This window comes from Marmota flaviventris, chromosome 2 (assembly GCF_047511675.1).
Source record: "Marmota flaviventris isolate mMarFla1 chromosome 2, mMarFla1.hap1, whole genome shotgun sequence".
Classification (NCBI taxonomy): Eukaryota; Metazoa; Chordata; class Mammalia; order Rodentia; family Sciuridae; genus Marmota; species Marmota flaviventris.
Window position 1 is genome coordinate 94,611,295 of NC_092499.1, and position 144,179 is coordinate 94,755,473.

The following is a 144,179-nucleotide window of genomic DNA, read 5'->3' on the forward strand; positions in this document are numbered from 1 at the left end:
TCTTTTCAAGAATTTTTTCTTTTTTTACTAGTTTGAATTTCCTGCATCACTATATGAATTTAGGATTCACTTATCCCTTTCTGGGAGGAAAAAAGCAATCTTCAACTTAAAAGAGATTACAATGACTACGAATTTGGGGAGTATTTCCATCCTAAAATATTATCTTCCCAGTTATTAAATTCTTATTTAATTTTTTTCAGCTGTGTTTTATATTTATCAATGTAAAGTGTTTCAGTAGTTTGCTAAACATACCCAAGTATTTATTATTTTCTATAATATTGTATATGAAATTATTTTCTTTATATTATTTTTAGGTCATTCAGTTCTGCCAATTTTTGGCCTCCTCTTTTTGTGGCTTTGTTGTTAAGTGCATATACATATAATTGCATCTATATCTCAACCACACTCATAACTTCAGGCCAAATCTGACACACTGCCTTTCCTGATTTCACCTGACTCTGCCAAAAGTTCCACTGATTGTGCCATTGCAGGGACATTGTCCACTGCTCCATGTCAAGTGGGTTCCTTGACAGCAGAGGAGATCTGCATTACTCATCACCTGCTCCACCCTGGGTGAACCTCCCCACCCAGGAGCTGGAGAGAGAGAATAGCCACAGGCCAGAACAAAACAGATTCCCACTCTTCTCAAAGTCAGCAGTTATCAAAACATAAACTTCTCATATTGTTCAGTGCTTTGATTGATTTTTAGAGCATGAAATGGTTGTTTTATTAATGTTGACTAAATTCATAGATGCTTTGGAGAAGAAATAATTTGCTCACCTCCTTCCCAGCCTATAATCCAAGGTTCATTAATAAACTTTATTAGGGTGAAACATCTTCTTCAGTGTAGATTTAATTTAGTCCCACTACTAATGTAATATCTTTCCTGTGTTGTTTATATATGGTTTATATACTATGAAATTTACTACTTAAAATGTAAAATTAAGTGATCTTTATCATATTCACAGCATATACATAATCACTACCTTCTCACTCAAGAAAATATTCATTGTCCCAAACAGAAATTCCATAATCCACACATAGTGTGGTCTTCATGTATTTTCTTATTACCAGCCCCTGGCAACCACTTATCTATTTTCTGTGCAAATGAATTCAACTCTTTTGAACATTTCATATAAATAGAATCTCAGAATATTTGGCTTTCTATGTCTGGCATTTTTCACATTGCATATCAAGGTTCACCTTCTTTGTAGTACTTATCAGAATTTCATTCCTTTTATGGCTGTACAATATTTCAATACATGCATACATCACATTTCATTTATCCATTTATCAGCTGATTGACATTGGGTTATTTTTACTTTTTAGTTATTATGAATAATGATTCTATGGACATTTATGTACAAGTTTTTATGTGAACTTATGTCATCAGTTCTGTCTCTGGAAGTAGAAATGCTGAGTCATTCAACATTTTTCTGAGGATTTCACCCAGACACATATTGTAAGAGGTCTTTCTATTCTCTCTGTTGGTAACATGAACTATTCTTCACATGCCTGAGCTTCAGAAATTGTTTGATGTCTTGTCTGCCAGTTGCCATGACTTTGAATAATTTCTTCCCATGCATACAGAAATCTACACTCAGTCAAAGATACAAGGATACTCTTCTGTAGACCTCCAGTTCTGTCTTTAAATGTGAAGGTCCCTTTCTTCTGATACATTCATTGTCCTATGAACTTCTACTCCTTTTCCTGACTTCTGATCTTTTTCTTCAGCAATTCTCATCAAAGGTTAGAAAGTTTTTTTGGTTCCTCAGCTCAGTACTTTCTCCTAGGTTTTGCCTCCAGGCTGTAATCTGGATCAAATGTAAGACTCATTTTGTTTATTTGTTTGTTTTTTATCTCGAGAATCATAGTCTTCTGCTTTTGGAGGTCTGAAAACTATAGCATACACATAGATAATATTGATTTTCAAATAGGAAGGGGAAATATTTTTTTTACCCTTCAAAGAGAGAAGGAACATTTACCATAATCCATGGGAGAGAATTAAAAAAACAAACACAAAACCTGTTCATATGTTTATAAAATGCCCCTTCCTCAGATGGTTATAACAAACCATCCCCACTCCATCATACACAAATAGTCACAGCAAATCATGGCTCTGTGGGATAATTGGCATTGCCGTGGTATGTTTCATAAGCAGCCATAACCCATGTACTGCATAAAATGCAGACATTTGAGTGGGCCTGAGGTGCTATTAATAAGAGAGCATACAAGGGAGTTTTCTGGAAGGATGGACTTGTGTGGTGTACGTTATTATGTATATAGTAATGTTTACATTACTATATACACAATATTTATCCACATGGTGGTAAGACACATGTGTTAAAATATATAGAACTGTATACCAAATATAAATGAAGATCAATTTTACTTTAAGAAAATTTGAAAAATACAAACTAAAAAAAAAAATTCAAAGGAGCACCGAGAGCTCTGCTAGAAAATTGTATTCATAAGCTTATTACTTATCCACTGGCACAAGACTTTTCATAAATTAGAATGACACAAAATAATAATCAGGCAACAGAACTCCTTTTCTACTAGATCCAGAATATTTTCATTCAACAGGGCAAATTTTTCAGAATGAAAGCTAAACTCAACTCTATGTTCAGACTGAGAAAGACATTTCTGGCAATATTAATTTTAACTATGAATCATGTAACCCCTTCCCACAAAATAGTTTAGATGGTTCATGTACTTCATCATGAAAGTATTCAAATTATGAACAGACTCTTCTCCTCTCCTCAGATTAATTTTATGTAACACAGAGAGTTTAAAATAAATGCCGATTTTAGAGTAAAATAAGTAATATTGATCCATGACAAATGTGACTCAGTATTTATTCTGGACTAAAACATCCTTCATGTCCTATTTAAGAAGCCACAATTTTTGTCCAACATCTTAAAAAGCTTGATTCCAACATGTACATTGAATTCACTTTAAAGGAGCTGTGTCACAGTGGTATTCATAACTGATTCACAGCATTGAACTTTATGTTTACATTACTATATACACAATATTTATCCAGAATAGCCTTTATGGATTATTTCTCCTCCATGTGTATTTGAAACCCAATCATTGCTGGTCCTCTCCTTCCAAGTTGATATATAAAAAGTGGATCATAAATCTTATTTACCTGTATGCTTCTAAGACACAAGAGAATCTCTATATTTCTTAAAGGGGTAATCTCTTAATTCGTAATATGAATTGAAACACGCTGCAGCTGGTCAGGTTTATCAGTCTAAGGATATGCTTATCTTATCAATGTGCTTGCAGTACAGAGACCCTCTTAAAGTTTGTTCTCCTACTTTCTTTTCTCAATGTTATATTATGAGAACACCATAGAAAATTCCTCATAAAAACATGAGAAAGACAATATTGGAAAACGCTTGTGCATTGTGGTGAATTGGAAGAAATAGTGGTTTAGGAATTAAAAGAGATGAAATTTAATATCTAATTTTCAAGTTATAGAATGTTAGTTCTTTCTAAACCACAGACTTCACGTCTATAAAATGAAAAATAAACATTAGGTAGGATTATTATGAGGAGTAAATAAAATAATTTTTAAACATTGTTCTAAAAGTAAAAGGTAATTTTCCTCTTATTTTAATTAGATTGAAAATGTACCTGAATATTATTGTATTAAGCAATTGGTATAGGACCAAGTGTAAGAATACACTTAACCTTCCCCCAAAAAAGACTAGAACTTCAATACAAACCAATCTACTATTTTGAAGAATAGCTTAAATTGTATTCAGCCAATATTGCTACTGACTTTGGTTTTCATGGGATCAGTTCCTGGCAACATTCAAAGTTTCGACAGGTATCCATGCACAGGGTTCATTTACTTTTCTGGAGGAATCCTTTGGTTTTTGTATTGCTTTGTCAATAAACCTTTAGTTTTATGTAGCATAAATCAAATTTTCTTTGTTTTATATGATATTCCTATTAATTCTTTTATATATCCAGCTCTTGCTATCTTTAATTCTAATAAAACTTACTGAGATCTAGCCTTGAAATCAGGAATATTTTCACCTATCATACAAAATTAATAAAATAATTTATCTTCATTGCAGCATATCAATATTCATAGCTTAGGCAGCAGACATCTACATAAACATTACAACTGAAAGACCAAAGGCTCAGTCTCTGAAAATCTAAACCGAAAATTTAGAAAGAAGCATAAAACAGGAATAATTTTATTATAGCATTTAGATGAATATTGAAGACTATAAAACACTCTTCTGTTTTATTTTTTTTGGGGGGGGGTTGTTGTTTATTTGAGATGTTTTTGTTTTTGTTTTGTTTTGTTTTTGCAATTCTTATTGCCTACTAATTCCATTACCTTTGTAGGTAATTTATAAATGACAGAATTTTATTTCTAACAGATCAAGAGGGTGGGAATTTGGAGACGAAGCACCAGCAGGCTTAGTGTCTTAGTGAGGACTGCTTTCTCCTTCCAAAATGGTGCTTCCTGCTGCATCTCATGTGGCAGAAGAGACAAAAGCTGTGTCTTCACATGAAAAAATAAGTGGAAGGGGCAAAGGCAAAGGAAACTAATAGTCTCTCAAGTCCTTTTAAAAAGGCACTGGTCCCACTCATGAGGGCTCCACCCTTACAACCTACTCACCTCCTAAGGCTTTACCTCCTAAGACCATTGCATTGGGAATTAAATTTCAAGGTGAAATTTGGAGGAACACAAACATTCAAATTGTAGTGTATTTTATTTATTTATTTTTTATTTCCAAACTACTGGCATAAAGGGACCCAATAGAGACTGACTTCAAAACTTGTTTCCAAGACTAAAAATTTGGAGTGTCACCATCTTTTCACATTTATGAAATATTTAATTGACCTTTGGCTTCTGGGATACTGAGTATCCAGATATTTAGATTGGGAAGTATATACTCAACGATTTAAATTGTTTTCCTATACTGCCTTTGTTTGTTCTCAAGGGGCAAGAATGAATATTTGATATTTTTTTTTTAGTAAGATAAAAAACGCTGGCACAATGGTCATACTTAAACAGAAATTTTTAGTTAGTGTATTAACAGTTAATGCATTTTGTGACTTTGGGTCTGAGAGGGAGAGAGTTTCTCGTGAAAGCTTTGTTCTACCTTCTCAGTTCTATGATTCAAGTAAGTGGCTTATTTCTGAGCCTGCCTCCTTATGTGAAAAACAGGGACCATCATATGTGTGCCACAAAAAGATGGAACAATTATGACAGGTCATGTGATGATGACCAGTGCAGGACAGGTGCTGAGTTAGCCAGGGTAAGGGACTTTGTCAGCACATGAAAGAGGTACAGCATCCCCTCAGTAGAACATGTGTTTTGGTTTTTGATTCACTGGACCTGATCACACCCCTGGTATGTCTTACTTCAGCCACTCTCTGGAAATCCAGAATGGCACAGCATTCACAAACTAAGTGAGGAGTGATTATGTTGGCCAAGTCCTAGTCCACACGTGAATACCACTTCACAGGACATCATAACCCACCTGCTTCTTTCATAGTCATGGTAATATATGCAGAGATGTGGCATGATTCATAGGGGAGTACCACAGTTCTGGTTGTGAGAGCCTCTTGATGATAGACTGTTTGATAATCTCTTCTTCACTCTCGAACCCCATATATGTGATCAAGAGATTGGAAAAAATAGAGAAAATGTTGATGACCCAAAATCTTACCCTTGAAAAAGCAGCAGAGCAAAATATTGACAGAACCCCACTGACAAGGTCTTGTTTTTCAGGGTGAGGCCTGAAAATCTTGTAAGTATTATTCATCACTTAGTAGCACAATGACAGCTGAAGATTTGTATCATGTGAAAGTACCTCATTATCCAGGAGGCCACTGGTATTGAGAAATTTCGCTAACCCAAGCAGAAAACTGTCATGTTCTTGTAATAACGGGGAATTTCTTGACATGTAGGCACCATTTCCAGGAGAAATCCAGATGTAGTCATAGAATCAGTTTAGAATCTGCATCATACAGAAGAATGTCAACCAACAGCTAGCCACATAGCCACAGTAGTATCTTCTAATAGAGAAAAATTAAATCTGACAACCCAAATGATATTACTCAGGTTAATGGTAAAGATCCTTAAGTTTGTTCTTTACTATTTATATAGTAAAGAACAAAACTGTAATATATATATAATATATATATATAATATATTTAAATATATATATATAGTAAGGTTATATATACATACATATGTATATGTGTGTGTGTATATATATATATATATATATATATATATATATATATATATATATGCCAGACGAATACTTTCAAATACTTTTCAACTACTTAATGCTTGATAGTAACTTACAATAATAAATAGAGCAGTATTTTTCTGAGCTATAGGCCTCAAGATTGTAACTGTATAAATTTTCTAAGGTGAACTCACTACTAGTGCCTACCTTAGAAAATCAAGAGTCATTCTCCTTAAAATTTTTTGGGGGTACTGGGGGTTCAACTCAGGGGCACTCGACCACTGAGTTCCATCCACATACCTATTTTGTGGTTTATTTAGAGACAGGATCTCACTGAGTTGCTTAGTGCCTCACTTTTGCTGAGGCTGGCTGCCTAAGTCTTCTGAGCCACTAGGATTACAAATGTGTGCCACAGCGCCTGGCTTCTCCTTAAATTTTTATATTGATTTTTCTTCTTGTTCTGGGGCATTTATTTAGATATAGTAGGATGTACTAAAAATTGTGCAGAACCCATATTAGCCCTATACTCCAGGACAATCCTATCACTTCTCTCACTTCATTATAAGCCCAGTTAGTTGGGCTCATTGGAATGCTTTCCTGGGCCAGGAAAATTACAAATCATCATATTCTCTGAAGGGATTTGCTGCTTGGCTTCTTCGCAAGAAGTAAAATCCCAAGGACACACATGTTGCTTCTGGGAAGAAAGTGTTGTTAATAATCACCTTTTGTTTCCTTCCTCTTCAAGGTGGCTCCCAGAGTAGTCAAGGAATGTGCACCAACAGGGTGTTCCAACTGGCTGGTAGGCCTCAGGGTTCCAAATTTGAATTAGGTCCAAATAACTGACCTAGTTCTTATTACTACAGTCCCTAAGTTGGGCAGTTCAGTTTTTTCTATTTTGACCTACCACCAGTGAGGTGACATTTGTTTTTATGCTCCTAAAATAAGAGTATGATGGGAAAAGCATCCAGAGGTAGTTTATATGGGAGGTGAAGAAACTGGGTCCATCACTACTATTTTTTTAAACTTATTTTTTTATTTGTTCTAATTTGTTATATATAACATTGAAATACATTTTGACACATCGTACATAAATAGAGTGTAACTTCTCATTCTTCTAGTTGTACATGATGTAGAATCATACTGGTTGTGTAATCATATATGTACATAAGATAATAATGTCTGTTTCATTCTATTATTCTTCCTAACCCATTATCCCTTCCCTCCCTTCACTCCCCTCTGCCTAATTCAAAATACCTCTATTCTTCCCTAGCCCCACCACCACCTTATTGTGAATTAGCATCCACATATCAGAGAAAACATTTTGCCTTTGGTTTTTGGGGGATGGGCTTATTTTGCTTCGCATGATATTCTCTAGCTCCATCCATTTACCTGTAATTATAAAAATTTCATTCTTCTTTTAGGCTGAGTAATATACCATTGTGTATACAAACCACGTTTTCTTTTTCCATTCATCTGTTAAAGGATATTTATGTTGGTTCCATAGTTAGACTATTGTGAATTGAACTGCTATAAACATCACTGCTATTTCTGACAGATTGTTCAATAAGTTTAAGGGAAACAGTGATCAAATCATAGTCAAAGTCATATGAAGGGGGACAGCAGACCTAATGATTTGATATATTTTAAGCACTTGCTAAAGTATGGGATGGTCTCACCACCAGGGTATTTCTCTTAGGTAGAAAGGCTTCAGAGGCAGTTCTGGAAAAAAACAAAAAAGATAATTAATGTACCCTCCTGCTGAATTTCCAATGTTCTAAATCCTGAACCTCTGCCCCTAATCACAAACTTGTGATACCAAGTTGTTTCTCTCCCTTTGACTCCAAAAATTTTTAAAAATTGGCAAATTATATTTGATCATCTGTATCTGTCTTCATGTTATTTTATAATACCCATACTTCATCTTTTGTCCAGAATGGTAACTAGGAAAACACAGGTGTAAATCTGCAGATTGTTAGATACAAAGTATAAAATCTGAATTGTACATATATATATATAGATCTCTCTCTCTCTCTCTCTCTCTCTCTCTCTCTCTCTATATATATATATATATATATATATAGATAGATAGATAGATATAGAGAGAGATTTATTCTGGCCAGGGTCAAGAGAGCAGAAAGCAGACAGTTCTGCAGCCCAAGACCCTGAATGCAGAGTGGAGGAGCCATTTAAACACATAAACTAATGACATTTAGATGTGTTGATCGCATAACAGAGTGAAAAGAAAAAGATCCAAATTGTTTATTTGATTTGGTATATATATATATATATATATATATATATATATATATATATATATATATATTAATGATGATAAGTTAGTAAATTAACTTTATTTTGTAGCTTTTATGTTCTGCATTTTTATTTTTTAACATTTGTTTTACATATGCTATATAAATGTTTTCTTTTTTAATATATATTTTTTAGTTGAACACAATATCTTTATTTTATTTATTTATTTTTAATTGGTGCTAAGGATCAAACCCAGGGCCTCAAAAAAAAAAAATAAGCTATTCTAAAAATCAAATTAAATCAATGGGAAATCCTAGCCTATCCAACAAAAATGTGGAAATAAATCTCTTTGAAGCCCTTTTCAACTGCTTCTTTAATTTTAATATAAATTTCTCTTCCTTATTCAAAATTTACTCTAACTTTTTTGTGTTATTATGTGCCAAGATCAGCGTATGCGAAGAAAGCTTACACAAGGAAGAGGTTAACTGAGGGAATGACCCACTGGTGTGGGTGAAGGGGAGGGCAGGAGTAGGCAGAGAACTCTAGACTGTGATGTGGTTCCTGCAACCAGAAGGAGAGGACAGGAGGGGCACCAGGTGGGACCTTTCCATCCATCACACAGTTCAAGGGTCTATGCTGATGAGGTGTAGCACCTCAAGGAAACCTGATAGAGGAAGCACACCTGTAAGGGAAATGGACACAGCCGGTTCCCCACCAGCAGTGCTCAATCCTTGGCTGGGAAAAGTGAGGCATAATTGTGGCTCCTGTACAAACTTCAAAATGGATTTGGGATAGGGCTTTGGGTCAAATATGTTTTCCTCATCAAGATCCTGGGCAGCACATTTTCCTGACTTCCACAGTCTTACTATGGGACTAGCTTTCATAGTGTTTTCAAGGATGCTGAGAAAAGTGTACCTGAAACTGTGAAATCTTCCTTGAAATGTCTCCGTTAACCTGTAACCCTGTGAACTCTCATTCCCTGATAATTATCAAAGCAGAACAATCTTTAGTATGTATCTTTCATCTGTGAATCTAGCAGTGGAGTGAGACATACCTAAGGTCATCCTTGATTTGCCACATAAGCTGTAGGATATTAAACACTCATGCAAATGCTGATCCTGCTTCCTCAGAAGAAGTCTTTATTAGAACAGTATGATAGAAACAACCAACTGCAGTTTATGACAGAGGAGAGATTTTCATGGAAACTCCCCCCACACGCAGCCGTGCTTTGTTATATCAACCTGTGCGCCTGGCCATACCTGAAACCATGTGGGGTGAAGACCGAATTCATATTGTGCTAATTAGGATCACTCTTCTAGAAATTTGGGATCAGGTCCCACATGACAGAGTCTGATAACATTTGAACTTAGAAGAAAAGGAAATTTATAATCAAGGCTGTCACTGTAGAAAGTCACTCTCATCATGAACAATCCGATCAAAGAGAGCAGATCAAACCTGAAAACCAAAGGTCAAAGCAAGGGACAATTAGAAAGAGACCCAGTGAGACACACAGATGAAAAATACCTGCCTTGGTGCCTGATTTTCCCATTTCCTGGTGTCAGTCCTTGTATGGCCATCTATCCTTCTTCCTTTGAATCCCAGGGTATACTCTCTTGTTCTTATAATAAATTCCCTTTTTCACATAAGTTAGTTTAAGTGGATTTCTGTTGCTTTTTACTGAAAAAGCTTTTAATCAAATAGACAAGAGTCCTGATTAATGGATGCTTTTCAGAATAAATGCATTTCCTTTAACCTTAGCTTTTCTGAAGTCAGCTATTTCTGAAACCCATTTTTCCATTTTTCTTGAACTTTTATTTATCTGGCTATGGCCAGATATTAACTGATTACAGTGAAGTTAGGACTCCTCTGTATGCACTTACCCCTTAGTGAAGCTAAGTTTGAGATCGAATAAAAGAAAAATAAAAATGTACACCCGAGATCTCATTGTTAGCCAATGTATTTTAGAGAGTTGGCCAAAAAAATCATCAGTTTCAGGTATCCTTGCATAGCTGAAGAATTAGACTTCAGAAATGTCTAATCATTGATCCCAAATTTCTTGATTATGTGCTTTTGAAAGGCATCCTCTACCCAGCAAGAGCAATTTAATTGGATACTGTTCTTAAACTATTGTATTGATTACCAAATATTTTCTTTAACTTTTAGACAACTCCAATGAAGTCATGGTGACATTGTGAGCCATGTAATTATAGATGGCTGTAATTAGGTCGAAGCAATGTTGTCGATACACCATGACAAATGGAGTCATCAACCAAGTGAGCAAACTTGCATCCTTCATACTTAAATCTCTGGCTACTGGCCCCAAATTACCAGAAGGTGATCTTTGGGCTGCTTTCCAGCAACTGGAGAGAGCTTTGTGCTCTTTCATTGTGAATAGAATCATCCCTTGCCAAAGACATTGCTAGGAAGAGGCTGTGGGCTATTGAATCCAGCCAAATGAATTGGTCTCCATACAGACTAAGCCTCTACTGTAAACTCTTTCCTACTGTTTCATGGGTACTTTCATCTTATATCAACATATGAGGAATCCTTCCCTTTAAATGAGATATCTGGGCTATCAAAGAAGTCTGTGTGTACTTACCCAGTTAGAAATAATCTCTCTTATCCCTGCATTTGCAAAGCAAATCATTAGTTTCATTATTAGAGCTCTCAATTCAATTTTGCTCCATATTTAAGTTAATTGTATGTTTTGCCTTGATTATGTGCTATTGAAAAACTGCTTCTATGTCTTATCTTTGTAGTTTTCACAGATTCTACTATTATATGTTACATATAATTAATTTTTAAAAAATTAAACCATAAGTGACAATACTGATTTCCCTTTTGGGGAAGCAATGAAATTTGGAAGTCAAGGGCCAGAAGTTTCTAACTACTTACAGAAATAAGGTACAGTAAACCTTGTTGAATATATCAATATTTATTTTTAAAAAATTCTTTAAATTTATGAAAATTTTTAAATTATTTCAGCAAAGATTTTATACACATAAGTAGGCAGGTTAGAAGATACTAATTGACCATGAAATGAGTCAAAGTCTCTTCATGTTAAATATGACTTTGAATACACTAATTAATGGAAGCACTTTATGTAAGAATTTGATTAGTTCTTCAGACAAGATGGATCATACCTCAAAGATAATGCTCAAAAAGGAAGGATCCATTTAAATGTCATAGGAGAGGAAGTTATACTGCAGCTTTAATAGCTTTTAATGCTCAGAATATGATCTTAGTAATTATACCTCAATAATACAGAAAATGGGACTATTTGATTCTTAGTGTTAAATTAGGCACTTGAAAGTTACAAATTCTACATAAAACATCAAATAACATGGAAAAAAATCAAATAACAATATTGTATAATATTAAAATATCTTGAAATATATTAAGAATGGAAGCTTAACAGAGGGACAAATTCTCTTTCAGCCTGAAATACTTAAAATTATATTCATTATATTATTATTATAATTAAAATATAAATGTGTATTGATTGTAGAAAGTTTTTAAAAATGCCTACTAAAAAGACAGCTAGTATTCTCACAATCTAGAAAGAACAATCATTCACATTGTATTTCCTTTACTTTGTCTTTTCCTTGCAACTATACATTTTACCTCATAGATAGCAAACTGAATAATTGTGGAACTTGCATTTCTACCCAAAATTTTAATATGAGACACTTTTGAAAACAGAAAAAAAAATTAATTATTTTCAATGAGTATATTAGATTCTATTACATAGAAAAGCAAACTATTTTTAACAATGCCCCCATCATTTAGCATTCAATTTTATTATAATAAATATTTTTTATTTTATTATCTTCATAAATTTGGTTTGCATTTATGTATTTTTTAAGAAAGTAGATAGTTAAATGATATAAGCATCTTAAAGGTCTTGTCATAATTTGCCAAACTGCTGAGCAGAAACATTGTACTTCTCTAAATAATAATGCAAATAATTCACTCTATGCTTTGATTGCTTTGAGGAAATATATGTATTCCAAATTATGTTTGTTAATACTGCCTTTTTTCACTTTACTCTATATCATGTTTGCTGGAAATGAATAAATAAGAGCTCAAAATACTATAATGACTGAGATTCTGGTTCTATCAGTTTCTTTCATGTTATCAATCTTAGAGGTAAGAAGAAAAATTGCCCCAACCATGCATGCTTTTCCTTCTTTGATAAAACACTGTAAATATGTGGCATGGATTTTCTCCAATCTTTGTATTTTCAGCCTGAATAATGTATTTTGAAAAAAAATCCCCTATGTTTATTCCCTGCGCAATAGCAGTAATTATGATGATATATAATAAAAACAAGAAAAGCTATCATGCTCTGTCTGTTTGCCAGGCTCAACAGGAAGGTTTCATATTCATTACTAGATTTAATCCCAAGTTAGGAAAAAAAGGTATTTTTTTTATTGAAAAACTTATATTCTTTGGTTCAGTTTTCCATATCTAACAACCATTTGTTATTTGTTAGATATGGAATATGTATTCTTTGTTAGTCAAATAATAACTATAAACTTCTATCAGTGGTTAGCAAAAACTTTTGGAAGTTTATAAGAGGTACAGAAAAAGGCTATTGTGGACTGCTCAGGCAGCTGGAAGATTATTAGATAAAGATGGCTACTAGAAAGTTTTGGAGGGAATTTGACTAAAGAAATACTAAAGAAATAATAATGAACCATGTTACTTAAAGAACCCTCCAGTCTGTTGCACCTCTTCTGTCTATTGTAATCTGTTTCTTGTAGCCATAAAATGTTGTTGTTGTTGTTGTTGTTGTTAGCAGTCCTATTTAAAATTTTAGAACATCAAAATTTTAGTATTATCTTTAAGGGAATAAAATATTAATCTGTATCTAGTTGCTTTTTGTAGATCAACTGCATTAAATCCAGTAAATGTAAATCTAAATAAGTAACTGTTAAATCTTTATTAAAAGAAATGTATCATGAAATTCTGGCATAAATATGTTGCTCTATTGGGCAATATTTTTCCTTCTCTAGAAATCACATTAAAATTTTTCTAGGGTCAAAGAATTAAATAATTTTATTTTCAGAGAAACCCTGAATCATATATGGTCTATAGAATATAAACCCATGGAAGTGTTGAGATTGGACAGTAGCTATTTTGAAGAAATGAAGAGATAATGTGCAGAGGACGGGTAGTGCACAGGATGAGGACATCAAAAAACTCTGGGGAAAATTGCCCTTCCTGGAAGCGAGGAAGTTATTTTGGACTATAAATGCTTATACCTTCATTGTAACAATAGAGATAAGTTGAGAATGACTAATAGCAAAAACTGTCTGGGATCTAACCTTAATGAGAAAAGGAAAATAGGAGAGTTTTTGTACGTAGGTCATAAAAAGCCATCTTTGAAGGAAGCTCTTTGCTTCTGTGGTAGCAAGGAAGGCCAGATCCCTTGCTGGTGAAGCCTGAAAAAACACAAAACTATATCTTCATAAGTAGAAATTTCAGAAATATTTTTCTATAAATATATCACTTATTCAGTGATGCATAATTTTTAAAACTCAGAATAGTTTTAACGTAACAATATCCTAAGAAAAAAAGTATGAAAGAGAGTATCAGAATTTAAAAACATAGCACACTGCTGAAAAATATTTCCATGGAGCAGGTAACTATTATGAGCACAGAAATATATATATTTCTAGAGATAGTCCCTAAGTTGCTTAGGGCCTCGCTGCATTTCTGGGAATGATTTGAACTCACAAACCTCCTGCCTCATTCTCCCAAATCACTGGGATTACCAATATGTGCCTCAGTGCAAGGCAAGCATTTTTTTAATAAAAAGAAAAAGAGAGAGAGAGAGAGACCCAGCATTCAATTGAAAATAATATAAAGAACTCAAAAACTTAATACCCAAAAAGTAAATAACCTAATCAATAAATGGGCTAACAAACTGAATAGACACTACACAGAAGAAGATATGCAGTCGATCAACAAATATATGAAAAAATGTTCAACATCTCTAGCAATTAGAGAAATGCAAATAAAAACTACTCTAAGATTCCATCTCACTTCCATCAGAATGAATATTATCAAGAATACAAGCAACAACAAATGATGGCAATGATGTAGGGAAAAAGGTACACTCATACTCATACTTTACTGGTGGGACTGCAAATTGATGCAACCACTCTGGAAAGTGGCATGGACATTCCTCAGGAAACATGGAATAGAACCATCATTTAATCCAGCTATCCCACTTCTCAGTTTATATACAAAGGATATAAAATCAGCATACTACAGTTACGCAGTCACATCAATGTTTATAGCACCTCAATTCACAATAACCAAATTATGGACTCAACCTAAATGCCCTTCAATAGATGAATAGATAAAGAAAATGTGGTCTACATACACAATGGAGTATTATTCAGCCTTAAAGAAGAATGAAATTGTGGCATTTATAGGTAAATGGATGGAGCTGGAGAATATTATGCTAAACAAAATGAGCCCATCCAAAAAACCACAGACAGAATGTTTTCTCTGATATGTGGATGCTAATTCACAATAAGGGTGGGAGGACAAATAGAAGTACTTTGGATTAGGCAGAGGGGAGTGAAGGGAGGGGAGGGGGGAAAAGGGTAGGAAGGATAGTAGAATGAACCAGACATTATTACCCTATGTACATATATGAGCATAAGACCAGTGTGATTCTACAACATGTATAACTAGAATCATGAGAAGCTATACTCCATTTGTATATGATGTGTCAAAGTGCATTCTACTGTCATGTATAACTAATTAGAACAAGTTTTTAAAATTTAAAAAATAATAAATTGACAATAATGACCATGAAAGGGCATCTCAAATGAATACCACCACAGAATATTTAATAACAAAACATCGCCAGGTAAATTTGTTGAATTTAAAGGTATACAAACGAGTAATTTGGTTAATTATGCAGGACATAAAAGTCACCTTTAGGGGAAAAATATCAGCCTCCCTTCGAATTATCCTGCAGCAATACTCAATACCAGAAAATAATGAGGAGATAACTACATGATTTTTTTATTAGCTACACATGACAGTACAATGATCTTGACAATTCATACATTTGAATCATGTGGGGGTATAATTTCTCATTTCTCTGATTGTACAGGTTGCAGAATCACATTGGTCATACAGTCACCTATATACATACAGCAATAATAACGTCTCTTTTATTCTGCTGCCTTTTTTATCCCCCTTTCCCTTCCCCTCCCCTCCCATCACTTCTCTCTACCCAATCTAATGATTTTTAACAACAAAGTGTTTATAGTCAGCCAAGGCAAACTTCAGGTAGACAAGTTACAGAAAAATTGTTTTGAATTTTCGACAAGTCAGGGGATATTATCCCTCTGTCTTCTTCCTTGAAAAAATGATTTGAGAATGAACCTCAGAAAACTAGTAAGTACTTTGCAATTTACTAGAAAAAGATTGGGGACATGTATGTATTTTATTTAACTTTAGAAAAAAGATTAAAATACTTGCAAATATTAGAAAGAAAAAAAAAAGTGGAAATAAAAGTGGTTCGTGTCCTGACACCATAGAAAAGATACAGCCAAAAACCACTTGGAAAGGAGTAAAGGGGACTATATAGTAAGCTGCTAATCAACACTTCTGTAGTCTAGAGGGTATCCATCAAAGCTGGCAAATCATCTTAAGAGATGTTTACAAATAATTTATAATACCAAGGTGCATACTAACAAAGGCAATAGTACAGATTGAAATTGGTGGACAGAGATGTGAAAAAGAAAAGCTTGCAAATGTTATGCCCATTATAACAGAAAAACAATAACTATAGTCTAAAGAAATATATTACTAAATGCCACTTAACAATGTATTATAAAAATGTTTCATATCACTGAAGTATCTGCTTTAATACTAGCTGCATAGCATCCAATGTATGAATATATGGTTCTTTTAAATGAACCCTTTTATTGAAAATGTAGATACTGCCAAAATGTTAATATTATAAGAAATAATGCTATGAACTTGTAACATATGTTTTTATGTATTTGTGTGATTTCCTGTTAACTCTCAGTAATAAAATTTTTGGTTCAACTAGTTGGAAAATTTTGGAGGAGGCTTTTACATTATTCTTTTAGAACAATGAATGGTTATAATCATTCCTTTTGATCCTTGCCAACAAGTCTTGGATATCTTTACAGAATTTCTAAGCAGATAATGTTATCTTTAAACTTACATTAATTCCATTATTCATTAAACAAATATGAATTCATTATATATTGATTATTTTTATTTATTCTTTTCTTAAAACATGAGATTGTTCCCCTTGACCATATTCCTTTGAAGTCACATTGTTTTCCTATTGATCTCTGAGTGTTCATAATTCATGAGCCACACAATGACATTTCAGTCTGTGACAGATCATATGCTACAGTGATCTGATAAGATAATAAAGGAACAGCAGAATTCCTGTTGCCTGGCAATGTTAAAGCTACCATGACATGGTTACTCACCTGTTTGTGGTGCTGCTGTTATAAATAAACCTAATGAGCTGTGAATTGCATAAAGACATACAGCATATATGATTATATAAAATACCAATATTGATAATGATAATAAATTACTGTTACCACTTATATATTTACTGTTCTTCTATTGTCATCTCAGAATGAATCCTTCTATTATAAAAACAAAGTTTACTCTAAAACAGTGTGCTGTGTTAAGCCAGCAGCAGCCTCATATACCCTGTGCTTATGTTGCTTGATAACATCAGAAGGGCTCCCCATAACTGATTTGGACCAACTAGGTTTATGTAAGTACACCCATGAGGTCCCATAATGACAAAATCAACTGAGGACACTTCTCAGAATATATCCTTGTTAAATGACACATGACCATGTTAAGACAATAATCTTTTGTCACCTTTGTTGTAAATATTTTCCCTTTTAAAAATCTTTATGAGCTAGGAGTGGTGGCACATGCCTATAATCCCAGAAGCTCCAGAGGCTGAAGCAGGAGGATTGCAAATTCAAAGTCAGCACCAGCAACTTCACAAAGCCTGAGCAATTAGCAACTTAGCAAGACCCTATTTCAAAATAAAAATTTAAAAACTGGCTGAAATATGGTTCAGTGGTTAAACACACCTGGGTTCAATCCCTGGTACAAAACAAAACAAAAACAAAAAACCTCTTGCTTATGGAATCTTTAAAACATAGATAATATGTGTTAAAATCCATTTTTCTTTTTTTCTATAACTACTGCCTTTGTTTCATAAATAAAATTTTTTTCTGATCTCAATTTTACACAAAATTTTTCTCTGATCTCAATTTTACACCTTAATTCTTTAGACTTTCTTCTTCCTCTTCCAGAAGCACGGGGAAATATATATCCAGTTTTCATAGTCAGAACCTGGTGGGGCTTCTTCAGGTAAAATTCAGGAAATTGTGGAACCACTAACACTCTGACTTGGAAAGTTTTTAATCTTTCAAGTTGTAAACAGTGAAATTCATCTGTTACAATTTTCAGAGTTCCTACTAATATTGCCTCCAGATGTTGTCTTCTGCTCCTGGGCCCTGTCCCAGATAAGCTGTGGTCCTATGTATCTACCTGTCTGTCTCTCCAATTTTCAAGACAGCTGTTTGTCCAGAATTTCAGTATTCTGATAGAACTATGAATTGTTGATGATCAGTTTTTTTTTTTATTTTCTTGGAAGGATGGGAGTTGTCATTTCCCAGTTCTTTACACATGGACCAGAAACAGGAAGCCTGATTTATTTATTTATTTTTAATTACAGAGATTTTTACACTTAAAAAAAAATGGAACACATTAGATATAAAGCTAATAGCTTTCCAATGATTAACCAGTTATTGACAGCATTTATTAATCATTATCCATTATTCTCTGGTTTATAATGTCACATTATGTAAGCTTTTAAGATTGAGTTGGGAAAGAATAATTGAGTATAGATCCTTTCTCAGGTATTATTAGAGCTGAACAAGCAAAAGCACTATGGTTTCTTAAAAATTATTTGCCCTCTTAGAATTTAAGTGGTAAGTAGTTAAAGAAAAAAAGGGGATAATTGTTTATATTTTAGAGCATTTTAAGTAGCCTTTTAAAATTTGAATGCAGTATTCATTAATATCTTTAAAAGTCACTTGAATAGTGTCCAAGTAATATCTCTTTATTATAGTTTATACATTATTTCTCTATCTCATTTTGCAAGTTCAAAAATATCATTTCTAAGTAAACCTAAGTTCAAAAATATCATTTCTAAGTACACATCCATAATGGGTTGAATGGTATTTTCTCAATTAGGGTTCTCTTTTTACTGACTGAAAACTAAAGCTCTAATTAGTCTCAAGTCAAAGAAGCAAATTGCCTGCATAAGTTACTGTCACAGCAGCGTTAGTGTATCCCTTTACATGAAAGGCATTAGAAAAGAAAGTTGTTGGCCTTCCAGCAGTTTGTCAAAATTCATTGTCTGTATCTGAAGTGAAAGTTTGATGATATTTGTAAAGCAGTTAGAACTGTAAATAAGTTGTGGAGACTTATTTTTAGTACAAAGAGCCATTGATAGAAAAGATGCAAGGGAGAAAACAAGGCCTATAAAATACAGTAACATATGTAAGATTGCCACAATTACTGTTTCAAATTTTTGGTTTTGATTTCTCAGTACCAGGAATGGTACCGGGAAAAAAATTACCTATGTACTTATTCATTCAATCAATAAATATTTCAGACATATCTAGACCTTATCAGGCTCTGGGGATAGTAATGAATTCCAATCCCAAACCTTTAAAGGATACATTAGTCAGGGTTATTCTCCAGAGAAACGGAAACAATAGTACTTATTCAATTATTAATGAATTTACATATTACAAAGATTGGCTTAGACAGATATGGAAGATGAGAAATTCTATGACCTTCCCTCTGCAATCTGGAGAGCCAAGAATGCCAGTAGTTTGATTCAGTCCAAGTACAAAGGCTGGAGCACCCATGTCCAAGAGTAAAAGAAGATGGATGTCACAACTTAAACCGAGAGAAAAAAATCACCATTCTTTTTGTTCTATTTGAGTCCTCAAGAAATCAAATGATGCCTATTCACACAGATAAGGACAATTTTATTACTCTGTTCACTGATGGAAATATTAATATTTTCTAGAAACACCCTCACAGACACATATAGAAATAATTCTTTCCTAACTATCTGAGCATCTCCTTGAATCAGGTTGAAACATAAAATTAACAATAACAAGCCTTATATGAGCTAATGGATGAAGCAATTTTTTTAAAAAAGTAAGTGCAACAAAGGGGTAAAGAGACTTTCATACAGGTGCATAAACTGCATGAGTATAGGCTCATGTATAAATTTATGCATGATGGTAAGTATGTGAATCCACACTCAGGAACAAATTCTATAACTTTCATCAGATATCTACATCCTTTACTTGGAAAATGTTATTAGCTCAGTTGTACAGATTTAAAATTTAGTACAAATGAAGTAGTGGTAAAGTCTGCTTCTGGGGTAAAGAAATTTTTCATAGAGGAAGTAATGTTTGAGCTACTTTTGGAAACAGTGGATATTAACCAAGTAATGAGGAAGGACGGAGTTTACATTTCAGGAAGAACATGAAATCTTGATTTAAAAAATGCAAAAAAACTTGATGTGCCAAAGAGAAACACACACACACACACACACACACAGAGAGAGAGAGAGAGAGAGAGAGAGAGAGAGAGAGAGAGAGAAACTATATGGATGGAACAAAGTGTTTAGGTTAGGTTTGAAAATATTCACCATGGAAATAAATATACAAGCCTGTAAACCTAGAAAGCTGTCTAGGCAAGAGCTGCAGATTTGAGAATCCTCACTGTTATCAGTGGACAATTGGAGCCACAGGAACAGTTGCAATTGCTCAGGAAGAGGATGAAGAACGTGGATGACAAATGTGTAGCCCAGATGTCAAATCAGTCTGGAATTATTGACTGCCAAGATTAAAACTCCAACAGATTTTACTCAAAAATCACAGATATCTAGCTTCCCTTGTAAACAGATTCTCCAATTTCAGTCTAGACCCTAGCACAGAAACAACTGGCTAGAGCTAAGGAAGGGGTTGCTGCCTTTTCATCAGACAGAGAGCTTTTTCCAATTATCCTAGTCTCTGCTGTCTCAGCCCCACAAGACTGGGTTATTTACCCTGTCTTTGTACTCATCTGTTTTGGGGTTTCAATTTCTTATAGTCTTGAAAACACCTACACCTGTGACTCTGTTGTAGGAAGAGGAGCCAACAGAAGTGACACAGAAGGGCCTGGAGATAGGAAGGCTGATTTGGTTGTAGCATCATATGGTCAAGGTCGCGTGATATGATCAATGTGGGAAAAAGAGCAGAATGCTCTTAAAAACAATTCCAGGTCACTTGCCCAACTTACCAATGGTTAGAATATATTTCCAACCTGCTGGCTTAGATTTCATTGAGTTGTGCTAGTCAGTTGAATTATATTTAAAATAATTTTTCTTGGGATTATTAAAATCTACGTGATGCAGTAAAATATATTCATCAATTTCTGGAATTTTATGCTTTATAGCTTCTTAAAATATTGACATGATTTTAGAAGTTTAACTAAGGTGGGAAACAATTAAGAAAAGGACTTCTAAAAAATTCATAGATTTAAAATATGGATAGAGGGGTATGTGCAAGACATAAATAATTTTAATTCCTACTATAGTCCTAAATCAAGTCTTAATCTAGTTTAGAACTCAAGAATCCTTACCCCTGATCTTTCACTGTTATTCACATTTAATATTTTTAATAAATGTTTTCATTTTAGAGTAATTTGGAGTTTACAGAAATGTTGCAAAGGCAGTACACAGAGATTCCATATACGCTTTGCCCTGTTTTTCCTATTGATAACACCTCATATTACAATGGTACATTTTTTCTCACTAATTAACAATATTGACACATCATTACTAATTGAAATGTTAGTAATCATATCCTCACTCAAATTATGTATTTCTCCGATAAATGGTGATTTGGTATTTCAAGAAATGGGTTCATTTCACCTACAGTGTCAAATATGTGGACACACACTTGTTTGATAGTTCGTTATTATCATTTAATGTTCCAAGGATCAGTACTGATGGTCCATGCCATGGTCTAATTTGTATTTTCCCCAAATTCATATTTTGAAACCTTAACCTTCAATGGGAATTTGGAGATGGAGCTTTTAGGAGGTAATTAAGATTAAAATAGGTTATAGTGTTAGAATCCTAATTAAATAGGATTGGTGGCCTTATAAGAAGAGGAAGAGAGAAACTTCTCTCTCTTTGTATGTACACAGAGGGCATGGGAGGATACAGCAAGAAGTCTGCCATTGGTTAAATAATAAAGCCCTCACAGGAACAGAACTGATCAGTATCTTGATCAATGACTTCTCCACTCCAAAAATATGAGAGACAAATTTCTTTGGTATAAGCCACTGTGTTTCTCATTATGGCAGTCCAAGCAGACTAATGCAAATCTTTTTAATTCTGATATTGGTTATTCGTATCTTTCCTTTTCTTATCTAGCCTAGCTAGAGAGCTAAATTTTTTACTTGTCTTCTCAAAAATACCTTTTGCTTATGTTGATTTTCTCTGTTATTTGCCTGTTCTCAATTTCATTGATTTCTGCTTTAATTTTTACTACTTACGTTCTTCAATTTGTTAAAGTTTATATTGCTCCTTCCCCTGCCTCCTGATTTTCTAGATGGGAGTCTTAAGCTATTGCATTTGTATCTTCCTCCTTCTTTTCTAATATACATTTATGCTGTCAAGTTCTTTCTAAGCAAGGCTTTTACAGTGTCTTAGTAATTTGATATGTTTGGTATGTATTTTTGTTTTCATTGGGGTGAAAATATTTAATAATATCTCTTGAAAACTCCTGATCCACCTGTTACTTAGAAATGTGCAGTTAAATTTACAAATATTTGGAGGTTTTCCACCTTTCAATTATTTATTTCTCATTGAATCTCAAACATTCTGAGAACTTATTTGTGTAACCATGTTAGTCACTTATTTGCGTAAGCCAGTTAGTCTGACTTTGGAATTCCTAAACACCCCACAAGACAGGCAGGTGTTCCCCTTGACTCTTGGAGGGCAGGCCCCTGTGATGCAAACCTCCACTAGGCCTCACCTCTGAAATGCCTTGTTTCTCTGTTAATAGAGTCATTATCTTCTGACTTATCACAAGATTTTCTCTTTGTTTTCATTTTTCTGAGTCACAAGGGGATGTGCCTATATTTTTTGTTTGTTTTGTTTTAATTTTGCTTGGCGTTATCTGAACTTTCCAGATCTGTGTTTTGATGTTTATATTTCATTTTAGGAAGTCCACAACCATTGTTATCTAAAATAGTAATCCTCAATTCTCTTTCTTCTCTTCTGGTATCTCAATTATACATGTGCTGCAGCTTTTGAGAATATCCAAGAAATCTTGAAAGCTCTCTTTTTCCCCTTTCTTTTTCATTTTGGTTTGAGAAGTTCCTATTGGCCTATCTTCAAGCTCACCAATTCTTCTCTCGGCCAGGTTCCATCTACTGGTGAGCTTATTGGCAATTTTCTTCAATTCCCTTTTAGTGTCTTTGATTCCCTTTTAATTTGTTTTTCTTAAATGTTTCATACTTGTGCTTATATTGCTTATTTGTTCTTGCATATTATCAGCTTTTTCAGTTTAATTAACCTGTACCTCAGACAGGTTGATTATAGCTTTTTTAATAAAAAATTCATATGTTACATTTCCAATATTTATGTTTGTTTCTTATGTTTGGCTTATAACTTAAGACTGTTTTTATCTTACTCATCTATGTCCTTGTAATTTTGTTTTTGAAAGTTGAACATGTATTGGCTGTTAGTAACTGAGTTAAACTAGATGTTTCATGTAAGGACATATGTTAATTAATTGGCTAGGAGGTGGGTTGTGTTTATTGTTCACAGTTGTAGGTGCTAACGAGTTCTGATTTCCAATGTCTCTGTTCATGTCTTCATTCTGGCTTTGGAATTCCTCAAATCGTCTTTATCAAAGAAATTCAGTGTCTTACAGCTCTTTCAGCTACAATCCATGCTATGATAATGGAGCCCTGTTCATTTAGTGGTCAGAGGTGGGTGAGGAAGATATTTTGTAATTTGATGATCTTGTACCAGGGTTTCAGAGGATTTGTATCTCTGGAATGTGACCTTCCCAGGTATTCCTCCACTGGTAAAGCTTTTCTACCTTTAAATGAGACAATGAGCCTAGGGGGACCTGAAGTTGGAGAAATGCCACTGGTAAAGCTTTTCTACCTTTAAATGAGACAATGAGCCTAGGGGGACCTGGAGTTGGAAAGGATATCTTCTGTTAAGGTCTTCCCTGGAAAGTGGACCTCTGTCACACTCAGCATACTTTACATCAGTGATTCTTCCATTTACCCTGTCAGAGTCAAGGGGGAATCTTTCTAAGATGTTCACTACAAGAATACGATGGATAAAGCTAAAAACCATGAAAGTGCAAGCTCCTCTTAAGTCTGTAGCCCCCAGATATTTCTCAGTCTCATTTAGTCAACTCTTGGCAGCCATCAGTCAAAAATTACCATTTAAGGGTAATGTAACTTTATGCTGAAAGTGGCTTCTGCTCTAGGTAAACAGATCATGGCTGTGACTCTGGATTTTCCTGTCTCTTTATTTCAGGGTGAAGGTTTGCCCTGCATCTTCTGTTCTCTGATGGGTCCAAGAAAAGTCACTGATTTTCAGTTTGTTCAACTTGTTTTGTAAGGAGATGAATATGTAACAATTTCAAAGTTTTTTGCCTGTTGGAGCTGAATCTCAAAGTTCATATTTGATTTAGTATCTTACATCGATTATAATTCCATCCGGATTTAAAGGTGAACTTCTCCTGTTCTAAACTACCCTCTCATTTTCAGGTTATGATAGAACCAAGGGTGAAATAAGAAAAAGCATTGCCTACAAAATCTAATGCCAATTGGACTGGATCCAGTGCAGGGAATCTGGTTCTTTTTTTTTTTTTTTTTGGTGCTCTTCCTTATAGCTTGCCCTCTCCCTTGATTTCTCTTGGAAAACCATGGGTTTTATTGTTTTTGGGTGAAATCTGCAAACATTTTTTAATGCTAACCTAAGAAGTACTATTTGGAAATATTTATATTGACTTAGTATTTATTAAACAGCTGATAGTCTTTGTGTACTTTAATTTTATCCTATTCAGTTCTTTTGAAATCCAAACCATAAGGAACTAACAAATGTGACTCAAAATCGCTCTTGAAACACTTGCTGTTATTGTATTTGTATTTTCCATTCTAATGCTTTCAGTAATTGTTTTTAAATATTTTTTTTAGTTGTAAATGGACAAAATATCTTTATTTTATTTATTTATTTTTATATGGTGCTGAGGATCAAACCCAGTATCTCATGCATGCGAGGCAAGCACTCTACCACTGAGCCACAACCCCAGCCCTTCAGCAGTTTTCTTACACACAGATTTTGAAAAATGTCAAAATACCATAAAGTTTGGATATTTTAACTTCAGTAAATTCCACAATTTGAGATATTTCTATCTTTATTTTCTTGTGAGCAATACTTTTCTCTAAGAATTTTATTTTTTTCTCTAGGAATCTATACAGACAGTTGGTATGTTACAAGGGTAGATCCAGTTTGTCCTAGTCTTTTCCAGACATTAGAAAATAACTTTGGAGATAAAGCACAAATTTCAAATTTGTAATTTGTAAAATAACAAATTATTATAATAGTCCAGTGTTAAATTATTAATGGTAAGATTCTGAAAGTTGTAAAATAAAGACATTCTTGCCAAAATACCATTTGCCAACTGACATTCCCTATTTTCCAGAATCTGAAAGGATTTTTAACAATAGTTAAAAATTTAATAAAGAAATAAGATATTTTTTAAAAATACAATTGTTAGTCCATATGTAAGTTAATGATTACTTGAAACTCAGAAACGGAGTTTTTACAAATGGGCACCATGATCTTTTGATGTCATATTTGGATGTGGTTTACCAAATAATTTTGATGGTTAATTTCTCAGGAAAACGGATCTGTATTTGGTATTTATTTCTTGATAGAGTGGGGAAAAATGTGAAATTACACTTAACCTATAGATTTTTATTGATTATAAAAAATAACTCTGAATATTATGGTTTTATTGCCCTCTTTGATTTCAATCAGCTTGCAGCTCACTTGCAATCCCACCATAATTTTAATGCTATACATGATGGCCTTCTACACTCAAAAATTCATGAATTTAATAAGTTGTTTGACATATTTCTGCATTTTCATAAATCATGTCTTAAAAATTTTGAAAGTTATACTTTAAAAATTATGTTAAGCAGAATTGTTTAATAAATTCCTTTTTGCCTATGTGTTTTTACCTTTTTCATGTTGAATGTGTTTTTCATTTTGTACTTTATTGTCCATTCTATCATTATCTTTCATTTAATTTGGCATAGTTAAGATACGTGTAGCTTTATTTTTTGCTCTTTGTTAGATCCAATTTTAGATTCACTATCATTTGTATCTAACAAATGAGTGAAATGAACTACTTTTCACAACTCTCGAGGAAGAACAATGATAGGTTGAAGTTTAGTTCCATTGCACCAAATGAGCTAAATATTGCAAAGTTTAGATCTGAATAAGTCACATGTAAATTAATCATCATCATCATCATCATCAAAAACAGAAAAAGAAGAAGAAAATCAACTTTTAAAATCATTTTTATTATAGTACTTGAAACCTACATTTGAATAATATAACCTTTAGTGGAATGTTAATATCATCTTAATATTCTAACATTATCAGTTAAATTTTTATATTCTATAAATTACCTTGAATTTGTTGCATTTAAATGCCTTTTCAAATGTTAAAGTTTTTGTGTTAACAAAGGTACAATAGAAAATGATCAAATTGGATATTTCATCTTAACCAATATGATATTTAGAAGCACTCATTAAGTGGACAAAGATCCAAAATCAGCAGATCTGCTCTTAGCCTTTCCTCCATATTGTCTCATATCCAAGCTGTGGCCAGACACCCTAGCAGACTTAATTCATTTATGCTCAGAGACTATTGTGAAATTTTAAATGAAGGACAGAATTACCTGACAGTGAAGGAATGTCTTTATATGAATGACTAATTTAATACTTCCAGCTTGTTGTTATTCTGTTTTTATCATTAGATAATTTTCTAGCCATTTGTTTTATATTTCTAATTATTTCATTTCTGTTCATGTTTGGAAGATTTGCATAAACTCTGACATCTGGCCTTTAGTCAGGCTATGTGTTCCTACCTGTAACAGGTATAGTAAGTGATCAGTCAGTGATAGCTATCATTATGCTTTTATATATTATGGAGCAAGTCATTTCTCATCTAAAGTAGTACTCATGCTCTTGAACTAAGGCCTACCATACATGCTGCTTTTTGGAGACCAATAGCCTTCCTAATCACTCACTAAACAGTGTAAAATCCTAGTCCACCCTGTGTTAGCTTTCTGTCACTATGAAAAAATATGTGAGAAAAGCAACTTAAAATAGGGAAAAGGTTGTTTTAGCTGTTTCAGTCCATGGTTACCAACCCTATAGCTTTTCAGAGTGGCAGAGCTGTGGGACATGGTAGAAGTGTACAGCAGAAGAAACCCATTCACCTCATGGTGGCAGGGAATACAAAAAAAGAAAAGGGGCCTGATTCCTACAATCCCCTTTGAGAGCATGCCTCTAATGACCTAACTTTCTTCCACTAGGTCCCAACTCCCAGAACTTCCAGTACCTCCCAACAGCACCACAGATGGTGACCACATCTTTAGCATATGGACCTTTAGATAATATTTAATATCCAAACCAAAATACACCCCAGTTCTGGTCCCTGGGAGAGTTATCTAACTTGTTTGTCTCCTCAAATGTTCATGTATCAAAGGCAGTTTGTCAAAGTATGCTGCATTGTGTGCTAAGTTGGTTTCTCCTCATTTTATCTTCAGAGTTCTTATTTTAAGCACACTCTTAACATGAAACAAAGCAAAAAACAACTTTTATTTCAGCAATGAATGGATTTTCTATGAATATGTTCAGAATTGATTGAGTGTCTGGAAAACCAATAATATGTTGTAATGTTATAGAAAGATGAAAACAAAAGAAAAGGTTGCAAAATTGCTATCAATATGAATAATGTCTGTTTACTGTTTTTTATGAAGTAATCTCACTTTATGGGAACTATGATGCTTGGGTAAATATCGTAAATTCTAATTACTAAATTACAAAATAAGAAAATAAAATAACTTTCATGAAAAAAGGAGAAAATTATATCGAGCTTGTCAAGAACACAAGAACATGTAAAGTCAGGACTGCATTCTTGGACTTACCACTTCTTACCAGTATAAAAACATATGGTGCTTACCGCATATTTCTTATAATGCAAATTAAATGTAATAATAGATGTAGCAAGTGGTCAATCAATGGTATGTATCATTTTGTATTTTACTTTATGAAGCAAGCCAGTTATTACCCATTATTCACTCACCCAGAATTTCAGAAAGAACAGAGCAATCTACAGTTGCAAAGGCATTCATTGACTATAATTAATGGTACTTCACCATGAAGATGACCCCTATGAGGAGACAATAATAAATATCCTATTCATCTTCCCCCAAATAGCAACTCTGTAGAGAAAATATGAAAGATTTTGTTTTTTAATGACAAGAAAATGGAAGTGACAAATTTATTTTTAAACAGGGAATGAGGAGTTCCAAAGAAAAATATTTTTTAAATCAAGAAGTTAGTTATCAAGGAAAGTCAATTTGTTTGATCACCTAGGGCTGATACAAGTGTATTATTTATTGCATGATGTAGTAAGACTGTAACAAACACTTTTGAATGCTTGTCTTGTGTATATTACTTGAATTCATCTTTGACACCTAGAGCAGTTTCAAAGTCCTTAGAAGAGAGTATTTCAGTGTTTTTGAAGCTCATTCTAGTCAGTGAGTCCAGAAGTCTGGTATGGATATGAACATCTCAAGGATGGTTCCTGGCTCCTAAGGAGGATATGGCAAAAATAAACAGTTATTTCTACTTCAGAACATTCTCAAATCTGAACATGATTGATTTATAGAACTATTAGAGTAAATTTTTAATTGTGAGAGTGAGTTTCAGGGCAAAGCTCAGACATTAAGGTGGCAAAGCTCAAAAGTGAGATTCTTTTGCAGAAGCGAAGCTTTCAGGCAAAACATCTATTCTCCCTTACTAAGAACTCTGACTTTGTTAAGGACCTTGATGTAATCAATCAAAAAGTATTTCCCAGAATTCCTTGAAAATACAGGACCATGTCTCATTGTCATGGCAAGTGATGAGTAAGTAGAAATATATGTTGGAATCCACCAAGAAAAGAAGAAAAATTTTCTGATCTAGTCCTTACCCCACTGGAAAACCATGTGTTTTAGCCTTTTTTTTTTTTCTGCTGTGTCTAAAAGATCTGACCAGAACAATTTTTAGGGGAGGAAAAGTTTATTTGAGGGACCATGGTTTCAGAGTTTTCAATCCATAGACAACAGGCTGCATTCCTCAGGGCTTAAAGTGAGGCAGAACATCATGATGGAAGACTGAAATGAAGGGAAGCAGCTTACATGATGATCAGAAAAACAGAGAAAGGTCTCTACTTGCCTGATACAAATATATACCCCAAAGCTATGCCACCCCAATTCCCACCTCCTTCAGGAACACCTTACTATTTCAGTTACCACTCAGTTAATCCCTATGAAGGGATTAATTCACTGATTGGGTTAAGATTCTCACACCACAATCATTTCTCCTCTGAACCTTCTTGTATTGTCTCACACATGAGCTTGGGGGACATCTCACATCCAAACTATAACTTTCCACACTTGACCCCTAAAAGCTCTCAACCATCTCACAAAGGAAATACATTTTGTCCATTTTCAAGAGTCCCCATAGTCTCAACAATTCTGAGATTGCTCAAAATTCAAGCCCAAAGTCTTCTCTGAGGCTTAAGGCAGTCTTGAATTGTGAGCTCCTATAAAATTAAAAGCAACTTACAAGTATCCAATATATAAGGTACAGAGAAAAGACTTCCATTTACAAAAAGAGTGGCATAGAAATAAGGAATTGGATCAAAGCAAGACCAAAATACAGCTGAACAAACAAGTTCTGTAGTTTCGTGTCCTGCATCTGGAGCAGATGGCATGATGTCTTTTCCAAAGGGGTTTTGAGCTCAGTCCCTATCGCCTTATTGGTTGCAGTCCAAGAGGCCTTTCTATTGGCTTGTCTCTGCTCAATTCCTGCAACTTTCCTATGACAAAGTCCCACATTACTGGCATTTCTTAATCTCAGGAGTCTCCACTGCAGCTTTGGCTTCCTCCTCAAATCTCCACAGCGTGCCTTCCCAGTAAGTGCCCGCAGGGACCCCAATCATGCTGCATTTTGCTTGGCTTCCAAGGCCTTCCTTTGAAATGTTGGGGGAAGCCTCTATGTCCCCCTAACTCCGGTATGCTGCATTCCTACAGAACCAGCACCTCGTGATTAATGTCAAAGTCTGTCACCTTCTTGAGCAGTAGTCAAGTTTCCAGGGACCCTGGATGCAGCAGTATTTGAGTATCTGGGTGGCTGAGCAAATTGAAAAAACTTCCTAGGCCCCTTTATGCAAGCAGGATTCTCCAATTTTCACTTTGGTGTAGCCCTGCCAGCTCCTGAGATGCCCTGAAGCTATCTTTCTTATTGTCTCTGGAAAAACGTCTTTAGCATTTATTTAGTTGCAGTAACGTCTTTAAGAACTGCAACTTCCTTAGTCCCAGTTTTACTCCTGCCTTTTAAATTCAAGTTTTCAAAGTTTTGCTCTGCTTTCTCCTCCTGAATATCACAATAAACTTGGCTAAAAGCTACCAGCAATACCCATGTCACTTCCTGAATGCTATATTGCCTATGCATTTCTTCCACCAGATTAAGAAGTCCATCACTTTTAAAATCAGCCTTACAGAAAGTCTCAGGAAAAGGGCGAAATGCAGACAAGTTCTCATACAGAATATAACATGAATGACCTCTAAAGGTCCAACAGTGTCCTCCTTTTCCTCTTGAACACTGTCTTCACTGTTCACAGTCCTCTTGGCATTTGGTCTTCTGAGCTCCCACCAGAATTGGTCATTAAGTTTTGCTTACAACAGCCTAAAATATTCCTAGCATATACTGATAAACATCTCAAAATTCCTCCCACCAATTCCAAAATACACCACAAGCCTCTGAACTACATGGTCAGATTAATAATGGAGAAGACCCTACTTCTCTGTACCAATTTTTGTTTTAGTTAGATTTTTTTAATGCTATGACTAAAATATATGAACAAAACAATTTTAGGGAAGGAATCATGGTTTCAGAGGTCTCAATCTATAGACAGCAGGCTGCATTCCTCAGGACTCAAGGTCAGACTAAACATCTTGGTGGAAGAGTGTGGTGGTGGGAAGCAGCTTACATGATGATCAGAAGGCAGAGAGAGGTCTCTACTTGCCGCATACAAATGAATACCCAAAGCCATGCCCCAATTTCCAGTTTTTTTAGCCAAACCCTACCACTTCAATTACCACTCAGTTAATTCCTATAAGGGAATTAAATCACTGATTGGGTTAAGACTCTTAAAACCCAATCATTTCTCTTCTGAACCTTCTTGCATTGTCTCACATCACACATAAGCTTTGGGAGGAGACCTCAGCTCCCAACCATAACACTATGTGATAATAGAGGAGCCATTTTGCAACCACAAGGAAATCATGAAGAAAGGGACAAGAGATTAACAGAGCTTTGATTAAGACACAATTAAGACCTGAACCAAACTCTGTGACTGTCAAACTCTACACTCTTCATCATAAGAAGAAAGTAGAACTATTGTTTTGTCAAAGGTGTCATTTTTGATGTTTTTATAACTACCTTAAAAAATTCCTAATATACCACTAACTGAGCCAAAATTATAGGTGTGCTACATTAATATTTCTTGTTACATGAGAAAATAGTTTTTCATGTAATTGAGATAAATGGAAATCTCAATTTTTTTTTAATCTTCAGATTAAAATGTAACCTAAATGTCACACTCTTTTAATAGCCATCAAAAGTACATAGGGTAATTTTCCTCTATACTCAATTGCTCTAGACTATTATATTTTATTGATATCTACCTTGTAATTTTCATAAAACATTTTTTCATACCTATCCATCAACATTTTTATTTCTAACCAATTTAGTCAGCTATGGTCAGACAAAGCAACAAGTATGTTGAGATTTTATAGGATTTATTTTGGCTTTTTGATATTTTCTTAGTATAGCATCTCTTAGATTTTTGTCTTTTTTAAAATTAATAGACATTAGTTTTTATTTTATTGTATTAGTTCTTCTTAGTTATACATGAAAATAGAATCCTTTTGATAAAATTATACAATCATAGGATATGTCTTACTCCAATTAAGGCCTCATTCTGTGGGTGGGCATGAATGTGGGGGTTCACTTAAATATTTTCAATCAGCTTTACTTGTGTGGAAAATTATGTTAAATTCAGACTTTAGTTTTTAAAGTAGTTTTAAGTTCATGGAAAATTGAGCAGGAACTACAGGAACTTCCCTGTATCTCCTGTTTTCCCTGCTCATAGTTTCCTCTGTTATTTATACATTGCATTGCATGATAGATTTGTTACAACTGATTAAACAATTTTGATACATTATTAGCCACAGATCATTGTTTGCATTAGAACTCTGTGTTATAGAGTTCCACCATTTTGACAAATAAAGTCATGTACCCACCATTACAATGCTATACAGAATAGTTTCACTGCTAAAAATTGCCCTGTGCTCCACCTATGCATTCTTCCCTTCCTCCCACAAATTCTTGGAAATTATTGATCTTTTCATAGTCTCCAATTTTGTTTTCCTAATGTCATAGAGTTGGAATTACAAAGTATATAGACTTTTCAGGATGGCTTCTTTTTGCTAAGCAATCTACATTTAAGATTCCTTCTTGTCATTGGTTGACTTCACAGCTCATTTCCTTTTATTTCTGAACAACTGAGCAATCATGTTAATACATTAATGCAAACAAGTTCATACATTAAAGTGCCAGAAGCAGTTGTATGCAAGTTTTGTTTTTATTTCAGCTTTCATTGATTTTTTGTAAGCAAAAATTTTCAAATCATTTGGGAAAATCCTAGAAACAGAATTACTGGATTGTATGATATACCCATATTAAGCTTTGTAAGAAACAGCCAACTTCCAAAGATGATGTAACATTTTGCATTTATATAACAGAAGCTGACAGTTCCTATTGCTCTACATTCTTGCCAGCATTTTGGATTTTAGCCTTTTTAATCGGTGTAAAACAGCATCTGATTGTTTTACTTTGAAATTGCTTAGTGACATATGATAGTAAGAATTTTTTTATGCTTACCTATCATCTATGAATCTTTTTGTAGAGGTGTCTGTATAAAACTTTTGCTTATTTAATTTTTTTTCTTACTTTGGAGTTTCAGGAATTTTTGTCTATTTGCATACAACTATTTTATTATACATGTGTTTTAAAAATATTTTCCCTTCCTTTCATTTTGGGCTTATCTTTTCATTTCCTTAATGATATTTTTCACAGATCAGTTTTAATCTTAGTGAAATGCAGTTTATCTTCTTTCTTTATAGTTGCTGCTTTAGGTATGGTGTTTAAACAGTTAAGCCAAACCCAAGATCATTTGTATTTTCTCCCATATTATCTTTTAGAAGTTGTATAATTCTATACTTTTCAAAGGCTCAAGACAATTTTGAGTAATGATTAAGGTCTGTGTGTAAATTTGTTTTTTTAAAATATTTTTTGATACCCAGGTGTTACCACTCCTTTTATTGAGAAGACTGTTCTTTCTCTGTTGAACTTCTTTATCTCCTTTGTCCAAGATCAATCAGTTTTACTTGTGTGGATGTACTTCTGAGCTCTATTGTGTTCCATTGATCTATTTATCCATTCCTTTGCCAGTACAATATTGTCTTAATTGTCATTGCCTTTTAATTCTGGAAGTCAGATAGTCTCAGCCTTCTCACTTTGTTCTTTTTTTTCTTCTTCAATATAGTGTTGGCTATTCTGGGTCCTTTGATTTTTCCACAAGAACTTTAGAATCAATTTGTCAGTATCCACAAAATAATTAGTACTTGTCTTGAATGCGATTGCATTGAATCTACAGATCAAATTCAGAAAAAAAATATCATCTCAACTACAATGATTTTTTTTAATCTAGGACATGAAATGTATCCCTATCTTCTCAAACGTAGTTTGACTTCTTTTATCAGAGTTTTATATCTTTAATCATATAGATTCTTCTGATTTGGGTTCTAAGTACTTTGTTCTTAAATAAATTTATTCCTAAGAATTTTCAAAATTTTTTTTTGCTTTTAATATAAATAGCATTATGTTCATTTTCATTTCCCAGTGTAATACAGTAATACATTGCTGTATGTTTTAGTCAGGTTTTTTTTGTTTTTGTTTTGCTTTGTTTTTTGTTTGTTGGTTGGTTTGTTTGCTTCTGTGACCAAAAGACTGACAAGACAAGAACAATTAGTGGAGGAAAAGTTTATCTGTGGGCTCACGCCATAGATGATGGATGGATCCATTTCTTGGGCTCAAAGTGAGGCAGGAAATCATGGTAGAAGAGTGTGATAGAGGAAAATAGGTAGAAACATGGCACCTGAAAGCAGAGAGAGAGAGGAGAGAGAGAGAGAGAGAGAGAGAGAGAGAGAGAGAGTGTCCATTCACCAGATAGAAAATATATATCACAAAGGCACCCCCACAACGACCTACCTCCTCCAGCCACACTCTACCTGCCTTCAGTTACCATTTAATTAATTCCTATCAGGGGATTAATTCACTGGTTTGGTTAAGGTTCTGATAACTCAATCATTTTACCTCTAAACCTTCTTGTATTGTTTCTCACATGAGCTCTTGGAAGACAATTCATGTCTAAACCATAACAGTGTAAATGGAAAAGATATTGACTTTTGTATATTAATAATGTATATTGAAATCTTGCTATGACTGCATTTTAGTTCCAGGAAATAAGCTTACTGTTGATAAGTTTTTTGGTATGTACTATGTGGAGACCCTGTCACCTGCAAACAGAAGTTCATTTCTTTCTTTCTTTCTAATATGTATGTCTTTAATCTTCTTCTCATTTTGCATTAGCTAGGACTTCCGGTACAATATTTAATAGAGTGATGATCTTTGCCCTGCTTCTGATCATAGCGAGGAGGAAAAACTTGTCTTGCACCACTAAATTAATGTAAGCTGTAGTCTTCTTAGGTGTCTCCTTTATCAAGCTGATGTAACTTCCCTCCATTCCTAATTTTCTGGACATTTTTATTATGGACAAAAGATGGATTTGATCAAATGTTTTGTTTTTTCATTTTGTTTTGCATCTATTGATATATTGATGAAATTTTTACTTCCTTAGCCTATATGATGAATTACATTAATTTATTTATTTTTAATACTGAAAGAGCTTTGTGTCCCTGGAATAAATCTCACTTGGTCAGGATTTAAGTTATTTTTATACATTGTTGGATTCAATTTCCTCATATTTTGTTGAGGATTTTTACATCTGTATTTATGAAAGAGATTGGCCTATAGTAATTTCTCCTTTTGGTTTTATATTGGAATAATATTGCCCTCATAAAATGAGTTAGGATATGACACCTGCCTTCCTATTTTTAGGAGAGATAAGAGAATGGATACCATTTTTTCCCTTACTTCTTTGGTAGAATCCACCAGCTAAGCCTAAAGCTTCATATTTTGCAATGTTATCAATTATTGATTCAGATTTGTTTAGCCTATGTGAATCCATAGACAATCCATTTACCCTTCTGTGAATTTTGGCATATTGTGTCTTTTAAGGAATTGATAAATCTAGAACCAAAAAGTCAGGAAGGCTACAGTTGAACGGAAAGGAATCATCACTCAAGCAATTCTAGTGGACATTTCCAGAACATTTCCTCCAACTGTGGGAGAATATCCATTCCTCTCATGCCCTTATGAAACACCAAGGTAGACCATGTTCTAGGCCATTACCCTATGTAAATTTAAAGTATTGATATAACTGGATTAACATTTCTCTCACTTTAACTGTATCCTATGGGTAGTGCTTCTTTCTTTTTAAAAATCATTCTCTTCTTTCTTGTGTCCTTTTTGAGCATTACATATGATTCCATTTTTTTGTCCTTCCTTAGCTATTTAATTATAATTCTTTTAACACTATTTTTAGTGCTTGCTCTAGAGTTTTCAGTACACATTTATGACTAATCCAAATCTACTTCAAATAACTCTATTTCACAGGTAGTGTAAGTCTTTATGGTAGAGTATTCCTAGTTCCTCCCTCCCATCCCTTATTGCAATGCCATCATTCAGGCCACCTGTCCAAGAGCTGTGTACTCTGGGCACATTCAGAAACACTACTTCTTCATTTCCACTGCTGGAAAAATTAAGTAATTGTTCTTCTATCTTTACCATGATAACTTGATAGAGCACCTATAGGTAAACTCACAGAAATATGTGAGGGGAGGGAAACAAAAATCTCCTGATTTTTAGCATCCTGTGTATGCTAATTCACAATGAGGAAGGGGTGCTTAATAGATATTACTTAATAGAGTTAATAGCTTAATAGAGTTACTTTAGATTAGATAGAGGGGAGTGAAGGGAGGGTAGGAGGTTTGGGGGTAAGAAGGATACTAGAATGAAACAGACATTATTACCTTATGTACCTATATGACTACATGACTGATGTGATTCTACAACGTGTACAGTCAGAAAAAGGAGAAATTTTACTCCACTTATGTATGATATATCAAAGTGCATATATGTATACTAATGCCATGTGTAACTAATTAGAACAAGCAAAAAATTATGAAAAAGTTTTTTAAAAAGAATAAATGTTCTACTCATATTTCCTAGATATTTACTACAGATTTTATCTTGTGGAATTATAGTTTGTTTCTACGTTATTAAATTTTCACCTATATAGGTGGTATTTCAACAGTTACGGGCATCAGTAGTATATACCTACAAATCAGTAAAAACTACAGTCATATTTCTCATTACTTTAAATTTGGAAAGTTATAATGGGTTATATATCAATCAACAGTTTCACAGATGGCTTCCAGTCATTGCCCAATTATAGTTTTTGCCTTCTTACCTGTGTCCAGAAGCTTCCCACTTGAATTCAGGATGCTCCTTATGGGTCTATTTACAGTTGAAATATGAAAATTTGCCCTGTTACCCAATATCTCTAAAAAAAACTACAAAAAGTTGTTGATTTTCAGGTTTCTCATTTTGTGTGTGTGTATGTGTGAGGATAGGAACCATAATTTCCAAGTTACCCAGCGGAAATCAGAAGTGCCCATATCTTAGTTCTCAGTACTCAACATTATAGACATATATTTTGATACAATATTTTCATCTTGTGTTTATACTATATAAGTAAAATTTGCATTTTCACACCCCAAACTCAATACACTCAATACTTTAAACAAGTATTTTTAAAATATGTTGTATTAAAAAATTGATAGAACAATAGAATCATGTATGTTTTCAAAATATTCTAAAATACCAATAAGTTATTGGAATTAAGGTTTGTAATTGCACAGAAAGAGCTACTTTATTAAAAATAACATTGATATTCTGGTGAACTAAAATAAGCTTGTAAGCATTTTTACATCCTAATTTTTTTTTCAGTAAGTTTGCTACCTGTATATACTGTTTTCTCTTGTTCAGTGAATATTAATTAAATCAGTCATAGATTTTTGGTAGATATGTAACCCATCAAAATTTCTCTAATTTAAAATACTAATAAATATGACTCTGGTTTGCATTTTGACTGAGGTTTTTTGTTGTTGTTGTTGTTTTTTTTTTTTTTTTTGCTTTGTTTTGTTTTGTTGTTGTTGGTGGTGTGTTTGGTCTAGTTTCCTCTCTAGTGATACCAAGAAAGACTACTGTAATTGTAACTGTGGAAGTGCCATTTTGGATAGGTGAAATTAGAAATAAACTATGACAAGATAAACACTGATAAATATGTAGAAAACATGAGCAAAACACCCTCGAGAAAAAAAGTATAAGGTCTTACAAATTTAAGATCTTATACTTAAAGACATAAGTATAAATACTTATATCTACTGTTAAAATTCTAAATTATCTCCCCCCTTTTACAACAAATGTTCCTGGTAGAAAATAAACAATAGATTGACAATGATAATAACTGTTAGCAGTTACTAAAATTTTTCTATGAGTAAATACTCTAAGAACTTCAATGCAAAAAAAAAAATTAAATAAGATGATCCCTTAACAGTCATAGATAAAATACAAAAAAATAAGCAGTGAAGTTGGCTTGGGAGAAGGAGGTGTTCTATTTGGTGTCTTAAGTATTGTATCCATTAAGGGCAGGGACTATATCTATCTATCTCGTTTACCTACTACCTACTACAGTACTTGTAACTTGGATAATAAAATATGCCTGCTGAATGAATTGGAATTTAATTTTTCAAGGAAAAATTTAAGGGACATTGTTGCAAATATAGAAAATAGATCCCATACAATTACTTTTAAAATGTGATGCTGGATATAAAACCTGTGGGTAGGTATTAATGAAAAAGAAGATAATGAAGAAAAGGAGCAAAAACAAAAATGGATCTTGAAGCGATGTTCAATGCATAATTCCAGAATTGTGGAAGAAATGTAGTTCCAGTGACTGATGATTAAAGCATGCCAAAAGTAAGTGCCCTGAGTTGTGACAGTTGAACTCTTGAAGTTTTTGCAGTTTAAGTGATATCATTTTTCCTTCTTAATTGTTCATAAAGCACAAGAATATTCTTTTCTCTTTCTTTTCTTCCAATACCCTTTATTTTCTTTATCAGTTCTCTCACCTGCTGTCTTTGTAAATTGGCAGCTTTCAAGAGTTCTAGTGAGATACTTTTATCATTGCTTGCTCTTATTCTTAATGTCTTCTGGCATCTGCCATTTTAGATTACACAAGAAGGGAAGAAATGTTTCCCTGAACAGTTTAAAAATCTATCCTAAATGCATCATTGCATATTTTCTTTTACTTTTCCTCTACTTTTTTTTACTGCCACAGCTGTGGATCCTTCCATATGGCACTTTCTCAAGAATGTCTTCAATTTTCCTGTATCATTGTCTAATTTAGAATTCTTGTGAATTTTTGTTTTTGTTGTTTTTACTCTTCAACTTCTGAAATCATGTATTTGGGGATTCTATTTCTACAATTTCTAGCATCAATCCCTTTAAAAATGCATTGCTTCTAGTTATATAATGAAGATGAAAATAAGAATGTATAATTATTTGACCAAAAGGTTCAAAAAGGAATCACTTCTGCCTCCTCTAAGTGGTTAAAAGATACATAGAGGGGCTGGCATTGAAGCTCAGTGGTAGAGTGCTTGCTTACTAGTGTGAGGCACTAGGTTTGATTCTCAGCACCACATAAAATAGATAAATAAATAAAATAAAGGTATTAAGTCCATCTACAACTAAAAACATTAAGAAAAAAGATACATAGATTTCAGAAATCATTTTAAAATATCTCTGAGCCATAACTAAGTGATTAAGCCAAATTTTCCTTTGACCTAATCTCCTCTATGTAGAGAAAATTGATCACAGGCAGACAAATTACAATCCAAACTATAGCTGTAATTTATGTATGATTGAAGTGATCAACCATATAACTTTTGCAAAAACTTGGCTTAAAAAAAATTAATGATTTTGTACAGTGCATTTCCAAGATTATAGATGTGCTGTGACATTGTAGATTGAGTTTAGTGGATGGGGTGTCTGTGAAGGACTCTTATGGGGATATTTTCAGAAAACACTGCTAACACACTTATCGTACTCCTCACTTTTCCTGCTCCCTCACTCCCCAGCACACACACAGAGGAAAGAGATGGAGTCATGTATTTATCACCTTAATGCTAATGAGATATTCCCTAACAGGACAACTGAAGGTTTGCTGTGTGTCCCGAGTATTTGTAAGGTACACTAAATTAGTGTAGTTCCACTTGATGGCATTTTGGTCAGTGATGGACTACATATAGAAAAGTGGGCCCATAAAATTATAATCATACTGGAAAATTTCTACTGTCCAGGGATAGAGCTACTGTAATATCCTAGTACTATGCATTGCTCATGTGTTTGTGGCAATGCGGGTGTAAACAAACCTAGCACACTGCCACTTTTGTAAAATTATAGCACATGCATTTATGTGCAGCATGTAATATGAGAGCTATGAAAAAATAACTGTTACTGGTTTCCATATTTACTATATTATGCTTTCACTATTATTTTGGAGTGTCCTCTTTGTACCTATATTTTAAAAAATTCCTGTAAAACAATGTGCCATGCTACACTGGCAGAAGCCTCATACTTTGCGTTTACAGTGTCTTAATTGCCTCAAGAGGCCAAATGAAATGATTGATTGATGCCATCTAGGTTTATGTAAGTGCAGCCTATGATGTTTGCACCAAGATGAAATTGTCTAAGTGATGCATTTCTCACCATGTATCTCCATTGTTAAGCAACAGGTAAGCATATTTTCCTCCTGCCTAGGAAATCTGCATAAGGAATGTTCTATCCAGCAGCTTTGATGGCAATGTGAAGGAGAATTGCTGATGTGCTCAACCTAGAGTTGACAGAGCTAATAATGAGTTAAATAACAGGTTTACTGGCGACTGAAGAAGGAGTAAGTGACCTCCAAAATAGAGTGCACTTGCCCAGGCTGAGGAAATTATAGGTGAGAAAACATCAGCAATGATGTGTGGGAGTGGTAGAGATTGATCTTCAAAGTCTCCATGAAAGTGCCAGACCAAAAAGGGAGCTCAAAACATCTCCGAGACTGGAGAGCAGAGAGCCAATTTATAATAGTAGTAGACAAAAAACACCAGCCCCTTAACTCTGTTCCCTCTTCTTGCTTCCTGTTACTTTGAGGGGGTTCAAAGCGGTGGCTGAACAGTGGGGGAGACAGTAAGCAAGAAAGGTGAAGCTGACCATAGCCCCTTCCTTGGGCTAACTGGATCCAGCCAGAGAACCTGAAAACAGACTTTACCTTCAATCAAGTTGGAAGCTTTGAAGATCATATGGGAATGGACATTTTTAATTAATAAATTAAACTGCTTCTGAAACAATTGATTGGGGCAATTACCTACCAGTGGCCAAAAAATATTGATGCAATCTAAGAGAAATGGAAGAAATATATTGTTTGAGACAATTTAAAGGGACTGTAGGAAACAGAAATAAAATTTCTTTTATGTTTAAACTCCGTAAGTCTTACTTATTTCCATTGGGTTTATGGCCTTGAGCAAGTTACTTAAATTCTCAATTCTTCACCTGCAAAACTAAGTTAACCATCTGAACTCCATAATATTGCTATAAAGATTAAAACATTTTTAGAAACTTATAAGAAGTATTACTATTTAAATTGTCTAATGCTCTGACTCATAGTAATAATTAAATAAAAGTACCTACTAGAAATTTTATAATTTATTTGGACTTTTCAATTATGGTCAAGATATATTTTACAGTGTTCCTTGGATTTGACTAAAGATACTGCATTCACACTGCTTGACAACACATATTGAGTGTCTACTTTCTGCAAGGTGAAATTTTAGTGAAAAACACCTGTAGAAAAAGGTGGGTTGGTGGTGGCCTGAGAGAATGAAGGTGTTTCTGAGAGACAGATTAAATAGCAGAATTCACTTACAGAGGAGAGGAATAGAAAGGAATCACATTGACTTTGGGTTCAGATGTGAGATGGTGCTAAGTTGCTTTTTCCCTTCTGAACCTATTTTATTTAGGAACACACTGTGGTTTAATTTTAAAAATAACCATTCCTTGGAATTGTTGATGTAATAAGGGAAAATAGAAACTTCTATTTAAATAGACCTGAACTGTCTTGTGAAAAAATTGTACAGATACAGTGTCAAATCATGTTTCAACTATAAAACAAGTTGAAATTATTTACTTCATTCAAGAAAAAACAAATATTATGTAAAATTTTATTTAAAGTTAAAAAGAATTGAATTAAAGTCAAATAGTTAGTATATTCAGAATGATGCTGCCCAGATATTTTTCAATTCATATTTATCTATAACTATTTTTAAATGAAAGGTACCATTGACATCATGAACTTTTGTTGTCTTTGAGTAAAAGCTACAATTTAAAAATACATAACGTCTGCAAGCCTAATGCTTAATAGACTCTAGCCCAGTGTTTAGGACTGGTATGTAAATAGGTGTGGGAAATGTTTCTCAAAATCTAAACAAATCCATTAGAATGGGAGAAAGAAGAAAGACAAAAGGCAGAGAGCAAAAGAAAAGAAGATATTATGACTGGTAAGAAAAGCAGAAAGCACACAGCAAGGTCTGCTGAATTGTCAGGCAGTTTTCAATTATCCCAACCCTCAATCATCTTCAATATCCCATTCAATGATGCATTAAAATATTGCAATTAGCATTTTATTTCTTTGTGTTTATAATCATGACTCCTACACACAGCGACTCACACCTACACACACAAAATTCTTAACACAAAAAACTTGGTAGAGCTGTTCTTCCAACCTCTAGTTCTGAACACTGTGTTTTAGTGACTTGAGATATCAGTAGCATCAAAATTTGATATTGGAGAGGGCAGGGGATCTGAATAGATCTAACCTAGAGCCAGCTTTGCCCCTGCATCAAATGAGTCCTTTCCTGTTCACATCTCATGGAGGAGCAAATGTGTGAAAACAAAATAAACAAACAAACAACAACAATTCGTATGCTAACAAATGGTGAGGCTTGATCCCTATGCTATTAATCCAAGCTGGATCTGAAAACAGTCTCTGTCACTTATTAACTATGTGAACTAGCAGAGTGTCAAAATTAATAGTAAAACAGTCTCTTGGGGATTTTGTTAAAATGTAGCTTCTAACTCTGGGTTTGTCGGAGGTTCTGAGATTCTTCATTTCTAACAAGCTCCCAGAGGATGCTCATGCTTCTGGTCCAAGGACCACACCCCTAGTTGCAAAGCCCTAGAACAAGCTACATAAGATTGCCAAGTTTCCTACACTTAAGAGAAAATAACTTTACTCCCTCTATGGTTGCTTTAAAGAAATGAATATGTTAATTCAGTTAGAGCTCTGGTATCTGTGGGCAATAGACCCTCAGATGAACACCTTTGATAATTCAGGCATCTCTCAAACATCTTTTCATCATCCCTAATGTTTTCCTTTGGGCGAGATTGCTAGAATCTAAATTTTCCCCTAGAGGAGAAGTTTTTAGAGTCAAGGTAACAATTCCTCTAAAATATTCCAAGTAACTATGATGAGAATATTGTAAATTCTCTGCTAGTATGAAAGAGTTAATTAAGGCAGAGTTTCATGCATTACTCAGGCCCTCACCTTGGGCCATTAGTAAAATGACCTTGAGGCAAGCAGCTGTCACATAGACAAAATGCCTTATAAGGCCTGAAATAATGACACCATATTGTATCACCTCCAAATCTGCATTTCAAAACCAGCAAAATGCAGCTGTCTGTCAGCCTGTCAGAATCCATTCAGCTCCAACCTAACTGTGTTTTTACGCTTTTCACCACAAATTTTAACAGTGACAAATGGAGAGATGGCTTCTTTAACCTAATGAAACTCACCATCTCCAAAAGAGTTCCCCTCTCATCTTAAATGTTTCCTAAAATAAGATGTACAATGTCAGTGTCACAGAGGATGTCACAGCTCATTTGTCATCTGACCTCACACCTCTGAGCAGACTAGTCCCCAGGATGGGAAGAGAAGATCCTCTAAGGGGGTGAATCCTCAACACTTTGAAAGTGTGATTTCTTTCTAACTCTACTCCAGGTATTTTCAGCTTCTCCATTTCAAAGTAAATCTTTAACTACTGCATTAATAATCATGAAGGTGTATCTCCCATGAGAAATGAACAGATATGCATTTTGTCATGAGTCTGAATTCATTGGTTCCTCTTTAATATTAATGCCTCTAAATTTGTTTGTTGAGTGTCATTTTAGCATGCTTTTTTTTAAACTCAAGAAAGGCTATTAATAATATAATTCATGTACAAAATGTTTAATATTTAACACTATCTCCTATCTGCTCCCAATCTAATATATTAATATAGACACATCATTATGCTAAAGGAAATGCCTCATGATGTTAGAAAATGTTATGGACCCAAAGGAGCAATGTCTAGTTAATTACTAAAGAGTAATCTCCATCTGGTAGATTCTGTCTTCCCCAGCTTATTCTCTGATAGGTCTCCAGATGATCTCTGAAACAGGCTCCTTAAGCACGCAAAGGTTTCAGAGGTTATTAGGAGTAATTGTGTTGCACAACGGAGGGAATTTTGTTTAGCGTGATAGAAGCAGCGATGTCATTATTAGTTGATTAGTGTGAACAATCTTTGACAATATGTAGCACCAACTATGACTCCAACTGGTGGCAGCTCATTATTCTGATTGCTATTTGATTTGCAGTATTATCAACCACAAAGTGAGCGACATGGACTAGGGAAGAAAAGCAATAATTGGAGGACGTTTTTCCAAGCATATGCCAATGGGAGACATGAGGTTTCATTGTTTGGGAAAATGAATCTGCATTAAGCAATTGAGATTTGGTGTTAGAGTGAGAGGTTAGAATTCTGATAAAATAATGCATAAAACTTACCATCATACCTCCTATCTTGAGAATATATATCACAGGACCAGATTTTTGTCAAATTAAGTAAGATATAGGTAAGCCACTGTGGTTGGCTTATAATATAGTACTTATTGAAGACAATTTTGATAGCAAAACAAGAATACAAGAAAAAGAGAATGTTGTAAGGAAGAGCAATTGCTGGGAGGGGCTTGGAGATGGGTACAAGGGGAGTCTCTGAGGATAGTAATCTATTAGGGTTTTTGTGAATGTTTTGTTTGAGCAACCAAAACGTTGTTTACAATGGATCTGATGACACCACATGATGCATATGACATTAAAATCACAGATGTAAGAAAAGAGCAAAAATATCTGGAATCTGCCAAGAAAAATTGCCCCTACAATGTTAAACAGGCAGGAAGACTTATTCAAGACTATGGCTGTAGAGGGACACAACTCAACTGTCCAGTAGACAGACTTGCTGAACCTGACTTTGGCCATGATGTGGACTCTTTAGCATTCCAGAAGATCTGTGAAATGTGCCTACAAATATTCTAATAATAGGTTTAGGGAGGAAGGATTTTAAAGTGTTTTCAACTATAGTTTAGAAAAAAGAACTAGAGGAAAAAAAGACTTTAAAAAAATATAGTTCCAGATCAATACTGTCTTTCCTTTACAACTCTTCATTTTTATGCTGCTGTTTTCTTTGTCTTTTTTGCATGCTTCTTTGTTGCAGACTCTAGACATTATGGCCTTGTTCTACTGACACTAACAAGATGTTTTTGTGTGGAATTGGAGAAGATGGAGGGGAAAAAGAAAGCACAGCTGGGTCTCCTTCCCTTTTTAACACTATAAAAAAATAACAGAGAATAGAAATAAAACAGGCATAATTTTCAGTATCTGCAGGAAATTTATCATACAGTTTCATTAGTTTGAATTTCTAAAAGATTGAGGCATACTCAGTTGAGCATTCAGAGTAGAAATGGTGTTTTAGTTTGACTCTCCAGGATTTCAGGGTCACTTCAGTGGATTCCAGCCAAGCCTCTTTTCTCACTGGCCACTTTGGTTTGTCAGTATGAATTCTTTGCAATAGTAATAATGTGAAACCCTCCATTCTGCAGAGAAAGGTTATTGTTGTGCTCTTTGGGGGGGGGGGGCTCTGCTTCCCTGACTTCTCTTTTTTTCATGGATCTTTGTTGTTCCCTGAGAGTCACACTCACCACCCGTTTATGTAACCTTATTGCTTAAATAGAAAATAGAGGTTGAAAAAGATTTGAAAAATCAACAGACAAGTAAATCTGCAAAAGGATGCTTGGTTTGGGCCCAGCACACCATTTACCAGCTGCAATCATGGCAGGACTTTATGTAGAAGGGCTTCATTATCAGGAAAAAAAAAATACTTAGTGCTTCATAGCTGGGAATTCAGACAGGTAAGGGAGTTAAAGTGTACATATTCCAGGGAAATAAAGACAGATGGAGGAAGGGAGCTGAGATAGAGTAGTCCCACAGTAGAACAACCTTTCAGCAAACCTTTGCCAAAAGACCAAGAAGCTCAAACACAGAAACTAGAAACTCTCTCTTTACTAGAGGTCATTGACTTGAATTTGAGGAGCTGTTACTTCCCTAAACATGGTCTTACCTTTTGAAAATTCAAAATTGATCAGAATCCCTATAATTTAATATTTCATCAAACACAGAGATTTGCATAGGTATAAGAAAATTTTATTTCTTGAGTGACTTCTTCCCAAACATAACACATGTATTAGCATCTTTACTACTGTTCATTTTTTTCAAATCCTCTTCACAATGATAGAGCCATCAAGTTCAAGTAAGTTTGAAGTATCAGCATGTGATCTCTAGCTGCCAGTTTTAAGGTGTTAAGCAATGCATTTAGTTTCTCTTCTTGTTTTAATATTTATTTTTTTAGTTAAAGGTGGACACAATGTCTTTATTTTATTTTTACGTGGTGCTGAAGCTACCCAGTGCCCCACACATGGTAGGTGAGTACTCTACATCTGAGCCACAACCCCAACTCTGCATTTAGCTTCTCTTTGGGCACTGGATTCATAGTGATAAAATTGAGCTAATAGTTATAAATAATTTGTTCATGAGATCAAAATTCATATAAGAAGCTGAGCCCAGGGCCTGGCATATAAAAAATGTTCTGTAAATGTAAGCAGTGGTGGTATTTGTTACCACTGTTACTACTAGTAGTGATTTTTAGCAGAATACTAAATCACTAAACCATTTTTGATGACATTATTTAGTGGAGATTTTAAAGGATCCAGAGAAAATCAAATACAAATTTAATCGCCAAATCAAATACAAATTCTATTGCCAGAGGTGAAGTATAATGGATTCTGGACCTAAAGTGAACAAGGATTAGATGAAATGAGGACAGGAAAAAGCTTGGAGTTGCCTCTCTGGAAATCACTAATCCACTTTTATGTTCTGAAGGACAAATTGATGCTTTCTAGAGGCAATTAGAACATAACTCAAAAGTAACTTCCAATAGGTTGTAGAGATCTGGGATTGGGGGACTTAAGGAGTGAAACAGTAATGAGGTAAAATAAATTTATAAATAAAAAGTAGGGATCATAAATTAAAACAAAATCTAAAAAAATGTTTCTAAGTTGCAACATTTTAGTATGATTTGCAAAGGGGCAGGGGAGAGCCACAACAGAGTATGTGGGTGGTCTATTTTCTATTTTGAGCCTTCTTACTGGCATATATTTTGAATAGCCAGAGTTCTCCTAACTTCAAAGATGCTGTATAGAATAAAAACCTGGTGAATTATTCTTCCTGGTGCCGTATCTGAGTCTTCTATGGTCCTTCTATGAGTATATGTGTAGCGCAGCAATTTTTTTTTCCTCTCTGCTAACATTTACCAAGATATACATCTCAAACATTTCTCTGAATTTGAGTCACTCAGGACTTTCATTAAAGTTCAGATTCATATCCAGTATGGGCAGGGCCTCAGACTTTGCATTTCAACAAGGTCCTTTCATGAGACAGAGGTGCTGCAAATGTTGATCACCCTTGTAGCACTGTTTCATCTAGGAGACTGGCTGGCACAGAGAAAATACTCAATAACCATGGGCCCTGCCAGTGTAAGAATAAAGGCACAATCCATGCCCTTTTTAGGAGTGGTTGTTGAAAAGAAACGGAACATCAATATTAACTTACAAAGTATTTGGATTTCATGTCCTGATCACATCCATATGAGAAAAATTTATTTGACTTTTTTTATTCTGGAGGTGAAAGCAGTGTTGAGTTTTGCCAACAGGAGAAAAGCTGCTGCCTGCCTATCTATGACCATCTGATAAATTGTAAACTGCTTTTCTGGACTGGAGAGGCTATATATCCTTCTTAACCACACATGAGTGATTTGCAGGTAATGTAATAAAGAGATAGACGAGGGACAGATGGCATATGTTTTTCACTTAAATCCACGTATCATACAGTCCATTAATTCCAATTCTATTAAGAGAGGCAGAATTCTGTAATTATTGTGATAGTAAGCATCTCAAATACCAATTTTATATCTCATCTGTACATATAAAGTTGAGAATATCCTTAGGAAAATTAGGTATTGAAGAATATCCTAGGAAAAAAAAAATTAAAATTGCTTTAAAAATTCTATACATAAAATAATTATGTATAGAAAGCCTTTGATACCTGTGGTCCTGTATCCATGGATTCAACCAACCACAGGTAAAAGGTATTCAGAAAAATATGGCATCTATACTGAAGTTGTACAGACATTTTTTACATTGATTTTTCCCTGAGCAATACAGATCAATGATCTATATAACATTTATATTATATTGAGTGTTATAAGTAATCTAGGGTTGATTTAAAGTATATGAAAGATTATACATATATTATATGCAAATTACTGTGCCACTCTACATAAGGAACTTGAACATTTATGAATTTTGTTATTCATAGGGAGTCTTGGAACTAGTCCCCTGTGACACTTAGGGGCAGTTGTATTATCTAAAGTCTAAAATGTATACAGGGGGAATCCACCACTCTGGCTTCTTATGCTTAGAATATTCTCAATATCAACTTTCTAATTATATGTTCATTTCCATATTTTAATCATCTTTCTGAGTCCCTATATTGCTGAACTATGCTCGAGAATCACACACCATCCAGAGGACCTTCATTAGGCAAGAGATGGTTACTTCATTCACTACATAAATGTCTCCAACATTGTGAGGAACAAATTTTGTTCTCTTGGCTGAAGCCCAAACTCACTATATCTGCAATTTTTCTTTCTATTTAAAGAAGTTAATTTAATTCCCTTCATCTCCTTTTTAAAAATCACTCATTACTCCCTCTTCTCTATTTTTCTCACACTGTTTTGTGAGGTTAATCTGTATCTCTTATTCTCTTAGACTAATGTCTCCAGCTGTATCTTTGACTTTCTGCTCTCTTATCAATTATATAAATATAGTTCAGCAATTATCCCCTAGCATTTATAAGTATTATTTTAGTACACTCTGTAGGCAATATAGAAGCATCTAGAAACACATCTTTGAACTTCTGCTCTCTATCTCTTCCTCAATTAGTAAGGCTTGTATTACTATCTGGTCATGATCCTTACTCTTTGATGTTTTAACCACAATTATGTCTTAAGGTCTCTAACAATTTCTCAAGGTCCAAATTTACCCCTCATTCTTTTGACTGTTTCATTTGAACTTTTAATCATTGCTCTAATTTAAAGTATTGTCTTCTTTCAGTTGATATGGATTCTTCCTCGATTTATCATGATCTATTTTTCTAAGAACCATTTTGGTTTCATCTAACCCTTTAACTAAGGCATTCCAATAGTTCTGCCTTGAGGTATTTCTCACATCATTCTCTGCTCTCTCCTTTCTTGGTGACATCCATGCCCTTACTTCAGATATAAATTCCTACCAGAAGAGTCCTAATCTTTACCATATTCCTGAATTTTTCCTATATTTGAGATTATATTGTTTTTGGAATTTAACTTTCATATTCAGCATTTCCCAACTAACTTGAAATTCTGTCAACATAGTTTTTAGGTTGGGCTCAGTGTCTCACAACTCTAATCCCAGTGGGTTTAGGAGGCTGAAACGGGATGATTGCAAGTTCAGAACAAGCCTGAGCAATTTAGTGAGGCCCTAAGCAAATTAATTAGACCCCGAATCAAAATAAAAAATAAAAAGGGTTGGGGATATGACTCAGAGGTTAAGTGCATCTGGTTTCATTCCCTACTACCAAAACAAACAAACAAACAGAACTGTAGTTTCCAAACCAGCTTTTACTCCTGATTTGCCTTGTAGCCTGTATTTGGATAAATTGTATACATTATAAGCTGTTTTCCCAGAGAACTTAAGAATTCATATCTCTATAAAGAGGCGGGAGTTGCAGGGACAGTTGTATGAATGAAGATAGAAAAGACTGAATCTCTCTCTTCATGCACTGTTTTACCTGTTAAAGTACCCTGCCTCTATGCATGGTTTGCACCTCTTACCCTTCCTGGCCTTTCAAGTAGTTCTACCTTTAAACATGTTATCCATCACTCAGGGATTTGAACATCTCTAGAAAGGGTGGCCCTTTCTGTCATTATTTCCCCATTTATCATGCACATCTGTCCATCAAAATGACTCTTAGAGTAATCACCTTTAATAATTTTGTTGTTTTTCCAATGATAATTTTTCTCCTAATGGTATAGAAACCATAAATATAATTAGAGATGGTTGATTATATGCTATTGATATTTCCTTGCCTTCTGTGACTCCACATTCTTCAATGTTCCTTTCACAGGTCATCTTCGTAAGCCAGCTTCTTAAACCTCGATCCCGTTCTCACTACCTTTTGAATGAAAGGAGGATCATATTCCTTATTTCCAAAACCATTTCCAGCCTAGTTCTCTTTTTGAGCTCCTGACCGTAGTATCTAATTGCCATTGAAATAATTTCTAGATGATTATATTATTACTAAAAACTCAATTTGTTTAAAATTTCCCACTTTGTTTTTAATTTTTTTCTCTCATTAAATCATTCTACCTATTAACCTGTTATTCTGCCAAAACATAAGCATTAACATTTCCTTCTACCTCAACTTGTGCATTTCAGAAGCCATCAAATTTATTATCCTTTATCTTTTGATTCATCCATTTCATTCATTCTGCCATTACCATAATCATATTTCATATTCTTTTTTTTTGCCCAGATTTCTGTAATAGCCTTCTAAATGGTGTTAAAGTGCTCGTCTACCCATTGTCAACCATTCTTACTGTGCACAAAGTGTTTTTGTAAAGTGTTACTTTGATCATAGATTTTTCTCTGTTTAAAACTTTTCTGGTTCCCACTGACTAAAAGCAAATTCTAATACAGAATACAAGGCCCTGAAACCATTCGGCTTTCATCTTTACCGCACTTCTTCACAGTATGTGCTCTAGCCATCCTGGATAATTTCTGTTTGGGGGACATGTCCTATGCTGTCTTGTCTCTGAGCTAATATTTTCTTTGCCCACTTCCTCTACATTGTAAGTGTTCATATCTCCTTTGTGGACACTTCCGCTTGTTCTCCTTGGATAAATTATAAATTGCATGCTGCTCCTATATTCTCCCACAACTTGTTTTCTTCCTTATAGGCTTTTGTACACTGTGCTTCTGATTACTTTATAGTGGTCCCCTCATTACTGTAGTATGTGATTTTGCAACTAAATGCCCCACCTAACTCCCTTATTGCTTGCCATATCATAGGCAAAATATGTTGTGGAATGAATGAACATATGAATGAAAGTTGAATTATTTCTAGTCCATGATTGTCTTATAACTCTTTTTTTTGAAACTTTCTAGCAATTTTTGTACTCACTTTGGTATTTATTATATTATACTTTGAATTCATTATTTATGAACTTAACCTACCACCACTAATGTCACCTTTGCAAAGTTACGTCGCCTCCCAGAAGAATGCAATTCCATCAAGCTGTTGCGTGAATTTTTGCAAACAGATCTTTTCACAATCTACGTATAAATTAATGAAATTCCACAGGGAAGGCAAAAGGTCAAGAACTGATCACACATTACTGATCCAGCATCTGCTGAAGTTTCTCTAGAATTTAAATTTGTAGATGAACACCACCTTCTTGCTATTAACATGCTTGAGAGGATGGGAAAAAAAAATCACAATCACATTTAGGAAGCTAAATACAATGCAATCATTTTAGAAATCCCCACATGACAGAATGGAAACAGGATGTATCTGCATGGCTCTTTTATTTCTACAATGCATATCTGTTTAGGTACATAACAGCTGAAATTTGAAATGTCAGTTTTTATTAATGAAAGAGATGGAGTAGCAGACTTGATGAAGGCTGACCTGATATACACTTCAAATATCTGGTTAGGTACACAGAAAAGAATTGATTCTACAAATGTAATCTATTCTGAAGATAGCTATGGTTTCCCTAAGGTATTATAGGGGAATATTGAGGTTTTGTTTAAAATAATGAGTGCATTATGGAGAATCCAAATCTCAGAACTAAGTATAATAGCAGACTAGTTAAGCTACGTTTTAGAGAACCAGAAAGAAATTGGACATAAAGAGGAGGAAATTACTTTGTTTGGTATATTACTCGTGTTCATTATAAATATTTAACTAAAGACTGTCAAACCAATGCTGACCTTCCTACATACCCATGTTTTAAATGCTATATAAGAGCTCCTAAATGGAACACTCTTGCAAATATAATTTGAACTGATATGCTTTTTAGTTATAAAGTATTATTTTGATTTGAGAGAAGTAAAGATTCAGAAGTCAGCATGAAAAACAAAGGGAAAAATAATTAAATAGGATATCTATACCATATTGGAACAGCTATGAATATTTATTATAATTCTACATAACATTTCTGTCTTCTATTATACTGAAGATTGCTTAAAAGCAAATAGTAAACTCTTCGTATTTACCACAAGTCCTGTTTGTTCAAGGACTAAATAGTAACTAATAAACATATGCTCTTATTAAAACTATGTTAACAATGCAGAAAAAGTAACATATTCATAATTGTACATAAGAAGAAACAGAGATGTCTATGCTTTACATCAGCACCATACACAGCCTGTTGACAAAAGCATACCATGCTATTCCACAGATGGTCCAGACTAGCTGGTTATGAAGCTAAACAAGTATAGACATTTTTACATTTCCAAGAATTGGCTAAAAATTACATTTTTTCCTTTAGTCTATGTAGATGCCACACACCCTAGTTTACTTAATTCAACTCCATATTTGAAAAACAGAAATGCAAAAGAAGAATGGTAACTGGATGCAAGTTGTATGTTACAGAACTCAATTCTAGCTATGACTTGCCATTTTATGGACCAGCCTTGGTCTTTATGGTTAGATAAAAGTGACATTGAGAAGTCCTTTTCCAAACAACAGCAACCAAAAAGATTATATTTTGCATCTACTGTATCAATTCTTACATATTGGTTCAGTTTATTTTTTTCTTAAATATATCTAAAGAGAGAGAGATTGATTAATCTTGCCTTTTATAGACCAAATAATCTCATTTTTTAAACTTCATTATGCTGAAATTCTGGTAAATAAATGTGACTATAAAAATGAAGACTTTACTCATACCATTACATATCAAAAATTTTGCCTGCAGTGTCAGAAAGACATTGATCAAAAGAGAAACATCACATTCCCAGCATAAAGATCATGCACTGAAGGCTGGTAATTCCAGGGACGTTTCTGTCATTCCTATACTTTTAAGCTTCTAAATTCTAGAATACAGGGCTACAAATCACATTTCCAATACTATATCCTAGGGAAATCATTGGATTGCCCTTTCCTCTTAATTCAAGGGGAGACTATTGAACATTTCATTGTGAATGGAAATCATATCTATTGATCTTGTCCTCAGTACCTTCTCTAGGAACAGAACCCAGGGCATTTTCTGAAAAATTATTTTTATAAGATTTGGAAGATAGAAGAGTTGCTCTGTGACAGAGTATTGTAACTATTTTTTTATGCAAAGCATCATGTACACATAAATTTGGGAGCATTCAGTTTTTATACCATTTTCAAAGAAATTCTCCACTAACAAAAATAATTGATAAATAGTCTTTGACAAAAGACCGCAAAACCTTTGGAATTGCTTGTATAATATGGAGAAGAACATGGTGCCAGGGCGGAAAATATACTTGGTTTGCATGATATTCTACATACCATGCCTCTTATCCATGTAAAAATAATAAAATAGATTCTGTTATTCTTATTTTGTGTTTTATGAAAATGGGACACAGATAAATTAGATCACTTGCCTGGGGTCCCTCAATTTGTAAGTGATGGAACCAAGTCTCAATTCTATATTTTTTCCCATGAATATCTAGGTTCTTTCCAGAATGCAGTACAGCCAAACTGTGAGTTTGGGTGTAGCTACAGCAGGTCACTAAAGTCTCTCCACCATTATATTCAGGCCATTCTCCATCACATTTCCCTTTGGGGTCATTAATAACTAAAAGATACAAACTGCTGCCCAGCTGTACTTGCTTAGTATGTTGAAGAAGCTTCTATGTTTTTCTTCAAGTGAGATCACTTTTTAAGTTTAACTATTGATTTTCTTTAAAGGCAAACAGTATCATCAGACTATTTGTTCTTTTCCAGAGAGTGGGTCTTCAGGGGAATAAAGTGCCACCACTATACATAGACCATATCAAAGGGGAAACATAAAAGTTGATATTTTCTTTTTACTACTTGAGAGAAGTGCACAGGGGCAATTAAAATGCCTGAATCTCTGAGCACCAATCTATTTATTGTGGCTGATAATGGGCACAATGAGATGATGTGCTCTAATCCAAGGGTAGAGGCGATTTTAATAGTCTTTTAAGTGAAAACAAATAGTAAAGAAAAGAAAAAAAAAGTCATGCAGGAGAGTTCCTCTTTGCAGGTGCTGGAGATGTACAAATCCCATTATTTGTTAATAGGATTTGTGCTGCTGCCTCCCCCTCATCACTTTGAAACTGCTTTCAGCTTTCCACTTGTCTCTCAGAAGCCGGCCTCCTGGGTGGTTGTCAGCAGGACATCCATCTATTTCATGGCTTCTCTTTAAACAGAGTCAAAAAGATCACATAAAATGCGATTGGATATTTCCAGTCCTTATTAAAGAAGTAAGATAAGTACTATATAATTATGATGCACGACTCAACCTTGTTTTATGCATTACCCACTCTCTTGACAAGTTGCCTGTAAAGTGCTTATTTGTTTAGTTAAAAGCGAAGCTTTATTTTTAGGGAATCCACACATTACTGAAGTGAAGCTGTCTGCCCTTGCCGCATCCCCTTTTTTTGTGTTACTCAGCATGATCTTGATGGTGGGAAATTGGGGTTAGTGAGGGACTGGACAGAAATGGCTAATAGAGAAATGGAAATCTGAAAGATGTGCTCTGTTAGTGTCCACTTTCACATATATTTGCCAAGGTGGCAGTTACTTTATTAAGAAAGTATCAGAGGATAGCTCCTAACTTCAGGTAAACAGAACAACCAATGATTTTGAAGGAAGAATTGGGTTATTCATTACCGTCAGCTTAGCATCCACCTAGTTTTTGGTGGTTCTCAGTTTTGCTTGTGCATTAGAATTACTGAAGGAATTTTTACAATACTGAGTATAGGGCTACTTCAAGATCAATCCAATTAGAATCTCTGATACTGGAACCCAGGCTTCAGTATTTTGGGTTCCCAGGTGATTCTAATGAGAATCCAAGGGTGAGACCAAGTGAGCTAAGCCCTAATATAAGTAACATAAATATGGATAGTTTCTTATGCATATCTTAAGAAATCCGGCCTCATGTTGTTCAGTTGCAGAACAATGCTGTTTCAAGAAAAACAGACCAATAGCCATAAGTAATTCAAAATAAATTTTAGCTGGATCCAGTGACACATGCCTGTCATCCCAGTGACTCTGGAAGTTATGCAGGGAATTACAAATTGAAGGTCACCCTAAGCAAATTAGTGAGACTCTGTCTCATAATAATAAAAAAAAAAAATGAAAAAGGCTTCAGATGAGGCTCAGTGGTAGAGTGCCAATCTCAGTACCACAAAAATAAATAGGTCAATAAATAAATGCAATTCAACGTTATGCATATATCTTAATATTATTATGAGGGATTTAAATACTGTTTCTTAAGAACTTTGCTGAAACATACCTTTCCTCCCCAACACATTCCCTCATGCTCCAAACTTTTCAGCAGCATTGTCTACCTCTTCCTGTCTACCCTCAGCACTTCATGCTTTCTGTTTTCTTTCTGCCTCTTTAGTCTTCATTCCTTACCACATCCTTCCATTTAATATTTTATTAAGTAGATGGTATATAACCATCAAAAACTGATCCTTCCTCCTTGCGGGAGATGTGGTGTAAAATAAATCAGTTGGCCATTTTATTCCCTAGGAGAGCCCTTTCTTTTAGAATCCTAGTCCTGTTCATCATTCCCTGCTCTGCTTAGAAAGGCTTTCAAGAACTTTGAAATGAAACTTGGTCATCCCATTGCACTCCCTCTTCAAAATCTTGTGAGAAAGTGATGGATTTTAGGGAGCATCTTTAGCAGGCAATTCCCCATCAACATGGAATTTACCTGAGCCATGTGATCCTGAAAAGAAGCTATGGATAAGAAATTACCCAACCCGGTTATGTTCTGCGAAGCAGCTAACCAGAGGGATCACCTTGCACTCCACTCACATATTCAAAGATAAAATTTCTCCCTACCCTTAGGAGAAGACTCAGTGTCCACGATTTCACAACACCCAATCTTCCTGCCTATCTTGAAGCTCACATTTTTCCTTTTCTTTGAGTGATTCCTCTTCATTGATGAACATCTCTCAATTGCAGTGCATTGAATATACTCATCTTCTTAATTGTTTGTTGGATTTTGTCTCTCACTTTACTCACTTCAATTAGTGTCTTTTGTTAAGAGAAGAAAAAGGGTGCTGGGGAAAATGAGTCACTTGGTATACCTCTTTTGTCTCCATAGAAACAAGAATAAGCCCATATTTTTTTAAAATACATTTTTATTTTGGAATAATTTTACCTTCACAGAAGACTTATAAAGATAATGGAGTTCCCATATACTGTCTTCTATTGTTAATACCTCTTGTTAACATAGGACCCTCCTCAAAACTAAGGAACTGACATTGATACATTACTATTAACTAAATACCAGACTATATTTGAAGTCCACGAGTTTCTGTGAGAAACTGCCCACCATGGTAGCCTACTCACAAATTAATTTGGTATAATTTGGGTTTATTGACATGTTCTGCTACATTTGGTCAAGGTGATAGCAACAGCTTGACCACACACTCAGAAAATATCTCTTCCATCCTCATTTTCACAGGGTATGGCCAGTTACAGAGAGTCTTCCACTTCCAATATTGAACCATTTTCCACATTTACTTATTATTTTTTTCCTTTTTAGTGATTTTGTTTCTTTTTTGTTGTTGTTCTTTTTAGATATACATAATAGTAGAGTGTATTTTGACATATTATACATACATCGAGTATAACTTATTCTAATTAGGATCCCATTCTTGCTGTTGTACATAATGTGAAATTATACTGGTCATATATTCATATATGAATATAGGAAAGTTATGTCCAATTCATTCTACTGTCCTTTCTATTCCCCTCTCCCCTCCCTTCCCTTCATTCCTCTTTATCTAATCCAATGAACTTCTATTCTCTCCCCACCCCCATTGTGTGTTAGCATCTGCATATCAGAGAGAACACTCAGCCTTTTGTTTTTGGGGATTGGCTTATTTCACTTAGTGTGATAATCTCCAGTTCTGTGCATTTACCTACAACTGCCATAATTCCATTCTTCTTTATGGCTGACTAATATTCCATTGTGTATATGTACCACATTTTCTTTATCCATTCATCTGTTGGAGAGCACCTAGGTTGGTTCCACAGCTTAGCTATTGTGAATTGAGCCGCTGTAAAAATTGATGTGGCTGTGTCACTATAGTATGCTGATTTTAAGTCCCATGTTATATACCAAGGAGTGTGTACCCTGACTGCTTTGCAGTCAACAAGGATGGGCAAATGTATCTAAGAAGACCACTTAGAAAGTCTCCCCATTTCCAAAACCTCATCATAATAAAATGTTTGCAATTTTTAATTCCTGATTACTTTTTTATTTCTTCATTTTAATCTCTAAAATTCATTTTTCTTTCTAAAATTTTCGAATGCATACGAACATGAAAATTGTAAAATTATGGCATATGTTCCTTTGCCTTTTTTTTTTTTTTTTTGGTAAGAGGGATTGAACCTAAGAGTGCTTAACCACTTAGTACATCCCCAACCCCTTTTTTTTATTTATTTATTTTTTATTTTGAGGGTCTCAATGAGTTGCATAGGGCCTCACTAAGTTGCTGAGTCTGGCTTTGAACTTGTGATGCTCCTGCCTCAGTCTCCTGAGCTGCTGCCCTTGTCTAGCACAGGCAGGTGAACTAAGAATACTCTTATGAATTTAGGGTGATGCAAAATACTTTTTACATAAACTTCAGGATGGCTTCCCCATCTCCCAGCCTCAGGATCCCCAAAGGGAGGCAAGAGTAGGTCATGAGAGGCTGAGGGGAGAAAGAGAAGGGGGGGGGGGAGAGAGAGAGAGAGAGAGAGAGAGAGAGAGAGAGAACACACATGCATGCACATGCAAGCACATTTGGAAGTGGGCTTTTATTTGAGAGGATTCTGTTTCTTAGAATGTTCTATCCAAAAAAGGCAGAAGGAGTAGGATTGCAAAGGAACAGGTGAGTGTAACTCAACCCCAGTGGGTGATGCCTTCACCTACAGCCATGCCTTGTTATTTGAGCTGGGGTAACACCCAAGTTACTGCAGAAGGCAATAATTGTTCAGTGCCCCCGGAGCATCAGAACTTAAAGGTGTGTTTATCCAGGCAGCTCCCCACACTGAGCCACCGGGATTACAGATGTGCACCACACACCAGACGGGATGAACAGCTTTTCTAAATTCTGTTTTAGGCTTAGCTTTGTTTTTGGCATCATTAATGTATTTTTGTATTTATGTTGGCTGGAGATTGTTATACTTCTTGCATCTGAGGGTTAATATATTTCATTAATCATGAAGGTGTTTCACATTATTTTTTGCACATTTTTTCCTCCATTCATTTTCTGTCTTTTCTGGGATATCAATTAAGCATGAATTATATCATTTATAAATTTCTCATCTTGGATACTTTTTCTACTATATGTCATTTTCTTTTTATGATTCCATTTGGGTTTATTGACATGTTCTGCTACATTTGGTCAGCTTCTGAGTGCTTTCATTGAGTTCTTCATTTCAGCATCTGAAATGTTTAGTCTGGATTTCCATTTGTTCTTTTTTAAAGCCTCCCCCTTTTCCTGCCTATGTTCCCCATCTGCTTACATTCTGGACACTTTTTGTACTAGATAATTAAATTGACTTAAAGTCCTACCAAATCCAACATCTGAATCATCACTGAGACTGTTTTCATTAATCTTTCTTTTTTATGAAGTAAGAGTCACATTTTTCTGTTTATCTGCATGCCTTTCAAATTTGATTGTATGTGGAACAGAATGTATGATGCATGGCAGAGCTTCTTGGCTTTGTCCATAATTTTTTGTCCTAGTCCTCACTCTAGCTATACTTATTCTCATACATACTCTTTCTGCTAAACTGAACATCCAAATTATTTTAAAAAATCTATTTGTTTTCGACCTGATTTAACCTCTAGCATCTCTCCAGCAGTATGTCCCTCTCAAATTTCTCTTATTTAAGCCCTCCCAAAGTTTTCATTGCCTTTAATTCAGGGAATCCTGCTCTGCAATTTACATAGAGGAGCATTTGGATAAGGACCTGCGGGAAGCCCTGGTGCAGATTTTAAGAAGGTTTTCCTTTCTAGTAATTTGCTCTGCAAATTATGATTCTCTTTTCTGATCCCAATTCCAGCTTCTTCCTCTGTCTGGGCTATATTTCTTTTGCCCAGTGCAAAAAGTTTTTGAATGGAATCTACTTCTTTGTTCCACAGTTTGGAAATCACTTCCAGTCAGAAAACAATGTTGAATACAGACTTCAACTTTAGGCTTCCTTTCTCTCAGGAATATCAGTTCTGCTCTTTTTTGATGCTCAACACCTAAAGAAAGTGGAATCATATACTTAATCCAATTTCATATCTGTATATGGTATAAGGATAAATCCAAATATTATAATGACTAAACTCAGAATTTCCTTTCTTTCTATTTTAATACAACATTAGTTTGCATGTTCACAATATGCTGTTGAAATTGTTTTCTGATTTTTTAATGTAATATCCCTATAAAAGTTCTTTGTGTCTCCTTTAGAGGTGTTCTCTCTTCAAATCCTAATTTATCTGAAATTTTGAAAAATGTTATTCTATTGTATACATTGATTTATTTCAATTTCTATGTCTATTACTTCAGTTCCATAGATTATCTTCAAATATGTCTGTTATTGTTGTTTCTGTTCATTATTCAAAATTCTATTCTCCTGTGATGACTGTTTTCATGTTTTTAAAATTTTTTGTATCTTTCTTATCTAAACTTTAAATCACTGAGTATTTCCCTCATCTGATCTTCACAGTATCAATTCTTCTTGTAATTCATACCATAATCGATCTTAATTTTGTATTGAAATTTGGGTCTTCCTATAACATTGTGTTTGTATCAACTCTTCTCTTTTTTGCCTTTGCCTTAAACTCAGATTTTCTTTAATAAATATATGTCCTGTTTTCTAAAGCCAGGTCATCTTGAATTCAATTGAATATATAAATGATGAAAATGTATATTCTCGTTATTTCTAATTTAAATTGTATTATTAGAATATGCTTGTTCTGAGTTTTATAAATGTTTCCATTTTCTGGAACTAAGTTCATCTTCATATATTATACTATGTTTTGTAACACATTGCTTTTCACCTCTGGATTAGCTTCCTAGAGCCACTGTAACAAAATATCATAAACTGGATGGCGTAGAACAACATGTTTGTTTGTTTTTTTTTAATCACAATTCTGGAGGTTAGAATTCAAGACAACAACAGGGCCAAGCTCCCTTTGAGACTGAGGAGATCTGTTCTTGTTATTTCCTAGCTTCCTCTCCCTTGGCTTGTTGCTGCATTACCCCCATTTCAGTCTCCATTATCACATGATGATCTCCCCTGGTAGCTCTGTCCATCTCCTTATAAACTCTTCTATAAAAACAGGATCCCATCAGATGAAAGGCCCACACTTGTTCCAGTTTGACCTCACCTTAGCTAGTTACATCTGCAATGACAATTTTTACAAATAAGTTCATATTCTGCCAGGATCAGGACTTCAACATATCTTTTTATATGGTGGAGCACAATTCAACCCATTATGATTTCTAAATAAGGTATTTATGTATACACAGTTTCATTAAGATACAGGATAAGTAACATGTGTCCTTGGATTTGATCACTCATTTGGAATATTTGCCAGATGGCTTTAAGAGATAGTAATAAAATAAACTCACATTCTTTTATCAATGCAGCAAATCTGCATAACATAGCAAATAAAGTAGAGGAAAGCTTATGTTTTTACATAATATTGTAACATTTTATTATTTTCCCAACACCTTTTGTAGCAGATTTTGTTTAAAATATTGACACCTGATAATTCTGTAGCTTGTATTGCTAAGGTGCTAAGCTCTGGATGTGGTTCATACCCACAAGCTTTCATGGTAGAAGCTTCTCCCAGTGTGGCAATGTAAGAGGGGTGGGGACTTTTAGAGTTGCAGCAAAGTGGGAGGTCATTGAGGAGGCTGTCCCTGGAAGGGATTAAGGTAGTTCTTATGGGACGCATGAGTTAGTTCTCAGAAGAGCAAGTTGTACTGAAAGATCAAGCCTGACCCCTAAATCAGGGTTTGGTATCCTGTCTGAACTCATGATCTTTTCCTCTTGCATGTGTTCTCACCAAGAAGCCATCATCACTGGATGATGCAGTCAGGAGGTCCTCACCAGAGCTGATGCACTGTTGTTTTGGATTTTCATTCTCCAAAACTGTAAGCTAAATAAACTTCTTTTTTTTTTACAAGTTATTTAGCCTCAGGTATTTTGTTATAATGACAGAAGACTGATTAATTTACAAGGTTTTTTTGCAAGTCTATTTGTTGAGAGCAAGTTGATGAGCATAAATGTTGTTACCTGAATTGCAAGCATCTAGCAGACATTCATCCAGAGCAGATCCTCTTGATTGACATTTAGTTTTTTCCTGTCTTTTTATCTCTGAAATGATGAAACAGAGACAAGACTCTTAACTCCAGAAAGCACTGTTTGCAAGATACTTTCTCTACCTGACCATATGTGTTAGCAGCACACCTACCAGCTTGCAGTATGTGTTCACAGTTCGCAATTTTTAGCAACCTAGATTCTTTCTAAGTTTCACTATTTTAACTCATGTAAAGGACACATGGGAAAAAAATTGTCTCTAGATACTACAAAATGTTCTTATGATTTTTCTTATCTTGGTGAGCATTTTACTACTAACCAATGTCATTTATAAGTTGGAATATGTGTGTGTATGTATATTCTAATTTTATACACCTGCAATTATACATAACTATATAAATAATTTTAAATTAAAAATAATTTCTACATCACATGAAGCTAATTAAACGTTTATAGGTATATTCAGAGTATGTAAATAAACACAAACTTTCTGTAGAGAAAATTCATTAACTCTAAAGGATTTGACAGGCTAATTCCTGACATTGGTAGTTTTGTTTTCAAGATACTGAATATCAGATACAGAACTAAGTATCTGAATAAGAAGTTTATATATATATATATATATATATATATATATATATATATATATATATATATTCAGATACCTAAAACATTATATATATATATATATATATATATAGTTTTTATTAAATTATTTACTTATTCTTATTTGTTATATATGATGGCAGAATGCAATTCATTTCATATTACACATATACAGCACAATTTTTCAAGTCACTGGTTGTATACAAAGTATTTTCACACCATTCATGTCTTCACACATCTACTTAGGGTAATGATGTCTAATTCATGGTCTATCCTACTCCTGTGCCCCCTCCCTTCTCCTCCCTCCCCTTTGTACTATCTAAAGTTCCTCCATTCCTTCCATGCTCTCTGCCAAGTTAGCATGCTCATATCAAAGAAAACATTTGGCCTTCAGTTTTTTGAGATTGGCTTACTTCATTTGGTATTATATTATCTAACTCCATTCATTTACCTGCAAATGCCATGATTTTATTCTCTTTTAATGCTGAGTAATATTCCATTGTGTATATATACCTAAGTTTCCCTATCCTTTCATCTACTGAAGGGCATCTGGGTTGGTTCTATAATTTAGCTATTGTGAATTGTGCTGCTATAAACATTGATGTGGCTGTGTCCCTGTAGTAGGCTGTTTTTAAGTCCTTTGGGTATAGACTGAGGATTGGGACAGCTAGATCTAATGGTGGTTCCATTCCCAGTTTTTCAAGGAATCTCCATACTACTTTCCATATTGGCTGCCCCAATTTGCAGTCCCACCAGCAATGTATGAGTCCACATTTTTGCCCACATCCTTGCCAACATTTATTGTTGCCTGTATTCTTGATGATTGCCATTCTGACTGGAATAAGATGGAATCTTAGAGTAGTTTTGATTTACATTTCTCTAATTGCTAGAGATGTTGAACATTTTTTCATATATTTGTTGATTGATTGTATATCCTTTTCTGAGAAATGTGTGTTCATATCCTTGGCCCAAATATTGATTGGGTTATTTCTTTTTTTTTCTTGGTGTTAATGTTTATGAGTGCTTTATATATCCTAGAGATTAGTGCTCTATCTGTTGTGCTTGTGGTAAAGATTTGCTCCCATTCTGTAGGCTCTCTATTCACCTCACTGATTGTTTCTTTTTAGTTTGAATCCATACCATTGAGTCTTTGTTTTAATTCTTGCAAACTATAGGAGTCTTATTAAGGAAGTTGAGGCCTAATCTGACATAATGGAGAGATTTACCTTGTTCTTGGATAGGCAGAATTAATATTGTCAAAATGACCATACTACCAAAAGCAATATACAGATTCAATACAATCCCAATCAAAATCCCAATGACATTACTCATAGAAATAGAAAAAGCAATCATAAAATTCATCTGGAAAAATAAGAGACCCAGAATAGCTAAAGCAATCCTCAGCAAGAAGAGTGAAGCATGTGGAATCATTACACCAGAACTAAAACTATACTACAGAGCAATAGTAACAAAAAAGCATAGTATTGGCACCAAAATAGACTTGTAGACCAATGGTACAGAATAGAGAAAACAAAGACAAACCCACATAATTACAGTTATCTCATATTAAACAAAGATGCCAAGAACATATATTGGAGAAAAGATATCCTCTTAAACAAGTGTTGCTGGGAAAACTGGAAATACGCATGTAACAAAATGTAATTAAATTTCTATCTCTCACCATGCACAAGACTCAACTCAAAGTGGATCAAGGACGTAGGAATTAAACCAGAGACGTTGTGCCTAATAGAAGAAAAAGTAGGCCCAATCCTCCATTACATTTTTAATTTGAACTACTAATAGTATTTCTTCTTATTGATTTAAAGGAATATATTAATCTTCTTAAAATTTTTTATGTTTTTTTGACCATCTAAACTCATTAAATAGACACCAATCTCAAAGCAATAGATTAGAGGAACACTTACAATATTGATTGCTTAACAAAACACTGATTCTCTATGGCTGGTATTATTACTACTGTCAGTCTTGCTGATTTTTGGTTTCTTTGAAATTCAGAAAAAACATTCAAGTGTGTGATACTAAAGAAAAAAACATTAAGCATTTGGTCAGAAACACACACACATGCAGAGAATTTGTGACCTGGCTTTATAGTTACTATGTGGTTGAATTTGAGAGAAAGAAATTCTCTAAACTAGATTTTCTCTTTTGAAAATAAATTTAACACTATTTTCTAGAGTTGTTGAAAATGAAACAAAATGATATTGGTATACGTTCAAAGTCTTTGGAAACAATAAAATAGTAGACAAATGTAGGAATGTTTGTTATTTTGAAATTATGATGATAATTAGATTGTTCACCTATTAAGCATATAAAACAAATTTTGTTGCTACCTAAATATATGCTGAGTGAAGTTGGTTTGCACGAATTTCCCTAAAGTATACACCAAGAGATACAGTTCCATTAAAGAAGGAGTAGGCATTTATGTCTCTTCCATGAAACACCTCTCAAAATCCAGGACATAATGCATGAAATGGCTATCTCCAAACACTGACAAATATAAGGTACCAAGTATATTGGGGGATTAAACCAGAACTTGAATCAAAATCAAATGAGCCATGACTATCCTGTTTTCCCTCCACTGTTTTTCATACCATATTCATAGCAACAGGAAATATAAATCCCTTCACTGGATTCAGACAGAAAGAGTTCCGTCTTTTTGCTTGGAATATCAGGAAAGTAGAGTCACTTGAAGTTAAAAAGAGTGGAGGGAATTCCTTGGATTTTGTTGATGTTATTCTCTCCCACTTTAGCCTCCATAGAATCCCAATGTGGCTGGACACGGTGGCCCATGCCTATAATCCCAGAGGCTCCAGAGGCTGAGACAGAGAATCGCAAGTTCAAAGCAGCCTCAGCAATGGCGAGGCGCGAGCAACTCAGTGAGACCCTGTCTCTAAATGAAACACAAAAAATAGGGCTTGGGATGTGGTTCAGTGGTTGAGTGCCCCTTAGTTCAATCCCTAGTACACCATCCTCTCCCCGCAAAAAATCCCAACTTGGCAACATCAGCCTCAATTACAATGTCAGAATGATGGCAGAGGAAGTAGAGCATGCACCACAACTTTGAGAGGGTATTTCTTCTCTATGGGTATAAGAACTATGGTCTAAGAGCCTGCAGGGAATCCACATTGCTTGTTTTTACTCTCTGAACACTCCTATTTGTTGGCATTAGAGGCAAACACAGTATGGAAAGTCCATGAGCAAGTGGGAAAAATAAAGGCAGTTTTATAACCAATAGACAAAGAAGTAGGACCCTGGGAGCTAGAAAGTGGCAGGAAAATCATGCATGTCAGAGTGTAGGCACGTAGAAATATTCATGTAAAAAACTGAAATGGCTTTTTGCCAATTCATATTCTTGGAAATTTCTGCTTTGGTAACTCAGAGGCAATTAAAGTGATCTCCCTGTGATGTCCTGCCTGTGACCATCCTGTTACAGCCCTTCACAAAACTCAGTTGAAAGCCAGAGCCTATTCATACCTTCCATACTGGTCAGTACTAAGCTGAGTGGAAATGCAAAAGAAAAACGTCCAGCACACTGGACCTTCTTTGTACACTAAGTAACGTCATAAATTTGTAGTATCTTTCTATTCATTAAATGCATATCCTTTGGTTTTACTAGGCATAGAAGTGAAAATTATCATTTATGTCTCCGATATCTTTTGTAAAGTTTCTTTTGCAATTTATTCTAAATTCATTCATGCGTATCAAGTATCCAGTCCCCTCAGCAGATGCTGTATATGGGTGTGTTTTTGTTAGATCAATCATCCCTTCAATATGTGAAGCAAAGGACAATGACTCTTAATATATGACTTTATTTTTTCTTCAGTTTTGAACTACAATAGTTGTGTCTATACTACAAAAGGTATATTGCTTTCCATTTCATGCTATGACTAGACCAAGAGTAATTTCATTGTTTCAGTAATGATTTCATAATACTCAAATATTACTAAGAAGGCACACTTGAAACAATCTTGAATGCTGTTTTTATTTTTTTCTTTGCTTGGTAACATTGGTAGAATATTTTATACTAAAAACTTTGAAACACTTTAAAATGAACAGAGGGTAGACTAGAAATCTGTATACATAGGCTATAAAGAGAACATGATTGATTGTGTTAATTATTTTTCCACAGAAGAAGGGATTCATTTTTACTAAGGGCCTTCACAACATTTTCAGAGGTAAGGTAAGGTAATGCAGCCTCAGCTTTACTTATATTTTTCATCTTTATCATCTCATCCATATCCTCTTCAATAGTGAATTCAGTGTCTCTACCCTGATATTCTCTGATGTGTAATAATGCGTCCTGGCAAACAAATGTTCCACTCAATTGTTGCCAGAAATATTTTTTTTTAAATCTCATCCATCTCAATGAGCTGATGTTATAGTGCTCAGCTCAATGAGTGATGTTACAAATATATATTAAACAATAGAAATGGGTAAGATTCATGGTCTTTCTATTTCTTGAGAAATCACAATAATTACAATAATTTTGCATTGGTATACAATGCTAATAAATGAATTTTAGTAAGAAAAAAAAGAATGTTAAACATCTGTTTCCTTTTTAAAAATCTGTTTTTTTTTAATGGGGGGGGGTATTTCTAGGGATTAAACTTAGGGGCACTCAACCACTGAGCCTCATCCCCAGCCCTATTTTCTATTTTATTTAGAGACAGGGTCTCACTGAGTTGCTTAGTGCCTTGCTTTTGCTGAGGCTGGCTTTGAATTCTCAATTCTCCTGCCTCAGCCTCCTGAGTTGCTGGGATTACAGGCATGCATCACTGGGCCCAGCTAAAAATCTGTTTGTTTATTTTAAACCACAGTTATTTGTTTAGCTAAACATTCAGCCAATTATTTAAAGTCCTGCATTAAGAAGAATGACTATTGGAAATTAAGACTCTAGGATGATACTTCATTTTATGAACTTTATAATATAATATAACATAATATAATATAATATAAATTCAATAGTGGGTACTAGACAGGTGCTTGGGAGCAAGAGTGTAATCACAAGATACAACAGCACTGAAAATAATGACAGTGTGTTTTCCAACAGTATCACTCACTCTTTCCTTCTACGTTCACAATTCTCCACCAAAAGCTAAATTTAAGTAAATGACTTATTCACGTGGTCTTTAACCACTGAATATAAAACTTCTGAAGGTGGCCATGAAATCTATATTTCATTAGCCTTTCATTAGGAAGATTGAAAAAATAAGTGGTTCTGAAAACTTGTATATTTTTAAAAATTTTATAGAAATTAAAGTTGGTCTAATTTGTATAGAAAGGTGCCTATAGACCCTGGGTTAGTAGAAACAATCTTGAAGATTTCTTCAAACAATCATATTATCTTAATTGGGTATTCCTAGAGGGTAGGCCAAGGAGGAATGAGGCTGAGAATGGTTCATGAGTGGGATTTCAGGAGTTAGGGACACTGACCATCACCCCAAGTCAAGAGACACAGGCAAAGCCTCCTGAGGGAGGCTCTGGCAAGTGTGGCATGAATGCATACACATGCTTTCTGCATTGTTTCTGCCTTTAATGGCTACAGTGATATATTTGTCAATAAAGCATGTTATTGGAAAATATCCTCATTAATAGATACACCTCTTAGTTTGTTATAAAAGACTATTTTACTTTTAAAAAGGAGTCTTAGAACTGAGTTACTTTCCATTTTCTCTAGTTGAGTGATCTTCACCTAAGAATTCCTTTTAATAAGCATAATAAAAACATGAGAAAGTTATAATGCTGCATTCATTCTTGCTTAGAAAAGCAAAGGATCCATAGATACAGGTAAGGTTAAAAATGATGATTTCTAACCACTTTGAGAGGATTATTTTGCAAGGTGATCATGGAAGAGAAGGGGTCCTAGATAGTTGGCCCTAAATTGTTGAACCACAAAAGGAAGAGACCTTCTAATCATGCACCTCAAGCAGGTGCAACAACTTCATATGCACAATTTAAATATATGACTGAGGCCATCCCAGAGACAGGTCCCTGGGCCTTACCTGCTTAAAGGGACTATTAGTCATAATATGACTCTTCCCATATGTAGCAATGCATTGAGAATGAAATTGTATTACACAATTGAACAGGCAGAAAAACAGGCTCCCAAATATATCCACATACTAATCCCTGAAACCCATGACTATGTTACCTTACACGGAAAACCAGCTGCCATGCAACACTTAATATAAACCATGTTCTGATATGTTAACTGAACTCCATGTAGTTTGAATGTTCAGAATAATACCAGAAGTGAAAATTGTCTTGGACTTTCAATAAGGTAAGAGCAGTTGATGGACATAAATAAATAAGAAACCTATCAGATGTGATTTGGAGAGTGAAGACTCAGCTAGGGAAAAAGTATTCCTATCTCACCAAAGGTTACCTTATCCTCTGTTACGGTTCAGATATGAAGTATCCCCCAAAAGCCCATGTATAAGACAATGCAAGAATTTTCAGAGGTGGTATTATCAGATTATGAGAGATATAACTTAATGGGTGGATTAATCCATTGATATAGATTAACTGGGTGATAACTGTAGGCAGGTAGTATGTGGCTGGAGGAAGCAGGTCATTGGGAGTGTGCCTTTGGGTTTATATTTGTCCCCAGTGAGCAGGGCTCTCCCCGCTCCCTGGTTGCCATGCCCTGAGTTGCTTTACTGTGCCATGCCCTTGTTATGGGGAGCCGCTTCAGAAAACACTCTTAAGTCCAAATTCAAATCAAAGAGAGCTTTATTTACCTGGCCAGGGATTGTCACCCACCCATAGAGACTGTGGGAGAACAGAGTTCTGTGGGAGAACAGCAACTTCCTGGTCTGTTTCTTGAGAATTTATGGACAAAAACCATAATTTAGTGGCTTGCTTAGTGTCATGTAAGCAAGCCAATCACAGAAGTTAAAACAGTAATTAGCAAGGCCTGAGGGCTCTAAGCAGGACTGGAATTTTCCAGTTAGCAAGCAAGCAAGTACAGAAGCTAGAAAAAAAGCAGTCAGCTTTGCAACTCAGTAACCACATCTTGGGTCCCAGCAGGTGTTAGTTGACCTTATCCTGAGTTGGAGCAAGTGGTTTGCAGGAGTGAGAATCTACTTCAAAGTCTTGGGCTCCGAAGACCTCCAATGAGCTGAATACATTTTGCAGGGTACAAAGTATAGAAAACAATATATTATAAGAAAACAGCTTTCATTTCAGTTTCCCATAAACAACTATTGTAACAGTTTTTTTTTTTTTTTAATAGAAGGCATCAAAATGGAGTTTGAGGCCTGTCTATGACAGTTCTTGCTTTATAATTGTCTTATTTTTCAAAATCTTATATCTATAATCTATATTTTTTTACTAATCTATAACCTATAACTTACACTCTTACTGATTTTACTGATTAATTTACACCACAACACCCTTCCATCATGATATTCTGCCTCTTCTCCAGTCCATACAATGGAGTTGGCTCATCCTGGACGGATTCTCAGAAACCATGAGCAAAATAATCTTTCTTCTCTGAGCTGTTTCTGTCAGGTCTTCTGGTCACAGTGATATAAGAGCCTACTGAAATATCCTCTGTGAGTCTCTGTCCTCTTCAGAGAAATGAGAACAATACTCATTTAATAAGTTTGCTGAAAATATATTTTGATGCTATTTCAATTTAATATTTTATGAAATATTCTCACTCTTCATATTGCCAAAGTTGATGTAAAACAAAAACAGACACAACAATGAACCCACAAAGGCTAGCCTTAATGCTGAATTTATTCTTTAAGAAGCAGCCAAAATTGGCTTTAATAAAATGCTCCAAAACTATAGGGATTGTGCTAACTGTTGAGAGTTTAGTGACAAACTTAAATGAATCCATTGTACATTTTATGAGGTGAAATTCTCCCTGGATACTCAGGGATACAGTAATGTCCATCAGACTTGAAAACCAGGCTCATTTTACTAGATTTGTACAGAAGATTCGTGAAGCAGGGGTGGGGAGAGTGCTGAGAGAGTGCCTATTTTGAGGCAACTAAGCCTTATTATCTAAGTTTTAAATACCTAGCATTCAGAAGAACTATACAAGGACTTAATCTCTAAAATTTTAAAAACCCTTTCCCCATTATTCAAAAGATTCCAGGATTTGGTACCACTGGTAAAGAGTACAAATGAAAAAACTTCACTAATAATATTACTGTGAATAAGAATGAAGTTCTCCTAATACAGAAGGCAATCCTATAGTGAAGGGAATTGAGAGAGTTAAAATTATTTCAAGGCTCAAACTGTTGAACCTCTTAGATGAATAATCCTAGGAGAAAAAATGTTCTTTGTTTGTGAGAATAATTGAAGATTTTTTAAGGAAGAAGAAATAGTAACTGGTTAAAATTTGTTTCTATCTTTCCAAACATTCTAAAATGTATGTTTAAAATTACTGCCATGTGCATTTATTTATTTTTTATGAAAACCTTAATGTTGAGACATTATAATATTTAAAAAGATTAGAGAAGCAAAGAAATTTCTGTGGGGTGAATTTAAATCACTATGCAAGAAGTGTTTTAGGTTCAAAAAAGAAATACAGTAAATTAGGTCACCTGAGGAAAGAGTGTTTGAAAAATGAATGTCCTTTAGAAAGACTTACCATTTGCAATCTTGTTCAAAACTCTATGTATAATGGTTCTAAAAAGGTGATAGTAAGAACATGAAAGGCTGAGATTTATAATTATTTTCAAATGGTGACTTAGAATATTCAGTGCAGGGTTAGCTCCATGTGTGTGCAGCCTGGGCAGTTACAAAGGATCTTGTGCTTAGAAGGACCCAACACTTGGTTTAATGCTTTCCTGTAGCTGTCTTAAAATTCTTCATATCTTGAGAACAAAAAGCACTACATTTTTTTTACTTCATGTCTCACAAATTATTTAAGCTGATACCAATTTTTAAATAAACTATTGTGCTCTCACCAATATAAGCCCTCTTCCACAGAACCTCTCTGTTTCTTTCTCACAGAAACAGAACCACCACCATTCACAAAATATTCCTCAGAGCACCAAACCTATGGAGCATCTTAAAATAATTAAAGAATTAAAATAACTTTTAAACTCCTTGTTATTGCTGATGGAGTGATTCCATTGTGAATAGAATCCTATTAGCTCTCACTATGATGATCACAGAATATTAAAAATTATTACTGAAGTCACTTCTTATCCAAGTGCATAACTTTAATTTTTTTTATGTCTATGTTCTATTATATAGTCATATTTGATTGTGAATTGTCTAGCTCCATTATAACCACCAGGAATGTTTATTAACACTGCAAAATCATTGGCTTTGTCCTGAAAATTGTTGATTCAGTAGTACAGGATGGTAAGAACAGAGGTCTCTAGTAAGTAATTCAAAGTAAATTTAACCCTAGATTAATGAAGCCCATCATTTTCTACTTCACGTTACTTATTTTATATATGATAGATTTTCATGTATTAATTTAGCATTTAAAATTTTTTAATAATATCCCATCATGTGGCAATGTCATTATTTACTACATTTTTATTGTCAATTATGTATCTTGACTATCAAAAGTAATTGATTAAAAGCCATTACAAATTATAAGATAATCCAGTGAGTAACTGAATGCCAAATAAATATGCAGGAATTAGTATTCTTCATTTAGACAAAATTTAGTGGATAAAATTGAATGAGAAACAATAAAATACAAATTACATAAGAATAAACTTATTAAAACATTTTTCAAACAAATGAGAAAACATTCAGAATCAAAAACATTCCTAATGTTCCTGGAGATACACAATACTAGCATAATTAAAAATATTTAATACATTCTTCAATAAGATTAAATGTCTTAAAAATATCAAGCCAGACACTTCACCAAAAAAATGTATACTCATATCATCATATATACCGTGATAGGTTGTGAAGAAAAGGTATTTCAGTTGAATTATTATTCTTCTCAAACTCATAATCACAGTTTTTACAAAGAAATACAACATAAATCTTAATTGAAGGACATTCTACAAAATATTTGAGGAATCAAGCATGTCCTCTGTGTCTCTCCTGGGAGAGGCCTCTTGGAATCTTGCACCTGGATTCCTCTGAACTTAGCCCTCTGTACCTTTTGTCTGTTGGTTTTGCTTTATGTCCTTCTACTGTAATATATCTTAACCATGAATATGACAAAAAATTGTCAAGGTCATGAAAAGGTAGGAAATCTTAAAAATTTTGAATTCTGATTTTGAATTCTCTTCTATTCTATTAATTAATTTTTCTTTACATCAGTATTATGTGTTGATTATTTTAGCACTATGAGAAGACTTGAATCTTTAAATTTTATTTTTATATTTAAAAACTGTTTTGTCTATTCTAGGTATTTTGTATTTCCACAATTTTTAATCAGCTTATTAATTTTTACAAAGAAAAAAACCCTTTTAGAATGTTGATTGGGATTGCAATGAATCTGTAGATCAATTTGATGAAATAACATCTACATATGTTAAAATTTCTGATTAGTTGTCATGGCATACCATTCTACTTATTTAGGTCCACTTTAATTTCAATTTAAAAAGTTTTATAATTTCTAGTGTGCCAGTGTTCATATCTTCTATGTCCTTTTCTCCAATGTATTCTATAGCATATCAGATTTGTGATGTTGTCCTAACTGTTATTGCTTTTATATTTTTGATTTCTCATTATTTGCTACTAGTAGATAATAAGGGAATTAATTTTTGTGTATTGGTCTTGAATTGTTCAACCTTACTAAATGCATTTATTAATCCTAGCAGTTCTCCCTGACACTAAAATTTATAGGATATTTTACATAGAAATCATGACATCTTGAAATAAACACATTTTACTTTTTCATTTTAAACTTTTTTCCCTTCCTTCCTTTTTGTACTGATAAACAACCTCAGGAACAATGTTGTCAGAAGTGTGGTGAGGATGAATCCTCTTGGTTTGTTTCTGATCTTATTTTGAAAGATTAAGTGTTTGGATAGTATGATATTAGTTGTAGGTTATTGGTGAATGTCTTTTATCACGTTGAGCATATTTTGTTAAAGAACTAAGAAAGTCTGAAATTCTATCACATTTTCAAGTTAATAAGTTATCCTATCATAATTTACTAGGTAATGGCAGGATAAGATTCCCCATACCAAAATAGCTATTGCCAAAATTTAATGTTTTCTCATAATAATATATGTAGTCCTGATTCCCACAAAGTAGTGCAAAGAGAGCCTGGATGTTCAGTGGAATGGTACCAAGGAGAAACTCTGATTTCAGAAAAAAATAAATATTTTGTAATGAACTGTAAATATGCCTGACTTTTGCTTGAGACAGAGAGAGACATTCTCTTTCTTTTAATTGTAAGGAGGTGCATGGTTTACTCTAGAAGGAGATACTTTATTCCAGGACTGCTCTATAAATATGTTTGAGACTATAGCCCAACTAGAGTAACAATCAATGCCTTGCTAATAACATGTGTAAACCAATATTAACACCGTGACAAAATACCTATAGACATTTATCTACCAACTGTTGCCTTCTAATGATATTTTGCTGAGTTTTTACCATGAATTACATTGGGGTTGTTAAATTTTTAAAATATATTTATTATGATCACATGACATTTTATGTTAATTCTCCTGATATAGAGTTCTAAATTTATTTTTAGATGTTAAAAAACCCTTGTATTCTTTAATAAACCACACTTGATAATGATGAATGATCTTTGTATATTCATTGATTTAATTTTCTAATATTTTTAAGTATTTGCATCTGTATCAATAATGCATTAGTTATATTATTTTGTTATCAGTGACTTTTGATCTCATTTTGTTAGCAGATTAATTCTGGTATCATAAATGTCAGGAAATTTTTCCTTGAGTTTCTAAAGAAGTGTGTGAAGGATTGCTTCCTTATATTTTTGGTATAATTCATCAATGAAGTTATTTTGGGTTGAGCTTTAATTAATAATGAGGATTCACTAACTTTTCCTCATCTATCTAGTTTTCCTACTTTTAAAATTATTTGGGGCAACTTTTGTCTTTTAAGTATCTGTCTACTTCATCTAAATTATAATATATTTTTATAAAGTATTTCATAATACTACCTTCAAAGATGAGGCTATTATACAGGAAATCCACAACATTCCTTCATAGTATACAAATATTGTAGTAAGATATTATTATTTCCTGTTTGTTCATGTTTCTAAATATAATCTTTGGAAGCCCAGTCACTTTGAACATGTCTTTGAAGCCCTGCTTTCTAGATCAACTAATGGTGCAAGACAGGTGTGAAGATTGATAGGGAGTGGTGATGGCCTATTTGGTGTTATAGAAGTTCAATAGCAGAGAAATAACTGAGACAGAAATGTGGAAGAGGATGTGCTTGAGGGAGTCTGGCAGTTTGAGGAAGCTGTCGGCAGCAGCTGTGTGGATGTCAGGTGCACTAAATGGATTTGGCGGAGGCACCAAAATCACCTGCTATGCCTTGTAAGAGTTGTTTCACACACAGCCCTTTGTGGAAGAAAACAACCAACCTCCCTGTAATCAAATAAAAGGAACATTTTGGAACGGAGCATTGAGGGGAATCAACGTTGGTATAGTTGGCTCAGTAATACCACAGGTGCAAGTTCAAGTTCAATCCACAGTACAGAAAAGCAGCAGCAACAGCAGATTAAAGGCTCCTGGTGTTGGTTCCAACAGTTTATGGCATCATTCAAGAGGCTAAATTGTGATTTTCCAGAGCCAAACAACTACTTCAAATTCATCTTTACCTACCCTTTACCCAGCACAGGATTTGTTAACTATTTTCAACAGTGTTCAAAGAGCTACTGCTGATTTCTTTGTCCATGGTACTCAGAGTAAAATTACCCATGACTTGTAAGGATATTTTATCACTTGTGAAGTACTACAAAAAATGCAGAGGATTTTTTTTAACTATTCCGGTGTCTATCAGCTATGTAAATGTGAAACACTTTAGAGAAACAGTCATGTTACTCTTCTATCTTTGCCGATGTTTAACTTAATGGCATGCTTGCCGTTGGATACCATGCTGTGTGTCCCACATGCCCTCCTCTTCTTTTGTCTTTTTGTATGGCAGCAGGAACAATCAGCTCACATCTGTGAAACACCTAGCACAGTGCAGGCAGAGAGTAGGTATTTGATATGAATGTCTCCACTGAGAAGTGTTCACCCACTGTCACCTCTGTCTAGTGACCCAGGCATCTCTCAGGACCCTGTCTATCCTCAGCTTTTACACTATCATGTCATCACACTTTTCTCACCAAAGATAACCAGTTCTTCATTGTACTCTGTTATCAATTTCTCCATTATTATATGTCTCCAAGGCTTCTTGCCATCTGCCTGTTGCAGTTTTTCCTTAGCATATATTCTTTCCAATTTTCATTCTTTTCTGTGCACCTTCATTCTTCCCTGTCATACCAAAGTGGACTTCCTCTGCTTAGAAAGAAAATATAAATATAAACCTCCACTACAGTTAAAAAATGTAATGCTAGTTAATTGTCGCCTCTCATATTGAGGGGAATATTCCCTCTCATGTCTCCAACCTTAGATAACCATCTTTAAAAAAAATGCTGAATGATTTGCATCAGAGTTTAATAGTAAATCCAGAGATTCTCACAGGAGTATTTAAATATATAAAACACATTTCAACTCATACAGTACAGGCCTTCCATACAAATGCTTCTCCAGGAGGCTCTCACAACTACCTAGCATGTGCTATACAGTTGTTCCTACTGTCCAAGTAACTTCATCTCATTGTAAATATATATGCTGATTTATTTTCTGTTGAAAGTGAACAGAACTAGTAATGGAGGTGAGGTTTTCTTATCTGATTAAAAATATCATATGATGTTTCAGATGTCCTATATCAAGTTCAGAAATCAGCACTGCATTTTAAACAGGATTGATTTTGGAATGTTGATTATAAAAATTAGATTATGAAGTAAAAATTGAAATAAAGAAGTATGTCATCACCTATCAAAAAGGACATCAACTTGTATTTCTATATGTCACTTTTTACTATTTTTCTTTGTGCTTTCATCCTAGTAATTACAATTTAAATATCAATCTCTATGTTTTTACATCTCACATTTTATCAGAAACATTTGTCTGTGTTTCTGTCTTGCCCTTCTGATTATCATTAAATGTGGTATCCTATTTAAGCAAATACATGTATCATTATTTAATTAGCAGTTTAATAAGAATTTAGGATACTGTATTATCTATCACTTATTAATGTAAATATAATTCCTGAATAAATAAACATAAATCTCAATGCTGTTATCTTTAAAATATGTCATAACTAAATATATGATACATACATGTATGTTCTATATTGTATTCTTCAAAAACAGTGTCCCAATATTTATTGAAAGTATGGTTTGAAGTAAGTGATAAAAGCCACTGCAGAGTGGACTCTCCTTTCCTGTGTGTACTTAATCAATGTTGTAACCTCTATTGAGTCCACATATTTTATTCTAGAGCTCAAACCTTAAGGCATACTGTGTTTTGACCTCGGTATATCACAACTTGTCATTTCACTATTCAATTAATCACTCAGTACTCTGCAGAGAGAAACAAATGATGGCAGGCCCCAATTCTGATCCCCACTAGGACATCTGGGTTACTTAGTCCAATATTCCTCTCCAAGATTGTCTGTGCACCATGTTACCAAAGGATGCTAGATCTACTCTTTGCTTGAATACTGGCCAACATGTCCATATCTGCCATATTGATTAAAGACTCTATGGCTATGCAGAGGGCTGTAAACACTCCACTGTGGTTGCAGCTGTGAGAAATGGGAAAGATGGCTTTCCTGGTTCCCAACATTAATCTTATTTCCTTTCCATGTGAAATGGAAGCATTCATGACCAGTTTCCACAGAAAAATTTATCATATATACTGTGATGCAGTTTTGAAACAATCTTGAAACAAGAAAAGCTGATTCCACAAATGCACTAGGGAGAGGCCATCCATTCATAATAACCACCTTCAAGGACGAGTGGCAAATTCCACTCTAATAATGGTTGGACCACCTCACTGTCAGCTATACCTTTCATACACTAATCTCCAGCCCCACCAGACTGCTAGCCCATGCCAATCATGCCACCTGCATTCAAACCTGTATGCCACTACTCAGGCTAAGCATGCAGTTTGGCTTGTTTCCACTTTTTCCCATGCAGGATTACATGGTATTTATATTGCAAGACTCAGTTCAAAGTCTGCAGTACCCTAGAAGAATTCCCTATGGCCTAAGTTGGTATATACTATACTTTCCTTCATGTTTTCCATCTCATTCTTTCTAACCACATCAGATTTATATTTTATCCTGCCTTTAGAATGATTTTCTGCTTTCATATCTATTTCCTCAAATGATGTTTCCTAGATATGTCTTATTCTCTAAAGGCATACAAAGAAATTAAGCACATAGAATTTTCTTTAAGAATTGGTTGATATTGATGATAGGAATCACAATAAACTATTTTTTTTCAGTGTATATGGAAAGACAACACAAAGCCTTCTTGCCTAATCATGACTTCTTAGGAAAAGCTAAAATACTTTTGCTATTCTGAATAATTGAGCAAAGAATATTGCATGCTACATTTTATAAAATATATTTGTATATTATATTCTGCCTATAGTTTTCAAGAAAAATAATATCATAATTTGGTTTTTATTAAAACAGTGATGCATTTGTATAGTATTTTAGTGACTTCAAACCATTTTCACTTCCCTTATATCGTGTGATCTTCATAGCACCTTGCAAGTTGAGTGTTCTGTACATATAAGACCAGTTGGTGAGTACTTTGCCTCCATTTTCACAATATTTTCTCATGGTAATCCTGTATAAAGAAAGTTCAATCACGCTTATTTCAGAGATGAAAAGGTTTGGGAATGGCAATGTGAAGAATTAATATAGCTACATAAATTGAAGGGACTGGACTACAAAAATTTTTGATACCAAAACCCATGCCCATAACCATCAGTGTACACAACATGCCTAAGAACCCACAACCTTAACTACTCAGATGTCCTTTATTATGTACGCTGCATTCTTTAGAAAATGAGAAACTTTGGAAATCATTATTCGTGAAGGACCCAAGAAAAAAATTTTCTTCCATTCCTAGAAATCATTGTCTCACAAATGGTGCTTCATACCCTGTTACCCTGCTAGCAATGACATGTGTCACTAGAATAACCTCTTGAAAGTCACAAACATTTCCAAGACAGGTTATGGGGTATGGTTACACATTCAAGCTTTTGAGAAGACTTACATTAAATGCAGATGCCGCTGTTGTCCATGAATAATTATTACCTGTCCACCCTGAACTTAAGTTTGGTTTTAAGAAATTTTATGCTCCATTATAGAAAATTGCAAGGTTTCTAGCACAACTAAAGTAGGGAAGAAAGAATGGTTATATAATAGTAAAATCTAAAAATACAGTGTACTATTTTCAGCTATAAACTTATAAATTTAATAGTTAAACAAGGCTTTTCCATTAGAAATATTTAATGGTAAAATGTTAGCACATTCATATTGTATTGGAAAGCTAATAAATAACACAGTTGTTTATGTGATACCCAATTTTGAAATTAATTAATTTACTTGCCATTAATGTGGTTACTATTGTTCTACACCCCGTATAAAATGTGAAATTTAACTTTAGAAGTCATTAATCATTACTAAATTGTGAATGCTTTTATCTCTTTCTATAAATAAAGACTAAACAGTGGTATTATTTTTTTATAGAGTTGACCAGATGTAGTTCCCTATTCCCCAAAATCTGTAGAGCAAATGTCTGTGAAGAGTGTATCAGTCAAATTCTTCGTCAAAGCAAAACATAAAATATATTGTCAACTTTATAATCTTTGATGATTTTTTTGTATTCTACATTAAATATTATATATGCCCCTTAGGACAATATATTCTCTTTATTTACTTATCTATGTATTCTTTGATGCACGTATCATCTAGTATTGGATGGCTGTTTTTATGCTAGCAATGGTTATAGTGCTAAAAGTGTGAAGAAGGCATTGTTTCTAAGTGAGAGGCCTTAGGAGGTTTGAGAATAGGTAAAAGTAAAATCTCTCTTTCCTTTGAGAAAGCTGACTAGATGTTCAGAAAGACTGCCAAAGTAACCCTGGACAAAATGAATGTAAAATATGTGTGTATGTGTGTGTGTGTGTGTTGTGTGTGGGGGGGGGTTGTATATGTGTGAGAGAGAAAAAAAGAGAATGAGAATATGTTCAAATAGGTGATAATCAGAAAAATTCATCAGAAATAGTCATGAAGCATAAACCCCAAATGGGAAGCAGAGCACTAAGAACATTGGTTATACTTGGTGGTCCCATCTGGTGGTCCCATCTGGTGGTCATATCTGGTGGACCATGTTCTCAGTTTAAACAGATACCAGCATGGACAGGAGACAAAGACCAAGTTCTGACAAAAATGAGCTGTCATGCTAGAGACCTCCGAATAAAGCCAAGATTCCTGAAAGGAAGGACACTCAGCAGAGGAAGCAAAACACAGTTCACAAAGGGATAAAACCAAGAAACATAGGTGCATTAGACTTTTTTCTAGGGAGTATTAAAAAGGAGTATCCCATGAAAATTCTGATCAAAATTTCAAAAGGAAATTAATTCATGTAACCTATGTTTCTCTCTCTCTTTCTCTCTCTCTCTCTCTCTCTCTCTCTCTCTCTCTCACACACACACACACACACACACACACGCATCAGGCTAGCGATTTAGATCAAAATAATCCCAGGTTGCTATTTATTCTAATTTATGGGAAGAAGTAAGGACAAATCTTTCAGGCCCATTTAATTTAATAAATTTTCTAAAAAATGATCTCAAAATCAAAACAGTAGACACAGAAGTACACAAGAACAAAGAACGTGATTCAGCAAAGAAAACAGAGAATCAGACCCCCAATACAGAAGATCCCAGAATGAGCATTTTTTGTTTCTGTTACAACATTTTGGACTTAGCATATCAGAGCTTCCAGTCTTCCCCTCAGGTCTCTTGTGTCTCTTTTATATTTTCCATGTTTTCATATCTTTGGGTTGTATTCTGACTAATTCCTTCATCTCTACATTGCAGTTCCTAGTTTCTCTCTTTAAAGGTGTCCAATCTGGTATTTAATCCATTTGTTACAGTATTATATTCTACTGCTATTCACTCTTTTTCAGATCTATTTAGTCACTTTGATAGTCTTTTATGCTTCATCATTTCTATGATTTCTTTTATATTTTGTAAAAATGTTTAAATGATTCCTTTATATTCTGTTGGGGATGCAAATCAAGTCAAGATGGCCCCTGGCAGTTTGCCAGGAGGAGTGGTTTGTGAGGCAACGCCAGAGAGCCATTAAGATGATGAGGATTCCTTATTGGCTGACTGCTGTATCTAGATGATGTTAATTGAGTCAAGCTGTGTGTAATTATTTAGGTATATATACCTCTGCTGTCTGGCAGAGAAGTGATTCCGCTAACTTGGGTGCCGGCTACTTTGAGTTCTCACTCAGTTCCCGCTGAGTTCACTTGCAATAAAGTAGTTCCCGCTTCAACTTTCAAGTTGCTTGTCACCTCCCAGTTATTTGCCCAGCCGGACTGCGGCAATATTCCAAATCTGATGATTCTTCAAACAAGTGTTATACATTCTAGGCTGATTTTTAAATAGTTACATTTTTCTTTCACAAAACGACTACCTTTGGTTATAATTTCCAGTTGTTTATATTTGCATAACAATACTATTGATATTTTAATGTTGATTTTGCATCCAGTAAGCTGAAACACTTCTTGCAATTTTAAAATAATTTTCTTGCTGTTCTGTTTGATTTTATGTGATCATATTACCTGGCAAAATTGAATTGTTTTTTTTTCCCTCTTTCTAAAAATTTTTCTTTCCTGATAATATTGGTCAGCATTGCTGGTATTTTGTTAAGTAGTAGCAAAAAATGTACATCATTGTATCATTCTTGATTTTTAAGGGATCCTTCATAGGTTACTTAAGGTGTTTAATACATAAACTTTACAAATTCAAAAGGTCTACTTGAATTCAGTTAAGAATTTTATAATAAATAAGAATCAAAGTTTGTGAAATAGTTTTCAATCATTGAAATAATAATTTGAATTTTCTTTTTCAGTCCATTCAAATGGTGAATTGGTGAATTGTAAGTTTGTTATTCCCAATGTGAATCCACCTTTAAATTCCTAAAATAAACTACACAAAATATTTTTTGTTATTTCCTATGTAAAAGAACAATTTATAATAAGACATCTTCATTTTTAAAACTAAGATATTTTTCCTCTATCATTTTTTAAAAGCTTTTACTAATGCGTTACACGTAATAGTTACACATAATAGTGTGATTCCTTCTGACCTAATAATCATTCATGAAATTAAGTGTGCTCCATTGCAATCCCCAGGGCTTCCTCTTTACTCCCCTCTTCCCTCCCCAGATTACTCTTCCTCTACTGGTCTTCCTGCTATTTTTTTTTTATTTTTGACTGCAACTTTATAGATACACATACATGTAGAATTCAGTGTAATAGTGCAATTTTGTTAATTCTGCATTTCCTCCATTTTCCTGTCCCTCTCATGGCCTTCAATCCATTTTTCATGAGATCTGATCACTCCCTTGTTTCCCCTTACTTTGCTCTAGCTTCCACATTGAGAGAAAACATTCAACTTCTGATGTTCTGAGTGTAGCTTATTTCACTTAGCATTATACTTTCTAGTTCTATCCATTTACTGGCAAGTGTCATAATTTTATTTTTCTTTATAGCTGAGTAAAACTCCATTGTGCATATATATCACATTCTCTTCATCCATTCATCTGTTGATGGGCATGTAGGTTGATTCCATGACTTGGCTATTGTGAATTATGATGTACGTTTATTACTATGGTATGTTGATTTTAGTTGTTTTGAGTACATACCAATGAGTGGGATAGCTAGGTTATATGGTGGTTTTGTTCTTATTCTTTTGACAAATCTTCATTCTACTTTTCAAAGTGGTATTACTAATTTGCAGCCTTATCAACTATGTATATTTCCCCTCACATCCTCACCAGAATTTATTATTATTTGTAATCTTGATGATTGTCATTTTAACTCTAATGAGATCAAGTAGTTTTGATTTGCATTACCCTGATTGCCAAAGATGTTGAACATTTTTTCATATATATGGTGGCAATTTTTTTTTCCTTTTAGAAATATCAGTTTAGTTCTTTTGCCCCTGTATTGACTGAATTATATGGTTTTAGGTGATAAGGTTTTTTTTTTGTTCCTTTGTATATTCTGAATATTAATCCTCTGTTGGAGGAGGAGCTGACAAATGTTTTCTCCCATTCTGTGGGTTCTCTCTTCACATTCCCAATTGTTTCTTTTGCTGTGCCGGTCTGTTTATGTGCCATTCTTGACATTATTCCCTGAGCATCAGTATTCTATAGTTTTCATTGTAGAGATCTTTCACCTCTTTGGTTAAGAGTTATTTCTAAGTTTTTGTTTGTTTGTTTTTATTGTAAATGGGATGGTTTTCCTCATTATTTTTTCTTGGCAAAATAACTGTTAGAGTATAGGAAAGCTATTTATTTATGAGTATTGATCTTGTATGTATCCTGCTACTTGGATAAATTCATTTGTCAGATCCAGAAGTCTTCTAGTGGAGTTTTTCTAGGCATAGGATTATGTTATGAGAAGAAATAATTTGACATCTTCTTTTACTATTTGTATACCTTACCTTTAATTTCCTTCATTTGCCTGATTGCTCAGACTAGAGTTTTAAGACTTTTATTGAAAAGGAGTGGTGAGAATGGACATCCATGCCTGGTTCCTAATTTCAAAGGAAATGTTTTTCTCTGTTCAGTCTAAGTTAGCTTTGGGTTTATTATATATTGTCTTTATAATGTTGAGGTAAGTTCTTTCTAGCCCTGTCTTTTCCAGCATTTTAAATATGAATAAGTGCTGGATTTTGTCAAAGGCCTTTTATGCATCTATTGAGATGAGCATATGATTCTTGTCTTTAATTCTATTTATATGGTGAATTACATTTATTGATTTGCACATGTTAAACCAACCTTGCATATCTGGGTTGAAGCTCACTTGACTATGGTGAATTACCTTCTTGATGTGTTTTTGAATACAATTATTGTGGGAAGCTTCCCTGGCTGGGTGTGAGGCACTTAGACACACTGTGTCAGAGCCTTCCCCACCCTGCCCCAGGTGCAAGGGCTTGTCCATGTGAGGGTGTGCCTGATCACCACCTGAAAACCAATCACCCACCCTGACCTTGGAATGCTTCCCCCCTAGACCTTCATTGGATGGAATTTTCCCCTGAATTTTTTGTTCCCCAATAAAAAGTCACTCCCTGGCGTGTTTCTCTCTCTCTTGCTGGCCTCCTGTGTAAACCTCGCTACCTCGTCAGGTGGCGAGAGGCAGGAGCTGGGAGGAGCCATCTCTGAGCTGGACGAAAAAGGTAAATTGAGAGTCATGTCTCTTTAATTTGAACTCACTAGTTAATTTATATGTTTCAAACCTCTAGTATGAAGCTAGCGTGCTGGTTCTAATTTTTTATTAGAAATTATTTTATTAAGGATTTTTGCATCTATGTTCATCAGGGATATTGGTCTATAGTTTTCATTCCTGGGTGTGCTTTTGTCTGGTTTTGGTATTAGGGTTATACTGGCTTCATAGAATGTATTTGAACTATTCCCTCCTTTTTGATTTTATGAAATAATTTGAGAAAGACTGGTGTCAGTTTTTTAAAAATGTCTGGTTGTACTCAGGGGAGAATCCATCTAATCCTGGTTAAATTTGGGTAGGTCACAGGTGTCTAGAACTTTGTCAATGAGTTCTAGATATTCCAGTTCATTACAGTATGAAATTTCAAAATAGTTTCTAATAATAATCTGAATTTTAGAAGTGTCTGTGTGATATTTCCTTTTTCATCTCTAATTTTGTTAATTTAGGTCTTCTCTCTCTTTTGGCCAGTTTGGGTTAGGGCTTGTCACTATTGTTTATTTTTTCAAAGAATAACTCTGTTTTACACTGATTCTTTGCATGTTTTATTCTCAATTTCATTAATTTCACTCTGATCTTAATTATGTTCTGTCTCATACTGTTTTAGAAATTAATTTATTCTTTTTCTAAGGCCTTAAGGTGTAGCATTAGATAAGTTATCTAGGATCTTTCTTCTCTTTGCTTTTTAATGCAGGCACGTGGTTATATAACCTTTTCTTGTATAACTGCCTTCAGACTGTTCCAGAGATTTTGATATTTTGATATGCTGTATCTCTATTCTCATTTGTTTCTAACATTTTCTTGATTCTTTTATGATGCATTCCTCATTTAAAAGAGCATTCCTCAATTTCCATGTGTTCATTTGTTCCCTTTTTTGCTGTTTATTTCTAATTCATTCCATTAAGATCTGATATAATGCATAAGATTATACCAATCTTTTAGTATTTTTCTAAGACCTAGAATATGGTCTATTTTGGAAAAGCTTCCATGTGCTACTGAAAAGAAAGTGAATTCAGCTGGTTTTGAGTGAAATAGTCTGTAGATGTTTATTAGGTTCTTTTCTTTGATATTATTTTCTAGGTTGGAAAATGTTTATTGATTTTATGCCTGGATAAACTGTTTATTGGTAAAAGGGGTCTGTTGAAATCACTCATTATGATAGTACTACGGTCTAACTGAGATTTTATATCATGAAGTTTTTTGTTTGTTTGTTTGTTTAATGTGATCAGGTGCACTGATATTTGCGCCATTAATATTTACCAATGTTATATCTTCTTGTTGGATTTTTTCCCTTTACCAGTAAGTATTGACCTTCTTTGTTTCTTATGACTAATTTTTGCTTGAAATATGCTTTGTCAGATATAAGAATAGTTACTCCTACTTGATTTTAGACTTCATTTTCATGGAATATTTTTTCCATCATTTTACTTTCAGACTTTTATTTTCAGATGAGTTTCTTGCAAACAGCATATAGTTAGATTTTGTTTCTTTATCCATTGTGCTAATCTACACCTTTTAATTGAGATGTTAAGGCCATTACATTCAGTGTTATTAAGGATGTGAGTTTGTAGTTTCTTGCCATTTTGGTTTGTTCGCTATATTTAATTCTGTCCTTAGCTGTTCTTCTAGTGGAGATTTGAGGTTTGTTTTGTGGTTCCTCTTTGTATAGTGTGTCTTTGAGTAATCTATTTAGGACAAGATTAGTGGGCTCCAATTCTTTTAGTTTATACTTATCCAGGAAAGTTTTTATTTCCTCATTGATTCTGAGAGATAGTTTTGCTGGATTTAGCAATCATGATTGGTAATCATTTTCCCTTGGGACTTTGAATATCTATATAACTTGGAATATTCTTTTAGAGCTTGGAATAGTCATTCATTTTTTTCCCAAGGAACTGGATTTTGTTTGGATTTTTTTGGAATTTTGTTAATGTTAAATCATTAATTTGTGAAATTATTTTGGATTCCATCTGCCTTGTTTTTGTTTGTTTTATTTTATTCATAATTGCCAAAACATATATGTACTTATGGGGTCCAGAATTATGTTTCCATACATGTACAAACTATAGTATAGTGGTTACCAGGGATGGAGGAGCAAGTGTAGGAAAGAGAAGGGAGAAGGAGATTCTGTCTTTCTGTTTTGTACTTTATCAGTGGAAAGCTTAGATTTCTTACATTTATGCTCCCTTATTTCTTGACATACCAGTTTTAAGTAATACGTTTTTCAAAGTACTGCTTAAGCACCACACAAATTGTTTTATATTATTTTCATTTTCATTCTGTTCTAAATAGTTCTAAGTTTTGTTATTGTCTATATAAAACTATAATTTATAATAAGATATTTTAGTTTCTGAAAATAATATATTCTATGCAGTTTTTAAGAACCACTTTTTTAGTTTGATTAAACTTGTTTAATAAAGAAAATTTGACATGGTTCGCTAGAAATTAATTGAGATTTTATTTGTAACCTAGTTTGTGGTTATTTTAAAAATGTTTTGGTTTGCTTCCAAAATGTACTTGGGGATGGATAGCTCACATATATAGTCATGTTATATGTTATTATTAATATTATCATTTAGAAGTCTATTTTCTATATACTTTTGTTAACATTGTAAAATATAGTAATTAATTCATCCTGTGGTTTTACCAGTTCTATCTTGTTACAATTTAAGGCTGTATTTTTAAGCATGTTTTCATTACTTTTTAATATCACTAAAAATTCAAAATATTTTTCTTGACCATTTGGCCTTCACCTCAAAAGATTCACATATGAAATCACCACCCATACTTTCTTTGGGGTACAACTTTGTAATTCTGTTATGAAGATTTTAATGGCAAGATGCTATTGGATGTTTTTTGCTTCTTAAATCCAAGTGAAGATAGCATATATTTTAATTTACCTATTCAATATTTATATCAATATAGGAATTGATTTACAAAGTCTCATATTCTTAATGTTAAAAGAAATAATTATTCCTACCTCAGGTCCCTAAAATTTGAGCAGAAATGGTGAAAACTGCAAAGGATTCTCATTCCATCTCAAGATCAAAATAGTTTCTCTCTTCTCCAGCTCTCTTCTTTAGCCCTAAATGAGTTGTTTTATTGTCTGAGGGTAGGAAAAATATAATTTATAAATCAATAAGTCTTATTATATCTTTCTTATTTTACATTTGGACTGTGGCAGTTTAATTCAGTGACTAAGGGTTTGACATCTTTAATACCAGCAACCAAATGGAGACTGATTACTTGTTAGGAGAAATTGAATTTTTTAAAAAATACAGCAGTTAGTTGCCACTGATTTCATCCACTGCACTACTATACTACTAAGATAAGATGTCCATCCTAATTTAGGGTAATACTGAATGTGGTATGACTAGAGATCTATGAAATCCTTGAAGTCAGAGACTCTTTCTTATTCTCCTTGTTAACCGCAGCACACAGCTTAGTATCCACATATTTTGAGCAACAATCTATATATACTCAAACAATTATGTAGTACTGCAGTAGCTAACACTCTACCAACAATGCAAAAAGCCAGTTTAGAAAAATAAATTGCTTTATATCTGGGATGTCTTTATCTCTAGGCTAATGAAATGAGTGAGGAAACCAGTGTGTTTTACACACCAAGAATAGATTGCGTAATTCATATCTGTCCTATTCCAACTGTAACTGACATTCCTTGATGTTAACTTTCTGATGTGACTTAAATAGCATTAGGATTAATTCTGTATCTAGTGGAAGACATATTTTCCAAGTCAGAAGCAATAGTTCTAAAAGCCTTCAGGTATTGACACCTGATTTATTATTGATCAGGGATTTCTGTTCTATTTTCTTGCTTCCCTAGCCTAGGAGTTACCTACCATTTTCTCCATCACACTATCCCTCTGCCACACCTCTATCCTCTTCCACTAAATAAAATAACATGTGTTTTTAGGAAAAATGGCCCACCAAAGGAGAAGAATCAATGAGCAACCATATCATATTCAAATTAATTTTAATTCAAGATGGTCAGAACAAATTTATCCTAATTTTCTAATAGTCTACTTATAATAGAATTAAGGAAAAAGGAATGTTACCCAAACCTATACTGAAACAGTACATTTTGCTTAACATAAACAATGACCTTCATCTAGGAAATATATATGGTTTCTGATAAAACTCTTTAGTAACTTTTTGATAGGCCAAACTGAGATTAAGAAATTCTGGGAAGCTAAGGTAACAATCCAGCTGAAAGAAATCCTAAAATATTTTAATACACACACATATTTGAATCTAATATTAATTATAAAATATATCTCTTACAAGAAAATTTTTGTTAGTCTCTTTAAAGGATCATCTTCCCTCATGAAATATTCATTAAAACACTTTGACATATGGTCATAAGCAATTTTTCTGCAAAGTCCCATTTAAAAGGAACAGCAATTTAAACAAAAATTTCTTTTAGGACAGTGATTGGTATGTAACTTCTCTATTAATTCAATTTTAAGGAGATTATATATATATATATATATATATATATATATATATATATATATATATATATATACCTATACCTATTTTATGCACATTGAATAATTTTGTGGGTTAGAAAGATAAACAATCAATTATTATATTCAAGAAACTTATAAAACATCTTTTTTTGTAATGAGTGGAGTATACTAAGGATTGAGTCAAGGGTCTATGCATGCTAAGCATAATGTTCTACCACACAGCTATCCCCCACTTTACCCTACCCTCAGTTCTTAGCACATAATATCTTAACTGGAGGATACTAAAAAGTAGGGAAAAGTGTTTGTAAGATTGGAAGATCTTTTGACCTCTGCCAAACAGATGAATGCATTATTTTTTTAGCCTCTTTATAGGCAACATTTAAAAATTATCTCTCATTTTCATTTCATATGATGTATTTATTTCTGGGTACCGCATTTTTAGTCATGTAGTAGAAGTCATCAAATTTTTACACTATCCCAATTAAAGAGTAATTTCAATTACCTGAAATGTTATTCTAAAAAGATTAATTCAAACCCTCAATTGTTATTTTCTTCTTTGTCCACTCCAAAACCAAAATACTAGATGTTATTTAATGACCCCATTGACACAGGACCTAGGAGTGTTTGTGTGTGTGTGTGTGTGTGTGTGTGTGTTTGAAACTCAAAGAGAAAGAGAAGGAGGAGAGAGAGAGAGAGAGAGAGAGAGAGAGAGAGAGAGAGAGAGAGAGAGAGAGATTGATTTAAGTGGGGCTGAGGAGACAAGCTAAGATATGATTAAATCTTTCCCCCAAAGAAGAATTTTTACATTCATGTGCCATGCTATCACAGGTGAATACTGTAGCTAGCATTCACTGTTTGCTTCTAATAATAATCTTTTAAAAGACAGGTTTTTGTTTAGAAGGCCTCAAAGTGATTATTGTTTCTTTATGATTTTTCATAGCCTCACAAAGAGGCAGTATTTTTTCCCAGTGCTGCAAAAATTCATAATTTAAATTGGCAGGTCCTGTCAAATTCAACTTAACAGAATCATTGTTAAAAGAAAGTCTATATTTATCATGATGTTTATAATATACATACTTCAGGTATAACAATTATTAAAACTATTTCATTTAAAAGAAAACCGGTTCATGGAAGTGGGAAACATGGTTGATTGAGATGGACATTATTATCTTATATACATGTATGATTGCACAAATGGTGTGACTCTGCATCATGTACAACCAGAGAAATGAAAAGTTGTGCTCCATTTGTGTACAATAAGTCAAAATGTATTCTGCTGTTATGTATAAATAATTAGAACAAATAAGAAAAAGAAAAAAGAAAACCAATTCAATGCACATATACCTATCCAGTATCCCATGCCATTAAGCACAAATGACTCTATATAAAATGCATTCAAGTTCTTCAAGCCTTTGTGGAAATAAATGAAAAAAGGGGCCCTGAGTAAGCTAAATTAAATATGAACTGTAACTTAAATAGTCAACTTGATATATCTTAAAGGTTATTTAAATATTTGAACCATTTATTCAGAAAGTTTTGCTTTGTGCCCCCTATATAAAGAATTATATATATATATATATATATATATATATATATATATATATATATAGATAAATTTTTAAATGTTACCTGTAATATATATATGCATATATATATATATATATATATATATATATATATATATATATAATACATATACACATACACACACAGAGTAAGAATTTGAGTCATTCTATTACTGTAGAATTTACAATTGTATGCTGACTACTTCCTTATCTGCTGAAAAACTAGCTGTCATTGCAATTAAAATTAATATAATAATTCATGATGATTCAGTGGAATAAATGAAGTATGCTGTTATTAAAATTATTAGATCAAAGTGTCTTATCATTTCTCTTGCATGATTACACAGTGTTTCTTAAGTGCAGAAAGCAACATACCACAACAATCTAAAGTGTACAGTGTTCAGTTCTGTTTAACTGAGCATTCAGCATCAAATAATTCAGATTAATCAAATGTTTATCAAACATCAGAACAGAACTCTAAACAAGACTAAATCAGAAAGAATCTCAATTATTTCCAAAGAATATCAACTATGCAGACTGTGCTCTGTCACAAATGTATGTTAATTAGAAGCAGATAACAAAATTGTAATTAACTCTGATATATTTGAAATTTAAAGCAAGTGATGTTCAAACTAAGTCACTGGTCAAAGAAAAATTCAAAATATAAATTAGAAAGCATTTGCTACTGAATAATATATAAAACATAATGTATAAAAGCTAATGAAAAAGTTATTGAATGCTGACATTAGAAAAAAAACCCTAAAAACTAATAAGTGAAGCATCCTTGTTAGGAGTTTAAGAAAATAAAAATAGAATAAACTAACCAGAAGCTATAACAAAGAAAATAACAAGAAATAATTCAGTAGAAAAGAATGTTACAATAGAAAAGAGCAAAAACATAAAAGATGGTTGGGGGGACTTGGCTTCTGACCAACAAAGAGTAAACACACACACACACACACACACACACACATACACTATAGTCAGGCAGAACAGGCATATAAAAAGTTAAAGTTTTCAAGACTCTGGAAACAAATGAAGGAAACCTACTATCATGATTGGCACAGCTTCCTGACTGGCCAAGTTTCCAGACTGCAGCAGAGGGAGGGGAACCCAGATAGAGCCCAACTAGTAGATTACCTTATGTGAGGAGATGGAACTGAGATTTTAAGGTTGACAGGAAGCTAGAGCTCAGAGTATACAGTAGCAAAGAAGACAGAGCTGCACTTAAAGAAAACCCTGGAAACCTGCTGAGGCTTACCCTCAAGTATTCAGCAGAATAGCCATAGTCAAAAAGTGAGGAGACTACTTGAGGTCAAAGAAATAAACACCAACTTACCATTAAATGTAACAGTGTCTGGTGTCTTGGCACACAGAGCAAAGAATTGTACCAGTTCCTACAAGCCAAAGTTGATAAACTTGAGATTCGTGGGCAGTGGGCAATGCATAGGGAAGGATTTTGCTTCAGTTGTGAGAAATAATTAGCTCTAGGGTAAGTACTACTCCAATTTTTCTTTAAAAAATGCATACAAGACTTTCCCCAGGAACAAAGCTCATGAATATTGATAGAAATACAAAAATACCCAGTACCCAACAAGGTAAAATTGGCTATGTTTGACATCCAATCAAAGATGACTAAGCATGCAAAGGCAGAGATAAGCATAACTTATAATGAGGATAATAATTACTAAAATCAAAACAAACCCAGACACAGATGTTAGATTAGTAGAGGAGGGCATTTAAAAAGTTACTATCATGTCAGTTGATGTGTTCAAAATAACATATATATATATAAAATTGAATTTGTACTTAAAAACTTCCCACAATGAAACTCCAGACACAAATGATTTCTCGAATTCTAAGTTTTCAATGAATTATTCATAAATTTGAAGAGGTTAGATTAATTTCCTGACTACAAATCTATATCTCCATGACCCTAGATGCAAAGCTGAAAGAAAATTTAACTGAGCCCAATAATTGATAATAATGATAATATTTCATGACCAAATGTTTGAATTAACATTTGAAAATGAGGTAATATAAGTCTCTATCTAAAAATTTGTTTAAACATCATCAGTAGGTACAGAAAAATCATTTGACCAATTAAATACTTGTTCTATTCCTGGTTTTGAAAGGTTAGCCAAGAAGAAATTCTCAGAATAATAAAGAGCATCTATGAAAAAAACTTCATCCAATAATACACTCAATTATAATAGAATGAATGTTTGTTCCCTAAGATCTGGCACAAGAGCAGATATTCACCTTCATTTCCTCTATTGAACATTGTTCTGTAAAGTTCTAGGTAAGGTAATAGTGCTGGAAAATAAATAAAACACTGAAATTGGAAATAAAGAAGTAAAATGGCCATTATTTGCAAAGAACATGATCTTCTATGTGAAAAATTATGATGGGCTCTACAAGAACTTATAAGTAATTTTTGAAGTTTGAATATATTAATATAAATGTTAATTTCATTCCTATCTTCTAGCAAAATACAATTAAATAGCAACTTAAAACTACACAAAGCGGGCTGGGATTGTGGCTCAGCGGTAGAGCACTCGCCTAGCACGGGTGCGACCCGGGTTTGATTATCAGCACCACATAAAAATAAAGGCATTGTGTTGTGTCCAATGTTCTCTCTCTCTCTCTCTCTCTCTCTCTCTCTCTCTCTCTAAAAATTAAAATTAAATTAAAAAAAACTACACACAGCAATAAAACAATGACTAATGAATCTAAGTATGTTGCAAATGTAAGTTATATAACCTCCCTGAAGGGGGTGAGGACAAAAGGAATTTAAATAAGTAACTTTTGAAGGTGTCGTTTTGAATGACATCTATGAGACAAAAGACAAAAATAATTGCTCATAAATAGGGTATACAATTGGTTAAATGTGTTTCTCACAGGGATATGGGCCAGAAATTCTGGAACTAATTTTCATATAGAATAAATTTGAAATTTACAAGATGAGCTTAGAATATCTTAAAATGCCCAAAATACCAAAACTACAAAACGATAATAGTAAAGGAATAACAATGATGAGGTATATCAAGAGATACAGAAGCCAACTGAAGTAACTTCCAATGACCAAAACTATGAAAATTTGATCAACATAATAAACAAAATAGATTGGTTTATAATCCAAAACCTAAAATATAAATATCCACAAGTCCTTACTGATATAAATTCATGGTTAAAATAATGATTACATAAGCAAATGAAGAATAAAAGACAAATCTCCCTTGCAGAAGAATTCATCATTCAGAAAGGTGGATTATATCTCCAATTTTTTTAAATGTGCACTATGTAAAATAATTTTATTCCAAAAGTACATGCAATATGGAAATGGAAGAAATAGAGTAAATTTATTGGAAACCTGACAAATACTGTATCATGTCAGGTCATCAAGGTTAATATCGACAATGATGAGGCATCTCAACAGCCTGTATTCTTGAAACAATGTGATGAAAATATCTTTTTATCTCCTCCCCCAAAAGATGATCACAGTCTAATAATTAGGAAAACAGCAATAAATTTCAGTTAGAGGGAATTCTATAATATTTTGACCAGCATTCCTTCAAACTGTCAAGGCCATACAAAAAATAGAAAATACTGAGAAAGTATCACAAGTACAGGAGCCTAAATGAATGTGACTGTTAAACAGTTGCCTAGATGAAATCCTGTAACAGGGAAAGAATACATTAGAGGAAAACTGTGACTATATGAATAGAGTATGATCCTTAGTTAATGTTAATGTATCAATGTTGGTTCATTAATTGTGAAAATATTATCAGAAAAAATGTAAGATGTTAATAATAGATGTAACTTTGGCGAGGTATATGAAAACCCATATCTTCTCCATAATACTCTATAAAACTAAAACTGTTTATTTAAAAAGTCACCAATAATAGTAAAAGAAAAACCATGGAAGGCAATCTAAAAGATCACTCAAATATGGGATGTCAGCAACAAAATAAACAACTCTACTTTTACATGTAACACAAATAATAAAATAAATATCCATGAGTGTATACACATTTAAATGATTGAATGAACAGAAAAATTAAGAGAAATACAGAAACTTCCAGCAACACATATTCCAGGAATCAGGGTTTAATCCCTCTTCCCTTGAGTATGTTTTGGACTTAGTGGTTTACTTCTGGAGAAAAGAATGGGAAAAGAGCAATAGTTACTTTACAAAAGAAAAACCAGGAAGATATCATCTCAACCAATGGAATAATGTTAATATCACAGGTAATAACTCATACTGATAGCATATATCCTTGAAATGTTACGACTAAAATGGTATTTTATTTCTGTAATATTCTTTCCTCAAATCCATAGCTCCACTGTAGTAATGAGAACTAGAGTTGCAGGACTTTTTACAAAACACTTAAACATTATTTAAAAATATCAATGCCTTATTGAGCAAAGAAAACACTGAAAAACTGACATAGATAATGGGCAACATGGAATTCTAAATTAGAACCTGTGAAATGGAAATGTCATCTGTGGAAACTTATTGAAATCTGAATGAATTCTGAGATTTACTTGATGATATTATAGCCATGCTAATTCCTGAATCATGACAATGCCTCACAGTTAGGGAAGATGTTACCATTAGGGAAATACAGATGGCTGTACTATATTTTCAACTCTTTTGTAAACTTAAAATTATATTAAAATAAATTATTCTCCAAAATTTGAAATTCTTATCCATGAATATAGCAAAATATGATTTTCAAGTAAAAACTATAGAAACTGATTAAAGTTTAAGAACTGATTAAATATTAAAAATCTATATAAAAAGGCATACCATATTCATGGATTAGAAGACTCAATATTGTTTAGAGGCCAAGTTTTTTCAATGCAATCTATCTATAGATGCAGAGTAATATTATACAAACCTCCCAACAAGCTTTACTTTAGAAACTTACAATATGATTTTATTTTTTTAAAGAATGGCAAAAACCAAGAAGAGCTAATATTTAAAATAATTGTGTGAAAAGAAGGAAATTGGAAGTTCTATACTATTCAATTTAAATGCTTACCAAATCTGTGGTATTCAAGCAAGATGAGCTGAAAAGAAATGCATAAATCAATAAAATAGAGTGGAGAGCTCAATAATAGAATGAAACAAATCTAATTGACTGATTTTTCTCCAAAATTATAAAGATGCTTCTATGGAGAAAGAATAGTCTTGTCAACTAATGATGCTGGGGAAAAATGAACATTCATTTACAAAACAATGAGCCTTGATATTTTCCCAATATCTTATATCAAAATTAACTCAATATGTATTTCAGCCCTAAGTATAAAATGTATTGCATAAATTTCTTCTAGAGGAAATCAGAAGAAAAATCTATCTGTATGACATTATGTTCAATTATGGCTTTTTAGATAGGAATTTAAAAGCATGATTGGTACAATAATATTAATAAAATTAAAAACTTGGTTTGGGAAACACATTTTTAAAGAACAAAAGGACAAACCATTAGACATTGAGAGGATACCTGTCAATCCCATATCTTCCAAAGAATATGCATCCAGAAAATGTAAATAATATTTAAAATTTAACAATGGTGAAACAACCCAATAAGAAATTATAAAGCTGAATCACCTCATCATGGAAGTTATGTAAGAAAATAATAAGATGAAAATATGCAAGCGTCATTAGTTACTAGAGAATGCTAAAAAAAAAGCATACATCTATACTACTGTACACCTATTCACATGGATAAAATAAACTGACCATGTTAAGTGGTTGTAATGACTATAGAAGAACAGGGTTCTACCAAGGACTTGTGAGGCAATGGTACACTTTTGTATGATTTAGTGGTGGTGGATATATAACTCTATTCAATTATCAAAACACATGGAATTACAAAGCACCAAGAGTGACTTCTACTATATACATTAAAAAAAATAAACCTCCAAGATGTCGATATAATCCAGGATATGACACTAACTTTTTAAATATATCTGTGCTACAAATGTACAAAATAACCCAACTGAAAGCAGTATGAAGAAAAAAGGCTAACCTAAGTAAATTTGGGAAACAATGCTTTGTCCATACACTATAATACAAGAGGGAAAAATGTATATAAAATACCTTTTCAGTACTCTTTAAAAGTGTCAATGTCATGAAAGACTAAGTAACTGTCAGAAAGGTAGAGCAGAAAACAGAGTGACAGTCTCCTAGCTTAGGTTGCTATATAAAATACTATAGGCTAGGTGGCTTAGAAAAAGAAATTTATTTCTAATACTTCTGGAGACTGGGAGAATGAGATCTCCATGCTAGTATGTGAGGTTCTGGTGAGGGTGCTCTTTCAGGTTGCAAATGACCACTGTCTTATTGTATCCTCATGGCAAGAAGAGGGTGAGAAAGCTCTTTCAGATCTGTTTTATGAAGGCATGCATTTCAGCGAAGAGGGTCCTGCGCTCCCAACCTAATTACCTCCCAAAAGACCCACCTCCAAATCCCATCAGGCTGGGGGGTATGAATTCAATATATGGATTTTAGTGGGGGGTACAAAAGCATTCAGTCCATTGCAATGACCCACTTCAGTATGTGGTGTTTTGAATTGGATTCTGTAAGATAAAAACACAGTGACAAAAAAAAAAAAAGCTGGCAAAATGTAAATAAAGTCTTTAGTTAATACTGTTCTCCAGTTTCTCAGTTGTAAAAAGTGTATCATGGTTATGTAGAAGGTTAATGTTCAGAAATATGGATTAAAGGTATGTGGAACTCCAGCCCTGCAATTTGGAGACAATCTGTGAAAGTCTCATATTTTGTTATTTTATTACTTTTTAATATTTTTAAATTTATTCTAACTTGTTATATATGACAGCAGAATGAATTACAATTAATATTACACATTTAGAGCACAATTTTTCATATCCCTGGTTGTACACAAAGTAGAGTCACACCATTGGTGTCTTCATACATGAGCTTAAAGAAATGATGTCCATCTCATTCCACCATATTTCCTACCCCATTCTACCTTCTTTCCCCTCCTATGCCTTTGCCTTGTCAAGTGTTCATCTAATCCTCCCATGCCTCCCCAACCCCATTATGAATCAGCCTCCTTATATAAAAGAAAACATTCGGCATTTGTTTTTGTTCTTTATTTTTTGGGGGGATTGACTAACTTCACTTAGCAATCTATTCTCCAACTCCAACCATTTACCTGCAAATACCATGATTTTAGTCTCTTTTAATGCTGAATAATATTCCATTGTGTACATACACCACATTTTTATTATTCATTCACCTACTAAATGGCATCTTAAGTTGCTTCCACAGTTTACCTATTGTGGATTGTGCTGCTTTAAACATTGATTTGGCTGTGTCCCTGTAGTATGCTGTTTTTAAGTCTTTTGGGTATATACAAGGAGTGGGATAGCTGGGTCAAATGGTGGTTCCATTCCCAGTTTTCCAACCAGTCCCCATACTGCTTCCCACATTGGCTGCACAAATTTGCAGTCGTATCAGCAATGTATGGAGTGTGCCTTTTCCCCCACATCCTTGCCATCACTTATTGTTGTTTGTATTCATAATAGTTACCATTCTGACTGGAGTGAGATAAATCTTAGAGCAATTTTGCTTTGCATTTCTGTAATTGCTAATGATGTTGAATATTTGTTCATACACTTGTTGATTGATTGTATATCATCTTCTGAGAAGTGTCTGTTCAGTTCCTTGGCCCATTTATTGATGAGGTTATTTGTATTTTTGGTGAGTAGAATTTTTAGGTCTTTATATATCTTAGAGATAAGTGCTGTCCCAAAATGTAGGCTCTCTATTCACTTCATGGATTGTTTCTTTTGCTGAGAAGAAGCTTTTTAGTTTGAATGCATCCCATTTATTGATTCTTCATTTTAATTCTTGCACTATAGGAGTCTTATTATGGAAGTCGGGGCCTAATGCGACTTGATGGAGATTTGGGCCTATTTTATTTTCTATTAGGTGCAGTGTCTCTGGTTTAATTTATAGGTCCTTGATACACATTGAGTTGGATTTTGTGCATGGTGAGAGATAGGGGTTTAATTTCCTTTTGATGCAAATGGATTTCTAGTTTCTCGAGCACCATTTGTTGAAGAGGCTATCTTTTCTACAGTGTTTTTGGTGCCTTTATCTAATATAACTATAATTATGTGGATTTGTCTCTGTGTCCTATGTTCTGTACCATTGGTCTACAAGTCTATTTTGGTGCAAATACCATGCTGTCATTGTTACTATTGCTTTGTAATATAGTTTAATTTCTGGGTAGTGATTCTACTTGTTTCACTATTCTTGCTAAGAATTGATTTAGCTATTCTGGATCTCTTATTTTTCCAGATGCATTTCATGACTGCTTTTTCTATTTCTATGAGGAATGCCATTAGGATTTTGATTTGAATTGGATTAAGTCTATATAGAGCTTTTGGTAGTATTGTCATTTTGACAATATTAATTCTGCCTATCCAAGAACAAGGGAGATCTTTCCATCTTCTAAGGTCTTCTTTGATTTCGTTCTTTAGTAGTTTTCATTGTAGAGGTCTTTCACCTCTTTCATTAAATTGATACCCAAGGTTGTTTTATTTTATTTTATTATTATAATTTTTTTGCTATTTTAAATGGGGTAGTTTCCTCATTCCCTTTCATAGGATTTGCCACTGATATACAGAAATGCCTTTGATTTATGGGTGTTGATTTTATGTCCTGTCACTTTGCTGAATTTATTTGCTAGTTCTAGATGTTTTCTGGTGGCACTTTTAGGGTGTTCTAGATATAGAATCATAATATCGGCAAATAGTCATAATTTGATTTCTTCTTCTCTTATTCATATCCCTTTAATTTCTTTCATCAATGTAATTGCTCTGGCCAATGTTTCAAGAACTATGTTAAATAGAAATGGTGAAAGAGGACATCCCTGTCTTGTTCCCCTTTTTAGAGGAAATGCTTTCAATTTATCTTTATTTAGAATGATGTTGGCCTGGGGCTTAGCATAGATAGCTTTTAAGGTGTTGGGATATGTTCCTGTTATCCCTAGTTTTTCTAGTGTTTTGAACATGAAGGGGTGCTGTATTTTGTTGAATGCTTTTTCTGTGTCTATTTAGACGATAATATGACTCTTATATTTAAGTCTATTTAAGTGATGAGTTAAACTTATTGATTTCCATATGTTGAACCAAACTTGCATCCCTGGGATGAAACCTGCTTGATTGTGGTGCACTGTCTTTTTGATATGTTTTTGTGTTAGATTTGCCAGAATATAAAATTCTGAGAATTTTTGCATCTATGTTCATTAGTGATATTGGTCTGAAGTTTTCTTTCTTTGATATTTCTTTGCCTGGTTTTGGAATCAAGGTGATATTGGCCTCATAGAATGAGTTTAGAAGTGCTGCCTCTTTTTCTATTTCCTGAAATAATTTGAAGAGTATTGGTATTAATTCTTCTTTAAAGGTCTTGTAGAACTCAGCTGTGTATCCATCAGGCCCTGGGCTTTTCTTTGTTGGGAGGCTTCGGATGGCATCTTCTCTTTCATTGCTTGAAATTGATCTGTTTAAATTGTGTATATCATCCTGATTCAGTTTGAGCAAATCATATGACTTTAGAAATTTGTTGATACCTTTGATATTTTTTACTTTATTGAAGTACAAGTTTTCAAAATAACTTCTAATTAGCTTCTTATTTCTGTAGTGTCTATTGTGATATTTCCTTGTTCATCACGTATGTTAGTATTTTGAGTTTTCTATCTCCTTCTGTCCGTTAGCATGGCTAAGGGTTTGTTAATTTTACTTATTTTTTCAAACAACCAACTTTTTGTTTTGTCAATTTTTGCAATTGTTTCTTTTTTCTCAATTTCGTTGATTTCTTATATGATTTCAATTATTTCCTGTCTTCTACTGCTTTTGCTATTGATTTGTTCTTCTTTTTCTAGGGCTTTGAGATGTAATGTTAGGTCATTTATTTGTTGACTTTTTCTTTTGTTTAGTGAATGAACTCCAAGCAATGAACTTTCTTCTTAGAACTGCCTTCATAGTATCCTAGAGATTTTAATATGTTTTATCAGTGTTCTCATTTTCCTCTTAAGAATTTATTAATCTCCTCTTTGATGTCTTTTACAACCCATTATTCATTCAGGAGCATATTATTTAGTCTCCAGGTGTTGTAGTAGCTTTTATTTTTTATCATTGATTCTAATTTCATTCCATTGTGATCTGATAGAATGTAGGATAGTATATCTACGTTTTGTATTTGCTAGGAGTTGCTTTGTGGCATATTTTATGGTCTATTTTAGAAAAGGATCCATGTCCTGCTAAGAAGAAAGTGTATTTGCTCATTGAAGGATGAAAAATTCTGAATATGTGAGTTAAGTCCAAGTTATTGATTATATTATTGAGTTCTATAGTTTCTTTGTTTAGCTTTTGTTTGGAAGATCTATCCAATGGTGAAAGAGCTGTGTTCAATTCACCCAGAATTTTTGTGTTGTGGTCCATTTGACTCTTGAACTTGAGAAGAATTTGTTTGATGAACATAGATGCTCCATTGTTTGGGGTATATATATTTATACTTGTTGTGTCTTGGTGTATGGTTCCTTTGAGCAGTATAAAATGACCTTCTATATCACTTTTAATTAACTTTAGCTTGAAATCTACTCTATTTGATATGAGGATGGAAACACTTGCTTGCTTCCACAGTCCATGTATGGTATGATTTTTTTGAACCTTTTGTCTTCAATCTGTGGATGTCTTTTCCTATGAGATAAATCTCTTGGAGGCAGCATATTTTTGGATTTTTTTAAAATCTAATTTGTTCATCTATGTCTTTTGATTAGTGAGTTTAGTCCATGAACATTCAGGGTTATTATTGAGACATGATTTGTATTCCCAGCCATTTTTGCTTATTTTTGGCATTTCCCTTGACTTGGTTTCTCCTTTTATTAGGTTTTCCTTTATTGTAATAGCTTCCTGTGCTGATTTTCATCATTGTTTTTCACTTCCTCTTCATGGAATATGTTGCTGAGGATGTTCTGTAGTGCAGGACTTCTAGATGTAAATTCTTTTAACTTTTGTTTATCATGGAATGTTTTTATTTCATATCAAATCTATAGCTTAATTTTGCTGAATATGAGATTCTTGATTCCCATCCATTTTCTTTCAGAGCTTGGTATATTTTGTTCCAAGATCTTCTAGCATTCAGGATCTAGGTTGAAAAATCTGCACATAACTTAATTGGTTTCCCCAAACATGTAATCTGACTTCTTTCTTTCATGGCTTCTAAAATTCTGTCCCTATTCTGTATGCTAAGCATTTTCTTTATAATGTGCTGTGGTGTGGATCTGTTGGGATTTTGTACATTTGGCATGGTGTAAGCCTTTTGTATTTGGTTTTTCCAATTCATTCTTCATGTTTGACAGATTTTCTGCTATTAATTATTTCATTGAATAGATTGCTCATTCTGTTGTTTTGGAACTCTATGCTTTCTTCTATCCCAATAACTCTTAAATTTGGTCTTTTCATGCTATCCCATATTTCTTGAATGTTTTCCTCATTGTTTCCTTACCTTCTTCACTGAGTGATCTAAATTCTTTTCAATATTATATATTTTGTTTTCATTGTCTGAGGTCCTTGTTAGACCACGACACAAGAAAAGATCACTGACTCCAATTAAAATAAAATTTAAGCAAGTTTATTATTTTGACCGGCTGGGCTGCCTCTCCCAACAAAATCGTGGGAGCCAAGGACAGCCCTGCAGTGTTCTTGCAGCCTAGCTTTATAGCCCAAAAAAGTTAAACAAAGGGGGTTACAGATAACAAAACTCTGAAAAGCATAACACAAATGCTAGTTTACATTTTTGCTGACCCCAACATCGGAATTTATAAAGGTCATTAGAGCCTCAGAGAGGGTCATTATCTGGCCAGGGAAGGCCAGGATTTATGAGGTTTCACTAAGGTTTAGGAAAGGGTTGTTATCTAGTCAGGGAAAACCGGGCACGGGTGAGTTCAGGGCACAGGCAGGCCTTCCAAGTAGCTTTAAACATCAATTTATGGCCAGGCTATACAGACATTCTAATATTTTTACAGAAAACAGAAATGAATCCTTCATAACTTGTGATAAGCTGGCTTCTGATCTAAATAGAGAATTAGGCTAGGTATAACAGTCCTGTCTTCCAAGAGGTATAATGTGTTTGTGATGCTTTCAATTAAACTTTTCTTTTGGTTCATTGTCTCTTTCATTGAAGGATTTGTGTTTGTTTGTTTGTTTGTTTTTATAACCTGTATCTCACTATTGAGGGAATCTTTTGCTGCCTATATTTGCTCCCTTATATCATATTTAATTCATAGAACATTTTAATTATATACATCCTGAAATTGTTCTCTGTAATTTCTTCTGATGTACTGGCCATGGATCCTAATAACGTAGTATCTTGGTTTATTTGGGGCACTTTCTTCCCTTGTCTTTTCATGTTGATTGTGTGTCTTCCCCTCTAGCACTGCAGATCCAAGGCATTACTGTTTTACCATGTAGGCTTATAATGCTCCTGCAGGTTTACAATAGTTATCCTTTGAGAGGAAGGACAATGTTAACAGATCCCAATACAAATGTTATACAACCTTAATCCTAATAGTTGCTATTAAGATGTTTACAGTTTGGTCACAATATACAGAAATGGTAAATTCATTTATTATCTACAACATACACAGTAGGTTTGGAAATGGGTTTACAGTTTCTTATGGTGGATAAAGAACTGGGGGTGAAGTATAGGATGATATGCTGAGTAGGTAGGAGGTGAGGATATAGAGTTATTATCTCTTAGGAAGTGTTAAAGAGGAATCTAAAGAAGGTTAGTAGCAAGAGAAGAGAGAAGGAGTAATTTGGGGTAGACAAATAAGTGGGAAGACAGTAGACTACATAAAACAAACACGGATAAATATTAAGTAAAATTAAAAATAGTAAAATAGAAAAGGAGAAAAAAATGAATATATAATACAACTGTAATACACTATTCAGACATCCCAGTCCTCAGTATCTTAATTCATGTGAAGTACTTGATTTGACAAATCTTAGGGATGTAAGGGTGGGAGAACAGAGAGCGAGAAGAGGAAAAAAAAAAAAAAGAAACTCTGAAGGAAGGAACAAGTATTGTTCTGGTTGGAAATCAGTATCTTTCCTGCTTTCCTTTTCCTCCAATAGGTGGCGTTGTCTGTTGTTACCTGGTATTTCCGCCCTCAGGATGGTGAAGGTTACCAGGGTGGGAGGGTCGTTTTGGGGAAGGCATTTGGAAGTGGGTTAAGGCACCTGCCGATTTCCGATGGAAGTCTGAACCTCAAGGATCTCCTCTGGGGCCAGCTCATGTGATGTGAGTGCCTGGTCTTATCTCCTAATCTTGCCTGTAGACCTTACAGTTCCTGGTTTCTAAATTAGTCTCTAAACTGTATCTCCCTCACCCTCTCCCTTTCTACTTCCTATTCAGGAACCTTTCTCTCAGGAAGTCTTGTGGGTTGGTTCTGAGGGCAGTGCACCTGTCCCAGAGAGCTGAGTTTTGTACTGGGCATTCACTGTGCTGGTTTAGCAGCTGCCAAGGAGTGAATTTTAGAAACTATGGGTACCTGGTGATCCTGTGTTCCAAACTGGAAGTTGCCCCAACTAAAGATGGTGATGAAGGTGACCCAAGATGGAGGCAGCTGCTTTCAGCAATGGGGTGTGTGGCCTGGTGGGAGAAGCTGGGCAATGGTGTTGAGCGAAGTGTTCAGAGATGAGTTCTGTGGTGTGCAGTGTTGTGCTTGTTGGCTGTCTTTATAGCCTGTGCAATGTTCCCAGGTGTAGGGAGGCTAGCCTGCATGGGGGACTATGATGGTAGCTGCCGAGTCCCAAGATGAAGGCAACTGAGGAAGCCCCATGTTGGTAGATGGGGGTCCACCTGGGAGTGGCAGCCAGAGTTACTGTGTGGGAGCAGCCTCTGAGAATTCTGCGCAGGTGGGTGGTCAGGAATTTTGCACCAGTGCTGATGCCAGTAGTCCTGCTTGGGCATCCGCAAATCCTGCATGGGCGAGTAGTCTGAATCTGAAGTCCTGCTCTGACACTGAGACCTGGAGCCCTGTGCAAGCATGGTGGCCATGATTCCTACAGGGGAACAGCTGTGGGGGGTCCTCTATCGCTCACAGAGAAGTAGTATTTCCACTAGTTGAGACCCGGGTCACAGAGTGACACAGAATGCTATCTCCCTCTGGCTCAGGACCTTGGATCCCCCTCTGTTATTATTATTTTTAATGATGAAATAACAAGACTATTTTCTATCTTGAAAGCAAACAAAGGAAGCAGATTTCATCTGAAGATAATGAGTATTAGTTTGCTTCTATTTATTTTTCATTTATTGACTGATAGATCATAAAGACAAGCAATAGTGAAATACATCATGACATAAAAATATTATTGAGAATTTATTCTGTATTCAATTATGAGAAATCACCAATCTTTTTAACTGATATTGAAGAACATTATTCAATCTTAATAAGAATAACATGAAGAAAAATCTCTTACCTTGTCCTTACTGATTTTTTTTTTTTTTTTGGTACATAGGTCTTACAATTTCTCAGGAATTACATCATATTAAGACTGAGATTTAAAAATCTAGTTCAAACATTTTCTTTAAATAAAACTAAGGCAAAAAGTGGTGAAGATCACAGCTTCAGGGTATGGTGTTACTGCATCCCAATGCTCATTCACCCTCAGCACCTGGGGATTGGGCAGAGAACTGACCACTTGGCTGCCTTTCACAGTGATGCTCTAGAGAAGAGCCCGAGAGAAGTGAGGCTGTGACCCAGACTTTGTGGATACATGTACCAATGGGGTACACTGGGACTGACTCAGTTTGCTGGCCACTGCTCCCCTGGGTGTCTGGAGAGTGAGGTGGTATCATTACTGCTAATCTATATTCAGCAAAGTGATTCTATTCATTATCTATCTAAACTGGGTATCTATTGGTTTTGTCTGCTTTTCACATTCCAATATCTTCTTTTGGTAGCAGCACTTCTTTCTGTCCTTTGGGGAATTGCTCTTTATTCACACAGGGCTACTTGTTACAATACCCTGCCTCTTCTGTCTAAGGTTTCATACTGGACAGAAAGCAAAGCACTACTCCTCCCTTGTTACCTATTTCATGACAGGCAAGTGCCCTTCCCAGGGCTTTTCTGAATCACAATAGAAATGATGGCAATCTATTTCCCATGCATCATGACCTATAAGAACATAATGCCAATCCCACTGATTGTCATGGCTCCCCCCATGTGGAGCTAGCTAAGGTGAGGGGGAGAGAGAAGGGAGACAGGGAGAAGCACAGTGATTGTCATAGTTTGGTTTGCCCAAGGAGAAGACACTTTGACAAGAAACTAGTATAATCCGCTTATTTAGAAAGTGAAAGGAATTGAACAAGATGCTGTTTAGACTGAAATGCCTGTGCTAATTTTTGGAGAGCAGCATTTCTTCACTCTGAGAGAAATCCAATCACAAAAAGAAGAATGTTTAGTCAGAACAAGAGGACTCAGCCATTGGGTTACAACATTCCATATCTATGGCTGCAGAGGCAGGGAATGTCCATCACTATAATGTTCCCTGGCCCCATGAACCTGAATCACAGAGCCCATGAGTCCAGTCATAGTTGCCTGGTCAACATAGAGTGGGCAGGGCCCATTTCTCCTCTCAAATTGTACAATGATTCATGTTTCATGTGGACCCTCCTGGCATTTTTGCCCTCTCACGCTTGCTCTCTCTTGTTATTACTCTCTCCCTCTAATAGTGCCCAATTATTGGTGGTTACTGTACATCAATAGTAGGCAAGTGTGTTAGCTTTGCATTTCTGTGAGTAATATACACAGTAAGACCAACTTAGAGAAAGAAGTTATTTTGGCTCACAATTTCAGAGGTTCAGTGTATATTCAACTGACTCCATTACTCTGGGCCCAAGTTAAGGCAGAACACCATGGCAGAAAAGTAGATCAAAGGAAAGTAGCTTAGAGAAGCAGAGAGAGCTTGAGTGCAAAGAACTAGGGAAAATACAATTCCAAAGGGCATACCTCCAGTGACCCATTTCTTCCAGCAATGCCCTACCTACGTACAGATACATTCAGATTATTAATTCATTAAATTGATTAATCCACTGATAAGGTCTAAGCTCTCATGATCTAATCATTTTACCTGTGAACTTCCTGCATTGTTCCTGATGTGAGCTTTTGGGTAACACCTCATATCCCAGCCGCATGACTCAGGTTCTACTACTATTGATGGAATTCTTATACATGAGAGTGCCATAGCATTTAGAAAGTGTTTAAATATTGATTAGTTAAGTATTCAGAGTTTTGGAAGTATTTTCTTATGTATCACCAATATCCTTATCACTTTCCTCAACATTTACTCTGCTTCTACTTTTTATTATACCTAGTTTTCTTTTATTTCCACTTCTTTTCTTTCTGAAAGGTACTCTGTTCTTCCTCCTGTTCGTTTTTTTTTTTTTAAATGTCCTGTTTATATGAAGTATATTGTAAAAAGCACTCGTTTTAGATCCTAAATACGCTCAAGTTTGAAAAAGGTCAGTCTTACCAACAGCCATTTAAATTAAGACAAGTAGTTTAAGTAATTTGAGTCTTTCTTCATCTATATGTTGGAGCTAACATTTTGCAAAATTTACCTTTCACTTCAAATAAATTTATAAATGTGGAATCCCCTATGAACTGGCAGTTGCTATAAAGAACAGTATTTTGGAAGTGGGCAAAAGTTATGTGTGGTAGTTCGGGGCGGGGGGGCAGGTCAAAGAGGCAGTAAAACAGGGTTTGGATGTCCCATTTCAGGAATGAAATAGCTCCCAAAACAAATTGGGGGAAAAAGTGTATTCTGCACAGCAAAAGGTGGTTTATGATCACTGAGGTTTGAAATGGGTCAGCTGAAGTGTTTTTAAAAAACCACTGACTAAGTGGTTTATCAGTCCTCATGTTCAACCTGTACACATGTTTCATGCTCAGCAGTATCTCAGTAAATGCTGTAGTTAATTACTCGCTAATTATAACATCATTGAATGGCTATAGTGAGGCAACCATATAATTATGGAGCAAAAAGCTCTAAGCAATTACAAGTCTGAGCATATTGGTTGATTACAATAAATTCCTAGCTCATTGTTGATATTTGTCACCTGCTTAATGTTCCTAATCTCTTGATGCATGTGATAAACCACTTGCAGAATAGGAACCAGGCCTTTGGAGAGGAAACTCAAAGGAGAGATAGAAGAACATATGCAATATGCTGAGGAACTGGCTGGTGTGTTCACTTGTATTTGTCTCTCCAACACAGAGAGACCACTAACCACTCTGGTGGTCTTTGCTCTCCAGGGAATCCAGGAGGAAAGGCCATCATGTATACACAATACAGTTCATTACCATTGGCAGAGATGAGTATGGAATGTTACAGGAGTCCAGTGGAACCAGTGACTTAACCAAACCCTGGAGAACATTCCAGAAAGTATTCACAGAGAAAGTGCTATTGAGGTCCAGTTTTGAATGATGCAAGTGTTATCAAGTGTAAAGGGGAGAAAGTAAGTCTCTGAGAGTAACAGGTTTTCATAAGGGTTGTTAGTGAATCATCAAAACACATGCAGAAAATACCACTTGTGTTGCATCCCCCCCACCCCAGATGAAATGGTTTGATTTTCTAAACCACACCCAGTTTCCTCAAACACCCTCTCTTGTGTTTCTGAAAAACAACAACAACAAAAATCTTACCATCTTACCTCTGAGTTTCTCTTGGCAAATCCTATAATTGACTTTTATCCTTGGAGCAACAAAGGAACCTTGAATTAGCCTGGAAAAAAATATAATTGTAATTAGATAATTGTAGAAAAGTTACTTTATATTTTCACGTTGCTCTCAAAGCAGCATTATTCTTGGTCCACTATCTTTCTGTATTAATGCTACAACTTATGAAAGTGCCTCAGGTATTTAAGGAAACTCCAATCATTTTCTTAGAGAGAGGTTGTAAATATTTCCAAACATTAGATTGACATTTTTGGTATAAGATATATGGATTTCTCTTTTTTATTTCAGATCCTGTAGGCCAAAATCAAAAATTCAGCTACTATGTAATTAATATTTACCTTTAGTGCCTAAGATTGGCTTGTGATCATTTCACTGAGGAAATTGAAAATTAGTAATTGAGTGTATTACATAGCTCAGAGCCATGTGAGCAGAATTTTTATATAGAAATATGTTTTTCTTCTCAGAAAAATATATTGAACACATGAGAAAGAAAAGTGGCAGTCAATTTTCTTTGAGACACTATGACAACAGTTATGTACTGTGCTTTGCACATAGTGACATTTAATAAGTGTGTGTTGACTGACTTAGAAATTTGAGACAAGACCTTGACAGAATTTTGTCTGAGCTTGCAAGGGATTAGGTTGGGAACCAGAAAGGTAAAACACTGTCTTAGAACTCTTCAAGTCAAGGAATTTTTTTGGAAGATGATCCAGTTTATCATAGCTTCTGTCTATGTGCATGCAGAGCCAGTGCTCCATTAGACTACCCCAGGTAGTTCTCATGAGGAGTCAAGCTCCATGGGAGGAGGGAGTTATCCCTTGAATCTTGCAAAATGTTGACTATCCACATGCTTTGAAGAAGTCAAGTTTCCTTAAGTGACATTCTATTATTTTAGGGAAATGTCATATAGACAGTTGTAGAGATTTATCCATTTCACAAAACTACAAGTAAGAGTGAAAAGTTCATCATTGTTTTGTCATGGTCTAGACCTGTTTAGCATCCTCTGTGTCCAACTTGTTTTTAGCATGGTATCCTGAAGGCTGTAGGCATTCCTCAAAATGTTCTTTTTTAAATTTGAATTTTGTATGTTTAGCCTTCCATTTTTACCAATGAGATTTAATTTATCTCACACACACACATACACACACACACACACACACACTGCTATTACATTAGATAATTGCCAGTCAGAACATAGTATCACATATTCAGAATTCATGCTAAATAACTGGATGTTTTCTGCATTTAGTCAGGATAATCACTCAAAGATTCAGCTTTCCATTTCCAAAATGAAAATAGAGACATTTATCCAGCTCTACAGCAAAGTGCAAAGGACATAATGACTGTAAAATAACTTTGTGGACTGTGAACTTGCACAGGTAAGGAATTGTTGTCATTGTGAAAGGTCTTTAGTGAGTGAAGAAGAGGTATGTGTGCAGCTGCCTCATACTTGAGCCCCTTAAAAGAGCTAAAAGAACACTCATCCTTTAAGTGGAAATAAGGCATGCTGAAGTCAAAAGCGATAGGCCATTTGTCACTTTACTCAGCATGGTGCAAACTCCAGGCTAGCCTGGCACATGCAGAGCCTCCAGCTGAGCCCTCTCCATCATCTTCCCACACAGAATTGCACTAAAACATTATGTGATTTAATCACTGAAGCCTTGGGCTCAAGGTCATTGAGTAAGTTTTTCTCTTTCCAAGCAGGACTGCCTGATAAAGAAACGTGTTGGATAAATATGATAATAAACTGGTAGCAGATTCCCTGCATGAGTATGAACAGTGAGTGCTTACTGTCCCTGGAACTCTAATGGGTCAATGGGAATCTCATGATTCCACTTGTTTGATTAACTACATATCATTGTAACATATTATCATATCCTGAGGTTATTTTGTTTCCAGTCAGTAGAATATCCTAGGGGAAAAGACCTTTAAAGAAAAGGACTTTTTTTTTCCTAGTGATCAAGAAAGGAAGACTTTTCGATTCAGAGGTAGCATTGATCTTCATGGTTTACTCCTAAAGCTACTTCTTCAAGGGTGTGGACAATGTTTAGAACACAAATTAGGGTTAGTAAAAACCTGAACAATAATCCCACATGTGTTCATGTCCTGATCATGTGCTATGTATCATCACATCAAGGCAATTCATTCTAATCCTCAGGGATGGTTTGAGGGAAACTTATTTTTCCTTCAGTTCTAGAATTCATAATCTCTCAAAAAGGAGCCCCAAGGACACTGAAATTCCAAACTGTTTACAAAATTACTAAAATGCAAGATGCATATTGAGGAAAAAAAAAACAGAAAATCTTTTTCCATTTTAGAAGAGGAAAGCATGAAAAGATTAGGAAACTATTGTGGGAGAATCTGGTATCAAAAAACAGGAGATTGGCTTTGCTTGAAGAACAGGCTCTCTTGGCTATGCTCAAGGAAGCTGTATCTAGTCACCTGTCAAATTATCTTAGCAACTAACAAAGGACACAAGGAGTCTGAATGCATTTAAGTCATAATTAGTCAGTCCAGCCAGCCTGGCCTTTGCTTTACCCAAATTCAAGTTGTCAATTGGTTTGTCAGGCTTACATCCAGTCACACACACACACACACACACACACACACACACACACATGATACTAGCTCCCTAACATAAGAACTGAAGCAGCTGGGCACGGTGGCACACTCCTATAATCCCAGAGGCTGGGGACACTGAGGTAGAAGGATTATGAGTTCAAAGCCAGACTCAGCAACATAGCAAGGCCTTAAGCAACACAGCAAAACCCTGTCTCTAAATAAGATATTATTAAAAAGGTGCAGATCTGGGGATGAGGCTCAGGGGTTAAGCGCCTCTGGGTTTAATGCCCAGTACCAAAGGGGGGTGGTGCAAAAATTACTGAGGTTTGAAGAAGTATGAGATAGAGATATGTGGTGTGCACACAACACTTCATTAGAATGCCAGAGATTGTAAGAAAATTTTCAGTGTTAATGTTCCATTTGCCAAGAATGTAGCATCATGTAAAGTGTAATTCTCCAGGGGGCTGGGGTTGTGGCTCAGTGGTAAAGCGCTTGCCTAGCACGTGTGAAGCACTGGGTTCTTCAATCCTCAGCATCACATAAAAATAAATAAATAAAATAAAATAATTGTGTCCATCTACTAAAAACAATAAAAATACAAAAAGAGTATTTTTCCAGGAACTTGATTTATAAATTCTGACCAAAATTGTTGCCCAACACAGCAATGGTCCGAGACCTATATTACCATGTGGTGGCTTTTAGTCTGAATGTGTACATTCTCAAAATATGTATATTGGTTTGTCTGGAAATGCTGTGAATGTGGACATTGCACAATATGCCCCCCACCCCTTTGGAAACTTCGAGCATACAGGCCCAGGAAAACACACAAAACAATCTTCACATGGAGTCTACATGCAGGTTCTGACCACGCTGAGAGTCATGTCTGTGACTGATGGTAAATGCTCCATTCTCTATCCCCTGTTTGGAAGATGATGGCCAGCAAGACCTTGATTATTGCTTTCAGGCAGCCAGTAACATGTGGTTATATGTTTTCCAAGCAGAGATCCACCTCATTTTCTGTTTCACCGAACTCACAGCATGCACACATACCTGCATCAATTCCTTCAGCAGACACAGTTTCACAGCTTTATTATGGGCTTGTTGAGGAGAACAGTATGAACAAAGAATGGCCATGACCTGCATGAGCTTTGGGTGTAAAAGGTGAGTGTGCAAAGTGGCCAACAAATATTACATGAAGCAGATTTTTTGTCTTGTTCCAAAAGTTACAAATAGGCACTGTGGTCCTTCAGGAAAGAAAGATTAGATAAAATAGTGGTGTGGAGTGCGGTGGGAGAGAGGTAAAAAAAATAATAATAATAATATTTAGGAGAAAATGGGATTTGAAGAGAACAAAATAGTCCATATGGGAATTATTGCCACTATTCAGATGCAATTGGAAGAAAGAATTGTGTTTCATAAACACCTTTGACAGTTTAGGGTGATCAACCATTCTGGTTAAGCCAGGACTGTAGATATTCTTAGGAAGCAGGACTTTTAATGTTGAAACCAGGAAGATTTAGGACAAACCAAATTGCCTGGCTTCTTCGACCAAACACCATGTGGTCTAGGGTCACCCAGCTGACTTTCTCTCCTGAATGTTTCATTAAAGCATCTACACTTCTCTTTCACCACATTCACATTTCTGTCCATCTTCATAATTTGTTGCCTGGATTACCCCAATAGCCATCCATCCGTTTTCCTCCCAACTGACACAGTGATCTTTCTGAAATACAAGTCTGACTCTATCACTCCCCTGCTGAGAATTCTTCAATCATTCTTCATTACTTTCAAGATACAAATCCCATTCCTTTCATCACTTAATTTTCAAGTTTTAGTGTGTATCCTAGTCCTGTGGGAGGAGGATTTTAAAAAAAAATGCTCATCCATTTGTGTGTTTATTTATTCAACAAATATGGCTGAGGGTCTACTATCTGTCACACACTGTTTTAGGAACTGGAATTTGGACAGTGAGCAAAACAGACAATGTTTCTATCCTAGTGGAGCAGGTACCCTTGTGGGATAGGGGCAGGTGATAAACAAGTTCAAATCCAGTGTAGTGTCCGGAAGTGAGAGGCTATGAGGCTTTCAAAGAAACCAATGGCAAGTAAGAGAATATTAGATTGGCACAATTTTAGCTACTATCTCCGGGGAAGACTTCTTGGAGTGATGCTTAAGCATGAAACAAGGGCTGGAGAGTATCTATAGGGAAGAATGCTCTAAGATGACACAAATCAAAAAGTCCAGAATTGGGGAGTGTTTGGTGTCCTCAGAAGGGAAAAAGGAGACCTGTGTGGTAAGCTTGGAAAGAGTGACAGGAAGTGAGAGCAGAGGCCAAGCCCAGAGCCAGCACATCTGGAGACTGTAGGCCATTTTAAGAACTTTTGATTTCATCTAATGAGATGGTCAGCCACTTAGAGTTTTGAGCAAAGGGATGACATGATTAGCATCTTAAAAAGACCTCCCAGCAGCTGTTGAACCGAAGGCTTTTAGATAGAAGGGAATCACAGAGACCACATAGGAAGTTACAGCAGGCACACAAAACAAAACTGGCTGGACTATGGTAGTATCAGAGGGTTAAGCACTGGCCTTGCTCCAGGCTCTACTCAATGCCACCCTCCAGCAGCCAGACCTGCATATCAAGCTCACAGCCCTTGTTGTTTTGCTCTGCCATGAATTCCTTTCTTCTCTTCACATGTCTTGCCTTGGCCTGGATAGCTTGCCTTTTTAAAAGTCATGTGAAGAATCATCCTTTTCAGAAAGTCATCATAGGTCTAGGCTTGGTTTGGTGCTTCCAGCTGCACAGCATCTGTACTTAATTTACACACTGGGATGTAATGACCTGTTTACATGTCTGTATATCCTCCTCCCATGCTCACACTTCTCAATTTTTCTCTCTCACACACACCAGATATGATCTTTGAGGAAAGTAACTGGCCCAGTAAATACAAATGCATTTGAAATAGTAAATGAAGAAAAGAGTTTACATATCAAATTGAAACAACCAGATATTAGGCACTATTTGAAGATTTATCTTGAAAAGCCATTATAAATATGCTGATATTTGAGCAATGTCTCATTCATTTGTTCAGCATTTTGTTTAGAACCCACCATATGCAGTTTCTTTGGTAGGTGTTGGAGATGCAATAGAAATAAGACACAATCAGCCCTGCATGCTAATCTAGTTATAAACACATATCATTTGTGACTGAGACTGTGCATTATTAAAAACACCTAAAACTATCAGGCATGGAGACTCATACATGGTGAAATAATCTAAGGTGATACATTCCAGAAAGTTCTTGCTCCTACAGCTATGTTTCAATGACATAAACAGAGTAAATATTTTTAAATTTTAAAATGCTTGCTGTTCCAAAGGATGCAGAGAGAAATAACTTTGAAGAAACCGTGGAAACACATAGTTCATTATGAGTGACGTGAAACCAACTCCAATCTAGAGCATATAAACTGCAGACCTACAAGAGAATCAGCAATGTGTCCAGGATAGTTCCACAGAGTAAAGCCCAGATAACAAATGTACAGAATAGTTATCCTTTGTGTATAGGCACCACGAAGGCCTAAAAGCTACTTAAAGGCCAGGTAGCTTGTAGAAAATACCACTTTCTTATAAAATATATATATATATATCTGATGAAAAATAATGGAGTGACCCTGAATAAGCCATGCTCCCCAGCATGAGGTGAACCCACCAAGAGACTTGACCTTTCTTTTTCTGTTTTAAATACGAACGATTGGTTCTTATTACAGAATTATATATACTTACACATACACATAAAGGGGACTTGACCTCTCTGTTTTCACTGCGACCAGGTTTTGCAGAGGTCTATGCCCTTCCACTACTCACGTTGTCAAACAGCCAGCAGCTGGAATAGATGGCTTAATTACTGATATCCAGAAATGCCATGGACAACTATTCTCCTGGGGATTTTTAAACTGTTCCGCTTCATTCTGAAGAAAGAAATCTTCTGCAGATTAAGATCTGCTTGGGTTAAAAAACATCACAGCAATCATGCATGCTGTGAAAACCATAACAGCAGACTGCTCCTGTCTATGGCTGCTAAGATGATAATTAATAGGGAGCCAGAAGGTGATTGCAGTTTCTCAGAATTGATTATTGAAGGACTAAAAATTCAGAGAAGTGCATTGGTTTAGAGCCCAGATTCGGCATCAGAGAAACCTAGGTTCCAATAATAGAGCTTTGTGTTTTTATTAAAATATCATGAAATCTTAAAAGCATTAGTCTTTTTTCAGTAATGACCTTTAATAGCATTACACTTACTATCATAATTGATCAACATTGTTTTTGCATGTAACTGTCAAAATATCTTTAAAAGTTAATAGTCTCTTGTTAGCTCTTTCTCATTAATTTTCAAGTTATCATATTAAAGCATGTTTTATGCTTATTTTATTCATGTAATATAGAAATGATAAAAATGCATTTTTAAATTTTTTTTCTAGTTGTAGATGAACACAATATCTTTATTTATTTATTTTTATGTGGTGCTGAGGATAGAACCCAGTGCTTCACACAGACTAGGCACGCACTCTATCACTGAACTACAACCTCAGCCCAGTGATGAATTTAAATATATTTTTTCTCTTTTCATTTATTTTGTTCTTGCAATGATTCCTTCAAATACAAACAAAATACCTGAAAAAAATAATTGTTAACAAAGAACTAAAACAGTAATTAAATTAAGGTGCTCACATTTAGGAAATGATTATTAGAGAAATTTCAAAAGTCTGTGTCTTCCTTTCTTATTTACCTTTTGACAAAATGCATCACCATTTATCAACTAAACATGAAAAGTTACAGATGTTATATTAAACCTACTGCTGGAAATTATCCTGCAGCTGAATTTTAGAACTGGTACTGGTGGGAAGGGAATCTATCATGAATTTCATTTTTCATTTTACCCAGATGTTCTTCCTAACACTTAATTGTGTTGATTTCAGGTTATCAGCCAACAGCAATTATTTTGTCTTGAGATCATGTGATTCTTTCTTATTGTATTTTTGAACCAATTGTGTGAGAATATGAGAAATTTGTGTCATAATGGAAGAACATTTATGCAGACTATAATAACTATAAATAGCATTGTCAGTGCTATTCCATGGCCTTCAGTGCATACCACATAGCAGTGGGCACTGTGCCTATATTATCATTGTTAGTGAATTTTACTTACTTAAATTTAAAAAGTTATTTTATTAAAACTATTAATTTTGTATATTTAATTAACTTATTTGAAATTTCTGACCCTCAATAACTTTATATGAAAGGGGCACATGATGTTCCTGTCAGAATTAAAGGAGAAATATACAGAAGTAGAGTACCTGGTATAGAATACATAAATATAAAATCATTTTAAATCTAGCATCAAGAACTGATCCTTATAAAACTGGAAAAAAGAGTAAAATAATAATGTTCTGATCATAATGGCTTACTTTAAAACTGTGTGGCTTCCTTTCCAATGAAGGAAAATGCCAAAACCAGCAGCTGTAGGTAAGAATGGAGGGACCCACAGGGCTGGACTGAGAATGTAGGTACAGACCTTCAGGAGCTGTGATCATTCAGGAGCTGGGTTTGCATTTTAGTAAGTGATAAAACCCAAGGGCAGCACTAGCATGTGAGCTACAGGAGAATAAAAGTATTTAATACCAAATTGTTTTAGAAATTTGAATATAACACACTGCTACAAAGCTACAAAGCACAGGCAGCTTTCTGTTATTAAAAAGTCAGGTTAGATCTCAGAGGAGAGGTATTTGCAGATGGTGGTAAAGGAATAAACTCATTGAAATAATGAATGACTCAGAGACTAATGTATCAATCACTCTTAAGCTGCTCTTTCTCAAGTTGCCACCTTCACAGAAAACATATTCTTGACCCTCTATCCATTTCTCTCTCTCATCCTTTTACTCTTCTCTGTTACAAAATACTCTTCGTTTCCATGACTTTTTTCTCTCATTTGTTCATTCAAGCAACTCCCTCCTACTGCCTCATCTGATTTCTCCCAGGTCTCCCTCAGTGACTCTATAATTGCTAAATCTGAGGGATTACTGTCCACAATCATGTGCATGGTATTTCATGCTGTTGATCAACCTTCCTTTGGAATTTTCCTCTTTGTTGCCATGGGTCTGTCTTTCTGTCTGAATTCCTCCCATCTTTCCTCCTGTGTCCTTCCCTGTTTGGGGCAACTCAAGCCCTCCTTGCCTTTATGACCATATTAATACCGCTGGTTTGCACAAAGCAGTATAATTTTTTTCATTTCTACATACTTTTTGTCTCTGCCCCATGCTGACCTCCAATGCTGTAATTCAGGGCCAGTTGATTTTTCTAAGAAAGACTGTAGGAACCTCTTAACACAGACATTGTTAAACTATGTTCTCAGAACTCTGGGTACTTCATGAAATGCTGAGGTAAGGGAGAGGGAGGCAGAACAATCAGGTTCCTTGATCCTTATCCTTTTCAACCAAGCGTGTACCCATCTATCTGTGGTTTGAAATAAGACTTCATTTGTAAAGGAAAGAGTTTTGCTATTTAGTATATCTAAATCACTCTTCTATATCTAATCCATTTTCCATGCTACCAGTATCATGCTAATGTGCAGATTTTATCATAGTATTTCTCTGATAAATAGCCTTGGTATTAGTTAGGGCTTATTCAGGGAACTGGAACCGTAAGTGATAAGGAAAAAGAGATTTATCATAAGGATTAGACCTTACACTATTATGGAAGCCAGGGAAACAGTCTATAGAAGAAGTTGCTTATGCATCTCATGATGAGCTGAAGACACTGTGGGACAGAACAATTGCAGTCAGGGAGAAAAAATGGAGAGGAAGTGAAGGAAACTGGGGCTTATAAGGGCTTGAATGCACAAAGACAAACTGAAATGTACATTTGTCTCTCATTGCTTTCTACTCTGACATCACATGTGACCTATAGAAGAAGATCCTTTGCCATGACCTTCACACATTCTAGCTCTGGATTCCCAGAAGCTGAAAAGGATCAGGTGGGGAGAAGAGGAGCTACAAGTCTGCCTGCTGCCTCACATCAGCAATGTACTGTAGTTGCCACTGCTGCATTCAGAATACTATAATGACTTTCTTCACTTCTTCCCTTCTCATCCTACACAGATTTCTCTTGGGACCAACCCTAATCTCAGACCGCACAGGGAAACAAATATGGAGAATATAGCTCCAGTTCTTGAGCTTAGCTAAATTAACACTATATCAAACTCTGCCACACCTGCACATTCTCAATGTGCACCTAGATAATTCAGAAACAAAATTATATATATTCCAATCTCAGTTTGTTTCCTTGGACCACTCTCTGGGTACCCTACTATGTTACAGACATATCAAATAAGTTTCTGATTTTAAGGTTTACTTGGCTCTGTCATTTTTGAATGCATTAATGCACAATGCTTCATCTAGATAGTCCCGGTTTTCTTGATCATCCCTTACTTCATAAGTTAAATTCACTTCTCTAAAAATTTTTTCTTCACACCTCTTTACATGTAGTCTAAGATGTTCTTCCAATATGAATCTCTCCACTATGCTAGTTGTTATCAAACTTGTATTTGCCAATATTTATTGTTGGAAATTTCTGGATCATTTGTTTTTACTTTATTCATTATACCTTAAATTCCTTGAGGACAGGGAGTATGATCTTGTCTATTTGTGTATATAAATATTTCAAAGAATAGCAGAGTTGTCATAAATATTTAAGAAATACTTTTTGACTTAACAAGTAAAACAAGTGAGTAAATACATGCATAAATACACAAAAAGGGGAAGAAGGCTGAAGGAGAGCTGGTGCCACAGAGCATTAATAGGAAAGAACTGGAAGAAGACACTACTGTGAAAAACAAGGTTTTTCCCTTCTGAGAGTTTTCCTTAATTTGGGGCAAATGAGCAATCTGGGCTCATCTCTAAGATCCACATGTTTTTAGTTAAACGTGTGCCCATGTTTAGCCTTTCCTATCTGGAAACTTCTTGACTGTCCCAACTGTGTGACTAGGCCTAGACATTGTCCATGTAGACTGAAAAGGCCAGTCTCCATATGGCCCAATTAAACATGTGGCTCCATATCTTAAATTGATAGCTCATCCAAACATTGAAGACACTCATCAGATGACAAATAAATGCATGCTGTTGAGTATGGCCTGCAGATTGTTCCAACCTGGATCTTCAGTTTTGCCCCACTTAGCTCTCATTGGGGTATGTTTTTGCTTCAGCTGAGCTGATTTAGCAGTTGACACTGAGATCTTCATCTTTCCACATCTGTGAACTTCCTTCCCTGCTCTCCTGGTGGACTCCTTATAACCACCTCTCTATTTCCAAGTCATCTCCTGTTCCATCTTGGATGAGATGCTTTCTTCACAAATCCTTGGTTATCTTCGCCCAGTGTGTGCTGATGTCTGATGAATCCTTATTTTACTTGATCAACATTTACCGGTTTTTGCGTTTTTCACAATCTTCCTTTGGCTTTTGTATTACTATCATCATTCCCTTCTTAATTTATACCACTGAATGGTAGGCTTTTTAAACTCAGTGTTGTATCCTTTGGAACCAAAATATGACTGTTGATTTCAAATGCATATTTTCAAAAGGGGAGAATTTCCTTTTAAATAATCAGAAGCAGCAGCTTCCATGAGAAAGCAATAGCAGTAGATCACTAACTTAAAGGGCAAATCCAGAGGAAACTTTATTTATGAAGTCTGCAGTGGCTCTGAAAGTTGCAGTTTTAACAAGAAACTCAAGTGCTTCTGATGCAGGTGGTCTGAGAGCCACACTTTGAGAACTGCCAGAGAGAACAACTGCAGAAGGGAGCAAGGGCAGGTGGTAGCCAAAGTGTACAACAAACAATTATTCATAATTTAAAACTTAACTAGTTCTGGCTTCATGGTACAGAAAGCTGGTCCAAGGACAGAAGTATTTCGCTGTCTGTAATAAAAACCTCATGATTGAAAGAGTTTAGCAAAGGGGAATTATGTTGGACAATAATTCTGCAAAACTTGAGAAATGTATATGTGAAACTCCTTTTTAGAAAAAAAAATGGAAAAAATCTTTTTCTAAATTTCTTTTTTGGGAAAAAATAAAGTTCTATTGAACATATTGTGCTGGCTTTAGGAATGGGACTCAGAGGTTAACATAGATGCCATAGGAGAAGCTTACTTAGAAGTGGTCAATACAAACATCAAATAGTGCAATATCAGAGTGTCATTATAAGTGACAGGAAGAGTTAACTATATATGAAATAATCAATGTTGATAAATATTAGCCACTTGTAAAGAAGGTATCTAATTGCACATAGAAGAGTTGTCTTTTCAGTTTGGTCTGATTTTATGTCATTTAAAATAGTGTTTACTTGAAAATATTAATATTTATGATATAAAATATACTAAAAGCATATCTCAACCTTTCTCAGGCCCATGAAAACAGAAGCACAGTAATATTAGTCATTCTGAGTTTGCTCCTACTTTTCCATTTGCATAGAACTTCAGTCCCACTGCAAGGCTCTCTCTGCTGCTTTTGGGAGAATCCAGGGAGTGTCTTGTATGTGCAATAATAGATCCTCTTTTATTATGCATAGATGCTGACTTGCTTGGCATTATCTGAGTACCTCAATGTTTGCCAAGTTCCTATCATCTCTTGTCACCCCTGGTGTCTCCTTGTCCACCAGATGCTGTAATCTCCTTCCACAGCGCAGTCATTGTACACCACCACAATGCTAAGCCTTTATGGTGTTCTTTTTTAAAAATGGGCAGGCTAATTGTCTTCTTCCTTTTATACCACATCAGAGTGAACCCTGAACACCCAGGCTTAAGATCAGTATTTTACAGAACTTTCCTTTTAGCTTACATTCTAATATAATGGAACTTAGATATGAACCTCAAGGTAACTGGGCCAAGAAATTAGCATGAATCACACACATAACCACCACCCTCCCTAAGACTTAATTACCCAGAGTGTAAATTGCTCCAAGAGCTTCTCATTTCTTATGCAAAGGAACTTCTCTTTGTCCTCCATTACACTCTATGTCTAATTTCATTTATATTCCAACAAAGATCACTGGTACTTAAGAAAAAGATACATTCTGGTGTTTAAATTAAGATATCTATTTTTATAGGGCAAACATAATTGTGAGAGAAGGAAGAAAACATGCTTTAAAGTGTAAAATATATGTATCATATCTATGAGAAACTGTTTTTTTTTAATCATAAGAGCTTAATCTAGAGACTACTAACCACTTGATCTATGCCTATCTAAATTATATAGACAGTGGCAAAAGTAAAATAATTTCTATAAAAGTTAAGATTGCAAATTGGTGAAAAATTGTATTGTCCTGACAGTACTGTATTTACAATGTTTAAAAACAATTAATTGATAGTAATTAAATGATAAAGGTAATGATCACTGATATTGTTTTTATTACTGAAGGCCTTATATGACTTTGATTCATTTATTCCTCACAAAACACCATAAGGACAGTAGTTCTGCAATAGTGCATATCTCCCAGGGTAACAATCACACTGTAATCTTCATAGTCTTTGAGACAGCATGATGTTTAAATCACATTGTCAGTTGAGAACACTGAGGCACAGAACAATGGAGTAACAAGAGATTGAGGGGCATGTAAGTGGCAGAGCCAGGATCACATGCAAGATCTCAGGACCCAAAGCCTGCCCTGTGCTACATCCCTCTGAAATCAAGTTGCACTCACAACTACTATTTTGGGCTCTTGTGGAAAATCCTACTATTTGAAAACAGCAGGTCACCATTTTTGTGCATCCCCAAAGGTGGGGAAGGGATGATGGCTGCTTCTCTCTGCGCCAGCCCACAACACACGCACCCACAACCACTTCAATATAGCCCTCCTCATGTTCCTCACAGGAGCATGTCAGCAACATGCTTGCCTGGCTGCTTTTCCTATGGTAAAGCTGAAAGGAAAGTGAAAAGTTGCCCTGTAGCAGGTCTCTAACCCAATAATTAGTTTAGAGGGCTTCCTCACATATTGTTACCACTGGCCTTGTGTGAGTTTGTGAATACCGATTTAGATTTTCAAACTAAGATCTTCAAAATAACAGAAAAATCTCAGAACAGACTGTGTCACTCTATAAAACAGAATTTTACTCCATGGTCATAGATTGTACAAGGTTCTGATTCCAGGCTTTGGATTAGACAAACATGATCTGAATCCTAGCTTCACTGCTTAGTAGCTGTGTGATTTAAGATAGTTAAATTTTGAACTGTTAACTTCAGTGTTTTATTTATTCAGTGTGTTCAATAAAATAAATAGTATGTCCAACATATTAATATTCTGTGAATGAATAAACAATTAAGTAAATTAAAAAACAAAAGAGACTTTGTTGTAATATGCTAAATGAGAACTCCTCGTTATTATTATTTTTGTACTCATTTTAAATTTTATGTATGTTTTTGATGCCTTCATTGGTAAAAGAAAAGTGCTGATATTATTCACTTAAAGTTAACCATATGCTGATGATTTTAACCAGGGAGATTCAAGTCAAGCCATCATGAGACAATGGTTGGGGATCTGCTACAGCTGCACTTTTCTTTGATCTGTTGGTGCTAATGGTAAAGATCCTCATGGATTGCTGGCAGAGATAACTGGCTGTAGACAGATACCAGGAAATGACTTAATTCTTCTAAAGACTGATGTAAGTTCGTTACCTAAATATACTCCCCAGCTGATACTCAAGAGGAGGGAGTAACAATTTGCTTGAAATTTTACCTTTTTTTTTTTTTTTTTAATTAATAAAGCTTTTCCTAAAGGTGGATATTACCAAACATGAAACTTTCGTGCCCATTATTTTCCTATATTCATCTCATTGCATTGTAAAATTTGGATTTTTAACTGCTGCAGTATTACATCTTAGAGCCTTATATTATTGAGGGCCCAGCCAAGTGTTTTATGGAATGCAGACAATCAATAAATGCTTGCTGAAGTATAAATGAATGGATGAATAAATTATGGAGTGCATCACAGGACATTCACTATATCTACCCTCATTTGCACGAAATCACACATGCGGTCAAACTTTACAACAAGAAAGGAAGAAAAATAAGATAGATTAACTTATGGTCTCAACAAAGAATCCTTCCCTTTACTCAATTAGGGTCCCAATGGTTTCCCAAAGGTAAGCAATGAGATGCAAAGCTGGCTTTAGCTGTTCCTTTGAGCACATAATGATTTCTGAAGGTGACTTAAAGGGACTTCAAGACTACTGCCATTAAATATACAAAGATTTCCTAAAGTTTAACTCAAAGAAGTGTTTTTCATGAGAACTGGATGTAAAATCGAACTCCAAATGTTTCCTTAATGCTACAGCATGGACCAACTATTTCCAGAGGATTTCTTGAGTGTGTTGGAATCAAAGAGTATTGTGAAACAGGCATTGAATAAGAAGCCAAATTCCAGGGAAACATCAGAGGGAAGTTTGATTGTTCCATAACTAAAGAACTCATCAATAGATTTATAAATGCACAACTCAGAAGATAGATTATATTTAGCTGAAATAATTTCAACAAATATTTTCATTTTTACTTAATTTCTGAAAACCTGGCATCTGTGAGAGTCTTCAGTAAATGTTTTTATTGGTGCTGCTATAAAAACACAAAAATATCTTAGTACGTTCTTACCCATTAAAAGCATCAGAAATGAATATTTTGGGGAGAAAAAGCATACTTACAAATATAGTTTATGATATTATGGGGGAATAATAAACATTTATATATTGCAATAAAATTAAATGAATTTAAATGTAAAAACTGCAACTAATTAAAGAATGAAATATAACGTTTTCTAATATAAAAGTCATAGAAATTTTGGTACATATTATTATATTAAGTAATGTAGGGTTTTTTTTTTTCTTAAGTTTGGTGGCAAATGGGTAGACAGATTAACAGAGCAGAATAGAAACTCCAGAAATAGTACAGAGTACATATGGGAAGTTAGTATGTGATATAGGATTCAATTTCATCCAGTAAGGATTTTTCAGATATAACATTTGGATAACTTTAATAGTCTGAAAAACAAATGAATATAGCTGAATCTGTATCTCATTCCTCATACCCAGATAAATTCCAGATGGATAGTAGATATTAATTTTAAAAAATACAAATGATAATATGGCTAGGAAAGAAGCACAGATTTTTTTTTATGTTCTTGAGTTCATTAAGATTTTTCTATGGAAGCTCTAAATAACAGAAGCTAAATGGCAGCAACCAACATCTATAAATCTGAAAAAATTTTAAGTTTATGTACAATAAAAATCTAGGTTCATGAATAAAGTCCAACTATGAATGAAGAATCTGCTAAAACATTTATTTTATTTGTATATATTTTACATATGCATCATATGTATATGATCAAAGGCTAATTTTTAATAGAAAAATCTGTTTGAAATGACCAAAACTAAGTTATAAATAATTGTCAAAAGAAATAAATAGCGCTGCCCAGGAACTGACTGAAAAACAATTAACAAAAATTTTAAAAATGCAAATGTTAACATTTTGAAAGCATTTTCTACCAACTAGATTGGTAAATGTCAGGTAATGTTAACATAATAAACTCTCATACACTTTAAGACTGTGATTTGCAGAACCTCTTCTGAATGAAAGCATTTTGATTATTTATCTGTGTGTCTCTTTATCTGTATGTACAAAGAGCATAAAGACTCTAAAAATAGTACACAGTGCACATGAGAATATAGGCATTTTAATAAAAGTACCTTTTCACCCTTATTAGTTCTAATCTTGACTATGGTTTATAGTCATATCATGGTACAAAGATATAAAGAGAAGATTGATTGCACTGTACTCTTTATAATTACATAAACTAAAAAAAATAAGTAAATTTTCATTAATACTGTTAAATAAATTAATAGTCTTCCAGGTTATAGTGTACTACATCATTCTTATGAAGAATTAGGTTAAAAAAGTATTTGAGTGGTTTGCTGTTCTTTTTTTTTTTTCCAACTGCGAAATTCCTCTTTGTGTTTAATAAATATCTTAAGGGACATACTCTGATACTATGCAAACATTCTGCTTCTACTTAAAGAAGGAAATAAGATTACTAACTAGAATATAGCATTCCCTACAGTTCTTGTTGTCTTTAGCCTTACAGCATATAATCAAAATACTCTTTTCCAAAGATAATTATGTTAGGTCTGTTCTTCCCCATCCTTTTCAGGGTGATAATGTTGGTGATCTAAAATACTATTAGACTAATTTGTTATGGTTGATATTCCATTTACGGTTCAGGAAATGTTGTGAGCTTGCAGTTTGTCTAGCTATTTTATTTTGCTCATTTGGAAGTGACACTTTTACCAGCTTTCTACTGTTCCCAAGTGAAAATAGGAAGTTCTGATCTGCAATTCTTTTCAAGTTAAGTTTTCATTTAGATATGAAGAAAACATAAATAACTAATACTTTAAAAACCCCCAGCTCATAAATATCCATAAATGAAAGCATATCTAATGCAATTATTAAATTAAATTAAATTTTCGGGAAGAAAAAATTCTAAGCATATTACACACATATCCTTGGTTCCCTTTGGTGAGATCTGGATTTGTAAGTTTCCACTATTGGGTTTAACAGATACTCAGCCACATTTCGGATGCCACTCTCTGCTGCCTTTATTGCCCTTTGGGCTCTCAATAATTCCCTCAACAAAGTTGTGCCTCCATCAGCCTTGGTAATTATCCAAGATTCCTAGAGTTAAAATAAAGAAAATGGTAATTGAATGATCATGGCTGTACTTTGGCCCTCAGTGAACTTAGTTTTCTTTGTAGGTGTCTTTATCATTCATTCTACATCTGCATTCCACTTCTTAACTGTTGTGGAGCTTTAGGCAAGAATTTCTAAGATGTTTGGAGAATCAAAGCAAGTGATTCTAAATTGGGCTGCACTGAGTTCATTTTAACTGTAATTTACAGATGTGTTCAGATTTTCAAAATGTATAGCAGCATATTTATAAGGACAGATCTTCTTTGTATTTAGGTTTAGCTGTCACTCATAAAACACACATAGTACTGTACTATCAATAGAACGATTTGAAACACCTGACAACTGTTGAACAAACACAGTAATTCATTAAAACCTTGGGGAAGTTTTATCTTCAGCAGTATGAATAGCTTTGCTTTTACTCCTGGACAGAATGCTAATGCAGAAAGCCTGTGATCAAAGTATACTGGGAAATGTGCTTTTAGGACCAGGAGTCACCTCACACTAGTGTTTCTGTTTGATTCTTTTGTGCAGTAAAAATGACACTTGCAGAGGAAGTGCACACGAGGGGGGGGGGGATACTCACAATTCTGAACAAGGAAATCAGGCAAGGCTGAGAGGTTTTCTGATATCATGATAAATCTTAAAGGTTTTTCTCTGTAGCCCAGCCTTTGCTATAATATCCTTTCTCTGCTATGGGCAGATTGACTGGCTGGACAGCTACAGCCTCTCGTTCTAGCTGGCAGGAATGTTCCTAGAAGTTGACAAGCAGCCCACACAATATGGCTTGTGCTCTTATTACTCAAGACAGCCTGAAAATCCATTGCTTGCTCTGGCACTCATTGTTGCAGCTGTTGCTAATGAGGGGCTTTTTTTATTCTCTCTCTCTCTCTCTCTCTCTCTCTCTCTGTCTCTCTCTCTCTCTCTCTCTCTCTCTCTCTCTCTCTCTGATAACCAAGTGAGACGCATGTCCCATGACAAATCACAAATGCATAAATTGGGTTGATTTTTTTCAAGTATGCATCTAGAGAGATAATCCTATCCAAACTGCCTATAACAATCTCAATTACAAATGACCCTATTGGTGTGTGTATGTGTGTGTGGTGTGTGTGTGTGTGTACGCATGCATGCCATTCCTGCTAGACTTTTCATTCTGATGTTATTTCTAAATGCTTTGTAGGGACATTTAACTTTCATTTCATCCTGCTGAAATGAAAAAGTATATATATTCAAGTTAAAAATTAGCATACCTTCCTCATATCTCAACCTGATTTTTAAAAATATTTTTTAGTTGTCAATGGATTTTTCATTTAATTTATTTATATGTGGTGCTGAGGATTGAACCCAGAGCCTCACACATGCCAGGCAAGCGCTCTACCACTGAGCCACAACTCCAGCCCTCAACCTGATTTTTGTTTCACTTATAACAGAGAACTCTCATGTGAAAATATATTTAATATAACATGTATTTTCAAAGAATAGTTAATAAAATGGGAGGTATTCATAATAGGATATAGTATGTTAAATGAATAAAAACATGGTGTGATTTTAGTTTAGTAAAACCATATATACTTCTATTTGTATTTCAAATCTCAACAGGTAGAGCCAGAGTCCAAAAAGAAAGTCAAATGTGTGATCAATTATACTACACAAAGGTTGGGAGGTACTTTAACAAAGCAGAATAATCTATTAAAGAAAATGGTAAAGTATCAACTGGACTTTCACATGCCAAAAGTTAAATTTAAAAAATTGAAGAATCATTGACCTTACACCAGATGAAAAGTAACTCAAATGTATCACAGACTGTTAAACCTAAAACTATAAAACTTGTGGAAGAAAATATAGAAGAAAATTATTATAACCTTGGCTTGGTCAAAGATTTCTTAGATATTACACAAAGAGTCCAAATTTATGCAGGATTAGACTTCATCAAAACCAAATGCTTTGCTTTTGGAAAGAGATTACTTAAAATAATAAAATAAAATCATTGATTGGGACAAATCTGCAAAAACAATATGCAAAGAACTCTCAAAAATCAATATAAAGAAAGCAAACAATCCAATCAAAAATACAAATAAGATTTTAACAGACACTTCACTAAGGAAGACACATGCAGATCATAGAGAAGCACATGAAAACATGCTGTCAACATCATTAGTTGTTATGGCAATAAAAATCTATACTAAAATACTACGTTGTATCTATTGAAAGGGCTGTACTTAAAAAAATAGCAGAGTATACAAAATTCTGGAAAAGATACAGAGCAACTGGACCTCATGTATTACTGATGGGAACTGAAAATGTTAAACACTTTGGAAAGATGTTTGCAATGTCTTATAAAGTTAAACATATACTCACCTGCCATGTGATTTGGCAGCAATCCTAGTCTAAGTATTAACCTAATGGAAATGGAGATCTATCTCTACAAAAAATTATGCTCTTATAAGCTGTGTTCATTGCTGCCAAAAATGAGAAACATGGCAATGTCTATCAACTGGTGAACAGATTAACACATCATGATATAGCCATACAATGAAATTCCACCCAGCAATAAAAAGAAAAAGCTATTGATTCTCACAGAAACATGGATTCCTTCCAAAAGCATTATGCTAAATTAAATAAGCCAGACCCAAAAGGCTGCATATTGTATGCTTGCTCATATGGCACTCTGGAGAAAGTCAAGTTAGATGGAGAATAATCTGATCAGTGATTGCCAGGAGCTGGAGAAAAGAGGATAAAATTGACTCTGAAAAAATTCAAGGAAACTTTGTGAAGTTATTAAAACATTATATATCTTGAAAGTAATGGTGGTTCTCTGATTTATGAATTGGTCAGAATTTGTAGTACAGTACTCCTGAAAACCATGTTAAAATTAGATCTTGATAAATAGAGAAAAAGTCATTACTAATTTCTAGGTGATAGCAATTTGCTTCTATTTGCTTTTTTATATGTTCCAATTTTTTAAAATACTTAAATATTTAAGTACTGAAAAGGTTCCCTTTGGCCAATATTGTAAAGTAATTTGTGGGTAGAATTTGAAGTGGACTTCACAGTGCTGGCTTCTGCCCCATATACCTCCTGTGGATGGAGAGAACAAGTGAAAGCTTTTCTTCAGTCAAGTTCAGCAACTGTATTTATTTATTTCTCTGGTCTTTCTTTCTTTGTTTAATTTTTTAAAAATTTGTTCTTAGATACACAAGACAGTAGAATATATTTTGACATACACACATAGGAGTATAACTTATTCTAATTAGGACTCCATTCCTGTGGTTGTACATGATGTGGCATTTTACTGTTTGTGTCTGGGTTCCCAATCTCACATATGTACAGAGAGCAATCAAACAATAGTAATGGTGAGACCAATGTGATGTCACACAACAGGCAGTGAGGATAATGGGACAGTCAGGAGAATGCCTGTGTCTGAAAGCATCCACATGGAAATTTTAAACACTCTATATACCTTAAACAAAACACTCCCTGGGGAATAAGCCACTGGATGTGCTTTTAGTTTAGGAATTTGTGTATCATGAGCAAAAGCCTGATGATTCTATATTTTTACTTTTTATGGACCTTGCTTAGAAATAGACTGCATTTTCCAAATGGAGGGCTTTTATTTTAAAGTAATTTTAAATTTTATCAAATTTATACAAATCATTCAGTAAAAAATGAAATATTAAATCTAAGTGTTTTCCAACCTCAGTCCCCCACACATTCAGCTTTGTTCCCAAGAGACAGATACTTTGAACTATTCTAGGTATTTACTTGCATGTTTATAAATAGTGCATTGGTACTCTATTAGTGATTTATTGATATTGGCTATTAGCTATTCCCGATACTCTATGAATTTTCCCTTTTCCTACTGCTGACTTACCTCTTCCAACAGGACTTTTTGTTCTCCAAGGCACATTCACAGTGGCCAGCCTAGGACTATTCTTTTTAGCTCTTTTGAGTCATCCCATGGTTTCTAATATCTTGCCTCTTTTTAAATTTATTTCCCCAATATTGAAATACACAGTCTCCAATAGCTTCCTGTACTAGAGTATATGAAAAAGCAATTATTTGAATTCTCACAAAGTTGAAAAAGTCTTAACATCTGACTCATACTTTAATATGGAAATTCTAGAAAGAAATTATTTTTCTTAGAAATTTTCTACTCTCTATGAGGCATTGCTCTACTATTTTCTAAAATTCAGATTTCTCTTGAGAAGCACCATTATTTTTCCTCTTTAGAAACTTCAAATCTTTATCTTTGGAGTTCTTGGAGTTCATAAAGAATTACCTTGGTGTGGGTATTACTTTTTTTTTTCTTCTCCATTCACTATACAGAATACTCACAGGACCACATCGATGTGAAGGATTATTATGTTTATAGATATAGAAAATTGTAATCTTAGATAATTTCACTTCCATGCTTTTTGTTCTCTCAGGAGCTACCATTAGACTGAATTTTATGAATAATGTATTGTAATTGCTCCTTTCACTTTTATGACTGCCCTTAAATGTGGGAGAATTTTTTAGCTTAATTATCCCATCTTACTAATTTTTGTTTAAAAATATCAGTGTGCTTCCTGAGAGTTGTATTCAGTTGTTTGTTTCTCTTCATTAACATAAGTTTTAATTTTAAATTACTCTTATTTTTCAGGTGGTATCTCTCTCTCTCTCTCTCTCTCTCTCTCTCTCTCTCTCTCACACACACACACACACACACACACACACACAATTTAAGTGAAATCATAGTAACAAAACTTCCAAATTTCTTTCAAAACAACCTTAATTTACAGGTCCTAAAAGTTCAAGAAATCTAAATTAAGACAAATACAAAAAGATTCACAAACAAACACAACAACCAAATGTTCAAAATCCAAAAATAAAAAGAAAACATGTAAAATAACCAGAGAAAAGAAAATCATCATACACAGAGAAGAAAATGGTTAATACCTGACTTCATATTAGAAACAGTTAAGGCCACAAAGCAGGGAAGGAGACATACTAAAATAGAAAACCTTCCCCAAGAAACTAACATCCAGAAGAAATTTTCAAAGTGAAAGCTATAAAGAGACACTACCAGATAAACACAGGCATGGAAAATTCATAATTATCAGACTGGGCTCATATGAAATACTAAAGGCAGATATTGCAACTGTAGAAAAATTACAGCAGATAATAACTCAATGTGTAAATAAAGTTGTTCACTTTCTTCTGAAGATTACATAGAGCAATATTTGTAACTCACAAATCAGGGTTGTACCATCTCTAGTCATAACAAATGACAACAGTAGCAGAAAAGGAGGAAGAAAAAAGGAGATCTACTGCAGCAAAGTTGCCATATTTAACTAGAATTACAGTAGTGTTATTTTAAAGTGGAGTGCAACAAGTGAAAATAGCTCAGTCTCTAGAACAACACTTAATTATGATGCACTAATTAAAATAATTAATAATAATAATTATAAATAATAATAGGAGGGAGATCAGTAGAGTAGAGATCAAGGAGAGGGAGGAAGTAAATGAAAGAATAGTACAGGGGAATGAGTTTGACCAAATTATGTTACATATAAATGAATATGGCACAATGAATCCCAGTTTTAATGTATAATTAATTATAATGCACCAATAGAACATTTTTACTAATTTTACTGACGTACTAAAATATTTATTGAGCACAAAGTGAAGACTATAAAGTTGAAAAAGAAACCAAAAAGCAACATGGGACATTTACAAAACTGTAACAAAAATAATTGATGTAAATCTAAATGTGAAGGGACTAAAGATTTCAAACAATAAAAGAGAAATAGGCAGATTTGATTTGTTTCAAAAATTCCAACAATATGTTTTTGCCACCAACTGTCAATCTATACATAAATGTAAAGACACAAACATGTAAGAAATAAAAAGGATAGATAAACAAAAGGTAGAAGATGAAGAGAGGAACAGTAAAGATTCTAGATTACTCATGTTGATATCAGACAAAGCATACTTTCAGACAAGAGATGTTACTAGAGACAAAGAAATGTTTTGTAATGGTAGTATAATTCATTTACCAGCAAGATATAACAATTCTATATGTTTACACACCTAAAAGCATTATTGCAAAATACCTGCAGCAAAATTGATAGAATTGAAAGAGAAATAAAAATTTGAAAAAGTATTATAATAGGATATGTTAATATTACACTCTCAATGATTAATGAGACATTTAGACAGAAAACCACTGATGATACAGAGAATGTGAACAACACTCTGAGCCAGTTTGACCTATTTTATAGCATACTACCTTCAACAAAGAGAATATAGCTCAGACTCAATGGTGGATCATATAAGTCATAAAATAAGCTTCAAATACACAAAATAGTAAAATATTACAATGCAATAAAATTAAATGAGAAATAAGAATTAAATGTGGGTAATCTCCAAATATTTGAGTATTAAATAACACATTTCTATATAATAGAAGAGATATTTCATGTTCATACATTGAGAGTATCAACATTATTATAATGGAATTTTTTCCAACATTAATCTATACAATGAAATCCTTATCAGAATAACATTAGGTTAGTATTATGTAGATATTGACACCATTATCTGAAAATGTATTTATAAATTCAAAGGACAGTAAATAAATAAAATAGAAGAACAAAGTTGTTGGAGTTTCATTACCTACTACCCAGTAATCAAAATGGTATAATATTGGTGTAATAACAGGGAATGGAACCACAAACCATAAATAAACAGAATGTCCAATTGGATTTTGACAAATATTCCAAAGAAACTCTGAGGAAAATAATGTTTTTAACAATGGTGAGGGAAAATTGAATCTCCACATGCAAACATATGAATACAGATAATTACCTCACACTAATTCAAATACTAACTCAAAATGAAGTACAGAGCTAAAAGATCTAAAATTATAAATCTCTGAAAGACTAACATGACAGAAATTTCATGATCATGATATAAATAATTCTGAACTATCACAATCCACCAAAGAAAAAAGTGGATATAGATTGGACTTCATCAAAATTGAAATTTTGAAAGCCTCATGCTATACCCAAAGAAAATGTATTTTAATCCTACATCCCAAAATGGACTTTTATCCAAATTATGTATAGAACATTTACAACTTAATAAGAAGACAAAGAATATTTTTTTAAATATTTCTAAATATGAAGACATTTTACCAAATGATATATATAAAGAAATTGCATGAAAAAAAATTGTTCATTTTTAGTCTTTATTTAATTATATGTTAAAATCCCAATGGATATCATTATTTTCCCACATAAATGAGAATATAACAAAAAAGATGGAAATATGAATTCTTAGAAAACGTGTAGATTTTTGCACTGCTGATGTGAATATAAATGATAAATTCACTTTAGAAAATACTCTGATAAAATGACTCAGAAACTTTATTCTCATATACCTACCCTAGAAAAATGCAAAAAATACATCTTCACAGAATTGTGTACAAATGCTTGAAGCAAAAATTTTCATAATAATCAAACACTGGAAATAATTTAAATTTTCATTAAGTGGTAAAAAGGTAAACAAAACGTGAATTATTGCTGCAATATATATTATTCATGAATACGAAGCAACCAACTACTCATTGTGCTACAACGTTGATGAACCTTAAATAATCCACTTTTTCTCATAGTCTTAAAAATACTATAAAAACTTAAATTGAACAACAAATGTACCACTTACAGTAACTTCAAAATACTTATTATGCTTATAGAGGTCTATTCTTTTAAGAATAGGTAAATGATTAAATAGGTGAATCATTAGGTGAATGATTAAAGTATTTGAAAAAATGTATTTAACATGTATAAATATACATAAATAATAGGTATGCTTTAGTTCCTGATTTTTAAGCAGTTTTGATACACTCATGTCAATTTCATTGAAATATTCACAATTGAAATATTAGGACTTAGCAGATTAGAAACATGCTAAGTAAAAGAATGAAGATGCAATAATCTACATGTTGTAGGATTCATTTTATTCCAAAGCTCCATAAAAGGCAAAGGTGTTAAGACAGAAAGCTCATCCATTGGTCTGAGACTGATGGTGGAAGCAGGGATTCAAATGGGTACAAGGAAATATTTTGGGGGTAATAAATGTTCTGAAACTAGATTACAATGATGTTTGCATCATTTGAAAATATTTAATTGAACTCTAACAATGTTTAAATGTATAATATATAATGTATATACCCCTAAAAACTATAAAAAGAAAAAAATAGTATTATATCAGCATCAGTTGTATTCAAATTTTAGAATTCCAAATAAAAGGAACATAGATTTCTATCAGCATTAAAAGAAAAAACGAAGCTTCACTTTGCTTTTTTATACATTTTAATTGCTTTGTTTAATGGTAACTCATGAAAGTACTCAGATTTTAGTGGAACTCCTAGTTGCAGGTAGATTTACTAAGGAGGTCTACTAACTGTTCCTGTCCTACATTTATTTATTCCTTCTTTCTGCCCTTTCCAGAATGTCTCACTGAGCACTGAATTAGGATCTCAGAGTTATCAATTCTACAGATGGAATTTCACAAAGTGTGCTCCATGAAATGCTAGTGAATGTTATTACCCCTCTACACAATCTCCAAATATTTGAAGGACCAATGAGTTTGGGTACCAGTGGGCTAAAAATAAATAGGTTTCATTACTGCAGATCCTCTCAGAATGCTTAGGATATTATTGTAATTTTGTTTTGCTTTTATAAAACATATAGTATTACATGACCCCATACAGTCAATCAGACCCACCAATGCCAATTCCAATGATCAATTTCAGGGCCCATGCATATTAGAGAATCACTGTATATAACCTGTAAATAAGGGAAGAGAGAGGGAAATGGACAAAAAGAAAGAGGATACACTGAGGATATCTCAGAAGTTTTCAATGGCCAGATCTTGCAATGGAAAATATAACTTTTATCTGTATTTTCCTAGTCAAAGTTCATTCACAGGATCACATATAACTGCAAGAGAGTATGGAAATGTTGTCAAACACCAGACACACGAAAAAGAGAGAGAGATGCTATAGGCATCTAGCCAACATCTTTTATTTAAAATGAGGGACTCACACTTGATGCTTTGGTTTGCACAGTCGGTAGGCTTCCCAGTGATAGGTGGACTATGACTATGGAATCAGGCCTCTTTTGTGGATATTATGTATCTGAAATAATTTCTTCACATTCCCACATCTACTGTCCATCATCTGAGATCTTTATCTACTATGTTTTTAAAAATATTTTGCCAACACTGCCATATAAAATGATCCTGTGAGAGAAATAGAAATTTAAAGCACGTAGAGAAAAATTTTCTCTAAATATGCAATATGTTTGCTACTTACTTTTTCTTTAGGTTTTTCCTTTATTAACATGGCTAGAGTTTATGGCATATTTTATAGTTCTCACATAACTTTTATGAGCAAAGTTCCATTCAATCTTCATACCTTCCCATAAAGATTTATATTATTATACATATGTTACAAATAAATGGTAGATATTGAGGGACAGTATACCTTTCCATTGATGCTGGCAGGCTGTGTGATACATTTTAGGGATGGTCTCATAGAAGACTTTGGTGCAATTTTGAATTGGATAAGCTTGGGGAAAAATACATCTCAGTTACTAAGTGACAGTTTTGTGAACCTGAATTTTGAAATCTAATCGCACCAAAAGAAAGAATATATTTAAAATAAATTCATCATCTAATATCCTCAAATTCATTGAGTATTTCTTTCAGGTCCCTATACTAATTATCAAGACATTTGTAATGTTTTGAACAACCCACAATAAAAAATTAAAAAAATAAAAAAAGATTAGAGAGATATTTAAAAATCAACTTGTCATTTCTTGTATGGAAATTTAAATCAAATTTGATTATTAGAACTTGCTTGGATAAAATCAAATAGCATAAAGAGAAACTTGCATTAATGCCAACTGAGTGTGACAGTAAGTACTGCAAGTGAGGATTTGACATTATGCCTAGGTTGAAGCAATCAAGAAAGACTCCCAGAGGCTATGGAATTGAGCAGAGATGAGAAAACCCTTTAGGACACTAGGAAGAGAGAGAAAAAGTAAGGTAATGAAGGCAGGAGTCATGCATGGACCTAAGGAGATAGCATGGGGTCTCCAAACAGTAGTGTGTGTATTTGCTCTATTAAGGAAGACTTCCATTCAGGAAATTAAAGAAGATAACAGAAGAAACAGGTGATGGAGGTCCACAAAAGTCAAGAGAAAAACAAATATTTAGACTTTCCATATTGGCAGTGCAAGCCAACTATTTTAGTACAATTTCCGTACCTGAAATTACTCTATTTATTTGTATCCTCTCACTGGAAATTAGCTCTCTGTTCACTACAACTTAGAGCAAAAACTGTCAGTCAGCATGTGATTTGTACTCAATAAATGCTGTCCATCTGACTGATTCCCATTTAAGGTTTCTAGGCAGACTAATTCCCCAGACAATATAGATTAATTTATAAGTAAAATTTATTATGAGGACAGGGTGGATCTATTTATTGAGAGACTATACAAAGCAGGTCAATTAGGAAGTTGACACAATAATTCATGCATGAACAAAGTTGGTAGCAGCTGACCAAAAGAATTTCATTTTGTAGCAGGGGTGATGATTTTAAATAGAAGGCAGGAATAACTGATATAAAGGTAGTTAAGAATTAAAGAGCAAACATGCACATCCAGAATGGCAAATGAAGCTATTCTGAATATCTGCGTCCCAATGGAGACAATAAGGACACTGACAAAAATTATCAAAATTCACATTTTCAGAACTGTGGAAATTAATCAAACACTTGAAAATTCAAGGATAATTCACTCAAGAACAATGCTCAATCTTGGTAAGAACAGCAAGCTTTGTGGTGCTATAACATGTATTTTTCACCCTCTTCTGCGTCCCAAGCTCCACTTCTAGACAATGTCTGCAGTTTAATGTCCAGAAATTCTCTGGAGAACCCCATTCACAGCATTCTTCTTTATTTGACCAGACTCAAAGGATTCTCAGTGAGAATAAAGCCTCATGCCCAGTGGTAAGTCAAAAATGTCCAGGAACAATTGTGTAAAGTGTCAGTCTACCTGAGGTGACAAAACAAGCAGAGAAGAGGCTAGCAAAATCTTTAAAAAAATTATAAAAAGAAAATCTTCAGATTGAGGTAATAATGGGAAATATTTTGAAATATTCCTTGAAATCTAGAAGGTCATGTGCATATGCTCGGGAAATACCCGAGATGGTCCTAAAATCTTACCTCTGGTTGACCTTGAACTCTTGTGCAGGAAGAACCTGACAGGAAGGCAGAGGTGTGAATGACTAGAGCTTTGAAGGCATGCCTCATCATCAATGCAGAGCCCTACGTGATGGGTGGGAAATTTGTTGGTTCAAGGAATTTAAAGAAAATATCTGCCCAATCAGGAGCTGACCTCAGCAAATGGAGAACACAACTCCATGGGTACCCATGACAAAGAGTGTATAATTTACAGAATTTATCCAGGAAAGTTACTAAATCGATAATGACAATTAAAATGTTTGAGAATGGGGAGGATGGATAGCCAGAGTGGCCACACTATGTGATACAAGATGTCCAGATTTCAACAAAAACAAAACAAAATCATGATCAGTAAAAAGCAGGAAAATATGGCACATACAGAGAGGAAAATTCAATCGATAGAAATAATTTAGCCCTGAAGGAGCTATTATGGTTTGGATATGAGGTGTCCCCCAAATCTCCTGTTATTATGGGCATATTCAGAAGGGAAATGATGAGATTATCAGCACTCCAACCTAAACAGTCCATCCTAGTTTTAATGGACTGACTGGGTGGTAACTGTAGCTAGGTTGGGGTTAGCTATAGGAAGTGGTCACTGGAGTGTCCCATGGAAAAGGGCATCTTCTCTGCAGCCCTTCCCCGCTTTCTCTGCTTCCTAACCCCACCAGAGGCTGAGCAGCTTTCCTCTGCTGTGACCTTTCCCCCAGTGTGCTGCCTCTTCTTGGGCCCAGAGCAATGAACTAGCTGTCTATGGACTGAGACCTATGAAACAGTGAGTCCCAACTTTTCCTTCTCCAAGTCATTCTTTTTTTAATAAATAGACACAATAATTTTATTTTATTTGTTTATTTTTTTAATGTGGTACTGAGGATAAAACCCAGTGCCTCCCACATGCTTGGCAAATGTGCTACCACTGAGCCACAACCCCAGCCCCTCTAAGTCATTCTTTTTGGGTCTTTTGGACACTTTGACACAAAAGCTATCTAAAAACAATCCCATATTTTGGACTTCATTGAAAGAGATTTGGAATTAGATATCATAAATATATTTAAGGAACTAATGGAAATTATGACTAAATAATTTTAATTATTATGAGAAAATATATTACCAAATATAAGTAAAGAAGAAGAAATTATAGAAAGAAAAATGTGAAAGATGAGTTAGATATTACAAGAGGAATGAAAAAACTCAATACTGAGGTTTAGAAGAAATTTGGGGCTGATGGAATATCAATTGAGAATCGACTCTGGGAAAAGAATGAAAAAAAAACTGAATCAGAGAAATCTGAGGCACACTATCAATCTTAGGTACAATGAAAGATAAGACAGAGACAACAAAGAGAAAGAGGAAAAAAATGAATATTTAAAGAAATAATGGCCAAAACCTTCCCAAATTTGATGAATACTTTCAATCAGCACAACCCAAAAGACCAATGAACACCAAGGATTAAAAACTGGAAGAAAATTGTAGCAAGATATATAAGAGTAAAACTGTTGAAAGATAAAGACATTATCCTTATTGTAGAAATACAGAGAAACTTGTTATGTACAGGATCCTTAAAACTAATGGTTGACTTCTCATGAAAACTCATGGATGTTAAGCAAAGGGATACTGTATTCAAAGACTCGAGAGAACAAAAAAAAATTCAACTGGTAATTGTGCACCCAGCAAAACCAAACTTCAAAAATGAAAGAGAAATTTACAAATAATCAAAAACTTAATCATTAGTAACAGATTCTCCCCACAAAAAAAAATAGAAAGAAGAAGAACAAAAATGCTTCCTTTCCAGTAATCTGACAATACACTAGTCACTTGCATGCATGTGAAGATGTGAGTAAAGAACACAAGGAAAGGGAACCACATAGGTAAGAATAAGAGAGATGATAAATGTATTTTTGTTTTATTCTTTTCTTCTCCTACCTTATTTAAAGGATAAGTTCATGGAGCAATAATTATAATGCTGTGTAGGTAAGGTTATAATGTCAAAAGATGCAATTCTATATCAACAATAGCAACATAAATAAAGAGCTATATTGGAGAAAGATTTCATATATACTATGATATTGTTGAGATTGATCTGAGATGGATTATTTTATTTTTCAGTTAATGTTGTCCTACCCGCAGCAAAAACTGAGAAAAAATAATTATATACATACACACATGCATGCACACACACAAACACAGGAAACAGAATAGAAAATGTCTATTAGGCACAAAAGAAATAACAATAAAAGAGTAGAGAAAAAATTCAAAAGACATATAGAAATAGAAACTTAAAATGTCAGACATAAACTCTACTTTATCTGCAATTATATTAAAGTCAAGTGGTTTATGTTTTAAAGGGAGATATTGTCAGAGTTGATTTTTAAAGGCATTATCTAACACTGTCATATACAAAAGTTATACTTTAGATTCAAAGACAAAAATAGCTTTAAAGTAAAAGCATGAGAAAAGATATGTCATGCAAACAATCCCAAATCAGAGCCTGAGTAGCCATAATGACAGAAGACTAAATACTCAGTAATGAAGTGGCTACATGAATATCAGAAGAAAGTAGAATTGGGACAAATCTTGTTAATAATGATAAGAGTGGACAATTGCAGAGCATTCTGTTATTTCAAAGAGTATAGGAAATATTCTATTGAAGCAAGCACATGTTAGGCTAAAAGCCTCAGTAAATTTAAAAGGATGGAAATCATAAAATTATATTTTCTGATTACAGTGGAATTAAATTAGATATTGATAATTGAAAGAAATTGAGGAGTTCACAAATTTGTGCACATTAAATACTCATAATAATTAACCAGTGTGTCAAAGAAGGAAACAAAAGGGAAATGAGAAAAAAAAAAATTGGGAAGAATATAAAGAAAAATACAGCATTCCAAGACTTATGGAATGCAATTAAAATAATGATCAGAGAGAAATTTATAAACAATAAGTAAAAAAAGAAGAAAGATCTTACGTCAATAAACTGAACTTTCATGTTAAAAAACCTACATGAGAAAACTAAACCAAGAGCAAGCAAAAATTAAAAAAAATTAAAAATACTAGGATAGAAATTTATTAAATATAGGAATGAGGTTAATTAAGATAGGAATCAATAAATAAATATAAAATTTGACTCCATAAAGAGACTAATGATATTGATGACCTTTAAATAGAGTGAAAAAGAAAATTCAAAATAACAAAATCTAGAATGAAATAACAAACATCAAAACCAACCTTACAGAAATAACAATTACTATATATGGACACTATGAGCAATAACATACCAACAGATTTAAATATCTTAGATGAAATGAATAAGTTCCTAGAAAAACACAAACTACAAACACTAGCTCAATAAGAAATAAAACACCCAAAACTGATATACAACAAAAAGTTGAGTTAATTTAAAAAAAAAAAAAAAAAACTTTCCACAAAGAAAAGTTCAGGGCCAGGTGATTTAACTGATCTATTTTACCAATTTTTTTTTAAAAGAAAGGAATTATTACCTATTGTTTGCCATCCCTAAAGAAAATAAATGAGGACGAGTTCAGACAGCAACTTAAGAAATAACAGAATATTATCTCTTATGAGAACAGATGCAAAAATCTGAATAAAATATCAGTAAACCAGAAACAGTAACATATAAAAGTCTTATTCTCTGGGAGCAAGTGTGATTTATTCCTGTGATGCATAATGTTTAACATTCAAATATCAGGTAATAAGCTGTACTAATAGAATATTAATGGCAAAAGGACAAAAATTGTATGGTCATCTCAACAGTCATGGAGAGAACACTCGATAACTCAAAATCCTTTTGTAATAAAAGCACTCAAGCAATTAGAATGGATGGAAACCTCCTCAACCTGATAAAGGGCATCTGTGAAAAACTGACAGCTAGTGTGTACTCCCTGATAGAAGGCCACATGCTGTCCACCTAGGATCAAGAACAAACAAGTCCACTCTAGGCACTTATACTTCTAGAAAAGGCTCTATCAGGACTATCAGGCAAGGAAATAAAGGTATCCAAATGAGAAGAAGGGAGACAGAGGTAAAAAAAAAAAAAATTCATTCAGAAAAGACATGATTTTGTAAATAGAAAATCCTAGGAATTACATGTTAAACTATCAGGACAAATAAACAGTTTCAGTAGATTGCAGAATACAAGAACAATCAATAAAAGCTGATGGCTATATACTAACAATAAACTCCGAAAATAAAATTAAGGATGTAATTTCATTTTAATGTAATTTTATTTCAATGTAATAGCATTGGAAATGATAAAATACTCAAGAATAAGTTTCACAAAAGAAGGGCAAGATTTTACAGTGAAACCCCTGAAATATTGATAAAAATAATTAAAGATAATTTACATAGATGCAATCAATAATATCCCATGTTCATGAATTAAGATACTTAATATTCTTAGGATGGCAATATTCTGCAAATTGATGTACATATTAAATGCAATCTGTATTACAAACTCAGCTGGAATTTTTTGAGGAAGTTAACAAACTGATCATAAAATTTATATGAAAATAAAAGTGTCCCAGAATAGGCAACAGAATCTTGAAAATGAAGAAATACTTGGAGGGCTTATATTTCCCAATCTCAAAATCGATTGTACAGCTGTAGTAATCAAGATTATGTTGTAATGACACACAAACTTTTGGAACAGATTCAAATGCTAAAAATACACATTTACATTTATGGTTGATTGATTTTTGACAAAAAGGTACTAAGGAAAAGTTTATTTTTAAGTTAATGATAGTTTCAGTAAATGTTGCTGGTACCATTGGCTATCGAAGTTACAAAGAATGAAATTGTAGTTTCTACCTCAAACCACATGGTTTATACCTAAATACAAGAGATAGAACTATTAAATTCTCAGAAGAAGCATTAATTTAAATCTTTGTTCTCTTGGCTTAGGCAATGATATCCTATAAGTGACACCCAAAGCCCAAAGACATAAAAGAAAGATAAATGGGATCTCAAAAAAATTAAAATATTTTATGCTTTAAAGGGCAGAAAAATATTTGTAAATTTTATATCTGATAAAGAACTTATAATCAGAATATATAATGAGCTCTTACAATAAATACTATGTAAAAAAAAAAAACCTGAACACTAAAAAGACATGTCAATTTAAAAAGTTGACCAAGGATTTTACTACATGTTTCTTCAAAGCATGTGCACAAGTGGTCCTTACACACATGAAAAGATGTTCAGTATATTTAGTCATTAGGGAAATATATATGAAATCACAATGAGAGACCCCTCTTATGATATAGATAAGGCTTAACTTCAGCAGCTGTCCAAATCCCACTCTAATAATCTTTTCCTTTCTTTCTAATTGAGTCTTTTATTCAGTCTAAAAAATAAATCAACAGAGGCACAACAATTTGTAGGATTACAAAAGACACTATTTTCATTACCTTCTACTGTAATGATGCTCCCTGTATTTGTGCAAAGCCTTAGAACTGTCTCAGTATTGTGAAATCAGAACAGTTAGAAAAACATTATGGATAGTGACATCAACCTCTGGTGACCTGATATATCTACCTCCTCTGGAGTAGTAGATATGTCAAGTGAAGTTGCCAGTTCCAATATCTGGATCATTTTAAAGACATTAAAGTTTATTGGTTTCCCTTTGCCATATTGCCATCATTCTCTTGATATTTTGGCCACAGAACTATTGGTTAGTTTATAACTTTGTTCAGACAAGTGTCTTTCTACACAGATAGGCATGGACTGGCCATTTGGTTACTTTTGCAAATGGTTGAGTTCATGAGGTTGATTCTGCTACTTCACAATCAGAAACTTTTTTTTAAACAATTCATCAGTAAACTAATTCATGGCCACTTGTGGATGAAATATCATGTGGAGGAGAGTTTGATTAGAATATCCTGCAATACTAATGTAATATCCATAATGGTATCAGTGAGATTCATCAACAGAGCTTGCTGAGAAGCCATGTTTATCTCTTCTGAACCCAATCACACATGAGGGAATTTTGCTGGGAGAATTTGGCCCATTTCATTTAATTGAATTCCTGGAGATATGTGGCATAACTTATCTGAAAACCCATAAAGTTCATATCCCACTATTTTTTCTCCTTCAAATACTATGTATTTTTAGACATACCCTTAGCTTTCATTGGGAATTCTGGGATTCTTTAAGATTTACAGAAGACATATATAATGTTTTAAACTGATGAAAAATGAATTGGGGTGGCAGAAAGAATTATGGTACACAAAAACATTCTAAGGACTAGCATTTGATAAGGAATTAGTTCTCAGGATTTGGGGAAGTTAAAGTTCTGTAGAAATAGAACTCTTTGAACTATTCATATGTTATGGCTACAATACATCAGTGATTCTAAATACTCTAGTCACAAGTGTGTTAATGTAATCCATTAATAAACCTTAGCTAGAAATTGTGCTTTATCATTGAACAACTCTGCCTCCACTCTCACCAGTCATGAATGCATTATATTTCAACACCAGATAGTTAGTTTTTGTTTGTCTGTTTGTTTTGTTTTGTTTTTCAAGATGCTTTATGTGACTGGATGGCTGGTGAACTTTTGGGATTTGGAGATTATCAAAATCCCAAATGTCAGTTCTATCCTTATTAATGGATTGGCCTAGGTATTATTCAATCTGTTAGACTTCAGTGACCTCAGCTTCATAACAGAGTACATGTTTAGCCTAAAAAAAGTAATGATTATTTTATGGTTTCAATGAAGTAATGTATGTGGAAGCACTAAGCACAGTGATTCACACACAATGAGGCATAATAGAAATTAATTAAATAGAAGTTTCATATATTCTTCTAACAGTATCTATGAAAGGTCCACTATAGGTCATGAAATCGTCAATAACTGAGTTGATTTTTCACTATTGGATGTTCCTGAAGGTTTTATGAAGGACTACAATTAATGTGTTAATAGAAGTATCTTACATCAGCATGCATAAAGCCCATGAAGAGTTGAGGATTCACTAAAATATTGCAGCTTCCAAACCCATTCTTAATATTAGGTATCTGGGTTTTCCTATCCATTTCCTGCATTATGGAATAGCACTACTTGGTGATAAAGATCACTAAAATCTGACCTCACACAATCAGGTCCAGACTCTACCCCTTGCTAACTCTCCCATCTTGGGCATTTTGCTGATTTGGTGTTGTCATATGTGGGGCAGGGAAATTAACAGTGCTATCTCTTAAGGGTTCTTTGAGGATCAAATGCATTAATCCATGCCAAGCCCAGTACATTGTAAGCATTTAATACTTGCTGACTTGTTTTTGTTATCACACAAATTTACTTAGACCTCCACTTCACTTAGCTAGAAAAACAAAGTAAAACACTAAGAAGCATGATTAAACTTCCTAAAAGGTATTTTAGTTTGACTCATATTTTTGCCTTTGGTAAAGCCTTTAGGTATGATTCTCGCTGTGGGAGGCACTTTTATTTTTCCTTTTTGAAAGCAATAGTTTCTTTTCTTTTTTAACTCACAAAGATTTTCAGACTTCTTCAAAAAATTTCTCACATTTTTAATAAGAAATAGATTGGGTGGGGAGCATGAATCTTGAACAGGTTAAAAGACAACGAGGTAAAGAACAGAGTCTCTGACAATGGGAACAAAACACTGTAATAGACAACCAGAGTGTCTTCTTTCATTTTTTGACCTTTAATTGAAAGATTGAAGATAAGTAGTTCCTGTGAGAAAGCAAAAGGCTGATTCACTTACCCTGAAGCTTAAAGTAAAAAAGCTTCCTGGAAGCCTTACTATATATTATGAATCACCCTCTTGTCGCTCTAAGAAGTTTGCAGCTAAGTGAAAGCTAGCAATGGATTGATGGTGCTGTGACAGGCACCAGGGCTGGAGGAGGAGGTGAAAGGCCTCTAGATAATACATCTGGGCCTCCCTCTGGCGTTTTATATAAAGCTGATGTTTTTGACCTAAGACATGCCTGTCACTCGACATCAGGAATGACTGGTCTTTAAAATCCCCACTATTTTAGAATATACCAATCTGTAGGGGAAGGTTAAAAGTGTGTTTTATTATCAATTTAAATATTCCTTTTGGAATAATTATCCAGAGGGAGCACCCAAAGATATGTCCTAAAGTACTGGTAGTCCTTGTTAAGGGAGTCATTGGAAGTTCCACGATAATC